The sequence below is a fragment of the Delphinus delphis genome, chromosome 6 (genome assembly GCF_949987515.2).
Source record: "Delphinus delphis chromosome 6, mDelDel1.2, whole genome shotgun sequence".
Classification (NCBI taxonomy): Eukaryota; Metazoa; Chordata; class Mammalia; order Artiodactyla; family Delphinidae; genus Delphinus; species Delphinus delphis.
The window spans coordinates 109141605-109282811 of NC_082688.1; the positions used below are offsets into that span (position 1 = coordinate 109141605).

A 141207-nucleotide genomic window follows, 5' to 3' on the forward strand; every position below is an offset into this window, starting at 1 on the left:
ATTCCGTCATGTGATTATACCACAAATGATCCACTCTCATGTTGATGGGTCATTAGGTTGTTCCTGGAGCTTTTGCTGTTATAAATGGTAGTGCTATAAAAATTGCTGTACACGTCTCCTGGTGTTCAAGTGCAGCCCCCTCCAGTGACCTGCCCTGTCAATTCCAGCTGTCTCTGCAGCCTCTTCAGCTCGGCTGAATCACCAGGGTTGGAGCTCCTTTCCTGTACCGTGGTGGGAAAAGTTCTCCAGGCAGGCAGACATGCTGAACCGGGGTTCACCCTGTGTGCTTCCTTTCTCTCAAGTTATCACAGTCTGCTTTGCCTGTCACCCAATTCCTAAAAACAGCTGCTGCATATATTTTGTCCTGTTTTATAGCTGTTTAGGACAGCAGCATTCTGTTTAGGACAGTAACAATTACTATGCTATGGCCAGATGAGGAAGTCTATTCATCTCTATTTTCTACTGAAAGTTTTAGTTTTGTTTTGGGCATTTAATCATTAAGACAGCTGGAGTTTATTTGCTCATATCAAAAGCCCAAGAGAAATTTCATTTAAACATAATTTAAAGAATGTTCTTAGACATTCTTCCAGATGCACTTAGTTCTATCCAAGGGTTAAATTATAAATTCGACCACTGAAAACTACGTTCTACACATTGAATGGTGTGAGGTAGAGATAACAACTTATTCTCTTATGGATAACCATTTCACCCCCAGTGTATAAGCTTAACTTATGAGCTTAAATTCTTCACTTGCAAAGTGGAGGTAATGATATCTCACATATGAAACAGGTACACACACACATAGCCTTTATAGAGGGTCTGCAGTGTAGCTGTCTTAGTTCTGATTAAAGACCGACTTTAAGACTTTGAAACCAGGTAACAATAGCTACCATTTATATTACTCTGATTATATGCAGGAAACTATTCTAAGCACTGCATGTATGTTAACCCATACAAGCCTAATAAAAATCCTATAAAACAGGACTATTATTTCCCCCCCTTTTACAAATGGGGAAACTGAGGCATAGAGAAGCATCAATAACTTGCCAGGGTCACACAGGTAATTTGTAATGGAACAGGGATTCGAATGCAGACAAGTGCACCATACTGTACTATTCAGATGAGCAGATTGTAATATCATTCTGTTATGAAAATTAAGGCACCCTTATGCCACCTCTGCTCAGACGTGGGCCCAAGGCCTGACCCACTTACAAAACCAAAACCCACCTACCACAGTTATGGGCATTTCAAACTTTTTTTTTTTTTTAATAAGCTTTTTTTGGGGGGGTGGCTTCCCTGGTGGCACAGTGGTTGAGAATCTGCCTGCTAATGCAGGGGACACGGGTTCGTGCCCTGGTCTGGGAGGATCCCACATGCCGTGGAGCAACTAGGCCCGTGAGCCACAACTACTGAGCCTGTGCGTCTGGAGCCTGTGCTCCGCAAGAGAGGCCGCGATAGTGAGTGGCCCCCGCTTGCCACAACTAGAGAAAGCCCTCGCACAGAAACGAAGACCCAACACAGCCAAAAGTAAAATAAATTTTTTTTAAAAAAAAGTTTTTTTTTTTGGGCCGCACCGCACAGCATGTGGGATCTTAGTTCCCCAACGAGGGATCGAACCCACACCCCCTGCATTGGAAGCGCAGAGCCTTAACCACTGGACTGCTGGGGAAGTCCTCAAAATCTTAAAAAGGAGATTGGCAAAGGAATTATCGAATTTAGTTTAGAAACAGCCCTTCTGTTAATCTCTACTCCCAGGGACAGTGGTCCCCCCCAAATCATTCTGACTTTTGTCCATTTTTTGGCAACAGATTCTAATGAATAATATGCATTCTCATAGTGCTCGGTACTTCTAAAAGTGCTTTCTCATGGATTAATATTCATATACCCAATTACTGGCCTATTAGCCCTCTGGCTCAGGTCAGGTACTTGTCATGTTCTCCACTGAATTTTAAGTGGCTTTTTTCCCCCAATTACAGTCTGTCCAGAAATGATGAAACATATTCCCAGATCCCTGTGAAAGGCTATCTCTTAGGAGATAAATGAGCCCCCATTCACTTCAGTCTGGTGTTCTGTCACTTTTCCACGTTTCTCAGGCACAGCAGCTGAGAAATGAAGCCATGACAACAGCCGAGCTTCCCAGACCAACATGGCCCCTCTCTGGAAAGCTGGCAGCCATAGTACCTTCTCCTGAGATGTCGTGGGTTTTGCTATAAGGTCCTACAGCCCGGTTCTCACTTCATGTTGGTAGGCTTCCCTTCTTTCTACTCACTTGATCTATCAGGTTGTAAAGAATTTTGACTTAAATTTTTGCTTTCAAAGGGCAATGATATAGTAGAATACACTGCCAAGGAAAATATACGTTGCTGGGTTGTTTTTCGTAATTGGTAAGTGATTTTTTGTCTGTTTTTTTGTTTTTGCGGTACGCAGGCCTCTCACTGTTGTGGCCTCTCCCGTTGCGGAGCACAGGCTCCGGACGCGCAGGCTCAGCGGCCATGGCTCACGGGCCCAGCCGCTCCGTGGCATGTGGGATCCTCCCGGACCGGGTCACGAACTCGCGTCCCCTGCATCGGCAGGTGGACTCTCAACCACTGCGCCACCAGGGAAGCCCTGGTAAGTGATTTTTAAAAATTTTCTATACATAGACAACCAGGGTCAAAAATAAGCCTTTATATTTCCTTCTTAGATAGGTAAGCTCTGAGTACTCTAAACACACTCTAAGCAGAATTCTAACCAACACTCAAGCACATACTCAACATATAACTGTGGTCTATGATATTTTAACTATTATATTAGTGTATCTTGTAAACAATAAAATCAAGTAATTATTTCAAACATGTGGTGTTTAGATACAGAAATGATTGCAAGTACTAAAAAACCCATGGATTAAAATACAGTATTTTATTTTTTTCTCACCTAAAAAACAAGCAACCCAGAATTAAGATATACATAAACTTCTCAAATGTATCCCTAATAAAATTTTGAATATTTATACAATTTCTACAGAAACATACAGTGTATCAAAATCTGCATAAATCAAATTTATAAAATGTGTAGAAATGCATAGTGATATTATCAACTTACAAAGCAAGGATACGGGAATTATTTCCAAAGCAGCCTACAGTAGAAAAGTCATTATGGCAGCAGCTTCTGATGTGTTTTCGTGTTTGGTAAGGTTTCTGATTTCAATATATAGAATCATTTTTTATAGAGTATCTTAACGAATTGCACAAAATACCCATTTAAAATTTACATGCACAGTTTATGTGCCACCTTTCTTAGGCCTATGCATAGTTAACAAGGTTATAATCTACTCAACAAAGAAAATGGAGCCTTTTTGCAAACACGCAAGTAATTAAAGTACCAATTCTCTTAGTTTCTTATTTATAGTTGATTTATTTTGCAGTTATATAATCATATAAATGTATTCCTTTTTAAACATCCCTAGAGATGAATGAAAGTTCAAATGGTTGATCAGAGATCAGTAGCAAAATACAAATTGGCAATTCAAAAATTATAAATAAAACTCTGTTTAGGATGTTGAACTTTGACTCTACGAATTTAAGAGCTAGGCTTGGAAGAAACAAATCTGTAGGCTTTTCTTTTAAACAAATGTAGGGTTTTTTCCCTTTTCTTTTTTAGGCTTTAATTAAATATATTTCCCTCTGGTAGTAGTTTGTGAATTCCTTTCATTGATATGATTACAGGATCAAAAATCTTAGTTTACTTGCCATTCCCTACCTCATCACTTTTAAAAAAATTTGTTTTGCATTCGACATAGCATTTTAACCTTGTAGGTAATAAAAGATTATTTAGCAATTAAAATCAATTGACCACTTGCAGTATTTGGTTTTCTTCTAGTAGGTACTATCTTAATAAATGTGTAAATTCAAACAAGTCTTCTTTTCACTGGAAAAATACTAATAGAAATATGCTTTCAAAAAAATTAAGAAACACTAGGGAACTAACATAATCTAACAGAATTCATATTTGTTAATGAACTATAGTTTTAAATAGCTTTTTTAAAATTTAAAAACTGTGCAGGGAATTTCATGAAGATATAAATGAAACGTCTACTCACCCTTGGCTTCATAAATTGCACAGCTTACGTTGTAACACACAGTAGTCTTGTAAGGCTTAATCCAACAAGGGTTTGGAAATTCTCACCTCGGTCAGAACAAACCTTTGATGTGTTTACAGTGGTGTTTTGTTGTTTTTGTTACCCCCTCTTCAAGGTTTCAAAACTGAGAGTTATCTATAGTTTTCTATGGTGACAGGGAATGGGGAAAAGTCAATCCCCAATGTCAGGGGACATTTTTCTCTAGTTAGCAGACCCCCTGCTGCCTTAGGAGTTGGTACTGATAGAGGACACTGGGAATGCCAGCAAATAGGGGAGTTAATGCCGTACAATCTTCAAACCCTACGGAATAGCTCTGGATGTTCCATCTTGTCATTTCTTTTTTCAAGCAATACAACGTTCAATTTCAGAGCAAATGGTAGCACATTAATTCAGTTCTGAGTGGTAAAAGTACTCCTCAGACAGGTGACAATTCCATCATTAATATCCTACAAATTGCATCAAAAGCTCTTGAAATATACCAAGAAATGAAAAGAGGCACTAAATGTGTTGAAATTCACCTTTCAAAAAAGCAGCATGACTGTGAAGGAAGGCCACCTTGGCTAATAACCTGTGGCAGTGCTTCAAAAAGATGTAAAATTAAATAAAGATACAACAGGTTGATAATCACCAAGTTACATATGACGATCTGGTTACTCCAACCTTTTTTCAAGTGTGTGAAAAAAAAAAACAAAAAACAACAATCAAACTGCCTTTCAGACCCCTGAGTGTAATCCCAAAGAAGACAACAATGCTTTTTACTCTGTTCTAAATAAAACAGAGCTAAATGCACAGATTACCAACATCATCTTAAAACAAAACAAAAAAAAGATGTAAACATCTACAAAGTTTAAGGTAAAAGCAGTTTTGTAAACAGTAACTGCAGATGATAATGTTATCGTAAAATCACAGTTTATCAATGTCCTCAGACTCCTCAAGAGCCTCTGGGTTTGGAGCTGTAGTTGCAGCAGGTTTCAGGAGGTTTTCAGTCCTGTATAAATTTACGTGTCAGTAGGTAGGTTACTGGTTTCTTTCATTCCTTCTAAACACTATGGATGTTATTTATTTCCCACTTTTGAGTCATTTTGCTGGAGTCGCAGTCGGAGATGAACACTTGATGGAGGACCTCCGAGCGATCCAAGCACTTTCTGGAAGGAATGTGAGTCAGTCTGTGCAGGTTCTGGAAGACACAGGGAAACACAGTGTTACATTTGCACTGTGTGATATCACTGACATTAGACAAAGTCACAGCCTGGCTTTCGTAAGAAGACTATTCAAGCGAATTGGGCAGGCATGAACCAGGCACACCCCAGAGTCTGTGTTTCTCTTGATCGTCAGTCTTCCACATCCTGTTATTGTTCAGTCATGATGTACTGCTGGTACCTCCAATTCAATACATACAAACTTAAATTCATCATCTTCCCCTCCAAACCTGCTCCTCTAGCTCCTATCCTACTAATGACGATACCAGCTTTCCCGTGCTCAGGACAGCACAGCTCAGGCTGCATTTCCCTCCTTCTTTCCTCCAAGTCGCTGGCTGAGGACGGACATCTGCAGTGGCTTGGGCGTGCATCCTTTCCCCTCCCCACCGCCCTTGCCTTGGTCGAGCCCTGGTCACCTGCTAGAGGTTCCTTCAGTACAGCTCAGGGCTGTTCAGAGTGTGGTCGTCAGACTAGCTAAGATTGGGTCTGTAAGGTCGAAACGATTTCATAATAATACACAGAGCCCCATCTGCCTTCTTCATCGTATGGACATTTATACTGATGGCGCAAAAGCCATGCTGGGTGAACGTGCTGCGGCCGTAGCATCAATCACACAGTCATGTTCTCCATGGACGAACACTCACAATTAAAAAAGAAAAAAAAGCCAGTTTCACTTGAGAACGCCCTTGACAAAGCAGTAAAAACGTATTAGTTTTTTTTTTTTTAATGCTAATAACGTTTAACATTTATTGAGCACTTGCTCTATGCCGGGTAGACGCATACCAGATGCTCGAGGTGTATTAATTCATTTAATCCTCAAAATGAATGGCCCTGGGATGTAGATCATCTCCTATTTTTAATTTTTTAATTAATTAATTTTTGAAATATTTATTATTTTTTTAATTGGGGTATAGTTGCGCTTCACAGTGTTGTGCTAGCTCCTACTGCACAGAGAAGTGAATCAGACATATGTATACACATATCCCCTCCCTTCTGGATTTCCCTCCCATCCATCCAGGTCACCACAGAGCACCGAGTAGAGTTCCCTGTGCTATACGGCAGGCTCTCACTAGATATCTCCTCCATACTCAGCGGTGTATATATGTCAATCCTAATCTCCCAGTTCACCCCCCTCCCTTTCCCCCCTGGTGTCCACGTATTAGTTTTATTAAATCTTGACCCTATGAGATAGTATAGGAAGAGTGGACAGCACATGAGCAGTTGTCGGGACCCGAGGGTTGAACGAGCTCCTTCTCTCATGGGATGTCATTCTGACTTGAAAGGACAACCTGCAGGCAGATTACAATTATGCAAACTTGGGACTGGGTAGCCATTTTCCAGAAAATAAAGTGAGCCCATCACTTCAAGGAAAAAATATAATGCTGACAGTGTCTGTTGCCATTGATAAAATTTGAGTTTTCAAGCAAAAATTCGAGTTGTAGGAAACTTGTATCCATTACCGTGAACTTGACAGCTGCACAAGACTTAAAGACTTTTCTGATGAAATCGGTGGTTATATTTGTGATTTATTTGGCATTGTATGATGAAATGTGCCATCGTTTGGAAGATTTACATGACCTAGTGAGCCACTGTTTTCCGAATGAGCAGCGAATGTGTGATGTTACAAAAGATCCACTCCAGTGTGAGACAGACCAGTGGGTTTAACGCAACAAAGAACAAAATGTTCACTGATAGGAGTTCAGATTCTACACTGCAAAGCTTTTAAGAAACTACCACTTACACACTTGTGTAGCACTGAAGAACAGCCTCAATTATCTGAAAAGGCTATTAAATTACCCCTCGTTTTCCAACTGCACGTCTATGTGAGGCCGGATTTTCCTCAAATACGCAACTAAAACAACATATCGCATCAAACTAAACGCAGAAGCAGAATAAGAATCTATTAAACCAGACATTAAAGGCATTTGTGAAACTATAAAACAATGCCACTCTTCTCACTTTTGTGGGGATTATAAAAGTGTTATTTATATTAACGTGTAATATGGTTATGATTGTTACATTTACGTGAATACATACATAAATACAACAATTCTCAGGTTTAATTCCCAACTTAGGAAATACCGTTAGCTGTAACCTCTATAACAAATCTGTCTGGGGAGCGTGTCAGTGGTTTGTAAGGATGTAAAGGGGGTCCAGAGACGGGGCAGAGTGGGAACCACTGACCAAGCTAGCCTCCTGTTCACCAGTCCATACTTGACAATATTTCCAGAATTATTTTCCTAAAAGTATCCACTGTTTCCTATCACTGTGATCCTTAACTAATGTCAGTCACTCCCTAAAGCCCACAAAACAAAGTTCCACGCTCTTTCCCATGGAGAACAACTTAGGGAACCAGAGCAAACGCAGTTCCTAGAATTCTCTACACTTTGATGCCACGCCTCTGCTCACCCGTTTTCTCATTTATTCTCCATGAAAAGCCTTTTTATACCTCAAGACCTGGTGCAGTGATACTCCCTACATGAAACTCATCAGAAATAACTCCTCCTATTAATCTCTTTTGCTGTCCTATGGCATTTTGCTTATTTTTACTTCTGCATTTTTTTCCTTCTCTGCCATTATAGTATGATGGGCTTTAGATATTTTTTGAAGGGCCCCAATGAATAGTTAGTAATGTCTGATGCACAAACGGATATTCAGTGCTTTGCCCTTTAAAATATCTAAAATATGTACATTCCATTCTTATCCACTGCTTCTTGTGTCGTTTTGCATCTGCTAACCTTCTTTTACTAGTTTACTAATATTGTCCTTACTCACCCCTAGCCTTCATTGCTATTACTCATCTTTCTTTGTGTAAATAAATGTTCTCTTCTCTGGGGTTTATGTTAATCTTCTCCTTCCTAACTTGTTATAAGAAAGATATCAGCAACTGACACATACTTACCACTTCATAGTAATTATGCACAATGATAACTGGGAATATTCAGCTGGGTCATATCACTATGTGGCAAACAAGCGTTTGCTGACAGGAAGGATGTGACAACGAATACAAGATGCGTAAAGAAAGTTCAGGGCTGCCAGTTTCTTCAGTCTGGGGCAGCCTCCCCAACTTTTTGTTTCATAATAAATTGATTCATTTTAGCCAAGTCTAGACTTTGAAAATTATTCAGAAAACCATTATTATGTTGGAATCCTCAACCTGGCACAGAACTCTGAATATTCACAGCTGAAACAGAAAAACTGCTCCCACAGACTCAAGTGAAAATCTAAACATGGGGCTTGCGCAGTGGTTGAGAGTCCACCTGCTGATGCAGGGGACACAGGTTCGTGCCCCGGTCCGGGAAGATCCTACATGCCGCGGAGCGGCTGGGCCCATGAGCCATGGCCGCTGAGCCTGCGCGTCCGGAGCCTGTGCTCCGCAACGGGAGAGGCCGCAGCAGTGAGAGGCCCGCATACCGCAAAAAACACACACACACAAAAAACTAAACATGACCTTTAAAACAAGCAACAGGCAACACATATCCTGTTGCATTTAGCAAGCAGCCATGATGAGAAGCTTTGAAGGCCTTGAGTCCAACATGTTATTTGTTCGTCTCTATCCCCACCTGCTGGACAACAGGCAGCAATATTTTAAAAGTTAATAAAATAAAGTGCAAAAATAAATGCAACGTTTTCTATGTGTCATACATAGGTATACTTACACATTATATAGGTAATTTTAATGAATGACTCTTTTGGATTAAAAAGATCGACTTTGATATTAGAACAATGGTGATGACTGCCTCAGGGAACACTGGTTTTCCTGTGTTGATAAGTTAGCAGTGGGTCTGCATGGACTCCAGGTGGCCTCCTTCCATGACAATACTACACCAGAGGATAAAAGCGATGCTTCAGTATGGAACAATGAGTCACTAGTGCTCAGGAAAACAAATGAGTGAGTGAGACGGACATGCAAGTCAGTGTGAATGCAGGTTTTAAGGTTTATATGTCTAAATTCCACACAGTAGGTGTTATTAAAATGAAATTGCATGTATTTCAGAACTGAAACCCAGAATACCTTGAAGTACTGCCATTCCTTAAATTCATTCAGATTACAGTGTGTAATCATAATTTTGGATCCATCAGGACCCTTCGTCAAACACTGGTCATACTGCATGAGTTGATTCGCTTCGTTGATTCGGAAAAGCTATTAAAGAAAAAGAAAGAGAGAAAGAAACTTAACCCCTATAATTAAACTCAATGACTATGCTATTTCTCTACCATGTTTCTGTGTGTTCAGAACTGTAAGTCCAAACACAGGAATTATTCATTTTGATGGTAGTAAAGACCCCTTCTAACTCTTAAAGGATTACGTTCTCTAGCCTCTTAGATACAGAATGGGTCACTAACATAGGAATTTCGTACCAACGATGTAAGAAAATGAAAATGTGGAAACAGACCTGATAATGTTTCACAGTGTAAATCAGAGACAAGAAAAATACTCACATAAGGTAGTAAGAGAATATACTAGTGAAATATACATGATTGGCAATAGCATCCCAGCCTACTGGGGGGAAGATGTGGACTGTTAGGGAGCTAGGCTTACATAGTTACACACTCATGCAAGAATATATTCTAATCTCCTACATAGGACATAAATTCTAGATTCTGGTTGTTTACATGAAAACCAGTACTGCTCTTATCCCCTCATTTAAGTAAACGTTTTAGCACTGTCAGTTTTTCACAGAATGTTTTACTTTACCAAACAATCACAATCACCAAATGGAAAACCAGGCTAAACCCTGGCTCAGTCAGCTCAGCTGCTTCCAGTGCAGACGGAATTAATCGCAAAGCCCGGCTGTTTACCTGATTCCCGCCCATCCTGTGGCAGGGGCCCAGCTCAACAAAGCCTCCGTTTGTCTTCCCCATGCTGTCAATGCAGTACACAGTTTCAAAGCCTCTGATCTAAAAAAAATGAACAAAGAACCACAGGGAAGGCGACAGTTTAGACTCTAATAAGCTCTCACGTGGCTTCAGAGAGCTTCGAGTTAACCGGGTCCCTACTGTCCTGTCAGGCCTTGAGGAGCTCGGAGCTACAGTCATCTCTGAAATCACTTAAGTGTTGAAGTCAACACGAATGAGCTCATTCCAACTGAGGGTCTTGGCCTCCAGATTTTGATAAAATACCACAGAAGAAAAAAATACAAAGATACCATTAGTACCATTTCAGATTCATGATCATTCATGTGAATGAGAAGGAAATAGAGCAAAGGGAGCTGACCATGGCGGTCACAGACACTGGCCCCCGTGTCTAGGCCAGAGTGAACTTGGGAGGTAAGGCTCCCACTGCTGGCAGCAGCCTCCAGGGCCTGGGCAGTGAGGCTCCTCTCTGACTACGGATGTCGCAGGTGGGCAGCAAACACGCGTTTCTATGTTTGAAATGCACATTTTGTAAAAAAACAAAAACCAAAAATCCCACAACTTTTTCCTTATTGGAAATATTATAGATTTATATCTCAATTATAAATTACTACTGTATTTGGATAAAATGCTTTATTCATTCCTTCAGTTGGCAAACACTGACTGAGCACCCAGGAAGGTAAGAGCTTCAGAGGAGAAGCAAGTCGGGGTCGGAGGCTCTGCTGTCTGTAGAGAGGATGTGGGCGGAGCTGGAGGCAGCCCCGGGAGAGGACAGGGCAGGGGTTCACCCTGGAAGCTGCAGGGAGGGTGCAGAAGTGCCTTGTGAGGTGCAGGGGCCAGCGTGGGGAGGGTTAAACCGAACGTGTGTTCAGGGGGAGACTGTAAAGGGAGGATGGAACATTCCATCTGTCCATTGGCTCACGCTTTTATTTATTCATCAACTATTACGTGAGTGCTGTGTCAGGCATGCTGAGGGCTCTGATGTGCCAGTGCACGGAACGGATCGGATCCTCGCCCCAGGGAGCTTAAGCTCTAGGAGGGAAGGCCGAATATAAGCAAAACCGTAACAGACACGTTAGAAAGTGACAAGTGAGAGCCGAGAAGAGACAGATGAGCAAGTTGGCGGGTGGGAGTGTCTCGGGGGGCAGGAGGTGCACAGAAGGCCTGGCCGTGCCTGCAGACGCTCCCTCTGCTTCCCCAGGGAAAGCATACAGGGGGAGGGAAGGGCAGGCGGATGCAGGTCTGCGGGAGGAGGATGAGCGGGGAGGCCGGCCGGGCTGCAGTGCGGCAGGGAGTAGCAGCGGGGCAGGCCGGGGGCAGCGGGGCCCCCAGAAAGGGCTCTGCCCCCAACCAAGGAGTGCCCGGGGCCGCCTCGCAGGGCTTGGAGGAGTGAAGTGGCCCGGCGGCCGTGTTGACAGCAAAGCGGGGGCAGGCAGGACTCGTCTCAGTGGGAGACGTGGTGGCTGAGAGCAGAGGGAGGAAGGTCGGTTTCTGGAACTGGGTGTGGAGTGTGAGAGGAGAGCAGTCAAAGAAAGCTCCGGAGTTTGGGGCCTGAGGCATCAGCACGGGACGGGGCGGGGCAGGGGGGGTGGCTGGCGGGTGAGGGGGGCGTCCAGCCTCACACACCCTAGTCTGGGCTTTGGGACAGAGATTTGGGTTGAAGTGGGGGGGCATTTGAGAGCCCTCAGCATGTGCAGGGTGGACTCTGAAGCCTCTACTGGGCAAGCTCAGGGAGAGAATTCATCCCTTCCACGGAGAAGGCGTGTGCGAATGAGGTGTTCCCCAGAGCAAAAGAGAAGCACATCGCGGCCCCGACTCCCAGGGGCTTTGGTCTACTTGGGAGTTAAGACAGAGGTGCAGAGAGAGCGAGAGCGCGAGCGAGCGAGAGAGGGTGGGGGGAGAGGGCGAGAGGGGGGGGAGAGAGAGAGTGAGAAAGAGAAAGAGAGAGAGAGAGAGAAAGAGAAAGAGAGAGAGAGAGAGAGAGAGAGGGAGGGAGAGGGAGAGGGAGAGGGAGCGGGAGGGAGAGAGAGGGAGAGAGAGGGAGAGAGAGGGAGAGAGAGGGAGAGAGAGGGAGAGAGAGAGAGGGAGAGAGAGGGAGAGAGAGGGCAAGTGCAAGCGCTAAGCGCTGGGGCTCCTTAGGGACAGACCCGGCCTCTTTCCTCTGTATTTTTCTCATTCTGTCCCATGAAACAATCTACCTGCTGTTGGATCCAAATAAACGTCTTTAGATGCACATGTGGCCTCCTTTCTGGGCCTGAGATCTGGACGGCCCAGCGGGGTGTCTGCTGGGCTCTTCGTGCCCCCCTGGTCCCTCCGGGTCCCTCCCCAGCCGCCCCCTCTGCCAACCTCCCCACCCTGGCGGCCACCCAACCCGATACTCAAATAAAACCAAACCAGCTGTCCTGCTGGCCCACACCCTCCACTGCCCTGCCGGTCAGGGCACTGCCTCCAGATGAACTAAGCACCCTGACGGGGCCTGCGTCCCACCACCTCCACTGTCACCACCCAGTCCCAGCCACCATCACTTCTCCCTGGAACTACCCCACTGCTTCCTAACCCGCATCCTTGCTTCCACTCTTAGGCCCCACTGTGACTGGAAACACAGCATAAATGGAATCCCATCACCTTTCTGTTTAAAGCCCTCCTGTGGTCTCCCACTCTCAGGAGGACGGCTGCCCTCCTCATCTGCCCCTGCGCCTCATTTCACCTCCTCTTTTCTGCTTATCAAACACGCAGAGCCTTCCCGGCTCACAGCTGGCAGGCACACCGGCATCCTTCCTCGGAGCACCCTTTCCCAGCTCTCTGATTCGCTGGCTGCTCATCGTTCAGATCTCAGACCCACCGTCACCTCCTCCAAGAAGCCTCCCTTACCGGGTCCCTGAGTCCCCTCAAACAGCAGCTGTCTATTTCCTTCACAGCCTTTTCCACCACCTGTCACTACACTCTGTTTTCTGTTTCTCTCTCTGTCCCACTGGCATGCACACTCCCTGAGGAGAAGGTCCTTGCTTGTCACATTTTCTGTCTAGCGGCGCTCAACCGCTATTTGCTGAAAACATGACTAAGCAAGGTCTCGTGGGCTTGAAAGTTCATGGGGGTGTTTAATGCACCTACAGGGCAGCAGATAAGGCACAAGAGTGGGTGCATTCAGAAAGGAGGCTATAGAGGCAAGTTTGAAGAAACAAAGACAAAGCAACACAGATCAAGGCCTTTGGTTTTCACTGTTTTCAGTTACCCTCACCGTCTGGGTGCCTACTGCACATGGGGCCTCCGCGTAGGTCACTGGGACACGGCGGTGAGCAGGGCCCCGGGGCCCTGACAGACGGTGATTCCGAGTTAGGACAGGATGGCAGGCCTGAGTCTCGGGATGGAGTGGGGAAGCATAGAAAGGCTTTTCACTGTGGGCAATCTCCACATGGGCAGTGTAGGGTGGGTAGGAGGTCGCCGAGGAAGGGAGTCGGGCGAGGGGTGGGGAAAGGCAGGAGCTGAAGGGAGCTGACAGCGTCCCGAGCGGAGCAGACAGGAGGGACTTGGGGCGGGAGGTCAGTGCAGGGGAACTATCCAGTGGAAAGGCTGGGAGGTTAACAGCTTTTCACCAAAGTTTCCCCCAAGAATTCTTCTCTCTCCTCCAACATTCCCGTCTCGCTCTGCTTTCTCCCAAGCTCAGTCTCCATACACACACACTTTGAGATCTGACCCCCGGCTGATACTCACTTCTCCCCAGTCGACATTTTTGGGCGGCAGAGGGTAGTGTGAGGTGATATCATAAGCTATTTCTTCCATGAACCATTTGAAACTTTTGCAGTTGTGATCTTCTCGAAATTTCTTCAGCTCTGATATATCCCCATATGGTAATGCCTTTGATTCAGGGCGACTGGCATAGAAGTAGTCTTTATACTCATCCCACCAGACCTCTACAACTCTGACGTAATTCTGGGAAAAAGAAAATTAACGTCATTATAAAAACCAAAAATATTTGTATTGTCATAAACAGCCTCTCTTCGACATATGAAATATGACCAACATACGATAAATTTGTTTCAATAGGACCCGATACTTAATTACAAATTACAAATGCAAGCGAGCTCGTGACTCTGACATGTCACTGTCACGCGTGTTCAACCAGAGTGACGGACACACAATCTGGTGTCACTGTGCCGAAGGTCCCATACTCTAAGATAATACATTCTTTTTTTTCTTTTTTTTTTTTTTGCGGTACGTGGGCCTCTCACTGTTGTGGCCTCTCCCGCTGCAGAGCAGAGGCTCCAGACGCACAGGCTCAGTGGCCATGGCTAAGGCCCAGCCGCTCCGTGGCATGTGGGATCCTCCCGGACCGGGGCACGAACCCGTGTCCCCTGCATCGGCAGGCGGACTCTCAACCACTGCGCCACCAGGGAAGCCCTAAGATAATATATTCTTTCCTGCTGATGGAGCTGAGCGCAGAGGGTTGGTGAGAGAGGCTGGCTGGCACCGGGCACCCCCAGACCCCTGAACAATCTCCTCTCTCAGGACCATGCTGCTGGCACGTGCAGGGGGAGGGGTCTCCCATCAGAAACCACTGGGACAAACAACAAACACATTTCTGAAAGTGGCTCTGCCCATCTTGTAACAGCTGTACCTGAACCACTGCACCGTAGCCCAGAATTAAGTGGATATTTTCCCCATGGGGTGCATTTTGAAAAGCAACTAAAGAACAATCATGTAAGTTGACGTGTGAGAACTCACAAGGATCTAACTTCTACTGTTTCACTGAGTGAGCACTCGTAGGCGTGAATCGATGCGATGGACGCACCACAGACCCAGCGAGGCCCTTGCGCTTGGACATCACAGGGCAGCAAACTTTATGAAGGGCCCGGGAGTCAGTCTTTTCAGCTGGGTGGCCATCCAGTTTCTGTTGCAACTACTCACCTCTGCTGCTACAGTGAGAAAGCAGCACAGGGAACATGCGAACGAACGGCAGAGCTGGGTTCCGACACAACTTTATTTACTGAAGAAGGCTGGGTTTGGCCTGCTGGCCGCAGAGCAGGAACATCTAGTGTTCTGATTAAATTTTCTCTTGGCTACAAGGTAACTATCAAAAGGGTGCACGCCTGGCCGTGGGCATGTTTCTGCAAAAGCCCGTGGGCTCAAAAAGTTTTAAGCGGCAGCCTCCTAAAAGAACACAACATTATTGCTAAATATTTTGAATTCTTGCAAATCCACCCAAAGTTAGACACAGTCCGTGTCTTCCAGGTAGTCGTGAACATGAAGAATTAAGTGCACACGCATAAGGTTACGGCAACAAAAAGGAGGAGCATTTAATTGTTTGGGATGGAGAGGCGGGGACGGCTCAGTCCTGAAGGAGCGGTCAGCCAGGAGGGACTGGGACCTGGGGCAAAGAGCAGTGCAAATATATGATAGATCATGGTGCATGTGGCATCCTGAAAGAGGTCTATCACCACAGCTGGAATGCAGGATTCACTGAGAGAAAAGCTGCCTCGGTTTCCTCCTTTTAAGATGAGGATAATTAAGAAGTTAATCGGTGCGAAGTGTTTAGATTTGTACACACTGAGCACTCACGAAGTGTGAGCTATTAGTGATACTACTGATCGTTTCCAAGGGCTTTGCACGTCACCCATTAGCTGACAGCCATCCGAAGGGTCCTCGCAGGCAGCAGACATCAGATTCAGATTTGAGGGGAATAACCGGGGCAGGGAGTGGAGGTGGCCCGAGGGGTGGGACGGAGGGTAGAGAGCCGCCTCTGAGGGAAAGTTAAAAGCTCCGCTCTGAAGAGGCCAAGTCTGAAACATCTGAGGGCCATCTAAGAGGAGGGTTCTAGGGACTTCCCTGGAGGTCCGGTGGTTAGGACTCCGCACTTTCGCTGCCAAGGGCTCGGGTTCGATCCCTGGTCAGGGAACTAAGATCCTGCGTGCCACGCGTTGCCACCAAAAAAAAAAAAAAAAAAAGAGAGAGAGAGAGAGGTGTTCTCTAAGACAGCTGACCGTAAAGGTCTGCAGCTCAGAGAAGACCACCGGCTGGAGAAACAGCCCTGGAGGGTGGAGGGGACACGCAGAAGCAGAGGACAGAAGCCGCTGGTGAAGCCTGCGTTTGCTGGTTAATCTGACAGTGTTGAGTGTTTCCCTCTCGTCTCTTTTCCATTTCCTTGTAGCACAGGCCTTCCTGAACTGACCTGACTTTCCAACAGTTCTTCGTGGTTGTGGGGCGGGTTCCAAGGGCGGCTGTCTTCCTGCAACGCCGTCGGGCCCAGTGTTAACTGGCTGCTATCTCTGTCTTACTGCGGAGATTTAAATCTCGTCCCCTGTCCTAGTGGGGCTCCGTTTGGCCACTTCTAAAAAATTTTGGTCGGTTAGAGGGCTGTGTTGATCCTTAAAGCCTAGTCTCTGCTTCTGTTATCTATTCGCTTTGGGGAACGGTCCTGAGTTGCATCCGTAGCCAAAAATAGACTTCCTTCTGCTTTTGACTTGGTTAAGGGCTCCAGAAAATGAAAGACACCACAGTCATATGCTCTTAGAGTCTATGAAAGCCGCACAAACAAAGGGCTTCTAAGTTGCCCCATCAAAGAGAGAGGCCATCGTCCTGCCAGCATTGGGGCTGTGGCCTCTGTGTGAAGCTCTCCTGGTCTGTCCCTGGTTTGAGTGACAAAAGTTATTCATTCACCTTTTGCAAGCACTGTTGAAAAATGTGATTTTGTTTACTACACAAACTTCTATTATAATTACTTTACTTTTCCAAAACCAAACAAAAATAGTGTTTCACTCACGTGTGACTAAGAGACGTTGGTATTTCCCTTTCAACGACTTTCCTACACGGTGTCAGGTTTTAAAAATTTGAGTTATCATTTTTTTTTTTTTTTTGCAGTACGCGGGTCTCTCACTGTTGTGGCCTCTCCTGTTGCGGAGCAACAGGCTCCGGACGCGCAGGCTCAGTGGCCATGGCTCACGGGCGCAGTTGCTCCGCGGCACGTGGGATCTTCCCGGACCGGGGCACGAACCCGTCTCCCCTGCATCGGCAGGCGGACTCTCAACCACTGCGCCACCAGGGAAGCCCTGAGTTATCATTTTTTAAAAAAAGATTTTTACTGAAGTATAGTTGGTTTACAATGTTGTGCTACTTTCAGGTGTACAGCAAAGTTAATCAGTTATACATATATTTCCACTCTTTCTTTTAGATTCTTTTCCCATATACGTCATTACAGAATATTGAGTGGATTTCTAAAATCTGAGCTATCTTGACGGAGAACATTCAATACCATTCAATAATGGAACTCTAATCAGAGTGGGATACAAGGAATAATCCTAGAAAACAATGAGAAGTTTCATGAATAAGCCTAGTCTAAGTGAAAAGTGAGAAACAGCGTGACTGCTCCAAAGATGTCGCCTGGCCAGCGAGCTGACATTACGTGGCCACGTGGCACATACGTGTTAGCTCCCTAGCCTTCCCAGTTTTAACCGAAAGACTCACCTTTAGGGTAGGAGAAGACCCGACATAGACAGGCGGAGGGTTCCCCTGCCAGCCCTCAAGACGGTAGATGTGCCCGACACGGGAACAAGGGACAAACAGTAACTTGCCACCGCACTGCCAGATCTGTCAGGAAAGACACACGTGGCAGCTGTCTCAAACGCCCAATCTGTCCTGTAAACATAAACCTAAAATCTAAATTAGACACAGGGTCTACGGGGAATTCACCAGCTAAACAGATCCTACGATAACTTCTTGTTTCTCAAGCTCACATACTAACAAAGAGGCCGCTGGGGAACGCAGGCGCACAGGGCACCCAGGGGCCCCTCCTGAGCCCCTGCAGAGCCACGCAGACTCCTGCGTCCTAACGCGCACTTCATCTCTCCCGGCGCTAACACGCCTCCTCCCACCTGGGGGATTGTTACCATAACCGCCTAACCGGCGGCTCCTTCGCCTCCGCTTGCCTCTACTCAGGCTCCCTTATTTATAGCAGGAGATTAGGCTGCTGAAGGGCAGCTCTGGGTCGTGCTCTCCCGGGCTTAGTCTCTCCCATGGGTCTCCACTGCCTGTCAGATTAAGCCACAGTCTCTCAGCTCAGCACTGAAGGCTCTCCTCACTGTGGACCTGGCGCCCCTGCCCACGCCATCTTCCTGGACGCCCGTCGGATTCACACTGTCAGCTTCTGCCAGACGGTGGGCCCCATGCCCGCCCTGCGCCTTTCCCCGTTCTACCCCCACCTTAGCTCGGCCCGTCTTCCTCGTTCTGCCTCGAAAACATCCTCCAGCATGATGCGGCCTCTGAATCACACCACCTGAATGTCGGTCTACCTTCTGATCGTACTACGAATTTAAGCATAACTCTCATCTCTCATCGGCTGTAAGTTCCTTGACAGCGAGGACCGAGCTCCTCTTCTTCTGTCCCTCAAAGTGCTGAGCACCGGACATTTAAGACAAGAGGTAACGCCTATGTGTTCAGCTCACACTGGAAAATACTTCTTTCTTTCGGGAAGTGGCGGGGGGCACGGGTGGGTGGGTACCGCAGGAAGGCAGCTCCAGGGTCAGTGTGAGGACACACGATCACTGCTGGGGTCTACCTCTGTCCTGAGCTTCAGCAGTGGATGGTCAAACGGAACCCCACACCTGCTGATTCCCGCAAGGGCTCCTATCACAAAAGGCTCCGAGGTACAGAAAAGCCTTTGGGGGTGGGGCGGGAGGGGAAGGAGAGGAGGTATTTTTACTTCTGAAGCTCGCTGGCTTCCGTTTTTAGCTGAGCCAAGTACGTATGTAGTAAGTTTGGAGCTTGCATTTTTGCCTTATTTTTCCCCAAAGGCAAATATTTTTGTTAGTCTTTCCTTATAATTTAGAGAAATGCATTAAACAGGTTTTTTGTTCTTTTTCCCCCCAAAGAAACCAGCCTTATCTGAAAGTCACAAGAATCCATAACTGCTTAGAAAACTGCATTTGTTTCAATGAAATGTTACCTTGTATGAGATCTCAAAGTTTTCACCACCCCAAATCTGGAGGCCTGGATCGTAGAGACCCAGCTCGAAGAAGAAGTCTCGTTCAATGGCGAATAATCCTCCAGCCATGGCTGGGGACCTAAGAAAAAGAAACGCTGAAATAACTTTTAAAGACAAACCCCCAATACCCCTTCAACAACAGATAACAAGCCTTTATGGAATACAGTATAAGTAGTGCATAGAAGAGACAAAACTGATGGCCAAACATTAAGAAATTATAAAGCCTTCATGAAACAATCTGTTCATAATTTCTTATGAATTTACTATAATTTCTAACTGAAATCCTGTTATAGTTCGTTACAAATTAGAGCATTACATCATTCCGCCATTAGAGGGCGCCTTGGTTCCTTTGTTTATTTAAAAATTAAGCCTTAAGAGTTAGTTAAAATAGAATTTTCTCTTTCACTCCTAAAAATACTGAGCCATACAGCCGTGGTCTGCTAAATGTTCCTGAAATGATTTATGAGTCATTCTGGGATGAGTGAAACCATACACCATGGAAGTAGTCTCTCATTTTTTAATTTTATAGCTCAGTGGTTTGCCAAATAAGGGTGTAAATCATGGTAGAACAGCCACGGTTCATTCAGAGTTTGCAAATATAGCACAGAAATGACACAGGAGCATTAGACACAGCTATTTACTGTGTCAGGAGGCAGGGCTGCCAAAGAGTGATCTGTGGTCCTTCTTGAGTGGGACCTTGAATTGGGTTCTTTTTAGAGACAAGAGAAAAAAAGACTTGATAGCTTTTTAGGGCAAGCCACTCCCACCGTTGGGAATAATTTTCACCCCGTACCGTTAGGAATAATTTTCACTCCGTTCCCCCTTCCCCTGGCAACAATGAATTATCACTGCACTCGATTCTTAGGTAGACCCCTCCATTAGAGCCTCTTCATCAGCACACCTGATATTCAGTCTATCACCAATTCCTACTGATTCTACCATCAACACACATCTTGAACCCACTTCTTTCCAGCGTCACTGCTGCCATCCTAGACCAGGCACAGGAACCCCAATTGTGTCCTCCGCTCTCTTCCGCCCCACCCAAGCCCCAGCAGGCAGCAGGCAATGCCTCCGTGCTCTGCCCGACCCCCTCCTGTCCCAGGACCCTGGCTATGCTGCAGTCTCCTGAACGGTCCTCCCTCCTCCTCCACAGGGCAGACTTATCCCTCAGGGCTCGGCCTCAGCGTGGCTTTTGAGACACTTTCCGTGAGCTTTTCTTCTCACCACTCGTCACACTTGCTGCTCCAGTTATTCGTGCAGTTAACTGTTTAATTTCTGTCTCACCCACTACATGTTAAGTGCCACGAGGGAACACATCTCTTTAAAATTTATCCCCAGAAAATAGCGCCTGGCACATAGTAAGCATTCATTAAATATTAAATAAATAATGAAGCACGGGGCTTCCCTGGTGGCGCGGTGGTTGAGAATCCACCTGCCAGTGCAGGGGACACGGGTTTGAGCCCTGGGTCCAGGAAGATCCCACATGCCGCGGAGCAACTAAGCCCGTGCGCCACAACTACTGAGCCCATGTGCCACAACTACTGAAGCCCGTGCACCTGGAGCCCGTGCTCTGCAACAAGAAGCCACTGCAATGAGAAGCCTGTGCACTGCAACAAGGAGTAGCCCCCGCTCGCCACAACTAGAGAAAGCCCGCGCACAGCAACGAAGACCCAGCAAAGCCAAAAATAAATAAATAAATATATTAATTAAAAAGATAATGAAGCAAGAAATATTTTCAATATTAAAGGGAAGCCACATCAGGGGAAAGTCATTCTTTCATAAGGCTTTTCTTCTTAAAGGAGAAACAGCCCTATTGCGTTTTCAGTTATACTTTCATGCCAAATTTATTTAACTGTCATTTAACATTACTCTATTATAACTATGCCTTTTTGATCTTTAAATATATTCCCACTTATCTCAGTACATATTTGAAAATGTATCTTAACATGAAAACCAGTGAGTAACTTAAAGAGAAACCTTCCTTAAATTTTTCTACATTTAAAAAATTTTCTTTCCTAGCCCATGGGATTGGTAGAAATAGAACTATAATTATTAGCCCTTATGTTTTATTAGCCCTATGTTTTTTCTCCCAGAATTATTTGTGAGTCAGGGTAAGTGGGTAAGCAGTAGATTCCTGGACAATTTTTGAAAAAGAACTTCAAAGAGAAATTTGGAAAATGTCAAATAAAGCTGAAAGTTGTATAATTTCCTTATGTTTGCCATTTCAGTATCCTGGTATCATGACATGCCCAAATCCCACCAGCTTTTTCCATGACATTGGAGACACCTTCCCCAAACTGAGTTTGAACATCATCAGTAGCATAACAGTAAGAGAGAGACCAAAAGCAGAACCATAAGATCAGAAAAATAAAATCAGACACATTTAGAAGCCTACATTAGCATTTATGCAAACATTTAATTTGGGGCCACTCTTTTGAAAGATGGTAAAATGTTCCAGTGAAAAGACCAAAGAGAGAGTAGCACAAGTTGTTCTATTTGAAGAGCCACAAGAAGGGAGAAAAAGGAAGATTTTGGAATGAAGTTTCCTTTTAAATCAAGTGCTCTTCTGAAAATGAAGTAATAAAGGATTCTATGTAACATTTCCCAAAGTCGTGTATTTTTATTCATCAGATTTAACTGGGATGAAATTAGTATTTAAGAGTTAGCATATAAAACCAAAGGAAGAAAAAAAAAACTCTTGTTACTGTCTTTCATTGTCAACACTACCTGCAAAGCATCAAAGTGGATATAAAACTTGGATCGTAAGCAATGTGAGCATCTTAAACTTACAGAATGACATAATCATCAAACGAACAAAATTTCATGTCTAGTCTACTAGGACATGATGGCAAAGATTTTCTTTTTTTCACCTGTATGTGGAACTAATGCCATAAAGCGTGCTCACCCCCAAACGGAGTTTGCTTTTAAGGAAAAAGCAACCACAAAGAAGCAAGTGTGAGTTTAAACCTCTGAAACAGCACAAAGAAAGAAAGCCTTTCAGAATCTGAGACAGCATCTACAGTTTTAATAACAAGTTTCTTTTTTTTTTTTAGCTTGGCAAGAGGTTAATAGGTTAGCAGCAACTGGAGAAAAGAGAAACAGGTAAGTGATTTAGTGATTACCGATATGGTTCAGTTTTTGTCTTTCTCATTCTCTTCTCTTGAGGGGTCAGAGGCACCCGTTTCCAGAGCATACTCCAATCCCATGCTCCTCGGGCATACCCATCTTCGTCACCACCCCCTTGGGGTACAATTTCATAAGTGTTGCCATTTATGACATCTATAATCGGCACAGTGCAAGTGGTTCTGTATTGTGTTGATGATGGCAGCGAAGATGAAATGCAAGGGCGTGTAGGGACCCACATGTTTACACGAGTACATGGGGAAGGAAAAAAAGAAAAGTACTTAGGTAAACGTTCCACGTAAGAAAAGGAAGTAGTAATCTTTACCGATAAGGTTCAGTTTTATGTTTTCTTTTGGCCTTTTCCTTGTGGCTTAGAGGAATACGCTTCCATAGCAAACTCCAGTCCCAGGCCCCTCTGGCAAAACCATCTTCATCCCCACCTTGCTGTGGCTCAATGGAATAATCATTCCCATCTATGTAATCTATCAGAGGCACAGTGCATGTGGTTCTGAAACATTTACAGAAAATGAAAAAGCATTTAAGAACCCAAAACTGACTAGTTGAGCATGCCTAACTAGATTATCTCTTGTTACTGTGGGTTTGCTTTTTTTTCCTCCCCAACTAGGGGATTTTCATATCTAATGGGAAGCGAATGAATGCTTTGAAAAGTCAAGGAGGCTGTTTTCTTAAGGGAAGGAGAGAGGAGATGTCCCTGGGCTCACAGACACATGTCACGGATGAAGAGCCATGAACTTGAACTTAAATAGGATTTCCTCATTTTCACTGTGGTCCTACAGGCAACACCCTCTTGGTAACTTCCCATTATTTACCAGATTTCCCTGCCTGTTATTTTCCCTCCTTACCCCTCCATTAAACATTGAGTGTGTGTGTAGAAAGATAATACCTGCGACACGTTCAGCAGTGCTCCCAACTCTTTGCTGCTTCCTACTTCTTTGGAAACAGTGACTGTGAAAATCTGTTTTTGTACATTTACTTGATCTTCTTTTCCTACTTCTTTTATTGGGAAAAAACCTTTTCTTTTATTGCAAAAAAAGAGTACTGTATTGTATTCTGGCTTTTTAAAAAAACAAGGAAAGAAAAATCCCTCAAAACCTGCTGAAGAACATAAATAGTGGCCTGAGAATTTGGAGCAAAAAAATATTATACCTTTTATGTGGGCTTCATGAAAATGCTAGAACTATATGACCAATCAGGTGTAGAGCCAGCTCTACAAAGATAATCGGTATCCTGCTTGTTCCAACGTTCATTTTATCAGAAAGAATTTTAAAATGCATCCCCTAAAATGGAGATTATAGTTTTTGACAGCCACGTTAAGGTGCTTTTTAGATGTTTAGAAACCAATAGGAAGGGGAAAATTAATGGGGCTTAGAATTTCGATACAGGGGAAAGGTACTTTATTCCCTCCAGACACTGGACTCCCATGGGCGAGTGGAGGGTCCCTGTGGTATGACCTCCCCTCACCACCCCGAGGACAGCCAGCTTTCACCAGGAGAGGTGAAGGCTTGTTATCTCTCTTTATGATTCTCAGATTTCTAAGTATGTGGTGGAAGGTGTCCCAGAGAGATCTCAGTTGGGTAGTTTCTAAGCTGTCTGATCTGGGGCAAACTAATTAATTTCTGTTAGCCTCAGCATCCTCTTTCGTACAAAGGAGGTAGTAATATCTATCTTGCAGGGCTGCTGTGAGGATTAAATCAGACAGCACGTGAAAATCGTGTCTCATAGATGCTCTGATGATAAAATCCTCCAAAAGCTCTTCCTCTGTCTCAGGCCATTGCCACAGGGACATGTCTTATTTCTTCTAGATTCTGAAATAGTCAGGATTCTGGACTAAAAGCAAGGAAGGCTTTGGGAACTCGAAAACTGCTGCTGCCCATCTACTGTTTCAGACCTTCTGTAAATTGGTGATTACCACATTTCCACAGGATAGCTGTCTACTTCTAAACTTGAAAGGTCCTATGGGAACCCAAGGCCTTGCCACAGGTAAGAGCTGGCCCTTACTGTGTAAAATAATCACTTCAAAGGGCATAAAACCACCCATAGGCAGAATTCCAAAGCATGCTCCTTCAAGCCTTTAGAATGTTACCACAGTGCGCGGGAACGATTAATATTGCTCTTAGAGCAAAGCTTTTGTAGCCAGAGGAAGATGATTCTGAGTGAGATGCCCTAGGCTTATCCCAAATGTCTAACTGCCCGCATGTGAATCAGCCCCAAGTAGCCACCTAGATCCACCCAGGGAAACAACTAGCTAAAAAAGAAAACTCAACATACAACTTGATGCACTGAATGGAACTGGAATCAGAAGAATGGGAACATTATTTGTCCTAGGATGAGGTTTACTTTTCAACCAGGAAAGAAAAAAAGCAAGGCAATGTTACCTGTCCTTAGATATGGGAGCTACAAGTGGTGCATACCAGTTAACTGCCACCTCACAGTGGGCATCGAGGTATATCAAAACCTGGGGAAAAAAAAAGAGGCAGGGTGAAAGAAAACTCATATACAGCACGACGTATATCACGTACAATTTAAAATTAGATGCTAATATAAACTGGCATTAGAGTCAATTTTGATATATAAGTTATGTGTTTAAGGTAGCATTTTCAATTTTAAAAAATTAAAAATTAAATGGGTACTTAAAAATGTAGATGATCTTTTAGTTACCAAATCCAAAATGTTGACATAATAGATATCAAATGTGTCCTACCTGTCCAAGTTTAGCCTTCTGGGCACCGATACTTCGTGCCTGAATTAAACCTTCTCTTCTCTCATTTCGAAATACCTTGACTAGGCCATTCCACAGCTTAATATAGTCATCCAGTTTTTCTTTTAAGTGTTCTATGAATAAAAAATTCAGTCAACATTATAAATTATAGTTATGGCTAATAAACCACTTAAGCTATTTTTAAAAATTAATTAATTTATTTTTGGCTGTGTTGGGTCTTCATTGCTGTGCGCGGGCTTTCTCTAGTTGTGTTGAGCAGGGGCTACTCTTCATTGTGGTGCGCGGGCTTCTAATTGCGGTGGCTTCTCTTGTTGCGGAGCACGGGCTATAGGCGCGAGGGCTTCAGTAGTTGCGGCGCACATGCTCAGCAGTTGTGGTTCGTGGGCTCTGGAGCGCAGGTTCAGTAGTTGTGGTGCACGGGCTTAGTTGCTCTGCGGCATGTGGGATCTTCCTGGACCAGGGCTTGAACCCATGTCCCCTGCATTGGCAGGCGGATTCTTAACCACTGCGCCACCAGGGAAGTCCCCACTTAAACTATTATTTTTCTCAAGAAATGAGGATAGGCAAACAGGTCCTTTGAGTACTCAGTAATTTTACACAGACCATACTGAATGTTAAATGTATAGGGAGGTAAGGTGAAGTGTATTACTCGAGTTAAATTTTGAGCTTAATATACCTACGGAGAACTAGCTAGCCTGAGAATTATCAAACCTCTCTCTAAACATTAAATAAATGATGACTATGCCAACTGACATGAAAACTGAAAAAAATCAAATGTTAATATCATATCTAGAAGCTTTCAGGCACAATAGTTTTTTTGCTTTTGGAAGAAGCAGTGGTTCAGGATTTCTGAAGATGTACTGCCTATAAATAACATGACATGGCCTTCGGGATCCACACAGGGTATAGGTTAATATTTGTTTCTGAGCCATCTTTCTACTACAATCAGTGTTGAAGGGAGTAGTCTTGGTGTGGTGATGAATATAGTTCCCATCCAGTTGGCAAGTAACAATAAAAGATCCCATTTTCTTTGTATTTTAAGCATCAAGTGTCTGTATATATATGTGTGTGTATGTATATATTTATAAATAAATCTTTACATATTTATATAATAAATACATATATCATTTCCACACATATGCCTGTATTATATGTACACACACACACACACACACACATATATGTTTGCAGTTTGGTAGAGAAATTTTTGTGTTATAAAAACAAGATACATTTGCCAAACTTTCCATCTTGGCTTCCTAGTTGCAAGAGAACAGTTTTTGTTTGTATTACTATGAGCCAATGAAACTGACTCATCACAGCCACAACTAATTCCTGGATCCTTAAAAGATGTTTCTTGAAGACACAAAAATTATTTTTAAGTTGTTTAAAATTTTGGCCCATGAATACAAAAACAACCCCCAAAACAGCTGTATTTAGTGATGAGCCCGTGGTTAAATGGGCAAATCAGGCTGTACATTTAATACTTTACTCGTTTTTAAGGAGCTTATAATTAGCAAGATACTCACACATGGGTATTCAAAATTGAGAAGAAAAAATTTTCCATTCTCTACTTTGGTGTCCAGTTTTAATGAGAATTATAAATAAAATTCTCATGGTGAGTTACAATGTTTCCCCAGAAATTCTTGGTAATTTTCCTTTCAATGTAAGTTTTTTTTGTTGCTGTTGTTTTTTTTAAGAAAAGCTCTTACCTTCCTATTTTTTTTTAGTTCTGTACAGTCCTAAGTTTTTTTTTTTTTCTAAAGCCCCTTCTGACTTGCATTAGGTACTTTTTCGGATATGTGATCTAAATATATGTAAAATAAATTGTTACGGCCAGAAATGAGTTGATGGTGTGCTCTTTAAATTTAGATTCTAGTTAAGATGACCTTGGCTGCCCTTGGGTCTCACTACAGTGGACAGATCAGTGCCCGGAAGGAACACGGCCCCTGCTGGGGGATGATCAATCCTCCCCAGCCCCAGCCCGGACTGCACGCTGGGCCACCTGACTTGCTGTGGCCAATGAGAAGCAGGCGGAAATGATGTGCACTTGCGAGCGGAAGTGCTCCCGCAGCTTCCTTCCCTGAGTGCTGCCAGGAGGACACGTTGTCCGTGTAGCCCTTTGCCCAGTGCACAGGTGGAGAGGAGTGGTCTCTGTTCAAAGGCCCCAGACCCTTACGTTTTGAGGACATTGTAACTTCCAGAAACCCGAGGGTTCTGAGCAGCCAGCTCTTTTGTGAGGTTTTATATAAATTAGTTAAGTATTTTGTCTTTAAAAGAAAAATTATAACTCAAGAGTTTTAATTACTGAATATATTGGGGAAAGAAAACAATCCAAGTTTTCACCTAAGGCAGATTTACCAAATGCTGTATAGTTTTACTGAGGATAGGACTGACAGATGTTCAAGGGTGTTTTGAAATTGGGAAGAGTAATTAAAGACCTTCTGTACTTCTGTCCAAGAGTAGCCCCAATCAACGACCCTGCCGACGCTGTTAAGCTAAGCAGACCCTATATGTAATTGCTTTTAAAATGTGTTACAAGAGGCTGTTAGAGATTTGTAACAACAGAAGCACTTATCACAAAAAAATTAAACTGGACAAAACACTTAAGCCCCCAATTTTGTCCTTTCCTCGGGCCAAGCAAGAAAGCAAGATTTTAGAATGGGAAACACCTTTTGGTGTATCTTCACTTTTTTTTTTTTTTTAAAGACTATTCTGAGCTTTTTAACTTGTATTAATAACATAGTGGTTCTTAAAATCAATACAGTCATAGACATGGGATTTCTCCAAGCTGTTTTTGTAGACTTAAGTTTTGCTAAATCTAAAACATTGTTGGCACCAACAATATCACTTAAAAATGTATTTTCAAATATTTATTTGAGACAGGAATAGTGTTCTTAGTGAAAATGATCCCGTTGTAGAAAATTGCAACCAAGATGTCTAAGCTAAAGGCATTTGATGACTGAAAATCTAAAGTTATACATTCCCTGCTGTAATTAAAAATGATTAGTTGAAGAAAGTGGTAGGTCACATTTCTGTTTCTCTCCATGCTAATATATGTATACAAGATCAAGATTCTGCTTGTGTCCTTGCAAAAACAGCAGAGGTTTATCCAGACTGCAAGAATTCTAAATTAAGTTTTGGAGGAAGCTTTTGTAAAGCCATTTTGAATGGTATTTTCATGCTGCCTATGTTCTGACTTCTTTTCTAACATTATATCCAGTGGTATCACTACTTATACACAAAAACTCTCTGCAAAACTCATTTGCCAAAAAGCAGACATCCTGTTGTCATTGAGTTGTCTGCGCTCTTTGGTCAGTTTTCAAAGGTTTCAACTCAGCTTTATGACAAGCAAAGAAGAATAAATAACTGCCCAGACTTGGGTTTTAGCAGCATAATTACATGCTGCTTTGGGGTCTGAGCTATAGCATTATCTATCTTTTGATATTTACATCATTAAGAAGATATATTCAGCTTACAATAATGGATCTATTTGAAGAAAAATATTTTAACTTAAAAAACCCCACTTATCTGGAAAATCACTGCTCCATCTCTCTCTAGCCAAGTTGAACCAAGAATAACCGATGTCTCCCTAAACGTGTTAGAGCTTGCTCCACAAAGAGAGTCAAAAAATAAAACACAATTTCCTTCTATTCAATTATCTTAAATCAAATCTAGAACAAAATAAGCTTTAGTAGGTACTTTCTCTTATAAATAAAAATAGTCCATGGTTTCTGGTCAAATTCAAAATACACTGAAATGCAAAATACAAGCTATTAAACAGGTATATAGGTTTCAGTATATAGATGTGGACGGAGCTTTGGGTGGCACTGCAATATACCTGCCATTGCATTTTTTCAGTCATTCAATAAATTACCTCTACGATTAAATTTTTATAAAACCCAATGCCCAAAGAATTGGTATAGTATAAGACCGCGGTTAAAAACACAGACTTATGAGCCTATAGATTTGGATGCAGCTGTTAATTACTATCTCTGTCACTGCTGGCAAGTTACTTAACATCTCTGAGCCTCAAGTGCAAAATGAGGATGAACAATATGTATCACCAGGCTTACTGTCAGAACTAAACAAAATAATTCACATACAATGCTTAGCATAGTGCCAACTTGTTGATAATAGATGTTAATTATTAATTTCTGAAGACTATTTTGAGATCACCTTTTTGCAATTGCTTATAATTATTTTACAGACAAAATGCCGATTCCATAGCCATTACCTTTGTTACTGAAATCGTCAATTAACACGATTTCTGCTAAGTATTTCCTTGGAGTCCTTTTAATTACGCTGTGAACTGTTCTCATGAGGGTGGACCACCCTTCGTTATGGAAGACGATGACAATGCTGGCCGTGAGCAGGTTTTCATCATAATGCCAATACTTGCATCTACAAAAGGAACATTTCATCATATTTATTCAGAGGTAATCTGCAATGTTTGGTTCCAAACTTACTATGACTACGTCTTCTGATTGGATTAAATATTATGGACTTAACTAAGGTAAGTGAATGAAATACATCTTATCTTTTAACAGAAACCCAAGGTAGAAGAGAGAAGCTGGTATGAGATGAAGTTACTCATATTCAAGCTACTTCTTCACCAACCGGCACTTATTGCGACAAAGAGAACTAATTTGTGAATTTATGCTTCTCAGCTGGGGATGGTATTAAGGTTTGTTTTCCATGACTTCAACCTCAGTTTATTTTCTGCTTTAAAACTTGAGCTTCTGGTGCAAGGGATTTATTTTACTTGCTGTGAATAAACCACTGTATAACTGTGTTTGAAAGCTGTCCTGTTCTAATATGGCTAAAACATTCAGAAAAACATGAAATGGGCTGAAGTGCAGCATACGAGAGACATTCCAAAATTAACTGTTGGATGAATAAACAAAGTTCTAATAGTGTTTAGAGTTATCAGATTGACTAAAGAAGGGTCTTTAAGTGTTTTACGCAAAATTACTTCAATAACTGTAGCAGGGATAAAGTTGCCAGAAACCTTCTTCTAGTTGGAAAGAACCCCCCTGCCCCCCTACACGGTCGGCCCTCCATATCTGCTGGTTCTGCATCTTAAGATTCAACCAACTGTGGATCAAAAATATTGGAAAAAAATTCCCGAAAGTTCCAAAAAGCAAAGTTTGAATTTTCCATGGCAACTATTTACATAGTGCCTACCTTGTATTAGGTATTATAAATAATCGATTGAAAGTATACAGGAGGGTGGTGTGTATAGGTTATATGTAAATACCATGCCATTTTATATAAGGGACTTGAGTATCCACGGATGGATTTTGGTATCCGAAGGGGTCCTGGAACCTATCTCCCGGTGGATAACGAGGTACAGTTGTGTGTATATTATACATATACAAGCATATGTGTATACACATATATGTGTGTATGTACACACACACACCCACTTTTGTCTGTTTGGTTATGGGAGAAGAACAAGACAGTAAGAACACGGCAGACGAATGAGAACAATCTGAGACCCGTGTTCTTTCTGCAGGAGTTAGCTTTCAGAACTAGCATCTGGTGCCTATTACCTTCTCCTTGGTAAGTGGAAAAGAAAGATTTTTTTTTTAATCCCAAAGCTTTTCATGGAGGAGTAAAAAAGCTTGTTCCCAAGATTAAATTTAAAACCATTAAAGCAGCAATTAACATTATCAGCTTGATAACCTATACCACCATTATCTAAAATAGGACCTGGCCCAACAGAGATGCAAACAATGTTTTCTCTGGGTATTTATTTCCATTTCAACGTAGTTCTCAATTGTCTGTGTTCTTAGAGGTTGCTTTTATAGAAATACAGACTGAGTCTGGAATCCATCAAATCTTATTTCTTACATCTGCATTTTCTTGTTAAAGGAGTAGTAAGTACCTGCTACGTTCTGAGCTAGGCACTAGCTCAGCATCAAGGAGCAGACACAGTCTCTGCCCTTATGAAGCCCACCGCGAGACACAGAGCAAATGTCTGCACTTTCTCTGCGTGTGACAGTGGGGAAACCATGGTGCTTTGACAGGTGGCCCTAATTCAACCTCAAGACAGGTGGGCAGGAAGGCGTCCTGGAGCCATGAGGTGAGAGTGAGACCAGAAGGATGATTTAAAAAGTACTGACACCAAAGAAGTGAGGAGGAAAAGATAATAGCACACAATGAATTGTGTGCATGTGATTCAGATAAAAAATGAATGGACGGAAGATCTATACCTTTGGAAGGTAGAATTAAAATATGAAAAAAACTGAAGAGGAAAAGTTACAAAAGGGCATTTGCAGTATAATTACAAATACCAGCATACTTATTATGTGTCAGGCACTATTCTCTGTGCTTTACTTTTATTAACTTATCTAACCTCCCAACATCACAATGAGGTTAGTACTATTAATGTTCCCATTTTACAGATGAGGGGACTGAGGTCAGGGATAAATGACTGCCTAAGATCACTCAGCTAGAGAGTAAGGAAGCCAGGACATAAACCTAGGCTATCTTGGGTTTATAAGAAATCTTGTTAAAAGTAAAATGAAAGAAAAAGAAAAAACACTAGCTATACCTATCTATGAATGGCTAAGAATTGATCTAAGGTCTAAGGTCTAAGAACTGATACTGACATTGAATATAATTGAATATAATGTCAATACAAGGCACTCATCGAGCTTATTATTATGTGATGGGAGCTCTCTCCCCTCCCGCTCTTCCCTGCCCTTTGTGGCCTGGAGATACCCCAGGAATGGGGAAGGGGGTGGGGGCATGGTAGCCTTCGGCAACAAAGAGGGCTTTTCAAGGTTGGGAGGGGCCACGTGCTCTTTCAGAGTACCAAGTTGAAAAATACAGTAGTGGAGGGATGCAGATTTTGAAAGAAGATGTGATGAGTGTTTCTGGAGAGAAACTAACCTAGGCAGGTATGTCTAATTTTGGAAGGGTAGGGACAAATGATCTCCCTCCCCGAAACTGCAAAAACAAGCAAACGCTCTGATGGAGATTCAGGCAATAATTTTCTTCCCTGAGTCTAACCACTGGGCCTAAAGAAGCAGAACTGGATGGGAAAGACACGGATTTTGGTTTACAACAGACACCAGAATTGGTGAAGATATTTAAGTCATGGAAGGAGATTTGGAACTTGCTGATTTCTAAGGCAAAAGATGACAGCTTGGAGAAATGAGCCAGATGAGGACTGTTGGAAACAGAGGGAATGAAGGAGAGGAGGAAGGAGGAAAGTGAAGACGAGAGGGGGCCCACAGCGGACACCTTCCTGTCCCAGGGACTGCTTGGGCAGACCGTCCATCGGAAGGTCTGGACGTGCTACCTTGCATTCCTACAGGACAAGGGGACAAGAGCTGGAAGAGAGTGTGTTCCCAATTTCTCCATCTTCCCTCACCTCTGTACGGTTTGGAAATAACTCCAAAGATGTAAACTAGGTTATGTGCCAGTAACTACAACTCTTGGTATATATTTTTCCTATTTTCTTTGTCTTAAAAATTACCAAACAAAAGCAATATTTTTTTTGAGTCCATCTCTTAAAGTAAGGGAAATAAAAGCAAAAATAAACAAATGAGACCTAATTAAACTTAAAAGCTTTTGCACAGCAAAGGAAACCATTGACAACATGAAAAGACAACCTACTGAACGAGAGAAAATATTTGCAAATGATATGACTGATAAGGGGTTAATATCCAACATATATAAACAGTTCATATAACTCAACATCAAGAAAAACAAACAACCCAATTAAAAAATGGGCAGAAGAACTGAATAGAGATTCTTCCAAAGAGGAAATGCAGATGGCCAACAGGCACATGAAAAGATGCTCAACATCACTAATCATGAGGGAAATGCAAATCAAAACCATGATGTCACCTCACACCTGTCAGGATGGCTATCATCAAAAAGAACATAAATAACAAATGTTGGCGAGGATGTGGACAAAAGGGAACCCCTGTACCCTGTCGGTGGGAATGTAAATTGGTGCAGCCACTGTGGAAAACTGCATGGAGATTTCTCAAAAACCTGAAAACAGAACTACCATACGACCCAGCAATTCCACTCCTGGGTATATACCTGAAAAAACCAAAAACACTAATTTGAAAAGATACATGCACTCCTAAGTTCATAGCAGCATTACTTACAGTTGCCAACATATGGAAGAAACCTAAGTGTCCATCAACAGGTGAATGATTAAAGAAGAAGCAGCATATATATATATATATATATATATATATATATATACACACACACACATACACACACACACATATACCATACACATACATACATACAATGGAATACTACTGAGCCATAAAAAAGAATGAAATTTTGCCATTTGCAGCAACATGGATGGACTTGGAAAGCATTATGCTAAGTGAAATAAGTCAGAGAAAGACAAATACCATATGATATGACTTATATGTGGAATCCACAAAATACAACAAACTATGTGTATATAACAAAAAGAAGAACATTCATAGAGAACAAACTAGTGGGTACCAGTGCAGGTGAGGGGCAATATTGGGGGCAGGGAGGTACAAATTGGTGGGTATAAGATAAATAGGCTCAAGGATGTATTGTACAACATGGGAAATATAGCCAATATTTTGTAATTACGACAAATGAAGTTACCTTTAAAATTTGTATAAAAAATTTTTTTAAATTGAAAAAAATTACAAAAGCAATACACACTTTGTTGTACAAAATCCAAACAACATAGAAGCATATAAAGTAAAGGTAAAAGCTGCCCCCTTCCCTCTCCCCAACAAATCTCACCTCCTAGAGGAAATCATTGTCACTAGTTGTTGTGTTTAGACATTTTATGCTCATGCAGACATATAAATGTATGTCTAGATATGTCTAGATATATTCAGATGAGTATGTATAGATTCTTCTTTCATGTGAGTACGTATAGCTTTATCCTGTTAGCTAATTCTTTGTAACTATTGCACAACATTGCGAAGTATGGCTGTTCCATCATTTTTTTAAATTAGTAAATGTTTTTGGCTGCACCACGTGGCTTGCGGGATCTCAGTCCCCCAACCAGGGGCTGAACCTGGGACTTGGCAGTGAAAGCCCAGAATCCTAACCACTAGGCCACCAGGGAACTCCTGGCTGTTCCATAATTCATGTGACCTTTTCCTTATGGACAATTCCGTTGGCTCCACACTGTGACAATGATCATCCTTATGCATAAATCTCTACACTCGCCCTTGCCTGGAATCCTTCCTACAAAAGACTCAAGACTGTAAGCGCATTAAGGACAGGAACCTCATCTGCTTTGCTCACCACCATCTAACACAGGGCAGTTGCTCGATAAATATTACTGAATTGCTCTAAGGGTATTTTTGAAATGCCTCTAGATGTGTTTTCTCCTCTGCGTAATGTCCACTCTCCACTCTACGGTCCAACTATTTTGAGGTACTGTCAAGAATCAGTCAGTCCGTACGGCAGGTGGAGACAGATGCTCTTCTAGCAGGAGAGGGGGAAAATCTGGAGGAAGACCAAAACAGAGCAGATAGTTGATAGACCAGAATAAAAGCAGATGGAAGGAGGGGCTCAAGCCCGGCCTCCCTTTCTGAACTTTAGGGGAGAGGCCCATTGGGGAGGCTGCAGCATGGGGTAGAGATGATGTGGGTATGCGGGCAGGGGGAGCTAAGCAGTCCCTTCCCACCTCTTCTGTGCAGTCTCCTTGGCTCTCGATGGAGCCAGAGAGCGTAGACGTTTTCCACCTGCTGTCAGCAACAGAGTTAAAAACCAGGGCTGCCAGGAGCCACCACATAAGGAGTAAGGCGACGTGCAGGGAAGCGACGGGGTGGACGGCTTAAGCCGGAGCCTGGCCCGCGGGCTCAGAGGATGCCCATGAGAGCCGGAGGGGAGATGAGCGCCCACAGCGGGGCAGGCGTGGGGAGGGGCCCACAGGCTGGGGTGCAGCAGGTGAGCAAGGTCAGTACACCTGGGAGCCAGGAGTGGGTGGCAGGGATGGCGGGTACCGGCCAAACTGCTGCCAACACCTCGAGGGCGGCACCCTCCTGTCGCCCCCGGGCACGGGAGCAGCCGGAGGGGGACGTGCACTGCAGGCGGGCATTTGCGCTGGGAGAGCACGCAAGCAAGTGCCGATGACACTGCAGAGCCTGGACCAGAAGACTCAGTCCTGAGAGAAGCACCCTGTGTTGAGGTCAGACCCCCATTCTGCAGCATTTCTCTCACTTTACTGGCATAAAATCTGTAATAAGCTCCAAGAAGGAGGAGGGCCAACGGAAACACGATGCCACCTTGCAATGGATGGGTTCTGTTACAGAATTTGAGTAGTTTCTCCTTTCTGGCGCTTCATTTTCCAAGAAAGCTTAAAGACCCTCGGCACCAAGGGCATCGTGCTCTGTGCTACTTATTGCAGAACTCTCTGGCCACACATACTTATAGCTGATTCACAATGCTGTGTTAGTTTCAGGTGTACAGCAAAGTGATTCAGTTATACATATATATACACATTCTTTTTCACATTCTTTTCCATTACGGTTTATCACAGGATATTGACTATGGTTCCCTGTGCTATACAGTGGGACCTTGTTTATCCTGCAGAGTTTTTCTTAAAAGTAATTTTTACATAATATTTCCATGGCACCTATGTGGTGTCAGGTGCTTGTATCAGAAGACAGGAATGACGAATTTTCATAGTGACTTTTCTATAACTTAAAAAGTCAAAAATAGATTTCATAACCAAAAATGCCATGCCTATTAACAATTTCCTTCCATTTTCTCTGTCCCAGCTAGGTTTTTTTAACTTCTTTAGTTTGATATAAAGCCTTTATGTATTTAAGCTTTATCAATAAATAATATCTAATTCAGCAGACTATGAAAAACTGGTTACAGTCGGAAGGTTGCTTGGCAAGCCTGAGATCTGATCATCTTGCTGGGGTTTTTTTGTTTTTTTTTTTTAAATTTATTTATTTATTTTTGGCTGTGTTGGGTCTTCGTTTCTGTGCGAGGGCTTTCTCTAGTTGCGGCGAGCGGGGGCCACTCTTCATCGCGGTGTGCGGGCCTCTCACTGTCTCGGCATCTCCTGTTGCGGAGCACAGGCTCCAGAAGCGCAGGCTCAGTAGTTGTGGCTCACGGGCCCAGTTGCTCCGCGGCACGTGGGATCCTCCCAGACCAGGGCTCGAACCCGTGTCCCCTGCATCGGCAGGCGGACTCTCAACCACTGCGCCACCAGGGAAGCCCCATCTTGCTGGTTTTGAAATCTCCCTGCATGCTCTTCCACAATAGGGATTGCTGAACAGACTAAATTCTGACTCAGGCCACCTCTCCCGTGGATAGCTGTGGGTACAATGACCACGTCTCTTCTTTGGGTCCCCTGTTCTCACCCCCAGCTAGACTATTCCCTTCTTGATAATATATTCTTTCTTTTGACTGGGCACATAAAATTGAAGCAGGAAAAATTATTCTGTATTTAATCATTTTCTCAAAACTCTACCTCTATGCCTTGAAGAGCTTGTATCCCTTTCCTTGATTATTAGAAACTCTAGGATGGTCTAGTTATTTTTCCCCAATGTTCTTATCAATCCTTCGTATCAGTCAGTCTTCCCTTGAAGGTCAAAATTAAGTCTGTACTAACAGAACCCATTCTTCCTCCAAGATGAAAACGTCAGCTCATCACCACAAGTTCTGCTCATAGCTGGAACAGTGTTTTCATATATTATGTTAATATTCCATACATATTGGTTGATTTGATTTCAAAAATTTTTCTAGGAATACTCTTCACAATGTTGTACTATATCATAGAATACCACACATTTTCTTCATTAATGAATTAGATATTAATGAAAAGGAGAATAATAAATCTCTAACTTGTGCTCCATTGGGGTTGAAAGTCAAAATCAATGAACACAGGATTAATGGTTGGTTATGCAAAAGTTTTTCAGGATGAAACTCAGTAACTGAGGAAGCACGGTGTCTGCCATGCTTCCTCTGGCATGCTCCATATGGTGCCACAGTTGGGAGGCAAGAAACCAGAACGGTATGAAGGCAGGGACAATGGGTGGCTTTAGCTCATCACGCCTGTAATCTCCATCAGGTCCACACTCCCAATCAGCTCAATCTAAACTAAAAACCACATGCTGGCCACGTGTGCAAGCTTTTAAGCAAGTGCCCTGGTTCCAACCGGGTAGCTGCATCTCAACTTCATCTTCCGGGGCAGAGACGTGAGGGGCTCAGGTTTATTTCATGTCCAAGTGACCAATGTGTTGGAGAAGAAGGGGAAATTCTTAGCAGAGCAGAATGACTTGGACCAGAAATTCTCTAGCTCATCAAGGCTGATTCCTAAGGCAGGAAGCTACAAAAACCACTGCTTTGCGTAATTCACAGAACAAGCAGCAGGACCGTTATCTGCCCAGATCGCTGGTGGCCTCCTGTGGCCCCGGGCTCTCTGAAAAGCTTGTATCTGTCCTATTTCCATTTTCCCCTAGCCTCCTCGGGTAGGCAGTTTCCTGGCATCCCCACAAGTAGCGGGGGACAGCCGTCCCGTCCTTACCCATGACAGCTCAGCTGTCAGTGACCATCAGACAGTCACAGCACAGTTGGAATTCACAGCTCCAAACAGCCAGCGGCTTCCTAAGGTTAAGGTTACATGGTTGTTGGCCTCTGCAGCAACCGTGGACCGTGTACAAAAACCCTGGGGCGGGAGCCTTGGACGACGGCTTCGAGAACAGCTCCATCTCTGCCGATGCTCTGGCTTATTTAGTGTCCTGACAAGCCAAGCAAGTGTGAAGGGCATGCTCTCCACGAAGACGGGTACTTCACAGATGGCAGGTGCCAGAGTGGCTCCACGGGGAGACTCTGTCCCTGTGGTGGGGATGAGAGTGGCACCAGGGACCTCGGGCCAAGGGTTTGGGGAGCACTGGCTGGTAGGCAGCAACAGGAAGCCCCCTGCATGAAGGAGTCCGGGAAGATTCGTTCCCAGGGAGTTCAACAGCTGACTCCCGAGCTGGCTGGGAAGAATTTGAGGGACCTCAAATTCCAGCACAGCGGATAATGTTTGAGCCAAATAAGTGGTATTTTTCGTATTAGTTACTGTGATCCCATTTCATCCCGGGCTGAAGAAATGAAGTTCTACTAGCTTGTATGGTACATACACGATCATACCTGAATAGTCCTGCGGGAGGCCCCGCTAGACCACCTGATTTGCTCAAAGTCACAGCTAGTGACAGAGGCAAGATTTAGAAACGAAGCCTTTAAGATTCTTTCCCCTAAACCACAGATTTACCAAGAATTACTCACCAATATATACTTAAAAACAAACAGCAGGGTTTCCCTGGTGGCGCAGTGGTTGAGAGTCCGCCTGCCGATGCAGGGGACACGGGTTCGTGCCCCGCTCCGGGAAGATCCCACATGCCGCGGAGTGGCTGGGCCCGTGAGCCATGGCCACTGAGCCTGCGCGTCCGGAGCCTGTGCTCCGCAACGGGAGAGGCCACAACAGTGAGAGGCCCGCGTACCGAAAAAAAAAAAAACCCAAACAAACAGGAAAATGAATTCCTTATTTTTGCTCAACATCCAGGGGATATACAGCCATGAACAGACGGCTGCACTCAGCTCTGCGGAGTGATTTGTGCCTGATTCCAGGGCTGAGAATGCCAACTGCATCAGGGCAAACTAAGAATGCTGACTCTGTTGCTGGGTAGCTGTCTTCAAATGATCTTTTTTTTTTGAAAAGGAAAACAAATTCGGACAGATGTGTCCACTTAATGATCTGAAATGTCAAACCACAATTTAGGGAAAAAATCTGGCAGGGAATCCTAGTACTGGACATATGTTCTTGTACATTTCTCCAAAACTCCCTGGGAAAAGAAAAAGAATATTTCACAGTGGAAGCCGAATGCTTCCAGCTATATTGGACTCTCATGTCACACACGTGCTTTCACGCCATATTCTGATTTTACAGAAACACCAGTTTAGACACCAATATATCTAAGCTGAGACGACCACCGCTACCAGGAATAAGGGTCTGGGTGCTGTGGCATGGATGTAAACGACGCCAGGGGCATGAACCCATACAGGTTTGCATCTGTAACTTATTTTTATTTTATTTTATTTTTTAATAGAACTTCATATTGGAGTATAATTGCTTCACAATACCCTGTTAGTTTCTGTTGCACAACAAAGTGAATCAGCCATATACATACACATGTCCTCATATCCCCTCCCTCTTGAGCCCCCCTCCCACCCTCCCTGCCCCACCCCTCTAGGTGGTCAGAAAGCCCCGAGCTGGTCTCCCTGTGCTATGCGGCTGCTTCCCACTAGCCATCTATTTTACATTCGGTAGTGTATATATGTCGATGCTACTCTTACTTCGCCCCAGCTTCACCCTCCCACCCCATGTCATCAAGTCCATTCTCTATGTCTACCTCTTTATTCCTGCCCTGCAACTAGGTTCGTCAGTACCATTGTTTTTTTTAGATTCCATATATATGCGTTGGCATACAGTATTTGTTTTTCTCTTTCTGACGTTAATTTATGCTGCACCTTATTCCACAAAGGACTTCAAGCAGCTTACAAAGACACACAGAATACAACAATATTACAAAACTCTAAAACAGGAGGGGGAAAAGATGGATAAAGAAAGAACAAGAAGAAAAAAGAGGAAGCAAAAACAAGATTTTAAAAGCGCATATGTGAGGGCCAAGGGGTCCTGTGTGTACAGTCCTGGGACACCCTTCACAGAGAAGACACTCAGGCGGCACCCCCTGAGCTGGGCAGCAAGGTGGCCTCGCACCCCACCCCCGCCCCATACTTCGAATGGATGGGCCACAATTTGGCTTGAATTTTCTAGCAGGGAAACCTGGTCAGGACTGTGTTTAACAAACCGGTTGTTCGGAAAGAGTGCGATATTCTTGGCGCGAAGACCAGCTGGGATGTTTTTTCCAGGGGGCCTCGTTATGGTAAACGCAGTGATGAGCCTCCCTGGGCTGTCTTCCTGGAGGCTGTCAGTGGAGACCAACGGCACTGTACCAAAACACAAGTCAGTGTAACAGTTGCGTGGAGACCAAGTTGGGAATTTAAGTTCAACACTGATTTGGAGATCACACTTTGCAAACATTCCTTAAAATGTTTACTGAGTATTTGTAGTGAGGTGGATGGACCTAGAATCTGTCATGCAGAGTGAAGTAAGTCAGAAAGAGAAAAACAAATACCATATGCTAACACATATATATGTAATATATATAAAAAAAAAAGTTCTGAAGAACCTAGGGGCAAGACGGGAATAAAGACACAGACCTACTAGAGAATGGACTTGAGGATATGGGGAGGGGGAAGGGTAAGCTGGGACGAAGTGAGAGTGGCATGGGCATATATACACTACCATACGTAAAATAGCTAGCTAGTGGGAAGCAGCTGCATAGCACAGGGAGATCAGCTAGGTGGTTTGTGACCACCTAGAGGGGTGGGATAGGGAGGGTGGAAGGGAGGCTCAAGAGGGAGGGGATATGGGGATATATGTATATGTATAGCTGATTCACTTTGTTATAAAGCAGAAACTAACACACTATTGTAAAGCAATTATACTCCAATAAAGATGTGGGAAAAAAATGTTTACTGAATCATCTCCTATTCCGTGTTTCATCCCTCAGTGAGTGATTATATGCCTTCTCCATGTGCTCTGATTTCAACAAGGAAGTCACCTTGACCATGTGCAGGACCCGTATTTCCAAAGGCAGATTCTGACCCTGGTAATGACGGAAAAAAAGATGTAAACTTACAGGGCAGCATGGTGACTTTAGGCTGGACTGAGCAAATAATTTCCCCACCAGAGCACTGTTAGGTATTAAAGGAGTTATCAATACAGGCCAAAGAACATTTATTTATGGAAGGTCTTAAACACTGATACTAATGTTCCTACAGCAAAATGAGGATATAAATACACTAGATCATTTTTTTTTAAGACTGAACTATAAAACTCTGAATACAGATGTGGAAAAGAGTACATAATGTACAATAGTTAGCAGAACAGGCAATTTCTGGGGCTCTAAGAATATATGCAGTATGTTTAGCGATTTACCTTCATAAAGGTATTAAAAAGACATGTTGCCGGTTTAGCACGTGGTATAATGGATACATATGTGATGTTTAATAAATATTGTGGAAGAGGAAGTGGGTAATACTGTTTCTAGAAATCATTAAAGCAGTATCCTTCTTTTCCTATATTAATTGAATTATCTTCTCTCTTCCATCTTTGCTTCACTGTAATTTTCCGGAACTTAATGCATAGCCAGAAGTAAGCTGAAGTTAGTTATCAAAAGGGTTATGCTCAGAGACGGGATGTTATTGTGAAGGTAAGTGAGTGACAGGGAATGTTCATTCTCACCCCGAAGAAGGCAGACAGATGCCAGCAAGTCTCAAACCACCACTCTGGAAAACACTGTAGCTCATTAAACACTGCCAAAGGAACTCAAGGACTGAACAGCTGTGAGATCACAAGTGAGGTGACTCATCAATTTGTTAACTTTTCTCCTCAGAGGCCCTGGGTTTCTAATAGGTGTACAGATGGGCCACACACAAGGGAGACGATGACCCAAAAAGAAAGGAAAAAGGAAAACGGCAACACGAATCTGATCTGTGTGGGGTGGCAGCTGACAGAGCAGTGGGGACCAGGGGTGTGTTGCACGGTGAGAAGAATCAAGGAAGCACCACCAGGCACGAGGAAAGGGTTACTAATCCTTTGTTCTGGCTGGTCCACGGGGATCTGTCCTGCTGAATAATCCTTGTGTGGCACAAACACCGAGCCAGTAGCTCGGTCATCACAGCAAGCAGGGGACCGGTGAAGGAATGTGGCCCTCCCTGCACGGCGCATCTGTGTAAAAACTCCTGCCTGGCTGCGAGGTGATTTTTATTTTCCTCTTCTAAGTTTTCTGTTCAATATATATACTTCCCTCTTTCAGAATATTTAGGAATAAAATTGCTACTTAAGACAACTACAAGTGAACAGAACATCACTTGGTAGCTTCGAAAGCTTCACAAGCATCTAACCCCTGGGCAAGAGGTCCGTCCTGGTACCTCTTTTCTAACTAAAACCATCCCATGAAGGCTTACCAGACCTGGAGTTCCCCGTTTCCCCCGGCATTCACCCAGTGGGCGGCTTTGCCCCACTGCATCTTTTCTAAGCAGCAGGGGGCACATTTTATAGAAACACTACTATTTATACCCATTTGCATTTTGATTCAATAGTAGGCTATTGGACAGATTTGCAAATTAGACTGCAGGTGCCTGTGTTTCACTGCTGCCATTTTTCCCTCCTGATACCAGCTGGTTAATTATGCCATCGAATCCCATCACCCTGTTACACTGGTAGAGCAGGGGGGGCGACACAGAACGGGGTGCAGGAGGATGGCTGTCCCCAGAGCAGACACCCCGCCCAGGGGGGGAACGGGACGCACACACACAGAGATGTGAGAGCTCAGGGCGGGTGGTTAGAAATCTTGTGTGGGGTCTGGCTGCCAGCTCGTGGAGGTTTATAAATCGGAACAGTAAAGTCAGCTCCTTCGAAGTGCCAGGATAGTGTTTCCAGCATCCCTGAATAAGTATGTTTAATTATCAGCATTTTAGATGTGAAGTATTTCATGTGGAAGAAAAATTATACTTCTTCAAAATCCACCCAAAGTCTCAGAAATCAATCCGAAATATTCTGAAGCAGTTTTTAAAAATTATATACATTTTGCAGCAATTGAAATGTGTTCAATTATGTTGCTCAGGGGTAAAAAGGTTTGCCTTTTAAATTCCTCTCAATACCTAAGTGGACATCACTGGTTTATTAACACATACGCCCACCCCCAGTTCCCGCACTCTGAGCCCCTCTGACAGGCCTGGCCATGTGCCCACCGTGCTTGCCCGGTGTCTGCTGACCGGAGATGAGCTTCATAGCACCGAACCCCACAATGACCTTTTATACTAAGGCCTTCGTGAGCGAGGAAGCCGTTTCTGCAGCTTCCTCATTTCCTAAGACAGTAGGATGCAGAAACCATTTTCCCCCTGCAATTTCTATTCATAAAACACTGTCATTTAAAAAAAGGGCATTTTTTTCCCCTAAGCTGCTAAACTCAAGACCTCAGAGGAGCAATTGAATTGAACTCTGTGGCTATGTAAAGTCTTGTTTTCTGAAGCTGATGCCAGTCTGTTAAGTCTTTCTTTTGGCGAGCACAGACAACCATAAGGGTTACCGTCACAGTTGAAAGGAAACAAGTTTGACTGTATTTGCCTCCTAAGTATTCCCACTTTAATTTTAAAGATCTCTCCATGAAAGGATCCAGAGCCTTACATACTGCCAATAGCAGTACTTTCCTGTACCTCTGCAGAATTGTTAAAAACTAGAGGCTAGGGCTTCCCTGGTGGCTCAGTGGTTGAGAGTCCGCCTGCCGATGCAGGGGACAAGGGTTCGTGCCCCGGTCCGGGAAGATCTCACATACCGCGGAGCGGCTGGGCCCGTGAGCCATGGCCGCTGAGCCTGCGCGTCCGGAGCCTGTGCTCCGCAACGGGAGAGGCCACAACAGTGAGAGGTCCGCGTACCACAAAAAAAAAACCCAAAAAAAACTAGTGGCTATACTTCAAAGTACATTTCATTACCATTTTGTATTTTCCGGTTCTAGAAATATGCACACATGTACGTTATCTTGCTCTTTTCTGCACAGGACTTTTGTAAATAATTTGCCCACGGGACTTCCCTGGTGGTCCAGTGGGTAAGAGTCCTCACTCCCAATGCAGGGTGCCTGGGTTCGGTCCCTGGCTGGGGAACTAGATCCCGCATGCCACAACTAAGCCCCGGCGTAGCCAAAATGAATAAATAAATAAATATTTTTAAAAACTATTTGAAAAAAAAATAACTTGCCCACAATCAGCTGGGGGCGATACCTGCGGTTTTATTGGATCCCGCTGGTATGTGAAACCTTCCCAGCACCAAGCCGGCAACATTCCCTTCTCAAAAGCTGTCCATCCCTCTTCCTGCGTTATGACAGCTGACTTCATGGCCATGGCCCATTAGACTGTGTTGTGCTCCTCTGAAATGAAGGCTGAAGTAAGAGTCAGGTGGGATGGTCTTTGTTCATGTGCTACTGGAAAGAATTTCAATCACTTCTCTAGAGGAAGAGGGGAGATAAAATCTTGAAATTAATAAATGTTCCTGGTAAAAAGTCTAGACTAGTTACTAGGAAATTAAACACTCAATACAGCATCTAACCACGTGGGTGAGTGATGCATTGGGGCCTGAGAGTAAGATACTACCACTTTTACACGGTCACCGGTACCTGAGAAACTCAGGTTAGGTCTGCTCATCAACAGAGACTATTTCAGCACTAAATCTAATAAATATTCTGAACAGTGCAGCATACCTCCCGGTTCATGGCCCCTGTGCTGACTGCAGCAGCCTCTGTGAACCCATCCTGGCATGATTCCAGCTCCTTCCTAAGCCTCTTTAGCAAGAAGAGTAAAGGAGGTATGGGGGGAGGGGCGGGAAAGGAGGGGTGGGAGGAAGAAAAGAAAGATGAATGGGGGGGGGGTACACTGAATCACAACCAGGCCAGTTTATTTCTGTTCTTTGAATGGAAAATCTTAATAGTCTATGCTCTTTGGTCTTGACATTTCTAAAAGCCATTGTCAGATTTTCCTTCCAGCGTAAATTAACAAGTAAAAATATTTGGTCTATTAGATTTACTATTTTTCAGTGTTACAAAGATTTGCATTTACTCTAATGGGATATTGGGCGCTTTGTCCATTAACTCTATACTAAATATTTCTGTGATTAACCTGCACTCTGTACTCAAATATACAAAAACACAGTGGCTCCTTATTATTCGTGGGTTCTGTCTGTTAATTTGCTTACTCTCTAAAACGTACTTGTAACTCAAAATCAGTACTTGGGACATTTTTGTGGTCATTTGACGACACGTGCAGGGCAGGGAAATGTGAACAGGTGGGCACAGGACGACGCTCTTACTCTGGTACTGTAAACATGTCCTTTACAGCGCCTGTTTAGTCTACTTCTTTCTTTCTTTTTTTAAAAAATTAATTTATTTCTGGCTGTGTTGGGTCTTCGTTTCTGTGGGAGGGCTTTCTCTAGTTGCGGCGAGCAGGGGCCACTCTTCATCGCAGTGCGCGGGCCTTTCACTGTCGCGGCCTCTCTTGTTGCAGAGCACAGGCTCCAGACGCGCAGGCTCAGTAGTTGTGGCTCACGGGCCTAGTTGCTCCGCGGCACGTGGGATCTTCCCAGACCAGGGCTCGAACCCGTGTCCCCTGCACTGGCAGGCAGATTCTCAACCACTGCGCCACCAGGGAAGCCCTAGTCTACTTATTTCTTATTTTGTGCTTTTGGTTGCTGATTTCGCTGTTTCACGTGGCCCCCGAGGTTGGGCTGCAGTGCTGTGTGGGGCTCCTATGTGTGTGAGGTTGTGCTGAGCCTGATAGAGAAAGCGTGTGTGTCAGACAGGCTTCCTGCAGTCATGAGTCCTAGGGCTGCTGGCCTTGGATCCAATGTTACGATGCAACAGCACACTAAATAAGGTGCCTTTAAATAGAAACACACACAAAACAAGGTGATGCACAGATCAGTGATGCAAAGGTGCTAGAGGCGTGTGAGCACCTATCCCCGTGTTTCCTCCGGCAGTGACGCTTCTGTATCCCTGACCCTGTGTCCACAGCGGCTTTATGAGCATCACCACCATGAATGATGAGAACTGACTGCCCATCAAAATGCACACGCACAGAAGCTACATGTCAGTGGCCAGCTATGAAGCCTGTCGCTCTGGACTGCCCACTACAAAGGGGAAGCATGGGGGGGGGTGGATTTCTATTTACGGGCAAACGCTTCTGGCTGTCAAAACAACCTGCAGGGTGTAAGAGGTAGAGACTGAATTACATTCTCTCCATTAAAATTAAATTTATGCTTCGAAAACATTTATTAGACCAGAGAATAAAACTTTAACCAGTAGGGTCATAAAAAGTCACGGTAAGCTGGGAACATTCTGTAAGATATTCAGGGAAGCTTTGTATAAAAATGTGCCTTGAAAACTGCAGGAAGCTGTCAAAAGAAGAGAAAAAGAGATTGAGAGAACAAGAAAAGAGAGAGAGAAAGACACAGAGAGAGAGAGAGAGAGAGAGAGATTTTCAGCACTTCGCAGCGGTAGGAACAGAGAAATGAGCCTGTTTCACTGGCAAACCTACCCTTTTAAAGGACAACGTGGTCTCTTGCTTACATGACAGTATAGGCTCCAAAGAAGCTTAGAGTCAGAAGAAATACAGGGTTAACTTGGAAAACAGATCTACCTCTTATGTGACAGTGAGGGTGACGCGCCCTAAGGATGTGGCTGAACACACACCTCGTGCGATGCGAGACCCTCGCAGAGCAAGAGCTTTTGTAGGGACTCTGCCACACCAGGCGGGGGTGACCTCCGACAAGTGGGGCTCACGTTACCGACTGTGTCACATGCCTTTGACGTTCTTTATCACATTTAATGCTCACAATAATTTTATGAGCCAAGTGCTATCACCCACATTTGCCAGAAGAGGCTCTTCTGACCCCTCTCAGCTCTGTGTGAGGTCCCCGCCTCTCTGCATCCGTGGGCCTGGGGCTCCCAGGCACCCGCGGCCCCTTCTCCTTGGGCTCAGGCCCAGCCCGCTGCCCCAGCCACTCCAGGGCAGGGCCACTGCAGAGCCCACTGGGTGGGGGGCTGCCAGCTCCGACACCCCTCGGCCATGGAGATGCGCCATCCGGGAGGTCTACAGACAATTTAGGGAAAAGCTCCTTCGCAGCATCTCCTCAGCACTCAGGTGACAGGGTTGCACGACATTGGTGGGTCTGCCAGATCCCTTAACACTGACCCTCTGCTCGGGGACCACACCCACCTGGCCCTCTGCTCTCCCTAGAACGGCTTCTTCCAACTTAGATACAAGCAGAGGCCCTTGCTACAATGAGTCAGGATTTTCAGTGCCTACAGTTAAAGAGAGTCACTTTGCAATTGATAAGATACTCCCCTTTTACGCAGACGTAGAGAATGGACTTGACATGGGGCGGGGAAGGTGAAGCTGGGACGAAGTGAGAGAGTGGCATGGATATATATACACTACCAAACGTAAGATAGATAGCTAGTGGGAAGCAGCCGCATAGCACAGGGAGATCAGCTCGGTGGTGCTTTGTGTCCACCTAGAGGGGTGGGATAGGGAGGGTGGGAGGGAGGGAGACGCAAGAGGGAGGGGATATGGGGATGTATGTACGTGTATAGCTGATTCACTCCGTTGTACAGCAGAAACTAACACACCATCGTAAAGCAATTATACTCCAATAAGGACGTGAAATAAATAAATAAAAGGATACTCCCCTTTTGTTCCTAAGTAGAACATTTTATTACTGCAAAGACGCTTCATAAACACAGAGCACAAATAACATGCTTACACGACTCTGATGAGCAGACCTCCCTGGCCTTCTACACGTGTGGAGAGAGGCCCGGGGAGACAGCACGCCTCCTGTGGCTGGGTCATCCTGGAGACGTGCCTGCTCTGGATTTCCAGTTCCCTGTCCACGAAATGAAGGAACAGTGACCTCTCCGGCCCCCTTTGGCTCTAGAATTCTGAGTCAATGGAATATTCCACAGATGACGAGCACGGTTCCTAAGGTGCCCGCGCCATTCCCTGTGAAAGCTGCCATGTGATCGCGAAAGTGGGATCTCGGGCCCTGGTTCCCATCCACTGTGACTGCTGGTTTGCTAACCGTGTCATCACGGGGAAGAGGCTGCTGAGGCTCCAGCATAAGCCACACGAGGAAGCGCAGGGAGTGATGAGCTTTCAGAACATAAAGCAAGTCTTTCATGCTCTAAAAACCATGAATATACGTATGCACTTTGCGTGCGGAAAGAACATGACAAATATTCACCAAACAGTAGCTGCCTCTGGAAGGGGAAAGAGGGGACCCCTTCCTTGGTCGATGCGGCAAAATGGGCTTCCTCCACCCCCGGGGCTGGCACGCAGGAAGGGTAACAGGGGCAGCTCTCCCAACAGGATCCTGTCCTGGAGATGCTGGCAGGGTTGGTCTTGGTGACACGGAATGGCTGACTGCCTCCTGGTTCATCCGTCCTGGTCCCCTTCCTCCTTCTGTGGAAACCAAAGAAGGGTGAGCCTGGGGTCCTGGCTCACCCTGAGGACCTCACCTGCCGGCCGGCCTGAGGTCTCCCCGCCAGGGCAGGACAGTGTCATGTTGCTGCAGGGCTGGAAACGATGCAGCACGTGCCTCTGCCTGGATTCTGCATCTATTGTGACTTTCCAGGAAGAGCTGTCACACCTGGTAGGGCCTCAGGGCCCCCGGGGGCAGAAAGAGGCGGTACCCACACTCGGCTCAGCTGGAGTGATAACAGCTGCACACCAGCTGCTTGCTGGCTGGTTCTACTTGGCTCTGCATCTAGAGGAATGTGAGGAAGACCCAGGGGAGGATGTAGAAACGTAGAAAAAAGTACTTTGAAAACGGAAAAGACCTTGGTGGACGCCTAGTTCAGTGGTTTCCAAACCAGACGGAGGAGCCGGGGGGTGGTTTCAAGGAGATGCGAGAACCAGAGCACAGAGGTGCTCCCTAGAAAGCCGTCGGCAGAGAGGCTTCTGCCGACTCTGTGCAGGAAATGAACTAAAAACACTGACCACCCCCTCTCTTTACAGATGAGGAAACGAGACTCAGAGAGGACTGTGGGGCGGTGTGTCCTCAGAGAACTCCCGCCCTGTCAGGACAGAGCTGTGTCATCCGCGTGTTACACTTCATAGTGGATACTGATGGGACAAAGAAGACAATTCGGTCGTCCCGCAGGGTCTGCTTTGTCTTATCGATGACATTTTGTCCTGTATCATAACCACTCACGTCTTAGTCTTAGTTACTATGGCTTTGAGTGCATTCTTCTGATTCCATTGTATACCTGCTCAAAGTTTTGCAATCATTAGAATAGAAATAATAAGTGCCTTCTGACTACTCAGGTATTATATAGAAGACTTTTGTTTAAATGCAAGAGGGGGTGAAAATAATCAATGCATGGCAAGTCCTCAGGTTGCTATAGTTCCCTCATTAAAAACTTGGTCCCAGGCTTCCCTGGTGGCGCAGTGGTTGAGAGTCCGCCTGCCGATGCAGGGGACACGGGTTCGTGCCCCGGTCTGGGAAGATCCCACATGCCGCGGAGCGGCTAGGCTCGTGAGCCATGGCCGCTGAGCCTGCGTGTCCGGAGGCTGTGCTCTGCAACAGGAGAGGCCACAACAGTGAGAGGCCCGCATACAGTAAAAAAAAAAAAAAAAAATTGGTCCCAAGACTAATTTTAACTCCAAAACTTAATTTTTTTTTGTCTATATAAAAACTGCAGATGATAAAGCACCATTTTCTGTCTGGTAATTTGCTTAGGGGGAAGGTGTTGCATGGACTAGCTTTATAGATGTCCCCAACCAACGAGTGAGCAGTTTAGAAGCTAACTTAGGTCACCTGAATCATGTCTGACCAAACGTTTTCATCATGTTAATACTACTGACCTCATTTTATGATACATTTATATGATACAATTATATGATAATTTATATTATCTGTAGAATTTAGAAAACATAGACAACTCGTGTGCACTGTGCTATGAATTCCTGAAATTGTGATCAATACAAAATATTGATTTAATAAAGTATCCAACTAATAAACTGTTGAACTTTGAACCTTGGGGTCTGAATCCCTGTTTTCTCCCATGAGTTCCTTTTCTGAATCATTTAAATTATTACGATGACGGTAAACTACTCCAAATTTGGGGGCTGATCGCATCATACCATTTGAAAACACTGCTGTCCCAAGAATAGTAAAGCTGGTCTTTTTTCTTTCTTTTTTTTTGGCTATTACTTTATCCCTTAGTCCCATGTAATTAGAGATAGGATCTCATTCATACTGTCAGGCCACCTACCCTTTTGTAGATGTTCTAGCACTTCTGTAATATAAAATCAAGTTCTTATTTATCAGTTAATTAAAATAGAGTTCAATTAAATTTTGGATTAAGGATTTAATGATCTAAATCATTGATAACCCTAGAATCTGGTGAAATTACCAACGAATCAGGTAGAAAAGATCTCCTTGAACTTTATAAAATGTCACTGTATTCGTCAATGATAAAACTAGAAGACTGAAGACGACAATTTTTTTTTTTTTTTGCGCTACGCGGGCCTCTCACTGTTATGGCCTCTCCCGTTGCGGAGGACAGGCTCCGGACGCGCAGGCTCAGCAGCCATGGCTCACGGGCCTAGCCGCTCTGCGGCCTGTGGGATCTTCCCGGATCAGGGCACGAACCCGTGTTCCCTGCATCGGCAGGCGGACTCTCAACCACTGCGCCACCAGGGAAGCCCGACAATTTTTTTTTGAAGTCTCATTATTTTTATTATTCATCTAGTTGATTCTAAAAATCTGTAACAGTGGTTCACAAAGTACGGTCCACAGATCCCTGGGGCCCCAAGACACTTTTCGGTTAGGTCAAGATATTTTCATGATAATATTAAGACCTTAGTACCTTTTTACTATGTTGATCTTTAATCTGATGGCACAAAAGCAAAGGTGGGTAAAATCGCTGGTGCCTTAAGGCAAAGCAAGGTAATGGCACCAGCAGGTTCCTGTGATGGTGATGCCCCTCACCCTGCCACAGCCAGCGTTAAAGCCAGTGCTGCTTACACTGCATGTCCTGGATGAAGGAGTGAGTCTTCCTTGGGGAGGGTTTATAATTTTTACTCAATCTCAGCCCTGAGCACATGCTTCAACGTCCTGTGAGACAGGTGGGAGGCGTGCAGAAAGGGTTTCTGTTCCCACCGAGGACGGCGGTCATCTCGAGGATGAACACCATGCGCCTGAGCTCCCGAACCCACCGAGTCCCTCACAGAACACCGCTGCACTTGAAGGGACCTGCAGACAAACCGAGGCCAGCCAGGCTTGGGGATCTGGCATTTCCTCAAACACAGATGAAGGGAGCCTGTCACTTCAAGGAAAACAACTGACATCATTCGCTGCCGATGATAAAACTTGAACTTTCAAGCAAAACTTAGGCTCTTGGAATTATGACAGCATCCCAGGAGTTGAAGACTTTTCTGATGAGATCGATGATGACATTAACACGTGGGGCTTTGTTGTGCTTACAGTACAATGAAACTGTCAGTATTTGGAAGATCTGCATTGCTCAGGAAACCAGTATTTTCCAGATGGCCAACACGTGATGCTACAACGTCATGTAAGAGCAGAAGGCCCGTCTAAGGGCGAGACCGACTAACAACAGGGTAGGGAAGGGTCCTCTGAGGGATTCAGATTCTACATGGCAATTACTTTAAAAAAGCTACCACTTGTGTTTTGGTGTAGTATCAACGAAGAATATCTACAACTATCTGAAAAGGAGATTAGATTGAAAGCACTCCTTTTTCCAATTACAAGTCTGTGCAAGGCCAGATTTTCTTCATCCAAGACAGCATATGGGCACAGACTGAACGCAGAATTCAGCAGTCTTCTACAAACCAGACATTCAAGGCACTGGAAAAAATCCAGGGCAATTCTACTCTTATCAGACTTTTTTTTTGGAAAATTTAGTTATTTTTCATAAAATATGTTAACATGTAATAGCTTTTTCTTATTATTATTTGAATTTAAAACTTCTGTTTTAATTTCAGTATGGTAAATTGTGATAGAGATAGCCCATATAAAAAAACCTTAATAATCTGGGGCTATCGATAATTTTTAAGCAGGCAAAGGGGGCCTGACCAAGAAGGTGAAGAATTGCTGGTCTATAGGCTATGAACAGGCCAAGCTGTTAAAACAGGTGGACTGTTGCATGTTCTACTTTCACATAATTCATTCCGATACTTGCTGATATGTAACTAAAATATCAATTCCTACAATGACCCAGATAAGTACGGTACAAAATTATCTTCAGAGGTCAAGAATATAAGCATCATCAATATTTTTCTTGTTACTTGGAATAATTTCACTCGCAAGTATTAGTAATTCTCCCGATTAGAAGGAAAGGGAATGGAAACAAGGGATAATTCAAGGGAATGGGTTGAATAACTTAGAATAAGGCTCAGAGAAATATGCACCAAATTCTGAAAGCGTCATCAGTGGCCCCCACTGACGGAAAGGTGGACGAGGTAAAGGGCAGGATAGGGCCTTTTTACAGTGGGATGACGGGCGGCTATCTCCATTCCACCCCCAGTGTTTGTCATATTAAGAGAGAGAGAGAGAGAGAAAGAGACCCATGTGTCCAGGAATGATTACTGAAACACCACTGATAATGTTCAGATGTTCTGCCATGATGTAGCCTGAGACCCATCACAAAACCCTCGCTGCTAATACCTAACTTCATTTCACCTTCATTTATCTGGCGGTTCAACCGATCTGTGCCTGCTGTCCCCACAATGTTCTAAGTCCCATCTCTGTTCTTTCCACTGTGTTACACACCCTCCACCCCTGCTTGGCACCTCTGGCCAACGTTACCTTGACTGGCCCCTTAGAGCAGTAGGGATTATTAACCAGGGGGGATTCTGCCCTACAGGGCCATGTGGCACAGTCTGGAGACACTCTGGGCTGTCACAGTTAAAGACAGGGAGGGGCGGTGTGTGTCACAGGCATCGGTTGGGTGGGCACAGTCCAGAGATGAGGCTGAACATCCTACAAGGCACAGGACAGTCCGCCTGACAGAGACCATCAGTAGTGCCGAGACGGAGAAAACCCGGCTTAGAAGCAGGAAAGGATCCTGCAGTAATGACATATAAGGCCTCTGCCTTTTACCTTTTTCTAACTTTCTGTTCTCCTCTTTCAAACAGTTAATGTGATGTATATACTGTAATATCCACCTCCACCCCCGACCCTGCTGCCCCGGGCCACTGGTTTAGCGTCACTAACAAGGCAAAGCGGTGTGGAAGCCCGAACTGGGATCCCGCCACCCCAATCTTCTAGTTAATGTGACCTTCAAGTTATCTGCTTCTGAGACTCAGTTCCATCCTCTACAAATACAGAGAAAAAATAATAATAATAACGCTGTTTCCGCACAGTTATGAGGATGGGAGACAGCGTGTCAGAGAACGGAGCTCACTGCCAGACATAGAGCAGGCGCTCCACAAGTGGACAAGGGTGCTGTTGACCCCCACGGGCACTAACTGAGCACCCCTTTCTCCACCAGCCGCTGCAACGGAGAAGTACGGAACGAAGAAGCGGCATCGCGGCGACAGCTCCTCATCTGGGAGTAAAAGACAGGCTTGGACCTCAGGTAAGGCGACCGAGAAACATCCCCACCGCTTGAACAAGTGTAAATGAGCGCCCCGGGGCTGGAGCCTGGAGTCCTGCGGTCACGGCACCGTCCCGGCACCGTCCCAGCCCGCGCTCGGCCCCAGCCGAGGCTGCGCCACGGTGCCACAGGCAGCCAGACCCCAACCGAGGTGGCTTCAGCCTCTGCTCAGGACAGACCCTTCGCGGTGTGCCTTGAATAAGAGCACCCGATGCTACTTCCCCACTCAGCCGGCGTTCACACGGCCCGGAGGGACAGCCGACAGGAAGGAGTTCGCGGGCTGCCCGGAGCCCCGTCCTGCTGCTCCCCGCTCTCCCAGGAGAAGCCCCAGCAGGCCTGCACCGAGCGCGTCCGCCGCTGGGGGGAGTGCCTGCCTCGCGAGACGCGACGCAAGCGCGGGGCGGTCCCGTCTTTCGCGGGAGACCCCCCCACCCCCAACCTCCTGCGTCTGTGGGGACCGTGGCGTATCCCCAGGGTCTTAAGAACCTGGAGCTCAGGCGCTCAGATCTGTCTCCGGAGCCCTTTTTCCCGGCTCTGGTTTGCTCGCTGGGACTTGCCTTTCTGCAGTACGTGCGGGTGTTTTGCTTCTGATTGAAACGGCAGTGCTCATTCTACAGCGAGTTACTGGGTTATTAAAAAATGAGTCTCCTCCACATTGGCTACGTTTGGGACAGTGGACGCTCCCCTGGGATTCCATGAAGAGGAACGCAAAACCGTGGCCATTTCCCAGTGATGAACTAAAGATATTACTGAATGTGAACTGTGTTTTTATATCATTTTAACTCATGTAATAACTTGTTCCTCTTGTATGTTGCAAGGATGACAAAAGAGCAATTCTATTTGTGATACTAAGTGCATTTTTAACATATTTGGCTTCAAGTGAGCAAAGGTGATGGACTTACTGACAAGTGTACCCAGGGAGTCATACAAGTTATTCCTGTTGCTCCTCCCCCAGGCCCTGCTTGAGAGGAAACAGCGCTGCTGACCCACCTCACAGCTCTCCCCAGGGACCTTCCCCGCCCGGAGGGGGAGCTGTCAGAACTGCCCCCCTGCACGGCAGGCCCCCACGACAGCTGTTCTCTTGCTCTCTGGACAGCCTCTGCCTGACTGGTCCCACCTCACCTACACCCACTCGCATGGCTGGCCTTCTCTCCTGGAGCCTGATCAGTAAAAATGCCTACGTACTCGCCCCGGGCCCAGCTGGTGGTTGCTGGTACTGTGCTTCCAGAACAAACGGTTGGTTTATGCGTGGCCTAAAAATAGCCAGCTTCAGGTAGATGATGCCTCTTAAGTGTGGGCAGCACCTCGCTGGGTGTTTGGCTTTGACTCACTGCAACAGGCGCACTTCTGCTCCAATGCCATACACGTTTTTTCCCCTGGAAGGCCTTCTGTTTTGTAAAATCATGCAGAAAGAAAGAGAAAGAAAAAAGAAGAAAACAAAGGAAGGAAGGAAGGAAGGGAGGAAGGAATGGAGGAAGGAAGGAAGAAAGAGGACTTAAAGGAACAACAGGGCTAGGACCAGACCACTGGAAACCCAGGGCGCATGGGGACCAGGGCCCTAAAGAAACCAAAGTCAATCAGTTAAAATCGCTACCAACGTGCAGTTTCATCACAGCTCATCCCTTGCATCCGCGCAGCCTTGAAGCCCGGGGGCTCATCTTCTCCTTGTGCAGGTCCTGGGAGATATTATCTTCTAGCGCAGGGCAGTGATACCAGAACTAAAAGGTGGTCCAGGGCAGCCTTTCTCCTCCATCATGTTCTGCTTGGCTTCTCGGGGACCCCTAGGGTCCACGCCGCCCAGCACAGTGCAGTGCCAGTGTCCTGAGGACCTCACCCCGTTCCTGGCGCTAGAGAGAAAGACTTTCTTCTCCGGATCTTCATAAATACACTGTCCTGGCGGTCACTTTAACTGTGGGACACCTTGCCGGCCCACCTCCAAACATCACCACGCAGGAGGAAATGGAGGACCCCCAGGACCACTTCCCTGTTTACCAAACACCCGAGGGCCCTACGCACAGGGGACACAGTGAGGGACCAGGCTGAATCTGACGGTCTGGTGGCCGAAGCACCAGGGGTCGTGCCAGCCTCCAGGTGGAAGGGCCCATGCCTGACGTCCACCGGGCACTGTGGCAGTTCAGACGCTCCCTGCTGAGCGACTGATGACTTTTCAGCAGAGGATAATGACCAAACACTCTGAAATGACCGTCAGCTCCAAATCTCAGATGCTCTAGTAGGAAAGGGTACCAAACCCCTCCCCCCCTTCATCTCCATGTCAGAGCTCTGGATGGATGGGAAACTCACCCTGGAGAGAAAGAAAGAGTCAAGGTCTCCCTGACTCTGTCACTGGGGTGGGATGTAACCAGGTACCTCGCAGTGCCTCAATGCACACAGCTAGCCTCCAGGGACTTACTGTAAACTCCCGGTTGGGGGTGGAGAGCTGTGCGAAAACAAGTCAAGCACCCGGGGTTACACTTTTACCAGGCAAACCCTGTCCTTTTGTAACGTGGTGGGTGGGGTGTGTGGGGAGATGAAGCTATGTTCATGGGAGAGACCTCAGTGATCACATGGGGTCTCGGCAGTACAGAAACGTCCCCCCTGGGGACGGGAGCCACCCCTGCAGGCTGCTGAGGAGGGGGGTTCGAGGCTGCTGGTACCCTGCTAACGGTGGCCCGGAGCAGCAGATGACCTCCATGTCCAGTTTCTGGAGGCAACCCTGTAAACTGCTGTGAACTGGGGGTGACCTAAGTCACCCCAATAGCTCCAGTAACTCCCATTTGGCTAAATACGGCTCCTGTGGTCAGCCAGGACCTGGAACAAAAATCGGCTGTGCCCCCATCATTGAGAAAATCTCAAAGTGCAGAGTGTGTGTGTGTCTGTGTGTGTCTGTGTGTGTCTGTGTGTGTGGTGTGTGTGGTGTGTGTGGTGTGTGTGTGTGGTGTGTGTGTGGTGTGTGTGTGTGTGTGGTGTGTGTGGTGTGTGTGTGTGTGGTGTGTGTGTGTGGTGTGGGTGTGTGTGGGTGTGTGTGTGGTGTGTGTGTGGGTGTGGGGTGTGTGTGTGTGGTGTGTGTATGTGGTGTGTGTGTATGTGGTGTGTGTGTGGTGTGTGTGGTGTGTGTGTGTGGTGTGTGTGTGTGTGGTGTGTGTGTGTGGCGTGTGTGTGTGTGGTGTGTGTGTGTGGTGTGTGTGTGTGGTGTGTGTGGTATGTGTGTGGTGTGTGTGTGTGGCGTGTGTGTGTGGTGTGTGTGTGTGGTTGTGTGTGTGGTGTGTGTGTGTTGTGTGTGTGTGTGTGTGGTTTCAGACGTGTATGTTTAGAAGAGAAGAAAAGAAACTAAGTATCAGAACACAATTTATGCTTAAAGTTCATGTGGAAAACCTCTGAACTCACAAAAAAGTGGCTCCCAAGAGTAAAAACTTTCAGGCCAGTTAGAAAGCAACACTTTTTGGATGTAAAAGCAGCCATGTCCACTGCAGGTCACCTGAAACCAATGTCAAATGTGCTTCCTGCAGATTAGCTCTACTGCTGCCCAACTGCAGTCTGGAAAATGAGACGTGCTTTGGGTAGAATCCGAGAGAGGGAAGGGGTGCACGCCAACGGTCGCGACCCGTGCCGTTTGCATGGCGTCGTACAGAACCAGCGCTCACTGTGCTAACAGAAACTAGGACGCAGCACTGAAGTGCATGTGCACATACGTGATCCACATACACATGTGTGTCCATGATGCACAGACAATTCTAATAATTTGTTTTAACCTCTTACGAGCGGCTCCTTACATTTAGTCAGTGTTAATGGAAACCCATGGGTCACAATGTATAGGAACTGAAATTAGAAAAGAACCCTATAGCCTATTTTGAAAATACCAACTATTTGATAAATTATATTACTATATTCTACACAAAGGTATCAAAGAAAGCCCTTAACACAGACGGAGAATGAAAAAAGCTCACGACCATAACTACCTTAAATAAAATTAAATATCAGTATTCTGGTATCAGGTAAGAAGAGAATTACCTAGTGTATAAGGCAGGAATGTCAGTGTATAGTATCTTTAAAAAACCACCTCAGTTTCTCACAGACAAGCTTAACAAAGTTATTAACAATCATATTAACATTTGCATGGCTCTTAGAGTTTTTGAAGCACTTTAACATCTATTATTTCGCTCTGTCAATGCAACTGAGATAGCTTTCTACAAAATAGAAATGCAACAGGAGTGCAGGCAGGAGGAAAGGTTAAACAGTAGAAGCAGATGAATTTGTTCAACAAGTCAAGATACTTATTAATTCATTTGTTTGAAACAAAAGAGCTTGGATTAGATACCCCTGCTTGTCTGCCTTCTTGGGCAGAGAAAGGGCAAGAATAATTTCCACATATTTGCATCCGCCGTTAGTTCACAGTAAAGGAAATAAAATCCTACGCTTTATTAGAAGAAAACCTAACGTAACCGCAAACAGCACTTCCCACAAGTGGGCTCGGCCCCCTGCGGGGCTCAGCACGGGGGAGGGGCACTCGCCCGAGGCCCAGGTCTGGGGCACAGGTGCTCTGTGCAGAGCAGCTTGTTCTGATCCTGCCCCCTCCTTGGTCAGTGGTGGCCTTCTCCCTGTTTCTGAGCTTCAAAGCCTTGTACCGATGTCTGATTCCTCCTTCCCCTCCGTCAGCTGCCGGCACCTCCTGTTCTAACTCTTGTTCTCCCCCTGAGTCTCCTTAGTCTGGTTCTGGGGCCTTCACTCAGGTTCCTACTGTGATACTACGGACCATCTACCAGGTCAGGCCCCCACCCGCTCCGGACACCCCAGCAGCCTGACACTCCTCAAGTTCTCTCGGTACCCCTTCAGTGGGTCTTCCCTGCACCGCATTCAGTGCAGACTGTGAAGAGCGGCACTGGGGGCCTGCAAACGCCACCCTCTCTGTCCTACCAGCTGTGTCTCTATGTCTCTGCACTCACTGCCCCATCCACGTAAGCCACGGCACCGGACTTCCTCCCGGTCCACGCCTACCGTCCTGCCCTCTACACCTGTAACCTCCTCCTGGGAAACCTCCTCATCGACGGGCCCGTCCCTAGTGCTCACCCCGTAAATCCTTTCCTGACTTCCCTGTAACTCAGCGCGGCCCCCCTCTCCTTCCCTCAGGCTCTTTACGTCGCGGTAACCTTTCCCTTCTCCCCAGGGATAGATGGCGAGCCCCTTGAAGGCAGGGACTGTACTTTCTTATTGCTGCATCCCTGACGGGCTAGCACAGTGCCTCGTTTATTGGAGAGACTCCATCTCCGCTGAGCTGTGCAGAAAATCATGTATGTTTTTTTATAGAACACAAGCGTGAAGGCAGGTGAGGTCATTCTTGGCTCAAGCCTTTAGAAAAGAAGGAGGCCTCCCGTTCCCTCCAAACACTGTTACTCACCCTCCTAATGAGCGATCAACAGCCAGTAAGTGACTCAGCCTGGGGATGTGATTCAAAGCTGCAACAGACGTGAGCCTGAGTCACACTGGCAGCTGGGCAGTTCTGTCCTGCTTTTCATCCGAAAAGCCGGAGGGAACGGCCACAAGAACGAGCGAGTGAACCAGGGGCAGATGTTGTAATTGGACAAACAGCTCGAAGCTAGGTTTCCAAGTGTGGCAGGTGGCTCATTATGCGTGACAGAGGCAAGAGAGCAGGCTAATCAGGCCTAGATCCCACAGCTGCGGAGATTCAAGCCCTGTGCAGTACGCGCTCCGGGGGGACCGAGTGTGAGGGAGGGCGTGTGTGTGAGGTGGGCCCGTGGGATGCTTTCACTTTGCCGGTAGAGCAGAAAAGTGCAAATATGCACATCAGATACTACGTGAAAATTAGCAGTGCTGTATTTGCTGTTGACCTTTTTATTTTGGCGAAAACTCTTAAGATTGACCACGTTCTAAATTATGAATAACTCAACTTAGAAATTATTTACGAGTCTACACTGAATTTTACAGTGTTCAAACAGGAAAGAAGCCTATCCCATTTTTTAAAAAAGGGTGAGAAAGAATCAAATTTAAAAAATAATCTGGATTGAGTTAAAAAATCTTCTGGGAGTATGTTTGCACATTTTGAGTATAAACAAAAGTTTTCTCACTAACACAGAATTTTAGAAAGGGGTTTAGGATCATCTGCTAAGATAGCCTCGGTCCTTTTATCTGACTGGGGACACAATCCTTGCAGGAACATGCAATAATCTTATTTCTAAGCGCTGCTCCAGTTCAGCCTATGGAAAGGCATGGCAGGAGGAAGGAAGGAACATTAGAGGAAAGAAGAAAAGAAGGAAGGTGACGGGTTGGGGGGCAACGCAGTTAGGAAAGACAGCGAAAGGCAGGAAGAAAGACGACTGTAGGAGAGCAAGACCCAGAGAGATGGGAGCTTCAGAGGCGCCTGGCATGTCTGAAATCATCAAAGGGGACGAAGGCTTTGCCATCAAGGGAGGTGCGAGGAGATGCAAGATGATGCAGACACGGCGGTGTGGGGGGAATCCACACTTTCCAAAAAGCAACAGAGGACCTCAAAGCTGCATAGTTACAGAAACATTCAAGGGTAGACAAACTGTGACCTGAAGAAAGTGCCACAGCAATTAAGAAAGAAACAGCCACTAATACTTAAGTTTCTAACCCCCAGGCGTGTGGTACGACTTTTAGTCTATTATGTCCTTTAATCCCAATGCCAATCCAGGGGGTAGGCATGGGTAGACCCACGTGATGGATCAGGTAACTGATAGGGAGGGTAAGGAGCTGGTCTGAGATCTCGCGTCTGGTAATGGAGCCAAGGTCTGATCCCAGCGGACTCCTTCATTCACTCACTCATTCATTCACTCTCTCAACAGATGTTCACCACTGGACACGGCCAAGCTCCTGGGTGTCACTTACTGGAAGTAGCTGGTGAAGAAAACAGACAAATTCCTTGCTCTCGGGACCTTATCATCTAGTAAGAAAGACAGTCAATAGCTAAATTAACCAATGTCTAATTATAAAATTTGAGAGATACTAGGAATGAAACGGCCAGAGAGGAGTAATGGAAAATAAAGCAGGCCAGAGAGTCTGACGGAGCCTGAGGGTTGGGAAGGGGCCACAGAGGAAGGAAAAAGCCCACAGAGGTGAGGGAGCTCGGGGGGGGGGGGACGTGCAAACGCCCCCCCGCGGGAGAAGACGCACGGACAGAGCGAGGTGGGCAGGCCCGGAACGTTTTATTCTAGGTGCTCTGGGAAGGCAAAGAATGATGTTACCCGGGCTAGGTGTGAACAGGCAGGAGGCGCTGGCGGGGTTCTAGGAGAGATGACAGTGGCGTGGCCGTGGCTGGTGACAGGGGAGGTGGAAGGGTGGACTGGAGACGGAGCGTGGTGGCAGGAAGAAGAGGCCTGGGGGACAGAAGGGATGTGAGGGGCGCAGGAGGGGGAGCCACCGAGAACCACGCTAGTCCTGGGCGCTGCCCTGCCGTGTATGCATGTATGCCTTTGATCTTCTTGGCATGCTTCTTTCTTCCTTTTTTAAAATTATAGTTGATTTACAATGTTTCAGGTGTACAGCAAAGTGATTCACTCACATATGTACATATATATATATACATATGAATATATCTGTTCTTTTTCAGATTCTCTTCCATTATAGGTTATTTCAAGATACTGAGTATAGTTCCCTGTGCTATACAGTAGGTCCTTGTTGGTTTTCTATTGATATCCTACATCTTAGCACATTTCTTATACCGAAGAGTGAGCTAGATTTTAAACTGATTTTCAAACTGGTGTTTTACTTGTGTATCTTTTATATTTAATTCATGTGCTAAAATCTCCGTTTCCACACTGAGCTCACCCTGGGATGGCCACCCTGCCCTGGTCCACACTGTCCACGAAAGGATGGGGCAGAGCAGGGAGAAGTCCTTTCTAACCGGGCCACCTGGGGTAGGACCACAGCTCTGCCATTTCTCTGGGCAGATACAGAGAAGTCACAGCGCTAAGCCTCAGACTTCACATTCACACGTGGCAACTCTCTCACCGTTTGCTTGTGAGAATCAAATAAGATCACTTGCAGGAAGTCCTGGCCTGTAGCAGGAAGTCAGTGTTAGACTCTCCCCTTCCTTTCCTTCCCCATAATGGTAAGGAGAAGGCCATCAAGAGGTCCTCCGAGAACCCCCCCCGTGACAGACGCACGGTCTGAGACTGTCTCGGGTAACTGGGATGCACTCCAGGGAGGACTGCAGATCCCGTGTGGGGTCCTGAAGTGTCCATGCACGGCAATTCTCGCTCTATAACAACGACCTCAGCCCCTGCCTAGGGGGGCTGCCAGATAAAATACAGGATGCACGGTTAATTTGGCTTTCAGATAAACCACAAGTATTTTTAATGTATAAGTATATTCCAAACACTACTTGGGACATACTTATACTAAACATTTTCCATTGTTTAACTGAAAGTAAATTTGACTGAGCATCTGCTATTTTTTTTTTCTTTCTAAATATGGCAAATCTGCGACCAGGCAAATCTCTGCATTGATCAGGAATAACTGCTCCCACACTCTCCCTTCACAGTCCCCCGAGATGCTCCAATTCTTCTCTGTACTAGAGGTTATGTCCCTCACCACCCTGGTTCTCTACTGCTTCTCTTTCTTTCTTCTCTGCATATTTCATGCACCCCCCTCTCACTCCTATCATATCAATATAGGAAGGTCCAAAGTCTCTGGAGTAGCCTTCTGGTAGGTCCGGAATTTGACTGCAGGGTCATAAAGGATGCTGCTGTGGGGACCGTGTGTGTGTGCGTGCGCCTGCTGTGTCCACTTCTTAAAACGAGGACTGTGTTAACCACGCATCACAGGGAATACATCTGGAAAGTTTTGTAGTAGCAGTGAATTAAACTTGCATCCACACCACGGAAGCTAATGGAAGCTGCTTAGACCCTCTGAGTAGAATCAGTTAGTGAATAAACTGAAGGAGAAAAAGCTTTGAGTTCATTCAATAATCACCACTATCAAAAGTCAAGAGTTGGAAACCCTTTGTTTTAAATCACACTACAGGAAAAGCACTTGAACGTGAGGGCTACGGTTTCATCTGTCTGAAGGCGCCTTTTATACAGTACATACTCGGGAGCTTCCGTTCCCAGTTTCAGTGCTGAGGGTAAGAACGGAAGAGGGCAAGCAACCAGTTAGTTCCAGAGGCATCCCGAGAAGCATTCCTGTTTACCGTCCCACAGCAAGACAAGGAGCTTTGTCCAGAAGGAGAAACAACACACACAGAGAGACAGCTCTGTTATTTGCACATTGTCAGGTGAACTTAAAGCACCTCCTATCAAGAGTTACTTCACAGCCTGGTACAAGCTCGTTTTCTCTCTGTGGACTGGGAACAGAAAGTTCAGACCGGTGCCCGTCCGAGGACAACACTTTGAGCAGCAGTGGTAGAGGAGACCCCAGAATTTTATACGCCACACCCTCAGTAAAACAACACAAATGGGGAGATCTCCCCCTTCTGGCCACTTCGTGGACCAAAGACCCTCTTATTCCCTTTCAGTGAAGGCACAAAATATGTTTTGCACTCTAACCATCTAAGTAAGTCTAGGTATCTATGGAAACGCGCGCCCAGGTCAGAAAGGGGAGGGGTTGTGCTTACTCTTCTTGTCGTAAGTCACTGACGCTGCGGTCCAGGGAGATCATGTCACTCGCCACCATGTTAAATCCAAACTCTTTAATGCTGGCTTGAACTGCATGTTTGAATTCTGGTCCCAAAACCAACGGCTTGGCTTTCTCTCCAGGGCCACCAACCACTCCATGAGGCTCGGGCTCTTTGGGTTCAAAGTTACCGAGGACCCCTGGGCGGAGCACAGGATCACGGTACGTGAAAGTCTGAGGCTTAAATGTGAGATACTGCCTCTGCATTATGTCTTTCTGGTTATCTCCTCCAGCATGGCGCTCTTGTTCATGTTTGGCCTTGTTTTTTCTTCTAATAGACTCTAAGTCCACTTCTACTCCTTCAACATGAGGCCAGGGCACCACGGGTTTGAATCTGTCATCCCCAGGAGCTAGTCCATTGCCCCCTCGGTCAGGCATGGGGTTATTAACAGCTCTGTCTTCCTACACAAAAGGGAGGGGGATATACAGTGAGTACATGAAGGCAACCACAACAGAGTTTATGACACCAATTTTCATGTTTTCAAAATAGCTGAGGCAACAATCAAATGGTCTGAAATATGAAACAGAAGCAGGCCATGAATCAGGGCCCCCATTAGAAGGTACCTTTCCCAGGGGGAGCCAAGAAGAGACTATTTCCTTGCCTAACCGTTCCAAGACAAAGAGGTGGATGCATTTTTTTACTTCTCCCCTTATAAACACGACTCTATCAAAGACCCCTTAATAAAGCATATTGCTGTTTTCTTTCTTTTTCCCTATTTTTTTGGCTACGCTGTGCAGCATGTTGGATCTTAGTTCCCCCACCAGGGATCGAACCCATGGCCCTTGCAGTTGGAACCACGGAGTCTTAACCACTGGACCGCCAGGGAAGTCCCAAAGCACACTGTCACAGGTCAGAGCAAGGAGGTTCTAGGACCTGTGACTAAAGGAGGCACTTAACAGGTCCTGTTGTACAGTGTGGTTTTCCCAGTTATCTGGTGTACGAAGAATATGATGTTTTGTCGGTCACACAGCCACATGGTGGCCGTGCTGTTAGGCATCGCCCACCCCGAGGCTGGCTTCGTGCTCCAAATGCCAGAGGAACAGGGCTGGGATTTGCACTCAACAGCCCCCATTAGGTATTTCCTGCTCAGTGAAAGTTTAGCTGAGTTCCAAACTATATTAGAAAAAAAAAAAAAAAAAGCCCTAGTGACTGTAACTGAGTCAGCTGGGGCTTTTAAACCACACCCAGTACCTAAGTTGGCCACGTTCCAGAAGCGTCCCAAGGAAGCACAGACGCTGTGTGTACAGGTATTCTGGGAGGGGTGTCTCCCTTTCCTCACCCCCTGCACATATCTTCCCATCAGAAGTCCTGAGTGCACGGTGTCCCTGGTGGCGCAGTGGTTGAGAGTCCGCCTGCCAATGCAGGGGACACAGGTTCGAGCCCTGGCCCGGGAAGATCCCACATGCCAGGGCGCAACGAAGCCTGTGTGCCACAACTACTGAGCCCACATGCCATGACTACTGAGCCTGCGCTCCAGAGCCTGCGAGCCACAACTACTGAAGCCCGTGTGCCGCAACTACTGAGCCCGCGGGCCACAACTACTGAAGTCCGCGCGCCTAGAGCCCGTGCTCCGCAACAACAGAAGCCACCACCATGAGAAGTCTGCGCACGGCAACAAAGAGCGCCCCCCCCCCCCCCCGCCGCTCGCTGAAACTAGAGAAGCCCACGCACAGCAACAAAGACCCAACGCAGCCAAAAATAAATACATAAAGAAACAAACATTAAAAAAAAAGAAATTCTTAGTGCTTTTGCTTCTGCGGTGTCACATGTGAAGTTTTTCCTGAATCCATGCACAGAGCCTTGTTTCTCAACGTCAGCATCACCTCCGTGGCTTTAAGTATACTGACGTCTGCGTCCCACCCCTCAGACACTGTGATTTAATTGGTTGGGGCATCAGAATTTTAAAAGCTCCCCAGGTGATTTCAATATACATCAGGCTTGCGCTCCTCTGGCTTAAAGGGAGCACCTCCAGCTATAACCAGCAGAGGTCGATAGAGAATGTGTGCAGCTGGGCTGGAGCGAGGTGAAGAGGTCAGAACCGGAACCGCAGACGGCCGGCTGGTCTGCCACCCCCCTCACGCCAAGATCCCCTGGTTCCTTAAGAGATTCATGAAAGAATTAGTACCCCCCTCCCACTGACATGTTTCTACAGTGTTAGAGCTGTCTTGAAAAATGAAGTTAAAAACTTTAAAGAGTACAGAAGTAAGGCTCCAGGTGTGATGCTGATATGCAGGTTGCCGTCTACCAGTAGTTTATCTAGAGACAACGGTCTCTTTGGAAAGTCAGCTAATTCAAATGTGAATTTAGTCGATGATGAAGTTTTGGTAACGCCTAGCTAAGGATTGACTTGAGAGAGTTCAAAAAGGAATTTAACAAGTTTATCTCTTTGTTTAGGTAACACTATAAGCATGTGATACAAAATTCAAAGGATCGCAAAGGGCATACAGTGAAAGGCAAGTTTTCCTACCTTCCCTTCCTCAGAGGTGCTCACAGCCAGCACTTCCTTGTGAACCTTCCTAGAGATATTACATGCAGATATGAACACACATGTGTATGTATGACAAGAATTTTTTTCTGAACGTGGGACACAGATTTTAATTGACCGATTAATTTTAAAAGGAACCGTAAGACGTTACAACCAGTTCAAAGGTGAATCCAAAGAACAGACAAATACATAAATATCAAGAATACTGCAAAGAATTTACAAATAGAGGCAAAACTGGTAAAACTGGTCAATATCCAGAGAGCAGTAACCGACTGCATTCCACAGTACATGACTGCCATTTCAATGGACAAGACGTCTGTGCATTACTAGCAGTTTTCTATCATTTACAGGATGGTAAAACAGCTCAGAGATAATGAAAGGGTGAGATAACATAGAAAGCCGAGTTAGATAATGCACCCCATAATCTTTCTGGTCCATTTCAAAGTTTCTCCACAATTTTCCTCCTGTAGCACAAAACAACATAAGATGCAGCACTTCGCCTAACCATCTAATGTGATGCCTATCCAGGTATAGGTGGATAAGCCTTCTGGATCAGGTTTCTGACCACCGCACACCTGAGTCGAGTAGTAGGGACGTAGCTGAAGCCTAACCTGTGAGCTCTAAGGGTCAGAGTAGGGCTAGACTGGAGGCAGGAAGCAGCCTTGCCCGAGATCCGTGTCCCGAAGCACTGAGGGCTCTGGTGGGAATTAACCCATCCTGAGGAGAGGAAGCCAAGCACGCCTCTGTCACAAAGAGGCAGGCGCGGAAGCTGGGGGTGATTCCAGTGATGGGAAAGTGTCCTTTTCTCCACTTATCTCCTGGCTCTTTCCAAAATTATACTATACAACCGCAGTGTTGTAATAAACAAATTAAAATAGAGAGGTCATTATAAAACTCTCAGATACTGGACTCAAGTCGTTGATGTTGAACCAAGTACCCCACAAAAAAGGAGGAAGACATGGTCCCCCCACTTCAACTTTCCACATCAAGGCTCCAGTGAACCAGTAACGGGGTAGGTAAAGAATGAGGGGAGGGGAAAAGGGACAGAAAAGTACACTGAACAGGTCACTGAAGGTCAACAGAGCATCCTCTGTAGTGCCTAATATTCCACTGGGGGAAAACGGCTTACTGGAAGAATGCGCAACATGAGAGCACGTGAAATCAGGTACCCGAATTGTGAGAGACGTGCTGTGGTTTAGGTGCGTGGGGTCTGATGCGAGACTCGCCAACTTAAACGTTTCTCAGACTCCCCCACCTCAACAAGAGAACGTTTAATGGATTCGAACTTCGTGCTCATCTTCCTCCAAAAATTGTTTCGATCTTCCCTTTGTCTAACCTTTGACTCTTTTTGGCCGCCAGGCTCGTGCGATCTTGTTTCTGGACCAGGGACCGAACCCAGGCCCTCGGCAGTGAGAGCTCAGAGACCTAACCACTGGACCACCCAGGAGTCCCCTAACCTTTGCTTCTTGGTGTTCTCTGTAGATCTGTTAGGGCCCTGCCTGTCACTCCTACTCACTCTGGCGTCTCCTCTCCCAAGCGAGGTGCAGGTTCATTTGATCTTTCCTACCCCCGTTTCCTCAGCCCACATCTTGCTTCTCATCTCCGGGCCCACAGTCAACTGCTTCCTCAACATGTCTGCTTGAATCAAACTGGCACCTAAACTGAAAAGACCCCAGAATGAACTTCCCATTCACCCCACGTCACACACCCGTTTCCATTACTGTCCTCCCCACCTCGGGGACGGGAGCCACTGCCCACTTGACCGATCAAACACCAGTCCTACGTTGCATCCCCAGCCGCTTGTTCTGACAGCCTACCCATCCCTGACTCCTGTCAACCCTACTGCCTTGTGTAGCTCCTGAGCCCGGTCACTTTCTCCATACCCTCACTGCCGTGAAGTAAGATTCGTATTCTACGGCAAGACAAGAAAAATTTCAACACAGAAGTTCTTCTCTGCCCCTTGGCCTCCTCTCTCCCCCACTGTGCACTGTGTGTCTGCATTATACATCAACCCAACCCCCCATCGGCAGAAACACCTGCTCGGCCATCGAGAGCGACTTTCTCCCAGCATCAACAAGACACCTGCTTAAAAGACAACGTTCCGTCTTGAGCTTGTAAGGGCTCACGTGACCCACCACGATGCCACTTAGATCTGGATCATGTAAACTGTCAATGATACGGCATTGGACGTAGCGCCCTCTGTCTCAAAAAACTTACATACCTGTGCCCGGACTCCTAACAGGCAGAACAGTTCTCAGAGCTTTCTGAGATGCTCTTCCTGGGTTATAATCCTCAAATTTGGCTCAAAAATTTTTTTCCATTTCTTTCGTAGATTGATTAATTTTTCTGCCAACACTGCCAAGGCCACTCTGCCCTCTTAACAGGATGACTAGAACAGGAAGAACAGTGACGACTGCAAACACTGTGTTCTAAGTGCTTCACGCATATTAACCTCTTCAACGACAAGAGTCAGGTTCTGTGATTACCACCCCCATTGCACAGACGGAAGAGCCAAAAGAGAAGTGACCTAATGTCGGGATCAGTACAAGGCAAGGCTGGAACGTGCATCCGGGCAGAGCCCGTGCGCCTGAACCCCGGGCATTAGTGCTTCTCCCTCCAACGCGTGCACTCGCTGTCTCTCGTCATTACTGTTCTGCACAGCAGCCGGTGTGACTTCCCTGAAATTCAAGTATGAACACGTCCCTTCCCCTGCTTCCAGGCTCCACGCCGGCCCCCTTCCCTCAGGAGAGCAGACACTCTTCCCAGAGCTTTTCTGGCTCCAGCCTGCACTCATCTCTCCACCTCACCCCCTGGGGCAGGAGCAGGAAACACTCCAGGCTTTTTAGACCTCAGGGTCTCTGCCGCAGTTACTCAAGATGCCATTATAGTGCCCAGAGCAGCCACACAGTACGTAACCGAATGGGTACAGCTGTGTTCCCACAAAACCTTGTTTACAAAGACAGGCTAATGGGGATGGATTTGCCCCCAATCCCTACACTAGACTGGAAGTTCCGTGGAAGGGGAGGGACCACGTCCATGGGATGCACCACTGCACCCCAATGCACGCAATCCTAAGTATTTACTGAATAAATGCATGAATCCTACAATATCTGCCTGACTTATGAGAGAGAGTCTGAGAGGGAAAGGGAGAACACGGACAGGGAAAGAGGGGCTTGATCAGACAGAAGCTTCCTAGCGATACTTTATATTCTCTGAAGAGCGGAGGACCTAACTTTATATTCTGTGCACAGTGCTGTATTCTTAATAACGCTGTATAACAGACACCAGAAAAATTGAATTTGCTCACTTCTCAAAGCCTCCATGTCATTAAATCTGAAGGCAAAACCAAATATGAGAATTGTCTGCCTAACCCCAAGTCAATTAAGAATAATCACGTCAAATCGTCATGTTACATGATTCAAAGGATGACTGTAAAGTAGTACAACACTCAACTCCCCGGAGAGGGAGAACTACAGGCTCCTTCTGCCTGGGAGGGAATGAGAGTCAGCAGTTGCCTTTGTGATTTGCTGGTGTTCAGATACCTTCATAAGCACGAGCTGATTTCCTTAACAGTCAAAATCAACGGATCACTATTGATGATTGGAAATGGAAAACAGAATCGGGAGATAATCTTCTAAGATCAGTATGTTTGTAAAGGTGGAAATGTACTGAAAAACAGAATCACGAATCACCAGATGGAAATACGAGGTTAATAGGAATCAGGTCAGACTACTCACTTTCCATGTTACAATTCACCAAGCTCCCCCTTGACCCCAAATCGCCCTTACGCACGATATCTTTCCCAGATGGTCATGCCTCGGTAGAAATGATATGAATACAAAGGAATTTAGAGCAAAGGAAAGTAACACAGCCTTGGATCTGAAATTCGAGGTGAGCCTAGAAAGCTAAGCTCATAATGAGGAGCTTCTGCAGCCACCAGATCTCTTGAGAAATCAGCTCTGCTTTGGGACGCGTCCGCCACTAACAACTGCTCGCGATTTGGCTGTCATTCTGCCTGAGCCACAGGGTTTACAACATAACAGGTCAAATTGAATTCTACAGTTTAAAGACCCTCTTGATAAATTAGAAAAATCCGAGCTGCATCCCTTCTCCAGCTGCACTCACTCACCTAGGAGGAGCAGAAGACAGCAGGGAGGGAGGGATGAGAAGAGTCAACGAAGTTCAGAAGAAACGGGGTGAGCCTGTGGGCGGGGTGTCCCCAGACTCTCCCCAGCGTGCGGCAGGATGTAGGCATGGGTGGGGTGCTCCAGCCTCAGCACCCGGTTTCTCTCTGGTTACTACAGCTGGTTTCTGAGCTGGCCCAGCCCCTGCTGACATCCTGTGCTCAGGAAGACCACCCACTCTGGCTCCTTTCAGAGGCCTGAGAGTTGACCGCACTGCCCTGGGCGTCGGTGGCCCTTCTGGGGCATGGTGGGTGGGGGGAGGGGAATGAAATGAAAAAAAAATATTTAAAAATATAGGTGTCCTCCTAAAAAGTGGCTATATGACATTTTTGAACATTTACTCATGTTAATAAAGGGAGATTTCCATTGTAAAAGAGCCTCCTGATAGTCGAGATTTGTAGATTTGTATTTTTGTGCATATCACATGGTATTCTTAAAAGAAGTGTCCATCTGCACTGGCACAATGATTTTCTGAAGACAAATTTGCGATCTGCCTGACTTGTATAATGAGAAACTTTCAGTTTGTATGTAAAATACTACATAGTCAGTAGAAAAGTATCAACTATTTTGGGGCAACCAACTATGTGAGTTATTGAAGACAGCCTCGTGAAGGTTATCTAAAATTAGCTACATTTTCTGATGCCTGGAGCCGGCTCTCAGTTGATGCTGTCTAGCATCCTTTAGTCCACTCCCTCTGAAGGCTGCAGGTTCCCTTTTTAAGCAGAAGGCAAAGGCAAGCACTTCATCCCAGCTGTTTCTAATCCACTCAAGGCTTTTCCTCCAGGTCAATCTGGATGCTGAGAGTGGGAAACACTGACCCCTTCCAGCCTTTAACATTATCCAAGAAACAAAACAAGAGTTAAGCAGCTTTCTCCCCACCACTATGTACAAAAACATTGCCACGTCAGTTTCATTATGTTCCACCTTTGGATAATAATTATGCACTGACAGTATCCCAAGTTATAAATAAGACGGTGTCCAATTTCCATCGTTTTCTCTGGTTCAAGTAAATACTTCAGTACGTTTCTAATATTTAACATTACTCATACCATTGGACACTGTATGTGGGTACACTTTTCTTCTTGTGTTTGTGGGCGCACCTCTTCATTCAGGGTTTAGGAACACCACTCTTTAACTGGCAAGAAATATTACCTTTATCTCACCAGAACCCAAACTTAATGGACAAGTAAGAATTTCGTTATAGGACATACATTTATTTAAACTGTTTCACAGATGAGAGGCAATACTAAAAAGAAAGACTTCTGAAATATTAAAAAAGTTCTAATTTTTAAGTTTGATCTCTTTCAACTCTAGATTACTCCAGTGATTAGGTATAGTTTAAAAGCGGTTGACAGTGATATTAGTAAGCGTGGGTAATAAAATCCATCATATGGTACACTTTAAAACAAAACTTGGTTTAACCAAACTAAAATAAGTGATCAAATTGGTTAAAATTATGATAAAATTTACTTTTTAATAACCATGTCAATGCACTGCATTTTTTAAAAGGTATCAGGGTAAACTGCAAATTCCTTAGTAATAAAAACTTTCCATTTTCAACATATAAATTCAAATTACAACTGGAAAAAGGGAGATTTCACACAAGATCCTTCTCTGCATTAACACTATAATCTCTAATGTTCTATTTTGTAAATGTGAAATTATCATTAAGCACCAGTTGTTCAAGCCAGCAGGTTTGAACGCCCCCCGGGCCCCCATTCTCCCAGGTCCCGAATATTTCTAACACTGTTCTTCCCAAATTGCCTTAGGATCTGTTCACATGTTTCTCCCCAGTCAGACGAGGGCTCTCGGAGGACGGTTATCTGTGTGTAGACAGTAGGTACTCAATGCGTGCTTCTTCATGGACTGAGCAAATGGGGAACATCTAGCTGGGGGGGGGGGTCACATCACTTATTTATCTGCTGGAATATAAACTGGCTTTGAATCCACTGTCTTATGCCACTGCTGGACTTGGTTTAAGTTAGCATTTTGAGAATCCAAATGAGATAACTGAAAACATTACTTTCCCTACAAATCTAAAATTTGAATAATCCTTTTTTTAGTTTCTCTTCTTCAGATCTGAATAAATCATGTCTGCAAGGGAAATTTGTTATTTCATGGAAAATGAGTACTTCATTTAAACACAAGAAAGTAAACCTGCTGGTGTTAGTCTGAGCCTCTAGTCCAATTTATCTTGCCAATGGTCTCCTGCTAAATTTGGTCCTTGTTTTTAAAACAGAAATAAGCTAGAGATTCTAAATCAGGTCAGAAAACGACCAGATAGTACTCAAGAGGGAATACATTAAAAGAAGAAATGGGCAGATAAAGGACCAAAATATAGGTTAATGTCTACAAATAGGAAAATAACAAACTGGTTATCCTTTCACAAAAAACTTTTATTTCGGGCTTCCCTGGTGGCGCAGCGGTTGAGAGTCCGCCTGCCAATGCAGGGGACACGGGTTCGTGCCCCGGTCCGGGAGGGTCCCACATGCCGCGGAGCCGCTGGGCCCGTGAGCCATGGCCGCTGAGCCTGCGCGTCTGGAGCCTGTGCTCCGCAGCGGGAGAGGCCATAGCAGTGAGAGGTCCGCGTACCGGAAAAAAAAAAAAAAAAAAAACTTTTATTTCTGAGACTGTTTAATGGCCCAGATCAAAGTTACTATCATAGACAACTAACCAAGAGGTCTATGAAACATGCAATGTGAACACCTTGACGAAATCCAAATAACTTTTATTTTTCATGCCTTAGCTCATTAACGGAGTCATATATCTACTTTACAGGTTTAAAACAATATTTATTATTGTGAATATTTAGTATTAAATCTCTAGCTGATTCGAACTGAATTTTAAGAATCAAACATAGGTACTAAACAATTGATCAATAAATCGGGACTTCCTACGTGGTCCAGTGGTTAAGACTCTGTGCTCCCAATGCAGGGGGCACGGGTTTGATCCCTGGTTGGGGAACTAAGATCCCGCACGGCGTGGCCAAAACAAACAAAAAACCAAAATCAATAAATCATTTTGTAGTAGATTTCAAAAGGTGACGAAGCTATATTTGCCAAAGTTTATGCCATCATTTCAGTGGTAACAGCACAGATGTCGAGACAGGGCTGTAAGAACAAGGCACACCAATGTCACTTAAAAGCCCCATCTCCCACAGGTAATGAAAGGTGGATTATAATACCTCTTAGAAATCATAAAAGGATATAGTGGGTAACTCTGTGTTTGGGAGCTAAGCAATTACTGAACTTTAAAAAGAAAGTTCCTAAGTGGTATTTTCATTCTAAAATTTCTTTTTAAATTGTCAACATTTCATAATAAATATCCTACCACATTATTCCTACAAAATGACCTGTCTAAAAATAAGAAAAGTATTGGGGAAAGAGTGAGGAGAAAAAGATGAAAGCAAAGCAAAGAGAGAAAGAAAGATGGTAAATTAAAATCTGTGAAGATTTTTAAACACATGAATAATTTATGTATGCATATATATTATGTATGTGATGATGGAGAGTGGTAACACACATTTAAAAGCCGAACAGCTTAGTAGGATAAGATGCGAGAAATTAACCCTGCTGAACAGACCCTTTGAAGGAACCATCGCAGCATTCTGTCAGGTGGAGACCGGAGGACCCACTGAGAGCTGAACTGGCAGAAGATGAGGCCCTGCCTGGCCCTCTTCTGCCCACCTGCCCACCCACATACTTTGGGACCTTCTCTCAGCCTGGGACAATCAACTCCACTTTCTTACCTAGAAGAGCTGACACGTGCTCCACTCTCTTTTCCAGATCACCTTTAAAATATTTTAAAAGAGCGAGCCCTACATCCGTCCCTGGGGACCATGCTGTTAAAACTTCTTTTTTCTTTTTTAAATCCAGGCACATGCTTATTTAATCCTATCCTTTGATTCTTGTTTCCAATATAACAATACACTTAATAATCTAATACCAGTCAACGCCAAACAGTTTAACTCTTAATTCTCCTTCACATCTGGTGATCCCAGTGAAAGCACTAATGATTTCCAAATCTTCCTGAAAACTTTCTTGGAAATTATGTCACCAAGATGATCATCAATAATTCTTAGGACATTAAGGAAAACATTTTACTAGGGGAGAGCAGAACGAGGTCAAACGTGGTATCTGTGTCAAGAGAGAACTACGGTAATACCCTTTTGAAAGCTGAGAAAGCAATGTCCTATTACCTCTCCAGGGGAGAAGTTCTAGAATGAACACAGCACTCCCACATGAAGTGCTGCTACTTTGCAGAGGGAAATGCATCAAACAGCCTTTCCTCCAGGGCTTCCTTGCTTTGCCCCGAACATAAAAACAGCATAAAAGCATACAAAACAGCTCATAAAACAGCACGGCAATGTGGGGCTTTACCACACATACACTGTGATTGGTATAAAATAATCTTCTCTTGCAAATCTGAAAATAAAATCACCTCAGGAAAGAAAATACCTCAAGATTTTCAGGGCAGATGTATCATTTTAAAGCGTGGAGTAACATTTACTACATGTACTACCATGTAACATTTACTACCCTGTGGACAAGAAATCCATTTGGGGAGGGGTGACAAGGAATTGTAACTATGTGAGAAAGAAAAATACCCTCAGAGTAGATCAGGGTTATTCATGTAATAAACTTTCTGACCTTTTACCTTTCATCTACAACAGGCCTGCTCTCAAGAGGGAATGCTTATCCAGGGATCCTCTAGTTTATCATGAGCGGTATTTGGCATTCAGGTTAATATTTATATGCGTCATTAAAAGGTTAAAGAACTAAAAAAAAAAAAAAAAAGAAAGGTAAAAGAACTGTCCTTCTAGTTATCCAAGTATTTATTATAGGTCTGCTACCCGCCAGGCGCTCTCTGACGTGTTAGAAGGCGGCCCAGGCTTCTTCGCAGGGGAAGGGAGGCGGGAAGCGGCATGACCTGGGTTTGCAAACACTCCCCATCCCAGAAGCGGTGGGAAGGATTGCGAGATGGGAGGAAGAGTGGGGCCTGGCAGCCTTTCTAGACCGAGGCAAAGGCACCAAAGCATAAAAAACACAGGGACTCTTCAGTGAATGCAAATGGCCTGGTGTAAGGAGTGGAGAGGACCAGTGGGGAGGTGGCAGGAGAAGAAATGCTGGCGGTGCCTCTTAAAGGCCAAGAGGTTCTGACGGCATCCTGTGGAGCGCGGGCGCCTTGCGGGGAGCAGGCCGGCGCAGAGCTGAAATCTGGAGCGAGGACTCTGATGGAGCAGATGAATGCGGAGAGGAGGCCAGATGTTTTCAGAGTAGTAAGAAACCAGTTTAGAAATAAAATGCTGGGAAAAGCTATGCAGGAGAGAATTTCAAGAAAGGAGTCATCAACAGGGCCCAAAACTAGGCGTGTTGTTAAACTAACGAGAACCCCAAGGCCTGAAGGGTGGCTCAGCTCTGCAGCAGGACCCACTCACTGGCTTCAGGACACACGGTGACACCGGCCGAGGCCCAGGAGCCTGGGTCCCGAGGCCTCGGGGCTCCCATGGTATCTCCTCCCCACGCGCAGATGCAGAGCCCACTGTTTCGTCATCCCAGTGCTAGGGGCACCCTGTGGTCCTCGTGTTCTGCCCTACACATTCCTCTGAAGCGTCCGGCTGACGGGCTGTCGAGTACGTGCTGAGCCCCTACTCTCCCGGCCGCGGGGACACAGCGGTGCAAACGCACCCCTGCTACTGGGGGGAGACAGGCAATCAAGTCATCACACAGGTGAGGTGCCACGAGAGGGCTGGTCTAGCCGGGGAGGTTAGGGAAGGCTCCCTGCGAAGGAGGGCTTATGCAGGACGAGAGGTCGAGAGAGGAGGGGAGAGTCCTGCAGAGCCCCCCAGGGACTCACGTGGCTCCAGCACAAAGAGCGGGGGGAGGGATGGTTACCCGTGTGCAGACGGTAGGTACTCAGTGCATCTTTCTAGAACACCGCACAAGCCATTTGAGCGACTTCTCGGCTCTGTGGGAAGCAGGGCCACAGCTGCTGGTGAGGAAGGGGAAGCACCTCGTCACCACGGGGAGAAGCCGGTCCGTCAGGGACGCTGCTCTGACACACCCCAGCCAGCCTCGGCCGGTCACACGCGAGCGCCACCAAGTCTGACAGCCCTTCGCGACGAACGGAACGTTAGAATGCTGGCAAATTAATCTGCGTGGTACTTGGGACAGTCAAGTCTCTCCAGATACTTTGGTTTTATTTGCCAAAATCTTCTGATGGCCCTAAGTCATTCAGGTTAAAAGAAGGAAATTTCCTTCCTTTACTTGGTACTTCGAAGGTGAGCAAGACATTTATCTTGGTATCTACGAATGAAGGAAAGCAGGTAGGAGAGGAAGACAGCAGCCAAGTGTCAGACAAAGCACAGCCCAAGGCAGCAAAGTTCACACAGAGCCTCCAGAGGCTTAGAGTGAAAAAAGGAATTAAAAAGAACCCACAGTGGTAAACCAACTTCTCACCCAAGTGCTTTATTGAAAGCTGATTTCCAAGGTGATGACCACAAAGATGACCACAGGGTGAGGAGGGGGCAGGGCCCTGTGACGAAACGAGCCCGTCTCCTGCCATCCTCGCCATCACCCTCGGAGCAGATGAGAAAACCAAGGCACAGGGTCTGAGGGGCTTGCTGAAAGCCACACACTCTGGGGGTGGCAGGGGCGGGACACAGACCCAGGGTCCCTGACGCCAGAGCCCACGTTCTGGACCACCTTACTCTCTCCCGGGAGGGAGGCAGCCACAAGTTTTTCATACCTTTTAACTATATAAATTGATAAATATCAAGATTTTTGAAATGCAAAAAGTAAAATACAGCCCTTAGAATCACTGTCAATTTCAGTAAATTCATTTCAGCAAAAACGTCCAGACTTCCCCAGCAGTCCAGGGGTCAGGACTCCAGGCTTTCACTGCTAAGGGTGCGAGTTCCATTCCTGGTCGGGGAACTAAGATCCCGCAGGCCACGCAGCACGGCCACACAAAAAATATTTCCTTTAGTTTCAAACCAATACAATGCTATTAACTAGAATTAGTAATAAGTAGTTCAGACAGGGCTGTTTTCATAGAAGTAATCTTCTAGAAATCCAATTGATACTTCAAAAAGTAGTAGTAACTTGTGATGGGGCCCACTAGCCTAGGTGACTATCAGGCTGTAAGCAAATGGAATATATACTCATCTCATGTGACTTTATTTCTACAGAGAAAAATATAAATTATTGTCAGTGCACCTGCTCCCAGTTACATCATCTTAAGATACTTCTTTAAAGGGGAGTTAAATTTAAAAATTTAAATTAAAAAAATTAAAGAAGTTAAGAGTCTTTATCTTACTTTCTCTCCAAAGCAGTAGACACACATGATAAATTAGAAATAAGGAATTAAAAGTAGTTGGATGTTACATTAATTTTGATGTCATTTTTTATTTATTTATTATTGTCAGTTGGTCACTGTGGCACACAGGACCTATTCTGATTTCACAGAAACACAGAATGGTTTTCAGAAATCTTCTATTTGTCTGCCACTGACCAATACGAAGTCAATACAATAAGGTTTTCAAATTGACACTGAGAAAGAGTTACAGCATTTCCATTGCCCAAGTCACCTTACTCCTGTTTTCCTGAAACAGAGCCTCGGTTTCAATCACATGGAGGTCTCACCAAGACCCTATTTTCACCAAATTTCTTGCACATCTACTTTGGGCAATGTGTGTTGCTAGCCTTCTAGAAAGCTAAAAGGCAGTGATGAACCTGAGACACATAAAATCTCTTTTTATAAACATACATCAGTGGTTCTTAAACTTTTTAGGGTCACAAAGATCTCGCACCCTCTCCTCAGGAGAGGAAGAAAAAAAAAAAGTACGAACAGGGGCTTCCCCGGTGGTGCAGTGGTTGTGAGTCCGCCTGCCGATGTAAGGGGCGCAGGTTCGTGCCCCGGTACGGGAGGATCCCACATGCCGCGGAGCGGCTGGGCCCGTGAGCCACGGCCGCTGAGCCTGCGCTCCGCAGCGGGAGAGGCCACGGCAGTGAGAGGCCCGTGTACCAGGAAAAAAAAAAAAAAGTACAAACAGTGTGACTTTGGTAGACTTTTGCGTAGAACCATCTAAGCTGTATGTATCAAGATCCTTCCAATAAAGATGTTAATAAAAAAAAAAATAAATAAAAAATAAATAAAAAAAAAAAAAAAAAAAAAAAGATCCTTAAAAACATTCCCTCCTTCTGACTACAAAATTTCAGAAGTGGGATGTATTCTAGGGGCACAACTCTAATTACAGAAAGGATATTATGCATAAATGTTCAGTGCAACATATACCAGCAAATATACTGGAAACAAACAGAATGTCTATAATGAAGACTAGTCAAGAAAATGAATGCTGCACTTACACAACTGAACAGTACTTAACTATAAAAATGTTTAAGAAAAATAATTCTTGTGGAAAATCCTTATGATATAATGTTAGTTTTTTAAAAGTAGGAGACATACATTGATTATGCATACTGCTTACACCATATGATCTCTTTTTACAAAAAGAAAAGCATAGAAATGACTAGAAGGAAAGAAAGTTAAAAGTAGTAGTTGCCTCTGGTGGTGAGATTGTAGATGATATATTTCTTATGCCTTGGTTTTCCTTAGTTCCTATATTGAACATATGTTAGCATAAAGTTTTTAAAAATTGTTAAGCTTCCTTTCAAACTTTTTTTAAAAATTATTTACTGACAAAAACTGCCTCATTAGAAAACAGTTCGTATAATAACTTGAGATTTTTTTCCTATAAGGAGGCTGTATATCACAGTAAGCTCTAAAGTTTGTTGATTGCCAAAGAGGTTGCCATACATGATTTAGTGATAAAACAGAGAGAGAATACACAACAAGCAGAGCTGAGAGAAGGCTCAGAGAAATAATACTTATAACCACAGAAGGATTAAGCTCAAAGTTCACACACAGGGCACAGCTAGGAATATTCTTCATCTGAGGACACGACCAGACTTTAGGCAGCATTAAAACAAAAACAAAAAAACCCAGCTTTAGCAAATGTTTTAAAAAAGCACAAAAACCAGAATGTGGTGAACTCAATTATTAATCGGTCAATCATCAATTATCAATCACTTAAAAGTAAAGGAGAGAATCATGTCATATCTTCTAAAATGAGACAGTCATGAGGTAGCAGCCCATGTCCTGTACTGCACAGCACTTAACGTGAAGATGCTTTTTTTAAAAATAAGAACAAATAAATACTTCACTACACTTTGTTCTCTACTGATCTCTCCTACTTATACCTGCTCCCAGTTACATCATCTTAAGATACTTCTTTAAAGGGCAGTTAAATTTAAAAATTTAAATTAAAAAAATTAAAGAAGTTAAGAGTCTTTATCTTACTTTCTCTCCAAAGCAGTAGACACACATGATAAATTAGAAATAAGGAATTAAAAGTAGTTGGATTTTACATTAATTTTGATGTCATTTTTTATTATATTGTCTTTTAACCGCATACTAAAGTATATGACATACATATAATTTTAAGACACTTCATTTCCAGTTTAGAGAATATTATAAAGCAAAGAAATTATGTTGCTGGGTGTCAAAATTTTGTGTACTGAGAAATAAGATTAAGTTTTTAAAACTCTAGAACAAACATACTCTAAGTATGTATTTCAAGATCCTCCAATAGAAAAGGGAGCCCTCCTGCACTGTTGGTGGGAATGTAAATTGATACAGCCACTATGGAGAACAGTGTGGAGGTTCCTTAAAAAAGTAAGAATAGAACTACCATATGACCCAGCAATCCCACTACTGGGCATATTCCCTGAGAAAACCGTAATTCAGAAAGAGTCATGTACCATAATGTTCATTGCAGCATATTGTTCATTTTTTACAATAGCCAGGACATGGAAGCAACCTAAGTGTACCTCGACAGATGAATGGATAAAGAAAATGTGGCACATTTATACAATGGAATATTACTCGGCCATAAAAAGAAACGAAACTGAGTTATTTGTAATGAGGTGGATGGATCTAGAGTCTGTCATACAAAGTGAAGTAAGTTGGAGAGAGAAAAACAAATACCGTATGCTAACACATACATATGGAATCTAAAAAACTGGTACTGATGAACCTAGGGGCAGGGCAGGAATAAAGATGCAGATGTAGAGAATGGACTTGAGGACATGGGGAGGGAGAAGGGTAAGCTGGGACGAAGTGAGAGAGTGGCATGGACATATATACACTACTAAACATAAAATAGATAGCTAGTGGGAAGCAGCCGCATAGCACAGGGAGATTAGCTCAGTGCTTTGTATCCACCTAGAGGGGTGGGATAGGGAGGGTGGGAGGGAGACACAAGAGGGAAGGGATATGGGGATATATGTATATGTATAGCTGATTCACTTTGTTTTAAAGCAGAAACTAACACACCATTGTAAAGCAATTATACTCCAATAAAGATGTTAAAAAAAATCAAAAAAGAAGATTCTCCAATAAAAACAAAGACAGACATAGCCTCAAAGCAAGTGAACTTACTACACGCAGCCTGACCTAATTCAAAGGAAACCATCAGGCCCGTCCTTTGCTGAGAGCACTGAGTCCCCCAAATCAGGGAGAGAAACACCAGGGGGTCAGCGACACCCTATTTCAGCCCAAGCGAAAAGCTGGAAGGGGGTCTCTGTGAAGCGAAAGCGAGTCGCTTTCTACATCGGAAGACACAGGATGAAGGATGAGAGAGGGGTCCAGAATTCCGGAATCCCTAGCTTGCATCAGCATAAGGCTGTCTCTGGCACTGACTTCTTCGAGAAACTTTCAAGCATGGTTATAGAGGGAACAAACTTTTGCAGACTGGATTAGAGAAGCTAAACACCTGAGGTTTGCAAACAACAGTAACAGGCTGTCTGCATGTAAACACTTGGCCCAGCCAGTATCCTACAAGGCAAGGGTTCAAGGCTGATAAAATTGGGTTAAAAGAAAGCCTTTAGGGGTTATGATGAGTGACACAAGAGCAATCTTTTTTGACTTTTTTTTTTTTTTTTTTTTTGTGGCGCAGGCTCAGCGGCCATGGCTCACGGGCCCAGCCGCTCCGCAGCATGTGGGATCTTCCTGGACCAGGGCACGAACCCGTGTCCCCTGCATCGGCAGGCGGACGCTCAACCACTGCGCCACCAGGGAAGTCCCTTTTTTGACTTCTTTTAACATACATCTTCAATAGGAAAAATAAGAAACGGATAGTCACAGAAAAAAAAAAAGTCTTTGTCCAGAATGGTTTGTTTTGGAGAAACCACAGCAAATTTACTAGCGATGTGGTAGGCGCTGTGAGAACCCCCAGGACCCCTGACCCCAGCTGCGGGTGGCTGGGTGCAGGATGGTCCCGGCAGCCAGACCTCCTTGGGAACCCCTGCTGCTGCGGCGACCACAAGACTGTCTCACCCAAGGCCAAGGCTCCTTGCGGGACGAGGCGGCCCAGAGTGACCGTCCAGGCAGAGGTCCCAGGCCCAGCCTCCCTCTCTCCATGGCATGGACACCTGTGATCCGGGGCTCCGTGTGTGTGAGGGCCAGGACTGCTAGAACCCCCTGGTGCAGCTGGGCCAGCCCCTCCCTCCCAAAGCGGCTACCCCCAGAGCCCCGGTAACAGAGCCCTGCACCGATCCCAGCTCAGAGCCCGCTTCCTGAAGAACCCAACCTCCAAGAAGATAAACCTGGTATTTTCCTGAAGAAGCCATTCAGTAAGCAGAGACCACAGCATTTAAGTCAGTTTCCTCCCCTATAAAGTTGGAATAATAGCAAGCAACTACAGGGTCACTGCAAGGAGGGCGTGAGGTAATGCACAGAAACACCGAGGGCCGGGCAACACCACATATGCAATAAATGTTAGGCTGTTATTTAGATATTAAAATGTTCCTCAAGATGGATTACTGCTTAAAGACCTCTAAAGAACTGTAGGGAAGAGGCCGTAGAGAACAGGTTCTGAAAAATATGGAAAGTTACTGTTCAAGGCAGTTGCTCCTAAGCTCCCTACACAACTCCCACCAAATTCCTGACCTTTCTTATGTTTCCCAGGCAATCCCTTTCCCATGTCTTTACATTTCTCTCTCTGTGCCAATTATCCAGCAATTACATTATACAGTAATCCAATTATAAAAATGGCTCAGGAGGAATAAAAAGGGGGGGAAATATTACCCAAAGCAAACAGATCTCCCACATTCCAGAAATCCCAGGAGAGCACGGATTTACTTGTAAAATACAAACCTACCAGCTAACACTAATATCCCCCCAAGACTCTAGTTCAAAAAATCTTGGGGTATAGAAACTTGTATTTTCTAAAACTCCTCAGGTACAGAAAGAACTGCAAAGAAATCTTCAACCTCGGGGTTGATTTCTTAGTAGTAATATTGACATTGTAATTTTAAACATGTATATATGAAGTAAGCAAATATATTAGTAAGAAGCAAGATTTTCAAAATAAAGATTTTCAAAATAAGACATAAAAATGTTCAAAAAGTTTGTTAAATTTAAATTGGAAGTATCAATATGAACTCACGAATTAAATGAATGAATGAGTGGAGGGATGGAGGGATGGAGGGATGGAGGGATGGAGGGAGGGAGGGAGGGAGGGAGGGAGGGATCAGGGCATTGGGCAACTGCCAAAATTTAGAACACATACGCTTTTCCCTCTCTACTAAAACCATTTTAATATTTACAATTGACTCTGAGCATAAATTTTACTACTATTTGCACTGTATATTATCCATCCTACAACCAACACAATGTGAACAGTAATGCTCAAAATAAAAGGAAACAGGAAATCTAAGTGGCTGAGAAAATTGCCAGAATTGCTCTTTAGAGTACCTTACAGAATTTCCTTCAAACAGCCCTCCACTAAAAAAACATGCATGCATGCGTGTGTGCACGCACGCACGCACGCACGCTCGCACGCACACACACACACCCTTCACGACGGCTATTGCTGGGTGTTGTTTCTATAGCAAAGGAAACAAAATATTCAGAGAATTTTAGGTAAATGTGATACTATAATTCTGTAATTATAGTTCTCCATAATTTAAAAAATCCTCTCAAATTTACTTTAAGATAAAGCTTTTTAGCTTTCAGAAAAACTTCTCATATTTATTCAATTAGAGAAGTACTTGGAATAAAACTACTCACACAACCCCAAATTCCAACAATCTCTTCTAAGCCTGCAGCAGCTGAATAAGATTCATTCTTTAAAAACTATCAGAAGCCATTTTTCATTCACAAATGAAACGACTTCTAATCTACAGAAAACATCTATGCTAAGATTTGAGGATAAACCATCTATTTTTACTATCATTTAAACTTTTTAAGAAACTCTGCCAAGCTCAACGGATAGCATAAGGGATAGGAATTTAATGTTTTCCTAACTTGTCTCCAGAAGCCAGGAGAAAATTTAATGAATTGACTCAGTCAGAGAAATTAAGGTTATTATGAAATTTTATCAGCCAGCTCTCTGGAGTCTGATGGCTTTACGATAGTATTTTATAAACAACTGTTGGCACCCTTAGTATTTTTTCCCTTAAGATGGAGCACCTATTAGTAGGGACTGTCTTCCATAAGCAAGGTGGCAAGTTGATCAGCCCAATCCTTAAAGAGTGTCTGAGTTAAGTCAGGCTGCAGAATACCCGTGCCTCCCCAGATCTGCACAGAAGTTCGAGGCATATTAAATTCCACCCTCACTGTGTGTCATTAAGTACGACATATGGATAAATATGGGTATGAAGGTTTAAGGAAAAATACAAACAGCTAAACCACCACCTCCTATCACTTAGGGCGAAGAAATGTAGATAACTCTGACCCTCAAGTCTCTGGGTGAAGCAGATATTAATTAATTTATTTATTTTTGCTGTGTTGGGTCTTCGTTTCTGTGCGAGGGCTATCTCTAGTTGTGGCAAGCGGGGGCCACTCTTCATCGCGGTGCGCGGGCCTCTCACTATCGTGGCCTCTCTTGTTGCGGAGCACAGGCTCCAAACGCGCAGGCTCAGTAGTTGTGGCTCACGGGTCTAGTTGCTCTGCGGCATGTGGGATCCTCCCAGACCAGGGGGCTCGAACCTGTGTCCCCTGCATTAGCAGGCAGATTCTCAACCACTGCGCCACCAGGGAAGCCCTGGGTGAAGCAGATATTAAATCCAATTCAAATAAGAAGGCTGCATAGAGAAATTTTGATTTGCTTTTTCTTTTGTGGAAAACTGTTTTAAAATGCACAAAGTAAAACATGCTTTTCACTTCAACCTTACATTCTTAAAGATGTCAGATATTTACTAGTTCTAAGTAGGGCAAATTAATGGACTATTGCCACATGAAATAAAGACGATATATTTTGACGAAAGGAGGAGGTATAAAACATTTCGTGCATTTAGATTGTACTGACTTGGAACTGTTGATCAGCTACAAGATTTAAGTTTATCCTGGCACTTTGTATGAAGAAAGTGTTTGCTAACGTAAATCAGTGGCTGAAAAAATATTAATGGAGGGAAGAGTTAACCTACTGAACCATCTGACATGGAAACAACATACGGACATCATTCTCAGTAATCATTAAAGCCAGTTTCAAGGATCTGAATGTTTGTGAAGATGCAGTCGAAATAACAGTTTCAAAAACAACTGACAAAGAGAATTGTGGTTTTTATATGGTTCTATAATTCTAACATTTCATTTACCAGAAATGAGCTCCTTAGTTAATTCAAAAAGGTAGTTTTACAGTATCCCATGCCTGGAGAAGTCTTGAGACCCTATCAACGATAGCTAAACCTAAAGGACCATTAAATTTTCTATAATTAAAGGACCTTACTTACTGAATTTTTCGTATCAACTTCATTTTCATGTACTTTTATCCTTCTCGTACAACGAAGACTCTGGCATGTTTTAATTTTATGCCTTCGTAAGATTGTCCAGAGAAACAGATTCACACACGGGCTTTACTTTATTTTATTTTTGGGGGTTTGTTTGTTTTGCTTGTCGTTTTAAATATAAAATTAGTTTTTACAGCTAGAAAAAAACACCAATATCACTGCTGCTGGAGCTGTAATCCCAGCCCTTGGACCAACTCTAGAACTTTCACTAGGAGTCCAGGGGTCGAGTGCCCCAGGGACTGTTAGAATGCTCCTGGAAGGGACGCCCCATGCCCAGGATGTCCTCAGGTGTTGGGGTGAGCGATGGGCCCCCGCCCAGCTAGCAGCTCTGATCCTTACCTAACCAGTCCCCCTAGGACTGAAGTGGATTAAAAAGAGAGGAACAGAAATTTGAGGGGGCTAACTCAGAACCTCTCGGACAGTTGGATTTGCAACTTCAACTAACTTTCTTTGTGGGTCCACCGTGTTCCCAGCAGAGAACAGAGACCAGGGTCACAGCATCTGCCTTCAAGGAGCTGAGTCTGGGGGTGAGGAGAAGCCGGCAGGCAGTGACGATTTGGTTACAGAGGGAACAGGTGCAGCGTCCAAACTACAGCTTGGCTCCGGGCACTGGCACGTGGCCACGACTGAGGCAGTGAGTGTTCCCGAGGTACGGCCTCAGGCTGAGGGCCAGGATGTGCCGGTGTGGCCTCTGGTACGGCAGAGGTGTGGAGTAGCATTCTGTAAAATGCTGGACAACTACCGGGGCTGGAAGGACAGAATGAAAAAAGTCCACAGAGCTGCGAGTTTGGGAGCAAGGAAACGCTCTATGGAGAGCACACAAAACGTGTGCAGTAACCGGCGTTTTCCTCTGCCTTAGGGAGCGTCAGTGTCTGCCTGTTCCTTTTCCCTTTGAAGGTTTCTTACAATCTGGTTGTTTTCTCAGGGCCCTCAGTCCCCTGCAGACTCCTCTCCCTCAAGCTGAGATCCTGCTCTCTCCCCTGGAGCACACTCTGTGTCCCAGGGGCAAGATGCTTAGAGATAAGAAGCCTGAAGCCACTGCCCCCTTTACACAGTGATCTGGGTCAAAACACAAGTTAATGACTTCTCAGCATAAAGCTTCTCAGCTTATCAAAATCCAAAGGCTGTGATACTTATCATGATGTGGACTCTTCCAGAGTTTTCAAGAGCTTTGTACTTATCCTGTCTTGTGAACTGAACTTTATTGTTTAAAGGAACAACACTTGAACTTCTTTTAAAACATCAAGGTTAAAGGAGACAGTCTAATGATTGCATCTTAGCTGTGTCTTGCAAAAAAATATAAACAACGTCGGGTTGCATGTTATTTTCAGAGGCATCCTGATCTTTTCTGCGAACCAGAGATTGTTTGAGGTTTACCAAATTTGCCTGGAGCGGTAGAAAAGCCCCTGTGTTAACTTTATGAAGTGAAATACAGAACATTAGCAAAGCACAGGGGTCAACATCTCAGAAATGCGTAGTGGAAGAATCCATTTAAGCTTACCTAAAAACCTTAGTCTAAAATCAAACTTGCTATAAAGAATTATGAAGAATTCTTCTTAATAATAATAGGAAAGGCTGTTCACGTAATTCATTCAAGGAGACGAAAGACTTTTTAAAACTAAAGTTGATAAAAACAACTAGATGTGGTGTGCTGCATGCACGTCGGTGCTTTACTATTTATCGGGACAGTTGTATTTTTTAATTTAATCTTTAATATCATAAGACTGAGCTTTATTACAAGTTTTTTGGTTGGCAGACCTTCAAAAATTACTAAGAAATAATCACCATACAGCTATCAGATTATAGTTTTAAGGACGTGTGCAAATAGACTCCTTTATTTGATGGCAAAGTATAGTGTGTGATAAAAATGTCAAGCCGAGATACTTCTCAGACAATGGTGATCATTCCTATTTGTCCATCACAGCTCAGTTGTAACACCGTCTGATCAGTTTTGCAAACATCGCCGTAGCTTTTTCTTGCTGGCTTTCAGCTCACTTCTCCTTAACATTCTTAAATGGCACTGGTTAACAAACCCCTAGTTTACGGGGAGCAGTCCCTCACTCGGGGCACCCGAACAGCACACGGAGTTTAGGATCAGGTGTAGCAGTTTTAATTGTGCAATAAAAACACTGTCCAGCATAAAAAGAAAAATGCCGCCAGATAGGTGGAGAATGTAAAAAGAGAAATCATATTTCTTCTTATTTAGATGAAGCATCTTGAATACTAAAAACACATCAGAGCATTCCAAATAAGGAGTCTTCTGGTTATCGTTTGGTCAACTGAAAATTATTAACAAACATGTACATTTTTCTCAGATATTTAATATATTAGAAGCCAATTAAGAGCAACCCATACTCTACCCATATATAACCCAGTGCATTATTTATTATATTACATTCACTTGCCAAAGTGGAATTTTTCCTGAAGGGATCAAGTACGTTAAAAGGGAAAACAGGGTTGTGGTCCCAGGTCTTAGTATTTTCCATAAAAGGTATTTTTAAAATTTGGTTATTGTACTCAGTCATAAGAAATGTACTCCTGAAGAAATAATCACTCTCTAATGCCCAGTAGTAGACAGACAGAAAGACAGGCAGACAGAAGGACATACAGACGGCACTCTGAAACACTGAAGCCACACTGCTCATCTTTACTCTATTGTGTGTTGAGTCCAGTAGTCAGATCTCACAATGTTTTTAATCATTTCGTTAGAGCGAATCAGCACATCTTCATCACTACGGCATTCCAACAACAGAAGGCCACCATAGCCCATGAAAAAGGGAGGTGAGTCAGAAGACGGGGGCACACGAGGAGTCCCTGGGCGACATGGAGTTAATCCCTTGATGTCTTCGGGACTCAGTCTGAATTTTTCACTTGTAAAGAGTTACAGGCGGGGCTTCCCTGGTGGCGCAGTGATTAAGAACCCGCCTGCCAATGCAGAGGACATGGGTTCGATCCCCAGTCTGGGAAGATCCCACATGCCCCGGAGCAACTAAGCCCACGCGCCACAACTACTGAGCCTGTGCTCTAGAGCCCGCGAGCCACAGCTAGTGAGCCCACGTGCCACAACTACTGAAGCCCGTGCACTTAGAGGCCGTGCTCCACAACAAGAGAAGCCACTGCAATGAGAAGCCCGTGCACCGCAACGAAGAGCAGCCCCCGCTCGCCGGAACTAGAGAAAGCCCGAGCGCAGCAACGAAGACCCAACGCAGCCAAAAATAAAATAAATTAATTAAAAAAAAAAAGTTACAGGCAAAACTGTGGAGACAGTAAAACGATCAGTGGTTGCCAGGCAGGGGGCTGAGGGGCTGAACAAGTGGAGCAGAGAGGACTCTCAGGGCGGTGAAAACAACCCCGTGATACCGTAACAATGGAGACATTCATTATGCATTTGTGCAAACCTGCAGAACGTACGACACCAAGAGTGAACCCCAAGGGGAACTACGGACTTGGGGGGTGATGACCTGTCGGGGCAGGTTCATTGGATACAGCAGAGGTACCGCCTGGTGGGGATGCCGATGGCGGGGGCGGCTGTGCGTGGGGTGGGGGGTGCTGGGGGTCTACTAGAAAATTCTGTGCCTTCCTCTCAATTTTACCATGAACCCAAAAGTCTCTTTAAAAAGTCTTTTTTTACGAAGATAGTCTGGATAATCTAGACTCAAGACTCTTTCAACTGGGAGCCATATAACCATCCTGATTACTGTTAAAAGGCTGCTTAAACACTCTGGAACTTGCAGGGCACTAAGAATACCATTATTTTATTTCATAGGCCTTGTTAATTACTTGCAATTTCTGCAGACAGACTTATACAGATTTTTAATAAGGATGTCGATTAAAGAACTAGAAAAATAGTTAATTATTAAATTCACTTGCCTTAAATAAAACTGTCAGGTAATCCTTTAGGTTTAGTTACATCATACAGAATTAGTGTTATTTTAACACTGATTTTGCTTTTTAGCAAACAGCTTGCTCCCTCATCTTCAACTCATCTAAAATAATCCTGGCATTACCTTTGGATGACCTGAGATTTATTATCTATCCATGGAGTACATGGGCTGCCCTTGTCAGTTCTGTGTGAAAGAAAGAGAAGAAAGCCAGTGACTCACACCTGGTAGAGAATTCCATAAAATCACAGAGCAGGCAACCATACGGTCTCTGCTGGTAGCTGGCAGTTCTGTCACTCGTTTCAAGATACGGAAATTTAACCTGGAAAGCTCGAGCTGAATGTGTTTTCCACACTTTGAAAACTGAGAGGCTGAAGAACTTTTATATTAGGTCATGATGACTAGAAATGCATTAAAATAATTTCGATAGACTGACGGCAATTTTGATACAGATTTTTAAAAGCAGTTTCAAAACAGCAAGCCACGATGCTATAGACTAATGCTAATGTCTAAAAGACATCAAGAGAATGGAAGGTCATATAAAATCCACCCAGTCATGTCCATCACAATGAAACTTCCATTAACAAGAGCACATAGACAGTCTGTGTGTGTGTGTGTGTGTGCGTGCGTGTGTGTGCGCGTGTGTGCGTGCGTGCGCGCATGTGCACTGGAACACATACCACTATGGTATTGTACGTTTAATTTCCTGGCAACCAAAAGAATAATCTGAAGGTCCCCTTTGCTGCCAGTCCCTCTGTTGTTACTGAAGATCTACGTACAGGATTAGTACCCTTCCTTACATGTATGTTGGCAATAGCAAGAAGCATGGTACAGCAAGGATGCCAGGTTTGTTACTGGAAGACTCAGGTGTGTACCCTTACTCTCCCTGGGAAAGCTGGTCATGCTGGATGTGTTTAGTCATAGGTAAAATGAAGAAACTGGGCTAGCTCAGTGGTTTTTAATTAAAGGTGCTTGTCAGAATCACCTATGTACCTTTTTTCAAAACACACATGCCCAGGCTCACACACAGTTTTTTACCATACCAGATCCCAATGAGAGTACAGACAGGAAGGCACATTTTGAGAAAGTTTCCAGGTGGTTCTAGAGGCACCCCTAGTTAAGAACTCCTAGAAACAGTTACTTTCAAAAGAAGAACAAAGTAAGATAATTCAAAATTTAGAAGATGACCTCACATGTGGCTACTGAGCACACGAAACGCGGCTGGTCCAAAGTGAGACGTGCTCTAAGTATAAATTACACACCAGATTTCAAAGGCAATGGAGAAAGTAAAGAAGCTCAATATTTTTTTTATGTTGACTACATGCTGAGACATAACTTTGGATATACTGAGTTAATTATGTTAACATTAATTTCACCTGGGTTAAAACTTTTTACTGTGGCTGCTAGAAATTCTACATTATATATGAGACCTGCATGTATTTTTCTGGTGGACAGTACCAGAATAGAGTTTCAGTCAAGTATCTTCCACAGAAACCGGTTCATCTTTAACATTTTAGCTTTTTGAAGAATCAAAAAGAAGGATGGGACTAATACAGCAGACGTAAGAGGAAAAAGAAAGTAAAAGTGATTTCCTGCTCTCCTTGTCTTCTGATAGAGATTTGTGCAGGGGTGACCACGTTTCACTTTGCTCTAAGTGTGTTCACGAAACCGTCAATGAACGTGATCTCTGAATGCTGAAATACCACCTCCTTGTACACAGGTGCTAAGCCCACTGAGACGCCAAAGCAGAGGTTTCCTGGCATCCTTCCTGCCAGGAAGCAAGCACTCATTCCTCTGGCTGGAATGAGGCATGTTTACGCTGTGGTGTTTCTGTGCAAGTGTAATTAAATAAGTACTTCTTGAATCACTAGGTGCCCGGCTCTGCCTGAGCACAGAGGCACACAAGGTCAGGAACTTCTGTGCTGCACCCCGGGAGGGAAGCCAAGGATGGGCTGTTGGGTTGGGGTGGGAAAGGCACCCAGCCCGAGGGGCCTCAGGCCGCCTGCACCCTCCCGGGGGCACAGTGGCGAAGGAGGGCGAGGCTGCCAGAGATGGGACGGCGGTGGGATGCGGCGAAGGACCGCGGGGCCGGGGGTGGGAACGCCTGCAGTGCCGAGTCCGCCTAAGGGACCATTTTCCTTTTGGCTCCAAGTAACTACGCAAAACCGTTCACAGAATCAGAAAGGATTTGGGTTTTTCAATCCTAGTCCTGGGAGTGAGTGAGAACAAAACCTGGGTGGAGAGGGGATGCGTGTGACACAGAAGTCCCACTCTCCCTCCTGCCCCTGGGAAGGTACCCAGAAGAGCTGAGAGATGGGCTGACCTGTGGCAACCCCGCTCAAAAGGTGGGACGCCGCAAACGTTTATTCTACAGAAGAGAAGAGGGAAGGCAGCCCCAGCTCAGAGGGTTTGTGAAGAACAATGATGCTGCTGGGTGGGGAGAAGCTTGCCCCGTAGATATTAAGATGAACTCTGAAATCACAACAACTAAAGGTTTGGCACCAGCGTAGACAAGAGACAGATCAATGAAACGAAGTTCTGACATAGACTCAAATGTATGTAAGAATTTCGTATTTAATAAAGGTGGTATGTCAAAACTTTGGAGTATTTAATAAATGATACTGGAGCAACTAGTGAACCATTTGGGCAAAGAGTAGATCTCTAAACTATTCCACCCACAAAAATAAGTTCTTAATAACTTATTTTTAATAAGTTAATAAATAAGGAAATTAATAACTAAGATTTAAATGTAAGAAAGAATTCATGGAAGCACTGAAAGAAAACACGATCTTAAACGGAAGAAGTTTCTAAACGTGGTACCAGAGGGGTAGCAGTCAAAAGGAATCATCTGTAGGTCTGATTACAGAAAAAAATGTGAAATCCTATCCACCCAAAGCCACAGTAAGGTTTGGCTTGAGATGACAAGGCTGGACACATTCGCCTTTCCACCTCCTGAGAACCCACTTAAACCAAAGACAAGGTACCAGGAGGAAACCGTAACCGGGAAGAGAAAGGCAGAGGGCAGCGCATCTCTCTGGAAGGCAGGGGGCTGATGCGAGAGGGCTGCACGGGCCGTGGGGAGATGGACGCCAGTCTGTGCAGACCACAGAGGAGAGGAGGCTCAGTCCCCAGGGGCAGAAGGGCAGGAAGGAGGGGGACACAAAGCGGGCAGCCCAACCCCTCGGGAAGTGCAGGCCCACACGAGGCTTTCCTTCCTCGGCGGCCCACCAAGCTCGGGGAGAAGTAGGTGCGGTGGGTGTGCCTTGTGTAACGTCTGGCACAGGGATGCACCCACCCACCTGTGCTTGCCTTTTGGAGAACGTCTGCAAGGCCCGCTCAGCGCCAGCCCCACGCCTCACACTGGGGATAGCCCAGGAAAAAGCCTTAAAGAGCGTCTGCTTCTCAGGTTCTCAGAAACAAGGAAGAGTTGTTGCCCTTTGGCAAAATAAAGACAACTGGTATCATACAATTATCAAGGTTGCTATGGAACAGCGATAATCATCACAGAGAAGAAAAATCAATGGATATTATGAACTTGAGAATTAGACTTCCTAACAATTCACCATGACAGGATCTGCTCTGTTTCCTCTTAGACTCTCTCCTCTCTTTCTCCCTTTAGAAGTATAAACTCAGGCAGACTGTCACTCTTCTCAAAACTCAAAAAAAGAGGGGATATATGTATACATATAGCTGATTCACTTTGCTGTACAGTAGAACTAACACAACATTGTAAAGCAGCTATGCTCCAATAAAAATTAAAACAAAACAAAACGAAACAACAACAACTTGGAAGTAAAATACTTCAATAAAGAAAAAAAAAAACGCTAAGAGATAGAGATCGGGCAGTTCTCTTCCTTCCTGTTAGGTAAAGTAGCAAAACGGCATCAGAGTGGGAGTTGACGAAAAGATGTTTGCGGGGTCTCGACAGCCTGGCTGGAGCATTCCTAGGCCCTGCAGGACAATCCACATGGAAGGCTGTAGCACACAGTCTGCAGTTACCAGGAAAAGGGTGCTCTTCCTAAGATTTCCTCTCTGATACCATCGGTTGGTCGTCTGCTCTGAATGGGAGCAAGCATTTCCATTAACTTAGTGCAATGTTGAACTGAATCCCATAGACTGAAAATGACTTCCCAGCTTGGCTCAATATAGAGAGAGAATTTAACCCAGTTCTCTTTGCTCAAAATAGATTGTATCCTAGTCCTACAATAGCTGTGAATGCATTCAAAGCACTTAAGGATTTTGCTTTATTTTCCTTTGGATTCCACAAGGCAGCAAAGTGCATTGAGAATGGCAAGTATTTTGCAATTAATCATATTAATATCAGGCTCTTCCATATCCTACCTATGTGACTTTGGCCAAATTTGTAATTAGTGAATAAGTCAATTTAATAATCCTACTTTTCACTGAAAAGGATATGAGGCGGTCTACCTAAAGATATACCAGAAAAATACAATTTTTAAAATATCAGGCAGAGGGGGTTCCCTGGCAGTCCAGTGCTTAGGACTCAGCGCTTTCACTGCCAGGGCCTGGGTTCGATCCTTGGTTGGGGAACTAAGATCCCATGTGCCGTGCAGCACGGCCAAATTAAAAATAAAGAAAATAAAAAGTTTAAAATCTCAGGCAGAAAAGAGAAATGAAGGCAGTAAAATCAAGGGGAAAAAAGGTAAAGCGCAAACTTCATTCTAAAAGGTATTATACAGTTGCTAAAAGTAAGTAAAATAATTTGGCTCTGAACTTTAAAGACATTAAAACAAAGTCAAAACAATAATTTACAAAGCCATTAGGCAACATACTTAATCTGAACAAATTTATTTGAGATGGATAATATCACAGATCTTGAAGGTTTATCGTGAGAATTAAATGCTCTATGGAAACACCTAGTGTAATCCTGGCACACAGTTGCTGTTCCCATAAATATTCTCTCTTCCTCTTAAGCTTTTGTGATACATCTCTCTATTTTAAGCTGAGGTTCAAAAGCGATATTTGAGAAATGCTATTCTAATCCCTCTCTCATTGAGAACATTACTTTTGTCTCAGTGAAATAAAGTGCAACATTCAACACACTCTATAATATAGAATTTCAGAATTATAGAATCTCTGTACTAAAAAAATGGAAATAACTATATCCTACAAAATAAATTTTCTGCAAGATCCTTAATGAGGACACATGCACCTCTCACCCGTTAGCATCCTCTACAGACCAGACAGCATTAATTTAAAAAGGACTAAAACTGCTGTTAGTGAGCAGAAGAGACTATATGCTATTCAGATAACTAAGTCTTGCACTTGGAATCTTAAAACATGTAGGAGGTTGTCAGCTCTCTGATATTAGTGTAGTAATTAGGATTCCCCAGGAAAAAACAATGGTATGTCAAGTGAGATACTCATATTTCCCCTTTCTTAAAGTGAGGAAACCTATAGATTTTAGAAAGCACATCCAAGAACAAAGTGGTTTAGAACAGGGCAGCACGGATGACACATGCAGATAACTGAGAATGGTTTGAAAACAATTAATCTGAGTGGCTTTCTTTCTGCTTTAAATAATCAAGGAGAAATGTGGCTCTCTGTAAGGGAAAGGCCAGACTTTCTTTCTCTTGCCATAAAATTGTCATGTTGCAAAAGGTGAGTGCCTTTCAATGGAACGTGATGTGATTAATTCCAAAGGGCTGCGACAGAAGTTAGAAATATAACTGGTTAGCTAATGACTTCCTCCATGTACAAACAGAATTTGAAAATTTCCTTAGCTGCATAAAAACCCCTCATTTATCTAAGTTGTTAGGGAAAGAGTTCTTTGGGTTATGAATGTGTGCAGCAACTGAGACTTTTGTATTCTCTACCTGGACTGTTAAATCTTCCAAGAATTTGATAAAATGCCAAAACTATTCCAGATAAATTTTAACTTCTGTTGATTCAGAAGCAACATGATGCCTCTTTTAGTGCCTTACTGTCACTTATGATCATTCGCTATTATTACAGAGCCATGATTCTCATCCCCTTTCAGCAAGTGGCTCATTGCAGATTCTGATCTGTTCCCTCCTACCCTCCACCCTATCACCACCTCCCCACTTGCCCAAAATAGAAGGAAGACAACTAAACTTAAGACTTACACATCCTCAAGAACTTCTTTTTTTCGTTAGAAGTAAACGTGGGTAGAAAACAGATGAAGCAGGTTTTAATCTCCTGTGTAGGACAGTGCCTACGTGGTGGGCGACCAGGGCTGAAGGGCATCGGGCACCTGGGCCGTGCAAGGCACCAGGTGGAGCCTCTGATGAAGATGACCATGGTGCCGCCATCACCTTCTGATGGCGCGGACAATGGCCACGCTGATGAACGGGATAGGACTATCACACCATCGTCAGCAGCAGCATCTATTTTAGCAGGTGATCCCTACGTTCCAGGCAGTGTCCTAAGAACCTTGCGTATACTAACAATCCCCAGAAAGAGGCACTACCGGGGTCCCGAATATTCAGTCACTGAGGTCCAACAACTTGCCCGAAGTTCTAAAGCAAGTAAGCGGCAGAGCTGGCATTTGAACTCAGGCAGCCTGGCTCTGGCCTCAAGCACTAAAACATGCTACTTCCATCACAGGTCTTGTCACCTGGCCCCTGTTGGTATGGAAATTAGGGTTTATTCCTGGAGACCACGCCTTACTGTGCCCCTTTCCTCCCTCACATGCAGAGTCCTGGGCTTCCTTCCCCCAAGCAGGAATCGTAAGGGGTAACCATGCATCAGGTGACAGTTAACCCTCTGGGCAGCCTGCTGAGGGTGGTAGGATCCCCATCTCACAGATCAGGAGGGCGAGGCTCTGAAAGGTTATGTAATTTGCCCCAATTACCTGGCAACCGGGAGGGTGGCTGAGGGCTCCCAGGCAGAACCTGCGGCTCCAAAGCCCTGCCCCTCCCTCTGTCTCCCGTCCTCCCTCCGCTCGGCCTGCACGTCCCCGCGCTCCTGGGTCTGGGCGCAAGGTGCCTGGTGAGGTGTGGTGGCCAGGATGCCCCAGAGGTGGAGGACAGCCCAGCTCCCACCACCCCCATGTGTGTGGACACTGTGATGGCACAATTAATCCCCGGATGAGAAGGAACGGTGGCGAGACTCTTTTTTTTTTTTTTTTTTTAATATTCGATCACATTAGGTACTATGGCATCTAAGCTCGAAACAAAATAGGAATATCTCTGCTGACAAGTAGTACCATTTTTTATCCCTTTAAAGGATAAGACTTCAGAAAGAAAGAGAAAGGTCTTTTTCACGTTTTGGAATTAAGTTGATTAGGAAATGAATTACTTTTTTCATAGAAGCTGGTCCAGGGTTTATCAAAGCCATCCCTACGCCTTCTCTTGCTATATGCATGAAATTTCTTTCCTGTTCTAAGAGAGCATGTTATGATAGGCTCCAGATGCAGTATAAATTTATAAAAGCTCAGGTTACAGAAATCCTGCATAGCAGAATTGTTGTGTTTAAGACAGGAATATGATTTCAGTGATAAGAATCTGAGACTCTGGGGTTACTTTACAGAACTTATAAAAAGAAGGAAGTCGTGGAATCAGATCCCTACTACCCATATCTTGACATTCTCAAATGATATAGTTCCTTCTGTTTCCCTGCAAAAAAATAAATAAAAGAGAATCTAAAAATTTCACCTTCTCTGAAATACACATACCTCTCAAATTTACCTCTACCTCTGGATGCTGGCCGAAGAACCCAACTTGGATATGCACCGATCTGATATTTAAACAATAGAAATGAAGATAATGTTCAAAAAGCAAAGTCCAAATATGGAAACAGCTCTGAGGTCAGGTTTATTACACTACAGCACCCTAATTGCTAAATTAATTTGCTTTCATGACAACCAAACAACAATCCTCATATTCCCAACTAATAGTGCCTAGGCCTGCTCCAAACTCCAAGCTCTTTTTAGATCTTGTGGAATACATCAAATGCCTTAGTTAAATACATTCCAACTCCAGACTCCCTCCATTATTAAAATATGAACTAGGAAACTGCAATGTAATTATATATAACTTAATGTCATGCATTGTGCAAAGGTTAATTTTTTTCTTATTAATTAGGGAACTATCAAATAACTGTAAGTATCTCATTCATATCTGAAAACAAGTAAAGTGAGCAGTTAGGGTTATTATTAATTTCCATATAACTTGAAGGCAGCTACACTTTTGAGTGTATAACATCAATAAGAGGCACATTTTAGTTTTCAGGTTTAAATTAAAATGTCAATAGAAGCCACATGGTGATACGTATTTTTTCCATATGACATTATTAAACACCACGTGACATTTTTGAAAGCTTCTTTGAACTCCACACCAGATCTCGTGTCTGTCTACTGTCTAAGAAACCACACATCTGTGTACGTCAAGCCCAAGTCCCCTTCCCCACCTCACTAACCACACTCATAGTAAGCACGGAATGGAACAAACTTCGTAATGGCGATCAGACTGTCCAGAGATTCATCAGGGTAAGGACAACTCTGCTCCTACACTGAGAAACCATTTACCTTCAGACCCAGTGTCCCTAGAGAAGAAAATATGTTTCTGGCTTACACTCATAGATGCTGGAGGCCCTGGGAAGTGAGGGGTACTCTATGCTACTTTTGTTCCTCTGCAGAATGATCCTAAGGAGAACCGACTCAAGCATGTCAACTTAAATTCTGGAGTGAATGGAATTGCATTAGATCCAGAGAACTGGTCCAAATACAAAACTCACTGCAAGGTTAGCCTAGAACTTGAGCTGGTCACTCAGACCCCCTTCAATCCGTGGAAGACTGTTCTGCTTGCCCGTCTGACAGACGGTTTTAAATGCCCTTTAAGAAATAACTCAAGTTGGTCACAAATACTTAGGGAAGAGGCTGAACAAGTAAAAATAAAGTATAAGAGGTATGGCAGACTTGTTTAATGACACTTCATCAAGCCCAACACATAATTCCAAATCCCAGAGGCACACTTTGTATTTTGGTCTTGAAATTAAAGAAAGGGCTTTATAAATACTTCATGTGTATGTGAAACCGAATCTTATGAATGAATTGAGTTTTTAGTATTAAATGGGCACTGAAAATTAGCACCTGCACCTTAACCACTGATTCTGGGCTGAAATTTAGCTGAGGAAATCTAAGTCGGAAGTTCTCAGTTTCACACAACCTTTCACTGGTCTCTTCAGCAGCAACAAAAGATAGAGAGGACATTGTCAAGATTGGGTCTGGACGCACCCATGGCTAAAAGCCAGATTACATTTATCTTTTATAAGATAAAATCCTAATCTAAGGCTCACATGAAACTACCTCCAAAAAAGTGCTTAGATTCAAAACCTAGTATTAGTTTCATTTTATTGTCAGCAAACATCATCTCTCCCTTGTTTCTAACCATAATGAATCCTTAAATTTACACTTAAAGCCACAGACGATTACTGTGATTATGAAAGTACTGAGAACAAAAGTTCCCCAAACTTTCCAAATATTTTCTAAAAATTGCAGTATGGTATTTACCAACCCTGGGTAGTAAGACAGACTTTCCAACTTAATAAGTGAACTAAACTCAAGGCATGTACAAAACATGTCTCTATAAATACTGTGTATTAAAAAGTTATATTAGGGGCTTCCCTGGTGGCGCAGTGATTAAGAATCTGCCTGCCAATGCAGGGGACACGGGTTTGAGCCCTGGTCTGGGAAGATCCCACATGCCACGGAGCAACTAGGCCGGTGAGCCACAACTACTGAGCCTGCGCGTCTGGAGCCTGTGCTCTGCAACAAGAGAGGCTGTGATAGTGACAGGCCCGAGCACCGCGATGAAGAGTGGCCCCCGCCTGCCACAACTAGAGAAAGCCCCCGCACAGAAACGAAGACCCAACACAGCAAAAATAAATTAATTAATTAATAAACTCCTACCCCCAACGTCTTCTAAAAAAAGGAAAAGTTATAATATTAAATCTGACAATAAGGACTCCAATTAGCTTACATCATTAGCTTCCTTAACCTTCTATTAGCTCTTAAGGCTTTTAATACTCTGTACCCTAAACAAATACAGTAAAATAAATAATAAAGTCATGAAGCAATTAGTTGAACCGTTAAAAAAATATTTAATTGGTTCCTAGACTATCAAAAAGACCTTAAATCCATTTACGAATAAGAAAGCTGAAAACTAAGTCTAACTGCTTTCGCTATAAAATTCCGTGACTACATAGCCTGTGAACAAAACTTATATATTAGCCAAAAACGCAGAGTAAATACAGCAATAAATGATGAATACTGTCAACAACTGAACGTGTTTAGCCTCGTCTTTAAAACTTAATAGTCTACAGCTTTGGTACAATCATCTGATTTTATAAGCCACTCGGACACCTCCCCAGTAAATGACAGATTTAGTCCCAACTCATTAAGTGCATATTCTTAGAAACCAAGTAAATATGACACTTTTTCTTAACCAGAAAAAAAAAATTTAATTTTTGAGATTATAGTTAAAGCAAATGCACTACTCATGAGCTCTATTAACTAAATGCCAACGATTTGGGAGGTAAATTCCTTTTTTCTACTTTGTTGGCTTCTGGGTTATCATTCATGTAAATAGAAATCTCTACAAATTTCATATTATATACAGTCATACTATATATCAGTTAATGATTCTTTGTGAAAAAAGATCAACAGAAAGCCAGACAGACATCTTAAAAAATGATAGAAAAACAGATTATACTCTTGTACAAAAACACGCTTCATCTTCCTTGATGGCCACACCTCAGACCCAAAGGTCAGGTCTGGGGAGAGATAAAGACAGAGGCAGCGACAGAAGACATGAGGGCTGAGAAGCAACTTCCTGCCTGGGATTTGAGAGCCCTGCCCAGAAACCTTCTCTGCTTTATATATATGATTGCCATGACAGTAATGCATTTGGCTTGAGGCAGAAGGTTATTTCTGTACAGGGCGCCATGTTACTCTTTGTGTATAATTTGTGTATAAGTTACAGAAGCCCATTTAAGTTAGCTTAAGCAAGACAGCATTTATTATAAGGATGCAGGCAAATGTCACAGAACCGAATCTGCAGGAAGAACAGGTAGGTTTCGGGGAAATCAGAAGGTTCTCAGGCAGAAGTAGAATTGTCTCCTGTGCCTGTCCTTCTCTGTAACATCCTTCACCTCTGCTTCTGGGGAGAAAGTCCACCCTATTCCTTTCTCTGATGACTGGTTTCCTCAGAAAGACTTCCAGGTTTTCCTCCCCAAACTCTGCCCTGTATGTTTGATGTTTAAGGAGCTGACCGTGGTGCTCTGTCTACAGACCACCTCTTGTAGACAATGCCACGTGACTCAAAAGGTCCCAGGACCAAGACTGTAAGTGATCGAGCTTAGATACCTCTGTTCCCATCAGCTGTGTCCGTGGGACAGGGCTACGCCTTCCAAACCATGGACAGGGACAGAGACCAGGATGTGGTTTCAGGTCCCTTAGAAACAGAATGTTATGCAGAGTATAACATTCAACACCGTCACAAAGAGGAGCACGGAGGGAGAAAGGTTTAGGCAGATGCCCTTTGATCCCCCCCCCCCCCCCCCGCCACTACAATTTAATTCTGTTGCCTTTCAAGGCAATGACGACAACACAGGAGCTCACCTGCCCCTACAGAAGTGCCCCCTCCCCCCGAGGCATGGCAGCCGGGGCAGCTTTCAGTGTCTGGCGATTCTGATACCCCTCAAGACAGGTCCCACATACAGAAACTAGAAACTGTTCTGGGGGAGGGGCGGGAAACTAATACGAAAATGGGACGAGATAGCTTCAGCTTGAAGATAAGGAAAAAATAATAGGACTCTTTTGCTTATAAAAGTGAACATCTCAGCAAGAATATGGCTGAAGGACAGAAAATCTTAACGGACAGGGTGGGAGGGAGGAGGCCTGTCAAATTCAAAATTCTGAAACACGAAGATCCCCTTGAAGCCGAAATGAGGATGTTTTTAGGACAACTGAGTAACGCTTCTCCGTAACATAAAGTACGTACAGGGCACATGCCACCTTCGTAACTACTTCCTTCTCCCCCCACGTCCGAGTCTCTGCCTGATGCCCTTCCCCCTCCCCACCCCCCCGGCCCAAGTCCCACCTCTGCGGATGAGCCCCAAAGTCAACTCTCCTCCACGAGCCTCTCGTTTCCACTTTCCAGGCACAGTTCATTCTATTTTAATACTGAATGTGTAATATTCGTTTCTGCACATTCACCTTGTTCCACAAACTAGGCTGTTACCCCCCTGGGGACGGAGCGTGCAGCCTCATCATCTTTGTTTCAAGGCCCAGCAAAATGCAAGACACCGACAAAGTTTAAGTCGTTTTTAAGTGAGCCACAGACCCTGGAAATAAACTCAAGAAAGACTCAAGGAGATGTATAAATAGTAGCTTCATAACAGGTTTCGAAAGGAAAGAAAGGAAAATCCAAGCTGCGTCCTTAACTCTGAGGCTGTGAGGATGGAGGTGAGCTCTCTCACGTGAACACACCGGGGGTCCAGGTGTGAGACAGCGCGAGACCTGTGCATGCAGGTAGGGCATCTGGAAAAGAAAGCCTATTCTTGTCTCACTGGGAAGTCAGATCCACCTCGGGGCCAGTCCAGACCTACTCCCTGATTTCTCTCTCGGCGCTGTTTGGCCCAAACCCTTCCAGGAGGAAGGTCCCAAAGGGAGACTTTATATCCAGGAAGTACCGTGCTGGTCATTAAACCACTGTCTTCTCGGCCCCAACCCTCCCTTCTCTATTCCACCCTGGCATCAGGACCTCTACAAACTCTTCTCCCTTTAGGCCTTGGCAACAGGAAGCGCTCCAGGGCGGCAGGAAGGCTGGCACAAGAGATCCCTACTTTGCTTGCTCTCCGAGTAAAAGCCCTTCGCCACAGCAGCTGGTGTGGTTCCAGATTCCAGCATTTATCCCACCCAGCCCTGACCCCCAAAACAGCCTCATGACGTTCTAGAGATACAACAGGCCAGGGCCCTCACCAGGCCACCCCTGAGATCTGATCCCCAACTAGCTGGGCCCTCCCCTCCTGTGAGCTGCTAAATTCTGATACTCCCACTCCCCCTTTCATCCTCCCCACGTTTCTGACAGTGGATAAAGTGTCCCTCCCGATGCAGGGAGGGGGGACTGATCCAGTTAGCAGAAAAAAGAGACCAAGAAACCATTTAATGTATTAACAATCTAACAAACAAAAGAACAGGATTTTAATGTGATAAATTAATTACCACAGTAATTCAATGTGATAACACTATGTTAAAAGTGCCGCTTGGTGATTACAGGTGCATAAGAGGAACTTAAAACTTTCTCCTATTGATGTGAGCTTAGCAGACAAGCCTGAGAGTCTCAGAACCAACAGTTAATCAAGTGATACAAAAAGTCACAGATTTTACGTTTGGGTAAGAAGATCAAACATACAGCAGCTACCAAAACCAAGGTGATCTTTCCAGGGAAGGGGAAGTTAGGTAGAAGCCAAAGGTTGAGTGACAAGGGGCTTTTGACCCCTGATTTACAACTTTATCCTTAAAAAGCTTACATGCTATTACTCTGTGGCAAAGACCACTACTTCCAATTTCCTTTCTCCTCTTCCCTCTCAGAATTAACCACCTCCTAACCTTGGAGCTCTATCCATGCATGTGGCCACCCAGAATAAAGATACATTTCCAACATCCCTCAGAGTGAGGATAGTAGGCCAGTGGAATGTAGCTGAAGGTGATACTACAGATGGAGTGGCAACCCCTTTCTGCTTCCATCCTTCCCACCGCAGGGATGCATTCTAGACCACGAGGGAATGACAGAGCAACAAGGCAGAAGGGGCACAGATCTCGATGATGTCACGCAGGACCGCGGAGGATGGCTGGTCAGTCTGGGTATTTATGTAGGAGGAGAACCCCTAAATTTTTAGATTTCTGTTACAGCAGTCAAATCTGTATTTTGATACAGACCCCAAATATCTAATTGCCATGTCTTCACATTCACGTGGAACCAGGGGGGCCCAGTGACACCTGAACCTCTGATCTGCCTCCCCCATTTCCCCAGGGAAGGCTGGGATGGTGGCAGGAGTCCTCTGTCTCAAAGACATCCAGAGGCATCATGCACACTGAATATGCAGTGAACACGCTCAAGACAGATGATGGTAATTTTGTACACAGAAGTTCCCTGGAGCACAGGAAGACTATCCATGATTACTGCAGGCAGTTTCCAAAAGAAAAGGTAGTACTTTCAGTGTGAACCTTATTAGACTCATACTTTAAAATTAGAAGTTTCACTCAACCTTGCCTGTGCAGAAAAATTTATCCACAAAACAAATATGATGCATCTTTGATTTTCTGTGCCTGTAAAATGTCTGTAAAAGCAGTTTATTTGGTTTAGGGGACGTGGTTTGATATTTTCATGATATGAGTTTCCAGTAGCTGAAACATAATTTATACACTGGACATCTAATTCCACATGAATAGCAATCTAATATGGGTTATACTTAAAACGATTTGTCTCACAACCCAAGTCAAAGAACCACTTATGCTGGGATTCCCAGGATAAAAGAAATTCTTAAATATAAATACTTAGACTCATCGGGCTGCTCAGGCAGTGGGGCAGGACGTCGGTGACGGCCAAGCATGGCTGTTCTAAGAAACCTCTTTGAACTGATCGGTAGGATTTTTCTGTAATTGTGAAATACGTGCTGTGTATGAGAATTTACAACAGAACTGAAGTCATGTTGGATGAATAATGCAGCAAGATCAGGGAGTTGTGTCCCGCTGGAAAGCAACACAGGGGCAAGCCCGGGTGCCGAGTGCTCCCTGGAAGAGGGGTCCTCCCTAGAGGAAGAGCACTGGCCCTCTGGTCCCCCGGGAGCTCTGTCACTTTGATCCAGCTCCAGCAGCCTGTACTCTCCGGATGCCAGCATTCTCTAGAGACTGAGTCAGTGACCAGGTCCCTTTGTGAAAGACGAGATGAAATCTCTAAGTTTACTTCCTATGGGACTCTTCAGAGCTTTTAACAATCCAATGTACACTGTGAGCCTCTAAGGGGCTGATATAACATGAAACAGTTCTCAGCCTTATTGGCCCAAGAAATCTTGGAAGTAACTCCTGCTAGTACATCTTGGTTCACAGTACACAGTTCAGGAAGTGCCACTGGGTGGTACTGGATCCCACCGGAGAGGGTGGGCTGGGTTTGAACTCTGGTTCCACTACTTACGAGGCCAGTGACCTCGGGCAAGGCGTTTAATTTCTCTAAGTCACAACTTTCCTCATCTGTAAAATGTCAGAAGATTAAATTGAGAATGTGGACAAGCCTAGAGGGGAGCATAGTAAGAATTCAATAAAAGTTCCTGATTAGTATTTGATGCTCACCAATCCATTTTCAGACTAGAATTCTGGGTGAGGAGAGACAGTGCTGACCTATTATTTTATATATATATATATATACACACACACACAAATAAATAAACAATATGTATGTGTGTGCTTAAAATAAGATTCAAGGTCATAGAAAAGAAAAGCCTTATCACTGCACAGTGAAAGGCGTAGTCCAACTATGCAAGGATTAAAAGGGCATAATTCTCATTTTTAAATGTTCCTAATATAGAGAAGAGTATTTGAGAAAAATCCAGAAGTGGCAGAGCTGAATCAGTAAAAAGAAAAATGAGTCTTCACAGCTCAGAGACAATAGGATCAGGGTTAGTAAAGCTAACAACGTCTTTACTGAGCCTCATAATTAACCCCAGGGCAGTGACTTAGATTTCTTACTACTCATTCACTAAGCAGAGGTTTAAAAGCTCAGAGTGTTTAGCAGCCACAACTCAAAACTAGTGTGGACGGTGCTGGGGAAAAGTATGAGAGACAGTGGGATGAGCGTCCTGCACAGACCAGCTGCTCGTCCAGCTCCATTTAACCGCTGGCTTAGCCAGGACACACCCAAAATGAGTTTAAACAGCAACTTTTATAAACCATCCAACACAACTCAGAATCATATCGATGCCTTTTTTCTTTTTTGGAAGGGGCAGGTGGAAAAACAACTTTGCAAATGTGATGCACACGACAGTGTAGGGTCTGCAATTTCCAGCATATTTCCCTCATGTCCTCTTTCCTTAAATCACCTCCACACTAAAATGACCAAGTGCTAAAAGATTACCTTACAAAACAGTATATATCCTAGAAACAATATATAAATTAAAATATTTCTACAGTAAAATAAAAAAGGCAATCCACAAAGTAGTACATATAAGGTCTTTGTCTATAAATGCTTAAATTTGAGCAAGGAATACACCAGACAGATCATAATAATTAGCTTTGAGTAAGATGGATTACAGGTGATTTTTAGTTTCCTATTTTCTTTCACATTTTTATATTTTCTACAGTGAACGTATGGTTCTAGGTACTTTTGCCGCAAACATTTTTGCCTCATAACGAATTGGCTATTTTGCAGTAGAACATAAAATAACAAGAAACAAAAATACCAAAAAAAAACCAAGAGGGGCATGAAAAAAGACAGTGAAACGTGACAAATGAATAACTAAATTAAAAAGACTTCATTGTGAAGTACAAAATATTTGAGTATATTAAAAATGTGTGTAGACCATGGCAATACTGCTCAAATAACTGGTTGTATCTCATGTCAACCGTGGTGTGCATCAAACTAAGAAACCATCTCTCAGGGCAAATTGTCGGCTTAAGGCCACCAATGTGGTCCTAACGGGAAGAACTGCTACCACATTTCGACCAGTTGAAACCAAACCATCAAACCAAAAACTGCCAAGCAGTTATTTTATCATTCAAGGTAAAACTGCCTGACGGCCACTTGTTATGTGGCAAAGAAGCCTACAGCGAAGCTGCTTACGGTGAAAATGTGGGTATGTGAACATGCATTTCCTTCAGGAGAAAAGTGTGACTCACAAGTAAATAAATAAATGATAGCCTTTTCCTCTCTCCCCATTTTAGAATATGAGTTCACCAAAGGGCATAACTTTTAAGGCAGAAGTCTGAAGTCTAGGATACTCATCCCCTTTTCACTAATAATTCAAAATAAGGAATTCATAACAAATTTGCATAACGTAAGTATTATCATTCTTTTAAGCAACTCTCGCAACGACACAGGAATTATTATGCTCTTCCAAGGAGGAGGAGGAAGGGACGGAAGAAAGAGAAAACAAGATGTGCGACACTGCAGGTTAACCCGGCCCCGGGGGCTCCGACACGGGAGGCCTGATGGAAGCCCAAGGGCAGCGCTGGGGCAGATCCTGGGTCTACTTCCCGGACGAGGGTAAGGAGGCTGGGAGAAGCCGTCCCCAGGCCAAGACCACCTTCAACCCAGGGTCCACGTGCCACTTTTACCATGTGACTGACGGCTTGATGTCAGCTTTCGCTTTTAATCTCCAGCTTGCTTGGCGCAGCTTCCTGCTCTACGAGCCAGGAGATAAATTAATCATCAGCAGAATTCCCCCAGGATACTCAGTATTCGAGGGGATTAACAGCCATAGTTATCAACACGGACGTAGGGTGAGGGCCCCATCCTTCCCCTCCCCCCAGGACCCTGAGCCTCAACAGAACGCCTCCCCTTTCCGTGGCGCGTCTTCCCACCTCTCCCGGTTCACACTCTCTGCCCTGCCCCAAGCCCTGGAAGGAATGCTGTAATCCACTTCAGTGCGCCTTCCCTAGGAATCTTTTCTCATTAATTCTGCACTGATTTGGGTTTTTCATAATCTCAGTGACAGAGTCAGAAGAAACCACCAGTGAAGTATCAGATTATTTCAAAACCACGAGGCTACCGAATGTCTGGACCCTAAACAGGGCTTGTCCTTACTTGCCTGGCACACAGTTTACACGACAGAAACGTTACGATCAGGAGTTGGGTAGGCTCTGAGGCTGCACCAGGAAATAAACTTCCCCACAGCACAGACGTGACCTCCACTACCTCCTGGTGACTGGCCTACACGGCGAAATTCTAAGCCGAGTATTCCTGGGCTTCAGGTCTCTTCCGCTTGGGCCAAATACCCAATACATTTTAATTCCTTACAACGCCCGGGACAGGAAGCATTTACAAAGCCTTGTAAATCATCCAGATGTAGGCCCAGTAGCCTTAGAACCTCAGGGAAGTCTCTCAGAGAAGAAACTGTAGTCGTATAAATCCCAAATAACGCTAGCTTTCCGTCCCCAAACTGAGTTTTCCCACCTTTCTTTCTGATACTCACTAACCTTCGCTGCAGCAGTAAGTCTGGCATCTAGGAGATGGGTCCTTTCAACACCCCAGGGGCCCCCGATGGACCCGCCGTCCACTCCCTGAACACACTCGACATTCTCTGGGCGGGCAAAGGGGATTCCGAGTGGTGGTGAGCAGATCGGAATGCAGATTTCTCTGGCTTTCTGCTTCACCACAAACCAGTCAAAGCCTGCTGGCTTTGTTTGTTGTTTTACTTTTCTGGGTGTCAGTCACTATTACAAATATATTTTTTTTTTTTTTGCGGTACGCGGGCCTCTCACTGTTGTGGCCTCTCCCGTTGCGGAGCACAGGCTCCGGACGCGCAGGCTCAGCGGCCATGGCTCACGGGCCCAGCCGCTCCGCGGCACGTGGGATCCTCCCGGACCGGGGTACGAACCCGCGTCCCCTGCATCGGCAGGCGGACTCTCAACCACTGCACCACCAGGGAAGCCCTACAAATATGTTTTTAAACGTACACCTGTGATATCCTAAATAAAAACAGCTATGAGTAGCAGCACTGTCCCATGGATTTAGGAAGCAAGTGAATCAAATATACATCTAAATGGAAGGCACGAGAAACAAATCAGGGACCCGACCTAATATGGCACTGCACATTTTCTGATTTTTTTTTTTTTTTTACCACCTAAAGACTCTGACAAGTGGATAATTTGTCACCTGATGAGAGATGGTGGGAATGGAGAGAAGTCGATTGAAACTTCCACTTGCAGGGTATTAACATGTCAAAGTACCAATAGCATGGTTTAAAAATTTTTTTTCAAAAATGTTAGCAAGTAACGTTGCACGCTCCACTTAGTAATTTAAATTTGATTCGAATTTCGTCACTGCATATATGAGGCGATTTAAAATTTTAAGCCCATGCCAACCAAGGAAAATCTGCAGTCCTTTGGCAGAAAGGAATCTCCTACAAGAAAAGCAAATCTCTAATGTTACTTCCATTCCAAGTCAATAGTTCACAAGATGAAACAGCTTCTTAGAGCATCTTGTTAAAAAAAAAAAGTGAGGCATGTAAGAGTTGTGGGGAGAGGATGCACAGCAGTAACAGAAAGAGCAAAAAGGTTAAAAAGAGAGAGAGAAAAGGTTCATTTCATTGTCTGTAATTTTAAAAAGGAAATTTTATTTTATCATTAGCACTGACTCATCACAAGAGTTATGGGTAGAACAGACGACTGTGAAGGTTCAGTTATCTTTAAAAGAATTGGGTATTTTCAGAAAATGCAACCTCTGTGTGTTAAAAAAAATTCTGAGTAAGCTGCTGGCCTCACCATTCAGAGGCAACATGCTGGGTGCCCAAATGGCAGGCTGGATTTTTCTAGCTACTCAGTGGTCAATAAAATATATGACTGACGTTTTTAACCCTGAAGGAATTATTCTCACATTTGGCACCCACTGGGACCCAAAGACACCGACCAACCACTCCATAAATGTCTCATAACCAGAGAAGGAAATCCCCTGTCCCAAGGGAGGAAAAAGTAGTTGAACAGATTTCAGTTTTCATGAAGAACTGAAAAAACTGTAGAAAAGGTATGGCAATTCACTAGGAAACAAAAATGCTGAACAAATACAAATATATTACCTTTGCTGTTACCTTAAGTTTGCTTTTCTGTAATATTAAAAATCATCTCTTCCTTAACTGTCACGACTATTTCCTTTTGGCTACTCTTTCTGCATTGTATCTATCCTTCTAAGCCATAAATCACTACACAGAGATGTTTGCTTTCAAACACAAGTACCTGTTATTTAAGTTAACGAAGGAGATGCAAATCAGAACACAGGTTACAAGCCACTCACTTTATCTTCAGGAAGTGATTTTTGCCAACACAGAACAAAGATTTTAGCGTCTACTTTTCTCTTAGTGTTACCAGTTAACTGAGCAGAGATCAAGGATGACAACTGCCTCTTAGGAAACAGGACTGTACACTGTGAAACTATTTATTAGACTCTGGCTGCAATTTTCTTCCATTCAGTCACAGGTACAGGCTGGCACTCTTCCTGCGGCAGTAACTCATGGAAAGGAAAATGAAACCACGTTCATTAAAGCCTTCCTCAGATTTCAAAGGGGACGCTGGAGAGAGAATCTGAGAATACCCGTGTAGAACACACGTCCTCTGACACATACTTCAGGCCACGCCAGTGCCTCTTTACTCAAGCTGGGAAGCAAGCAGAACCTGGGGAAAGCCTGGCATTTGGGGCTCTATCATCTTTGCAGGTTTGATGTCGCTCTTCAAAGTTTTCGAGGTTAACAACTGTGCTTACGTGTGCTCTACATTTATTTTAAAATAGAAGTTATGGGCTTCCCTGGTGGCGCAGTGGTTGAGAGTCCACCTGCCGATGCAGGGGACACGGGTTCGTGCCCTGGTCCAGGAAGATCCCACATGCCGCAGAGCGGCTAGGCCCATAAGCCATGGCCGCTGAGCCAACATGTCCGGAGCCTGTGCTCCGCAACGAGAGAGGCCACGACAGTGAGAGGCCCACATAACGCAAAAAAAAAAAAAAAATAGAAGTTATATGTGCCATGGTTTGGAGTCTAAATGCTAATTACAAAAAGAAGCCTAAGAGTTATCTCAATTTCACACAGAAAATGTATTCCTTTAAAACACCAAGGTACTTGGAAATCATCCTCTTTTAGCACATTTTTAGAATAGAGAATTTTAGAAAACTATTTGCTAAAAGTATTTTTCTCTTGACTACCCACTAAGATCTCCCTGGACTGTAAGCAAATTTATTTTAATTGGCCACCACAATGGAAACACTCTCGTGTAAACTTTTTTTTTTTTAATTTAACTTTTATTTTGTTTGGATGCACTGGGTCTTCGTTGCTGTGTGCAGGCTTTCTCTAGTTGCGGCGAGCGGGGGCTACTCATCCTTGCGGTGCGTGGGCTTTTCATTGCGGTGGCTTCTCTCATTGCGGAGCACGGGCTCTAGGTGTGTAGGCTTCAGTAGTTGCAGCACGCGGGCTCAATAGTTGCGGCACGCGGGCTCAGTAGTTGCAGCACATGGGCCCTAGAGCACGTGGGTTTCAGTAGTTGCAGTGCATGGGCTCAGTTGTTGTGGCTCACAGGCTCTAGAGCGCAGGCTCAGTAGTTGTGGCACACGGGCTTACTTGCTCCGCAGCATGTGGGATCTTCCCGGACCAGGGCTTGAACCTGTGTCCCCTGCATTAGCAGGCAGATTCTTAACCACTGCGCCACCAGGGAAGTCCCCCACAGGATTCTTTTGTAAATACTGGACTTCGAATTTCCCCGAGTCCATCACGCAGAGCAAGTTAATGAAACTGCATGCCTATATTTCCCCATTCTATCAATCCTTTGCTTAAATGCTAAAATGTAATTATATATTTTAAGTGATCAAAACTTCCAATCTTGACAGTGATCTTTTAGCTTAAAAAACTAAACCCTCTACCAGAGTAGAAAAATCTGCATGTGTAACTTAATGAGATTTCAGTCATTTCCATTCCATTACTCTAAAAAGCACTTTGTACTCATTTGTTCTGTATAATTGAGAGCTTATTTGCCAAAAACTCTAATGGATTTTTTAATTCATTTTAAACACTCTGGCAAGAGTTAGCAGATTTTTGAATAGGGGGTTTAAAACACTTTCTTTTAAAAGAAAGGATGTAAAATCCTACACATTGTCAAGGTAACAAATACTAAGACTTACATGGGACACCTTGCTGTACTAGAGACTAAAAAGGCTAATTCTGTCAGATTAGTTAAATATTAAGAAGTATGATGATCAAATTGTCTAATAAGAATTGCATGGTAAAATATTAAATTGCATGATGAAATATTGGGAGAAAGGGGCTGGATTTAAATCACCCCAAGTAAGCAGAATTAAAACCTATACCTAAGAATTGTAGAAAATGTCTAAGACAAGTTTTCAAACGGCTGTATAAAGTCAACCTTTGATTTCTCAGGTACACGGGCCATTGCTGACCAACAACTCCAGTCCAGTATAATATAAATATATATATAAATTTATATATATATAAATTTATAAATTTATAAATTTATATAAATTTATATAAATTTATATAAATTTTATAAATTTATAAAAATTTATAAATATTTGCCTAGAAAAATATATAAATTTTTCTAGGCAAATATTTCCCATCACAAACATATTTTTCTTAGCAGCATTAAACAATCAAGCAAACAAAAATATCTTAATTGACTTAACCCCACTTTCCTAAGTCATTTTTGAAACGTTTATACAAGTGCCTAATGAACCATTTATAAATCTGAGTAGCAGCAGAATCTCCCTTCTGATTTTCTGTATCTGGACATCTTTATCCGGGTATCTTTGATACATTCTGGCAAAATGAGGCTCACATGACTCACTTAAGTATATGGATCACTTTGGTTTCTGCTGGGGTTATAAGGGAACTACTTTTCCAATAAGAGACGTTAATAATATGTATATGAAATATTTACTTTAAATTCAGCAGAATAAAATTATTTGAAGTATTATAGTAAATGCTGACAAGTAAAGAACCTCTAGAGCACATTCAAATAGCATGACCAGGGACTTTGTTAACATACTATTGTAACTTGTTCTATTTTTTTTTTTTTTCTGTTTTGCCTTTCTAAAGAATTTATCAAAAAAGTTCTCACAGAAGCATAAAGATATTGCGTTCATGTTACGATGTCACTTCTCAACAAGTGTAATTCTTAAAATTCTGTAAAACTGTTCACAAGTGTATCTTATCCTGCACTAAGAACCTGAGTCTACTGTTTCACTTCAGTAGCTGGACTCAGTAGCTGGGTTGGTTCGCAATGAAGGGTTCCAGCTGGAAGAGTCAGACATTCACACCCTTGTGAAGCTACCTTCAAGCCTTGCTCACTCTCATCAGAGCATCTTCTCACAGGGTTTTCTCCTTCTTCTGGTATTTTTATCAAAAGGGAAAATCAAGAGTCAAAGGATAATTACAGACAATCTCATAAATAAAAACGCTGGCACACCCACCATCTCATAAGAGTGACAAAAAAGTTTTGGCAATGTCTCACTTAATGTTTCTTTAAGACATACTTACTCTTTAAATACCAACTCTTTTTATAAGGTGTACACATTACCAGTGAATACCTCAATCTTAAAGCACCTTATAAAATAGTTTATAAAGATAAGAACTACAGATGCTAAAATTAAGCCGGATAATCACTGAACATGTAGTTTACTGCTGAGGAGAGCAGCATCCTCCTGAGGCCCAAATGTATTCTTAAACCCAGGGGCTCAATAAAAGATTAAGGATGGGGGAAAAAAAAGAGATGAGGTCATCTCTGCTATTCTATTCTCACACAGAACTGCTCCCAATAGTATGTGATTTAATTTTAATTCATCCAGTTTAAAACATCCTTGGTAATAACATATTCCAATTGCTTGGCATGGAAGCCTCTTAGCAGGCTCGTTGGTATTGATATAATACTGCAGCTAATTGACCTTCTAAACTTCGGAAACCAGGCTGTTCTACAGCAATTCTACAAACCTAATTAGATAATGCAAAGTTAAGGTTTTCCTCAAGTTTCACTGTAGCCGTTCTTACACTCAGTGAGTTGGGATCAGGCATCCCTACTGGCATGTTTAAATGCTTCTTGGGAGCCACACTTTAAAACACTACAAAGGCCGGGGAGCCCAGAAGGGAATTTATAATGGAGCAAAAATGAGAACATTTCTCATTTTGAAAATATTCAGGATTTTTACCAAATGAAGCAACTGCAAGTTACTTCTCCCCTCTCCAAAAAAGACCGAAGCCCTGGGTAAGTGCAGTTCAACTTGTCTCAGGGTTGCTTTTAGGATCATAGCACTGAACCAGAATTAAACCGTAGACCTCATTTCAAAAAACCAACATCACTGAAATGCTGAGCCTACAGTTTTGCTATTGTTTCTTCATTTAGTTACACATCAGCCAAATTAATGTATTATTACAAACTGAAAATTGCCTAATATTCTCAGGATAAAATTCCTTTCCCAACTTCACATATTAAAATGTACCCTGTACCCTGCAGTATATTATACTGGACTGTTGTTGTTTTTTACTACTTTATAGTACCTCCAATGTTCTAATCACAGCTTTCCAAGTTACCTGGATTTCAGACTAAAAGAATGCCCCAAATGCCTAATATGTATTATCATATTTTAATACAATGTGTATATATAGTCTACATTATCAAAATTACATGACTGTGGTTCAGCTTAAAACATATGGACACCTGTGTCTCTATACACACACGAGGTGGGGGTGAGAGGCCTAATTAAGGCAGAACAGAGATAACCCCAAATGTGGGGGAAGTCCTCTTCGGTACTCACGGCTCTCTAGTAAAACCCTTTCTCGATTTGTAGTTTTCCCCTAGGGAAGATGAGTGTTCACCACTTGAACTTCTTTTTTTACCTGAGCCAATGTTCCTGGGCATCGCATTTACCGAGATGTGCTGCAGGCCCTCCTCTACCCCAGGTGCCAGGGGGTGGCGCAGCGGCAGGTGTTCCTGCTTCCACGGCCGCTCACTACATCCTTCGTTCTCATCAGTTCTTGGTCAAATGCTGTGGCACTTGGAATTGCTGGTGGTCGGGCAAGACTCTCCAAGTCATCTGACTTCTGCCCTGAGCCCTCTTTCACCTTTCCTGGCATTTCCCCCGTTCCTCTTTCATGCCCACGTTTTTCTCCTCCGTCCACGCCCTAAGCTACCACTCCAGTACCCAGGCCCCAGACTGGAGCTGGGCTCCTACCCAGGAGCTCACACTTTGCATCCAGGTCTGATGCCCGTTCTGGGCTCCATCTACCCAGCAGACACCTCCACACCACTGACCTGTGGCCTGTAAGCACTTTATGCCCAAACCGCACAAATGTTCTGTCTTACGGACCCCCAACTCTACTTGTGCTCTAGACCAGCACTTCGCCAAGTCTGGTCCCTGGGCCAGCAGCAGCATCACCTGGGAACAGTTAGCAGCGCAAATTCTCTGCCCCACCCCAGACCTCCTGAATCAGAAAGTGCGGGCAGGACGCCAGATGACCCGGGTTTTAAGACACTCTGGGCGACTCTGATTCCTGCTCAAGGTTGAGAACTGCCGCTTCAGTCGGTTCTGTTCCTTCTGAGGCATCAGCATCCTCCCTGCCCGTTCCACCAGCACAGCCCCTCCTCCAACCGGCCACACCGCTAACCTTACCGTCATCATCATCTCTCTCCCCACATATTCATTTCCTTGGTCCCCCTCCCGGTTTAGGCTCAGCATGAGCTACAGGGACATTTCTCTCCTCACGGAAATCTGGCCTAGGCACCGCTCCCAGATCACTCCTCGGAGCCAGCCGGAACCATTCACAGTACTCAGTGTTTCAGGGCTCAGTCTCCGTTTCTCTCGCCAAGCTCTCTTCCATCCCTCCGGGCCCCGACCCACTCTTCTAGCCACCATTCCCCAGGGTCTGCCGCGATCTTTCCTGCTTCTGCGTGCCCAGGCCCTGTCCCCGCGCTCACCGTCGGACCTGCTCTCCCGGGGACCGCTCTGACTGCACCCCACCCCGTGGCCGGACGCTGCTTTCCCTGTGACCCGGGGACCCAGTAGCTAGTACGACCCTCCTCTCACCCCCTGCAACTGTTATTCGTGCGTCTGGCGCACAGACCTGAGGCAGAAAGGTAATTACTCGTGTTGTTTATCTAGGACAATGCCTGGTGCGATGACCACGTAATTCATCACCCAGCCCAGAGCATCGACGCACCCAGCTCCCACCACCACCGAGCTGGCCTTCTATCTACTTCTCATGCATTCCTGCCTCCTCCACCCTCAGGGCAGCCCCGCCTGTCCCCTCGGCTGGAGAGGCTCTTTCCGGAGAGCTACATCCGGGACTCAGCTCAGCCATCACGTTCCCCGCCTCCCCCGCGGGGTCCTGGGCCCTTCCCCTCCGCCAGCGCCTCACATGCTTCTCTCCGTGTGAGATGACCTCGCCAGCGTCTCTGCGGGCCCCTTCAATGGTGTCCACAGGAGCTCATCTGTGTTGTTAAAATCTGCGGGAGGTCAGAGGGCACAGCAGAAGTCAGGACTGTGCTGAGACTGACTGTGTAAATGACCTTGGGCAGGGTTCAAGGCTCTGTAACTCAGTGAGGATTACATCAGACTGCATGGGAGGGTTATTGCTACAATTAACACCACACACGCAGAATGCTGACCTGGCACAAAGGACTCACAGATGTGATCTGTTATGACAGCGTTTTTTTTGCTACTTTATAGTACCTCCAATGTCTAGAGCAGTAGATGGTACTTCATAGACCACAGGTGTTTTTGAATCCTTGACTCAGGGAATCAGCAGCTGAACGTCACCACTCCCCAACTCCCTTCCAAAAGCTTCCAAAAAGCTGCTCTTACTGCTGAATTAGTAAAACCCCAACCCAATTCCTCAGCCTGCCATTCAATACCTTCAAAACAGGGCCTCAACTTACTTTTCCAACCTCCAGTTCCACCACTTGTCGGCCTTCCCTCTGGTCTCACCACATTCCTACTGTCTGGAACCCTGTCGGAACCCCACCGACGCTCCAGGTGGAGCTGAATGCCGGGCTCTGGCCTCCGAGCATCCACCTCCTGCAGCTGGGGAGGAACCTCTGGGTGGCGGTGACACCCTCGCGTGTGAGAGGAAATGGAGCCCGTGTCCTCAACACCCCTGCATCCCCGGCGCCAGCCCAGTACCTCCAGTTTCCTCGATTCACTGTTTAGAGCAGGTGGAAGGTTGGAGGCTGGGAGGTGTGGTAACAAGGCCTGATTCCTGAATGGAAAGAGAATGACTGTTCTTATGGACCAACACCTTCTGTGTGGTTAGTAGGTCATGACCTGAGTAGCATTTTCCTTCCGCCAAAGCTTTCTACTTCCTCTCCAGCATAGCCTCTCCGAGGCCTGGAGCCACCAATGGTGCTTAGTAAACACTCAAGGGATATTCGAACTGTCTGTTGAGTGAATGACAGCCATGTTTACAGTACAAACACATCTCCCAATTCTCACAGAATTCTGTCCACGTGGTTAACACATATTCTACCTTCTCACCCTTCCCTCTTCCACCACAGGAACTCCAACCATAAAATCATTCCTTTCATAGCCTCAGGCTGTGTCCGTTCTACTCTAGAAATTTTAAATTCTGGATTTCACTGCTTTTCTTCTTCTGTCAGATTGTACATTCATTCTTCAGGGATGAAAATTAGAATCTAAAAGATGAACAAAGGCAACAGTCGAGGTTGGAGCTGAATAATCGCAACCATGTTCCAATAGTCACCAGCTGTTCAAATCTTCCTGACCAACCTTTTTTTTAACAAATCAAGTTAGAAGTTACAAATATTCTGTTTACAAATGGCCCAAGCTCAGAATTGTGATGTTCATTCACGATGCATTCCTTTCTTTCTCCCTGCCTCTAATTCACTATTAACAAATCGAAGCCCACACCTTACCTCCCATTCCACGCAGCCGACCCCATCACAAAATAGTTACCCAGATTCAACAGCTCAACAGTTTCCATTCTTTTTTTTTTTTTTACTAATAATTGTGCACTCCCCGAATGGCTATTCTAAGCCTTCACCACCCGCTAAGGAAACGTCCTGCGACAGTTCCCATAGCGAGGTTTCCTTACCCAGCTACCAGAGTAAGGATGGAGAAGGAGCCCAGGCCATGTGGGTGCTGCATCCTTTTTTTCAACTAGGATGTGATCCCTTTAAGAACAGGGACTTTTCCTTGAGACTGTCTTGGTATTCTCAGTGGGGGAAGGGGGGTGGTAGTAACAGGATTGATGCCTGACCTTCCAGCACTGGACGGGAAACACTTCCACAGAATGGCAGATACAGCAATTCTCGGGAATGTTTGCATTTCCAGGGTGTAATGAGTGCTTCAGCACCATGGAAGACGAGGGAGAAATTCCATGGGCAGGAAACAGGCATTCTGCCTCCCAAGGACTCAGTGCTTCGCAGGTACCTTTAAGAAACCTGAAAGCTTCTGATTCTCAGCCGCCCAGAGGAACGCACGTGTATGCAAAACTCAGCATTAATTTCGGGAGGCCTATGGAGCCTACATTTCTTAGACTTGGTAATCAGGGAGTTTTTAACTGCAAGGGTGGGGGAGGACAGCAAAATGAAATGAAAGCTAATCCCAGGGCATTTCACTTGGGGAACTGAAACAACAGTGACCTCTTAAGACACTACATTTCTTCTAAGTGATAGCTCTATCCCTAATAAACAAGCTTCCATTTGAAACAGAAATCTCATGGTCAAGGGCAGAGCTTTTCTGGTTGCAGCGGATCATCGCTGAGATAAAAGGCTTTGTTAAGGTAGAACCTGACTGACTGGGTGATCAATTCAGTCACAGCCTCATTAAGCAATGTTCCTTCCCACTGGTCTTAGCTTATCCCATAAAACCTCTCCATCTAGCAATGGATGCTCTGTGCCTAAGTGGCATTAATAGTTTGAGTCAAGTAACATTTGCACACACAGAGAGCTGCCGGTTTACATGCAGCTTCTCACGAGTACTGAATTTGCTGTTAAAGAGCCACTGAAGGTCTTTCAACATCTCCATTCCAGACCTGTATTTTCAGAGACTAATGATTCAACGTTAAACACTCAGCGCCGAAACCCGGGAGAATGGTCTGGGAAATACTATAATTTATTAATTAAAGGTACTGTCTACGCTTTGCAAGTGCTAAACAGATGGTTTTAATAAATGCTGACCTTAAAATATTCAGAGGACAAAGCCTAAGATGATAAGCCTTCCCATTATAACCATAAAACATAACATCAGAACGTATGGATTTTGTCTTCAGAACCTTCCATGTAATAAACAATCTGTCATCCTTCTACCGCCTATCGGGTGCCTCTGGACACCTTCCTTCTCCTTCACTCCCACATGCAGACACCTAGTCCTGGTGCCTCTGCATCTTCGTTTAATAGCTCTTGAATCAACTGACTTTTCTCTCCTTCCACCGTCACCCTGCCAATGCCATCAACATCACGTTTCACCTGGGCTATTATAACCTCCAACAGGATTCCTATCTGCTCTAAACCAATTCAGCTAGAGTGGTCTTTTCAAAGCACAAATCTCAGCCCACCTCTCCCCTATTTAAAAATCCTTCAACGAGCTCCATCCTTGGAGTTAATGGCTGCTCTAAAGACCTGATTCCTGGCATGGTCTCTCTGAACCCTCGCCCTCCATCTTGTAATTACGCTGGCCTTCTTCCACTTCCTCAGCTCACCATGCTACCTCCCACCTCAGGACCTTTGCACATACTTTTCCCTCTCAGGGGTGTCCCCCTCCCATACCCAGATCAACAATGACTCTTCTTCAAATCTGCAGATTTCAACTCAAAAGCCATTTCTTCAGGTAAGGTTTCATATGACCAAGTTCCTCCATTTTCTTACCCTCTGTGGGTTTTTTTTTTTTTCATCGCATGTGGTGGCACAATTTTTATTTACAGATTTGTGAAATCTTGATTAATGTGATTTTTGACCCACTAGCCTACAAGATCCATGAGTTTAGGAGCAAGGAGTACTTTCTTAACAACTAGCACCAGGACATGGGAGGTACTCAAAAATGTTTGTTGAATAAATCAAATCGTATACAACAGAGTACAATTTGAACGGTAAGATCACTTTTCACATCATTCACATCAGAGAAACAGCAAGAGGCCCGGAGATGGGAAAGCGAAAATAAATGTGTTCCTCTTGTCTTGACCACAGGTGACGCATTTTGCTGGGCAGATCTAAAGGAGGAAGTAGTCCAGGAAAAAAAAAGCACCAGGCTACGGCAGACTTTTGTGCCTGGAACACTGAAAGTATGAGGCAAAAACCTGCACAGGGTGGACCCACCAGGACCAGCTTGCTAGAATAGAAGCATAACCTGTATTTGGTAAATGGGATTGTCCTAGACTATCTCAGGCCATTTATCAGAATCCAAAAAAGCCCTATACATGGATTAGTGTTAAGGAGAGGCAGGTGTTTCACAGTGAGTGGAGTATGTGTAATCATAATCAGAGTCAGAATTTTCCCGAAAGGAGATGTCCTTCTACTGCTGTATTTCAGAAACATTTAGGTTAGCTTTTATTAAAGGGAGGCAATAGTCCCTTATTTATGCTTTTATGATTTATAAGCTATACCTTAACTTGCTTAGTTAATATTTACCCACAAACTTAATAAAAGGGTCTGGCTCTCCACATACATAAAGCATTCTTCTTAAATTGTTTGAAAGTCTTAAAAAGCTAGCTTCAGTCTTTGGCAAATGACAGAAATTACCCTGGACCCACCGACAAACTTTATCCAATAAGTTGGACCAAAAATCAAGTTATAACCACCTCCTACAGCTATTAAATGAGCTCGTGGCTCAGTACTTGTACCAGCACTAATATAATATTTCAGAGGAAATAGGCATTGGGGCTGACGCTCCATCACCCCTTTAGAAGACTTGTTATCTGAACTGCAGAACATTCTGAATATGGCTAGTTCTGTCACTCTTTCCTCAATTTCTTCCCCCAGGAAATAGCATCTTTATGTCTTTATTAGCTCTCAGTATAAAGGCCATTTGATCACAAATGCTTTCAAACAACTGCAATATTCAGTCGTCCTTTCTCAATAAGTCATTTTGAAGCAAAATCATAAAGAGGTCACCATCACTCCATGAGAGCTGAGGGACTTAAAACCACAAACACATTCAAAAGGAAAACTGGGTACTTTTTATTACCATTAACTCAGATGACTTAGACGGGAATCCACCCCAGACGTTATAAAGAGATTCCAGTGCCGTTGTGTCTTCAAATACACACTAAAACTTAAGAGTAAATCTCAAGCGTAAACCTTCCCTCATCACAGGGGCAGGAGCAGATAAGGGAATCTCTTCCTACGATTCTTAGTGTTGAAAGGACGCCTTCTCCCTCTACTTCCAGACGCTAACTTTCCAAAAGGAAAGTTAATAAAGGCGACCCCTCGGATGCAATGCAGACGCTGTTTGCACAAGGCGCTGGAAGCAGCACAGCTGCCCAGCCCCCGAGCCCCCGGCTCCCGCGTCCCAGGGGAAGGAGGGGCGCGGCCATAAAGGCGGGCAGATCGGGCCGGGGGCGCGGCCGGGTCAGCGGGGCCGCAGCCCGGGGCCCAGGTCACCCACGTCCCGGGGCGCCGACGGAGCCCCACAGACCGGGAGAGTCGGGCGGCGGACAGCGCGTCCGGAGGAGCCCTCGGCGCGGGCGTCGACCGCACAAGTTAGTTTGGCGGCCCCGCGGCCGGGCCGCAACCGGGGGAGGGAAGAGGGGAGGAGAGGCGGGCTCCGGCCCGACGGGGCGGCCGATGGAGGGGGCTCCGGGGCGGTGGTCCGCAGGCGGGCGAGAGCGGCCGCCGGGAGGGGAGGGGGGGAGCGGGGGAGCGGGAGGCGGAGGGAGGCCGGTCCTGGGCGAGGCCTCGGCCGCGCATCGCCAGTCTCGGCGCCGAAGCCGAGGGGGCGGCGCTCTCCGCGGAGCCGGAGGCGGGGCCGCGCGTTCCCACCCGGGCTGGCAGCCGGGGGCGCCGGAGACCGGGAGGAGGGGGGCGCCCCGGACGCGCGGGGGCGGCCAGACCCAGGGGCCTGGTCCGCACCGGCGGTGGCGGCGGCCGCGGCCCCTCGCCTCCGTCAGGCATGCGCGCGCCACAGGCCGCAGTCCGGACCAGCCCCGCGTCCCCGGCTGCTGCCGCGGCGGTCCTGGCCCGGCCCTTCTCTCCTCCAGCCCGCGTTCCAGGTGCGGAGGGCGGCCACCGAGCCCCCCCCCGCAGCGCGGGGCGGGGTGGCGCGGGGAGGTGCGGTGGGGGCTGGGACCGGACGCGGGGTTCGGGGCCCCCACCCGCCCGTCGCGCCACCTGCGGAGCCCGCGCTCGACCCGCCGACCCCGCTCCCGCCAGGCGCGCGAACAAAACAAGTTGCAGCTCTCCGCCGCCGGAGGGGGCGGGCGGGTCACTCACCCTCATCCTGCTCAGCGGGCTCGGCTCGTCCGGCCGCGGGGATAGGGAGGACCAGAGGACCACCAGCACCAGGAAGCTGCCCACCACCAGCAAACTGCGTAAGAGGAGCCCGATCTTCAGCCTCATCTTCCTCCGGCGGCGAGAGGCGCACAGCCGGGCGCAGCCGCCGCCACCGCTCTCCCCTCCCTCCTTCCCCCTCCGCGCTCGCCGCCTCCTCCTCCCGCCCCCGCCGCCCGGCGGCCGCCCTCCCCGCCTCCGATCCGGAACTCCCCTCGCCTGGCGGGCCGCCCCACCCCCGCTCTCCCCTCCCTCCCCCGGCCGCTCCCGCCCCCACGCCCTCGCTGGGCGGCCCCCGGCCGGTCCGCAGCCCCTTCCCCGCCGCTGTCCACCCGACCCCCCAGGTCCTGCTACCATGCGACTAACTTACACTCTCCCCAGGTCTGTCCTCAGCCTCGGCCCCACCGCTCAGCCCTAAAAGCTGCCCGGGTCCCCAACTTTTATTGTCCTTTCGGGCTGTAACTCCGGCCTTAACGCCGGGCCCCCGGCCCCCGCCGCGGGGCGGGCGGGAAGGAAACCAGGAAGTCGCGGCGGCCGTTGCCGCAGCTCCACGTGGCTGATTTATAGCTGGGAGGATATTTCCTTATTGATTGTGCTCGCTTCTTCACACGGCTCCTTAAGGAGCCGGATTTGTATCCGAAAGGCCCAGGTGTGATGTGCAAATATCACCGGACCCCAGGAGCTCTACTTGGAAAGAGGGTAGTACGTCGCTGTCTCAGAGCTAATTAGAAGAAAAACAACCTAGTGGGAATAAGCAATACCAACCTTGTTCAAGGGCTAAGTTTCTATTCCTAGGACCGAGGATTTCGGGGTTTGTAAAACAATACTCAAAAAAAAAAATACTCCACCCTCGTCGCCTCCTTCAGACCCGATTTTTGCCGCTTGATGGAGGTTCCTTGATTTCTGTTTTTCAAAAGCCTTTCAGAAGCCTGAGACCTACATTACACGGGAAAGGGTATTGACAAATGTTTAGCCAGATGCCCTGGCCGGAGGAAATAATTTTTGTGCCCCTATCTCCGAACAAAGATGTCAGTCGCCTCTATTGCCAGATGCACGTGATTATGTTATCAGTGTGACCCCCGTATCTGCCTAATTCAGGTTGAACAGAATGTTTAATATCTTCTCTTAAGTTTTAGGATGGTAAAAGTTGATCCTTCTTCCTTAATATTGTCTCCTATCTGCAGGTACTTTAAAACAAGTGAAACCCGGTTATTTAAATTTCTAGAATGAAATAGAGAATGTCATTCAGGATAGATAAAGAATTGTACCAGACCAACTCCATGTGCTTCATGGTTTGGGTTACACTACCTAGTATATTGGGGATTTCTGTAGATGCCGATCATTTCAGAATTCCCACGAAATATTTGCAGTGAACAATAGAGGGAAATGTAGAATGGCTGACAATATGGTCAGGTCTGTTCTTGGCTGGATAATTGTGCAGAGTAATGCATGTAAGCCCAATACATACAGCACCTGGAGGGCTGTCATGGGTTGAATACAAGTCACTGTCTGACTCAGCATTTTTATCAACTACTTAAATCAAAACCAGTTGCTTTTCATATAGGACGAGGGACACTGCTGAAGACCTTTTTTTTTTTTTTTGATGAAAAAGACCTGGACTTTAATTTGATTGATAAAGTATGAACCGGCTGGGTAATGTAGAAAGCTACTGCCCCACTCCTGAGTCAATTCAAGTCCATGTGGGGACCCAGGCATCACCTGTACCCAGGTGATTCTGACCCAGCTCATCTGTGCACCACCTTCAGAGAAACAGTGAAAGGAAGGGGTGCTTGGGGAAAGGTTTATTTAAATAACTGTGGAAAGCAGGAACAAGATCATTTGTGGATCCAACTTGGGCTGTTCACAGTGGGGAGGGCTCCTTTGCAAAGCAGACGTCCTTAGACAGAGACTGGGCTTGGAGGAGGTGACCTTCAAGGGATCTTACTCCTATCACATGAGGGAATAATTCCATTTGAAGTCAGCAGCCGAAGTCTTCCAGGAGTAATGAAACCTTCTGTTTGTGCTCTCATTTGCGCAGTCAGAGGAGACAGCTTTTGATTATTAAGAAAATAGGAAGCTTTATTTTTACTCTTATGGGCATAGTCGGGCAGGTGTGCAAATTGAAAGTGGTCCTTATCACTCCCTCAGGCAATCAGAAGGATTCTTGGGCAGAAATGGTATTCAGAGATGACCCTGCCACCCTCTTTAAGTTTTGCACAGAGAACTTAAAATACGTGTGAAAGGACACAAAATTAGAAATTGACCAGTGGGTATATGGTTGTAAAAGCCCAGGCTCCTCTAAGTCCTAGCAATGTTTTTTTTGTTTGTTTTTTTTTTGCGGTACGCAGACCTCTCCCGTTGTGGAGCACAGGCTCCGGACGCGCAGGCTCAGCGGCCATGGCTCACGGGCCCAGCCGCTCCGCGGCATGTTGGATCTTCCCGGACCAGGGCACGAACCCGTGTCCCCTGCATCTGCAGGCGGACTCTCAACCACCGCGTCACCAGGGAAGCCCCTAGCAATGTTTAAAAGAAACTCAAAGTATAAAATACAAGCCTGTTGCAGCATTTGCAAGGAGGCAGCCTCAGCAGAGTTGACCCAACGCTTTAGAAAATGAGGAGCTACATGCATCCAAAGCTTAGTTCATGGTCAGTCACTTAACCTCTCTGCACCTTGGGCTCTTGTCTGCGGACAGTGATTGCAATACTCACCTCACAATATCATCAAAAGGAATAATGGAGGTCAAGTACATATGCAAATATAAAGTACAGATAGAGTAATGGGGCAAGTCTCAGTGTGTCTGGGTGCAATTCGTTTTTTCTTAATGAATACTACAGTTACCATATGACAGGGATTGTTGTAGGGGAATACTTCTGGTTTGTCTAACCCAGGGTTCGCCGGGAAAGAGGGTTGAGACCAGAACTTAATTGGAGGGACACGGGACGGCCAAGAGAGCCTTGTCCTCTGTCAGGTTATGGTGGCTCATGTGTCATGTGGCAGGTGGTGACATGGTGTCTTCAGCTGGGGGATCCACAGTAATGGGGGAAAGATAATTCTTTTGAAGGCCTGGTGTTTGCAGGATGCTTCACACGTGTTACTGCATTTAATCTTTACGCCACGTGAGTGGGGCTGACGTCACCATTGTTCTCAAGCTGGGATTCAAAGCAGACTAGATTTCTAGAGAAATCAGATTTTTAGAGATTAGATTTCTAGTCTCAGAATTCGTGTGGCTGCGTCCATGCTCCTTGCCAAGCTGGGCTAGCCTTCTGGGCCCAGAATATAAATGTTCTTAGGATGCAAAAGGTCAGGGCCTCAAGATTCGTTGCTTTTAAATTCTTCCCCTGTCTGCTCTGTCCGAGGGGAACCCACCATGAGGAGCTGCGCCCTTGCCGGGGCTGCTGTTTAGAGGTGAGATGCCCGCTCCGGGGGTCTAACCACTCCTTCCTTCCTTCTTTATCCTGCAGCCAAGCTGAATATCTGAGTTGCTAAGTGTGTCTTGAACTCCCTTTGCTTCCGGGCGGGGGATTCTTTTTGCCTGAAGTGACACAAAAGCTTTCCTATGCTTCCTCCCGAATCCCTCACATCCCCCAGGGCCCTCCCCACCAACACACTGGGACCGGTACCCTGCTGGGTGCTCTGCCTCTTCCTCCCTGATAATTACATAAGGTATGTGAGGACGGAGCCTTGTCTGTCCAGTTCATCCTTGTATCCCGTTTGTAGAAAGGGTTCAATAAATATTTTTTGGTGAAATAATGAATAATTGGATTGAGAATATAAACAGAAGATGAAACTTAGAAGAAACGCCAGGACTATATCAACTACTGGTCCTCCTTACCTGGAGCTTCTCCTTCCAAGGATAAAACTTTGTGGGTTTTATTTAATTAGAAAGGTGATTATTTTAGCTATCGTGGTTATCACCATCAGCTGGTAGACTGTTATTTCCCCTTACTTTGAATCCTACTAGGGTTACTCAGGACTAAGAAGGAAGTGATGATTTTAATTTAAATTCAGATCATTGTGTCTACTGAGGTTTCCAAAAAAGGAAGAAAGGAAGGAAAGAATTAAATTGTATTGAAATGGGAACACATAGCCATGGGCAAGTACTATTAGCAACCAAAGTTCAATTTTAACTATGTGTGATTGTTAAGAGCTCAGGTTAAATTAGTCTCAGTGACCTATAAATTACTGGTTAAATATCCTAGTGCCTATTCTGTAAACCGTTTGATCACCTCTTTTCAAAGAAGAACATCCGTGATAGTATTTTTAAGTTAAGAATGTATTATAGGGAATTCCCTGGTGGTCCAGTGGTTAGGACTCGGTGCTTTCACTGCCTGGGGCCCAGGTTCGATCCCTGGTCAGGGAACTAAGATTCTGAAAGCCACGCGGACAAAAAAAAAAGTATTACATTGTTTAGAAAATAATTGTTATTTAAAATTTTTTAAGTATAAAAAATATACTTTAAAAAATATTTTTTTTACTTAAGAATATATTCTTAAGTTTGTTAAGAATATATTAATTTTGGACAGTGTTTGTTAGTTATCTCTTACTGCATAACAAATTACCCCCAAATGTAGCATTTTAAAGCAACAAATTTTTACTGTTTCATGTAGTTCTGAGGGTCGGGAATCCAGGAGTGGCCCAGCTAGGTGGCTCTGGCCCAGGGTCTCTCCTGAGGTTGTTGCCAGGCTGTCAGGTGGGCCTGGAGGAACCTGCTTCCAAGTTCACTGCCAAGGCCAACAGGCAGGCCTCACGGGCTACTGAGGGACACTTCAGTTCCTTGTCACAGAGCTGCTCAGGACAAGGCAGCTGGCTTCCTGCAGGGAAAGATCTGGGAGAGGGAGGGAGGGAGAGAAAGAGAGAGAGACAGGGGTCCAGAAGCTGTGGTCTGGTGCCGTGTGGAAGGGAGCCACACAAGCCTTTGAATCCTAGGAGGTCAGGGTCTTTGGAGGCTTAAGAACAACACTGGAAATCAGAATACTCGTTATTCCATTTATTATTTGTAGTATTTCGCTTACCATTATGATATGCTGAAGTCTTTCAAAAAGAATTCAGATCTTAAATAATTGCTCATTTCTGATTATCTTGCAAAGAAATACTCTGTGTCTTCAACTCTAAAACGAAGGTGTTGGGCCAAAGAATCTTGAACACCCCTTCCAATTCTGAAATTCTGATTGTCCTGTGATATTAATAGATGGTTGAAACTTTTAAATTTACACTCTTGTGTAGAATACAACCAAGTCAAATTCTGCCTCTCTACTTTTTTTTTTTTCTGGCATGTATTACTATTTCTGTAATAAACTTAAAGAGATGGATAAATCCTGAGTTGTGCTCATCTAGAATAAAGACTGTTGTCACTAGGGCTTCCATTTGATGAGGTTAATGGTCTCCTACACTGTTGTGAAGGCAGAAATGCTTATTTTAAAACCCTTTTAACAACTACTGAGTCTGTGCTCTAGAGCCCACGAGCCACAACTACTGAGCCCGTGCACCACAACTACTGAAGCCCGCACGCCTAGAGCCTGTGCTCCGCAACAAGAGAAGCCACTGCAGTGAGTAGCCCGCACACCACAATGAAGAGTAGCCCCTGCTCGCTGCAACTAGAGAAAGCCCGCACGCTGCAACTAGAGAAAGCCCGCGCGCCGCAACTAGAGAAAGCCCACGCGCCGCAACTAGAGAAAGCCCACAAGCAGCAACGAAGACCCAACGCAGCCAAATATAAATAAATAAATTTATTAAAAAAAAAAAAGCTCTTTTAGATTGAACGCTGTAGAACACTACCTCTCCAGGAGTCTGTAGTGTTTTCAGACTCCCATATTTCAGAAGTGCTCTTCTGACTTGACCATTTATTTAAGCGGCGACTGAACCACATTCTGTCTCCTAACAGTCTTATTTGGAACCCCTTCAGCAACTTCCCATTGGTCTCAGAATTAAGCCCCAACCTCTCAATTTATTCCAAAGACCTTTGCGAGCCAGCCTCTACTACCTCCACAGGCTCAGCTGGGCCACGAGTCCTCTTTTCCAAGCTAAACTGCAGCTATGTTGACCTTCTCTCCGTTTCTGGAATGGGCCAAGTTCTCTCTCCCTTCTAGGCCTTCACACAGGTTATTCCCTTACCCGAACACTCTCTTAGTTTCAGCACCAACTACCTCCCACCAAACTCCCATCATCCTTCAGAATCAGTTTATACATCAGTTCCTCCAGATTCCTCCGTTCTCTTCAGACCCCAGCCCTACCCTATGCTGTCCGAGCCCCCTGTTCACGCTTGGTCATGGCATGTAGGGCTCAGCTTTGTCATTGCTTACTCAGCGGTCTGTCAGCCCCATCAGGCCATGTCCTCATTTGGTGTCATCTTCCCAGACGTTCACAGTGCCTAGCACACAGGACCTGCTGTGTTGGGGGAGGAGTGAAAGCATAGTTGACATGTGCTGTGTTTCACATGCTCACTCTTACGTTTTAAGCAAGTTTGGAAACATTGTGTGATAGAAGATATACTGCATACATGTACAGGAAGAGAAAATGTTCTTGTTCTTTGCTCACTTGTTAGAAGATAACTGAAGAAAAGATGAACTTTCCAGTATGGAATCTAGAAAAATTATACAGATGAACTTATTTGCAAAGCAGAAATAGAGACACAGACGTAAAGAACAGACAATGCCGGGGCGTGGGTCATGAATTGGGAGATTGGCACTGACATAATCACACTACTATGTATAAAATACATAACTAATGAGAACCTACTATATAGCACAGGGAACGCTACTCAGTGCTCTGTGGTGACCTAAATGGGAAGGAAATCCAAATAAGAGGGGATAGATGTATACATATGGCTGATTCACTTTGTTGTACAGCAGAAACTAATACAACATTGTAAAGCAACGACACTCCGATAAAAATTAATTTAAAAAATGCAAATTAAAAAAATGGTGAACTTTCCAGGTATTAGCAAAATGCAGTATGGCATAGTTGGAAAATAAAAGATTTGGAATTACCAGGTATCTACTTCCTGTTCAGCCTCTGATTCTCAGATCATTTAGGGTAATCTCTCCGCATAAGCTCTCTGCAGTCTATACCTCAGTTGCTTTGTATGCAATTCTGTTGTTTGTCTTTTGAGTTGTCTGAAAAGGCTTCTAGGCATAGTCCATTACTAAAAATAACCCAATCTTTTTTATAGCTAATAAAAATTATATCAGGTACTTCTGTCACTAAAAAATAAAAATCTTAGAAACCGAAGCTAGTCACTCTCCCCACTTCACCTCAGCTATAAAATTCTTTATCTCAGTTTTCCCTAATCTTTAAGCGTTTCAGTGTCTTTGTACGACTTGATAATGTGTATAGAGGTTCAGGTACTTTTCTTCCCCATGCTTTAATCATTTTGAATCAATAGATCTTAAAAGGCGATAATATCTAAATGTTTTGCAAAAGTATTTTAGAAGTAGGTGGCTTTGCCCTGGGGAAGGAGGGTGCACCGTTCTACATTTTTATCTGACCAAAATGAGTGCTGTAATTCCTAGATAGTAAACTGAAACTACCTATCTGCCCACTGATGTGGAAGTTTATATGCACAAACTGTCATAGGACTTACAGTAATACCTTGACAAATTTCAGTTTTGAAGACTTTTTTATGTCATTTAACCACACTCTGCTGAGAACTTGAGTCTTTCTTCAGTGAATTTCATACTCTAATTTCATGAAATTTTAATACTTGAAGGGAAATTAGAAATGAGAGTCTAGCCAACTCTCATTTTATGTAAGATAGGTGGGTTCTTGGTGCCTCTTACTGAAAGAGCTTCTTTCTGTTCCACCTCTGTTGCATCAAAGTTATGCTCCGAGAGATTATCAGTACAGTTGTCCCTCGTTATCTGAGGGGGATTGGTTCCAGGACCCCTCGGACCAAAATCCGAGGATGCTCAAGTCCCTTGTGTAAAATGATATATATTCACATATAACCTATGCGTATCTTTCTTTATACTTTAAATCATCTCTAGGTTGCTTATAATACCTAATACAATGTAAATACTATGTAAATAGTTGTTAAGTACAATGTAAATGCTATTTAAATAGTTCCCATTAGTGTGACAAATTCAAGTTTTGCTTTTTGTGTGTGTGTTTTGTTTTTGCAGTACGCGGGCCCCTCACTGCCGTGGCCTCTCCCGTTGCGGAGCACAGGCTCCGGACGCGCAGGCTCAGCGGCCATGGCTCACGGGCCCAGCCGCTCCGCGGCATGTGGGATCTTCCCGGACCGGGGCACGAAGCCGTGTCCCCTGCATCGGCAGGCGGACTCTCAACCACTGCGCCACCAGGGAAGCCCCTCAAGTTTCGCTTTTTGAAATTTTCTGGAATTTTCTTTTTTCCAAATATTTTCAGGACCTAGAACCCACTGTCAGCAGACTGCCAACTGTATTAGCAAAACAGAGGCTGGTTTCTCTTGAAGGTATCAGGTTCCCATATTAAAGAATGTGAGATTCTAGGTGACGCATTTTGCCAAATCTCTCTGGCCGGACCACAATAGGTGTAGCTGGATGAGCAGGCTCTCTGCAGGGAGGCGAAGCGGTGTGGAGCAGAAGAAAGGGGCCAAGGACGAAGGAACATTGTCCTGCTTGGCCAAGGCAGCCTGCAGCCCAAAAGGCACATGATGGGAACGACAAAGAAGCGCTTTGCACCATCTTCTGAATGGTTTTGACTAGTTATAATAAGATTGGGTTATTTTTAGTAATTGACTATGCCTAGAAGCCTTTTCTGACGCTTCAAAGGGGATAAGCAAAGTTGCATACTAATGAAACTGAGGTGTATGCTGGGTATACGCAGGGAGATTATCCTAAATGATCCAGGAATTAGAGGCTGGCCTGGGAGTAGATATCTGGTCATTCTAAGCCTTATGTTTTCCAACGACGTCATTCTCCACCTGGCTGATGCCCAGAAATTTCATCTTTTTAGACTGAACGATGAACAGTACATTTTCTCTTTATTTGAACACGTGACTCAATGTTAATGACGACTTGGAGGGCCACACCTGGGAGACGTGGGCCCAGAGTGGTGATCTTCACGGGAGCTCAAAACACTGTCATTTAAAACTTTGGTTTGTGACTTTTCACTTGTGAGGACATATGATATGCATGGGTGTTATTGTGGTACCTGTATGCGAATCGAGACTTAGTGAAGTATGGTATTCTTAGAGCTATTGGTCAAGGCAATGCGAAATAGATCTTTTTGCATAAAAAAATACTGTCGTTTAGATAAATGTACCTTTTGGCATATTGCAAAGAGTTTTGAAATTTAATTCCTTTTTTTTTTTTTTGGAGAATGGTCTTTGAGGTCTTGGTCTTATGGGATGGCTTCTATTTCTCAAACTATGTAAAAAGATTTTTAACAATCCCTTGTTATGATCTTTTATTGTATATTTATAGATATTTCTATTTATTCAGCAGTGTTTGGAGCACGTATCGTGTGCTAGCCATTGTTTTAAATCATGGGAAACAGCAGGAAACTAGAGGAGCAGAAATCCTTGTGGTCATGGAGTCAGACAATAAACAAGGTACGTAAATGATCATGTATCGTTATCAATGCTGGTATATCACTTATGTGCCAAGAATTATCCTAAGAGCTTACAAGAATAACTCATTTACTTAGGTGGTGTAGTAGAAGACAAATACTGTGGAAGGAAATCAAGGAGGGAAGTGGGATTTGGAATGCGGATGGGAGTGAGGGAAGGTTTCAATTTTAAAGAGTCTGAGACAGTCGCATTGAGGGGATAATATCTGGACAAGACCTGAAGGGCTGAGGGAACAGGGCGAATGGCTACCTGAGCGGAGGTGGCTTCAGGCTGAAAGGGCAGCAGATACAAAGGCCCTGAGGCAAGAACATTCCTGCTTGTTTTAGGAAAAGCAAGGACGGGAGGAGAGCTTTGGCTGAGAAAGTGTGGGTGGGGTGGCCCGATGTAACTCACATCCAAGTAGGACCACAGCCTCTGGCTTCTGGGTTTGTGAAGGAAAGGAACAACGATAAAAGCAAGGACCAGTTAGGAGGCTATTTTCATAATCCGGACAGGGGCTCGTGGTAGCCTGGACGAGGATTCTGACCGTGAAGGTGGTTAGAATAGGTCAGAATATGGGTATATTTTGATTACTCTTCTACTATTATGGTTCCGAATCACTGAAGTTGTTGTGCTGCTTCCAGGCTCTTTGTAAGTAGTTAAATTAATAACCTGTAAAACAAACTCTTTAAAGGCTCTGGCAGCACACGTTATTTAAAGAAACTGTGTAAGTGATTACTTGGCAATTTGGTTTAGATTTTCATGTGTACAGTATATTCTCAAGTGGAACTACCTGTACTTGGAGATAGAATCTCCCAAGTAACAGTGGCAGTTTAGGTGCGGGGCCAACTGAGCTGATGAAAACAACTGGAAGTGCCAGGTGAAATACCTCTGCAATCTTTCTAAATGCGTCCATGCATGGGTAACAAGAAAATAAATCCTAGGGTAAAAGACTGAACAGACAGGTAAGCTGAGTATGGAAGCTGGCTTTTGCCTTAGAGCTTTGGCCAAACCTAGGGTGCCTGAGTATCTTTTACATCCTGAGTTCAAGGATTTAGGAACAGAAAACAAATTCAGGGTCCATCCCAAAGTGGAAAGCCTAATAGGACCTCAAAAACTAGGATCCCTGAAGGGTTCCATCCCCAAGGTGAGAGAGAACTGAGTGAACACATTCCCCTCACCCTGAAGAGAAACGTCCCTCTACACATACCCTACACCATCCAACTAGGAAACTAGTCATCATAATGTGGCCCTGACCCTGGTTTGCAGTCAGAATTCACACAACCTGGATGCCTAGAAAAACCTCAGACCAAGAACTTAAAGTGATCCCAGACTAATGGTGTCACAAGGCATCTGAACTGCAAATGTGAATCCTTTTTGAAAGAACTCTCTTCACCTCAGGCTTTGAAAAATGTCCTGTTCCTGTGTCCCTAAGAAGATGAGTCACTCACAGTTGAAAATCACTGAACTCCTAAAGCCCTGGGTGGGAAATAATATTCTACAAAATAGGCTGCCTGGAAAACTTAGCAGTTAGAATTACCAGACACAGAATATAATCACATTTAATACACTTCAAGAAGTGAAAAGAGAGCTCTGAAAATATGAGTAAAATTGAGAAAAGACCTAATTTCAAGAAATAAAAAAATACTAAGTTAATGGACGGGTTAAACAGTACAGTAGAACTGTTACTGAAATGTTTCATCCCTTGGCTTCTGGGCCCTTGGTTGTTTTCCTGTCTCTCGGGCCACTCACTGTCAGTCTCATCACAAATTCTGCTATGTAAAAAGACAGCATTGTTTAAAATTCAGTTCTAGTTCTTTTTCTTTTCCTCAGTTTCGAATCTTTGTGAGGATTGACCCATTCACAAGGTTTCATTTCCGTTAAGTGGAATTCATTTATTTTCCCACCAAATCGTCTATTCTTCCTAGGCTCCTGATTTAGCCATTGACACTTAAAAAAGAAATTTCTAAGACATCTTTCATAGTTTCTTCCACTTTTCCTTCCAGATTTCATCATTAACAAGTCAGGACCACCCCATCACTGATGTTTCCTTTTGCATCTCTTCCCACTGCTATGATTCACATTTCTTTGCAGTTTCTTTACCATGTTCCCATCGTTTAATCTCCTATTTCTTAAAACCATTCGACCTACCACTACTATTATTTTTCTAAAATATAAGTTCAACGATATCACCTCTGGAGCAAAAACCTCTAGTGGTTCACCTTACATTGTGTCCTGGAAGTATAATGGCCTCAAATGAGATACTGAAGCATACTTATGCTAAGTACATCCTAAAGATTGTAGGTTCCGTGAACTTTTTGGTACAGAGTGTTAGAAAACGAGATGGATGGTGGAGAAGGAGAAGATCCTGCAGGACCTTCTTAAATAAGTTCTTGGTAGAACATTTGTCTTCTAGGGCAAAATCATGCGCAGCGACCTGTTCTGCTTAGGTTGGAGAAGTGGCAGTAAGTGAAATAAAGTACATTCGCGCATCCAGTTGACGACGAGATAAATGACTTCAGCTGAGATTAAGCAAACTGAAAAAGTCAAAATAAGACCCATAGAAAAGGTGCTTCCAAACCAGTGAACAGGAGTTTGGAAGATTTTAAGACTTTGAGGAAGAACATCAATGAATGAGGGTAGACTTAACTGCTATGACAAACCCCACAACTTCAGGGGCTTCATACAATGAAAATGTATCACATCACAGTCCCATCCTCTTTGCAGGTTTGGGGGAGGGAAGGGACTCCGCCCCTCCCAGCCCGTTAGGGATCCAGGCTTTTCCCATTCAGTGGATCTCCCATCCCCTGAGGAACCCAAGCCCTCCACTGGATTCTTTGCATCTAGCTGGCAGTTTAGGGAAAAAAAGAGCAGGTACAGGATCCCCTGTGATGTGTTTTAAGAGCCAGGCCTGGAGCAGTGAACATTCCTTCTGATAACTTTTATTGGCTAGAACTCAGCCACATGTACTGGTAGGTGAATAGTTAAATGTTGTATTTGGTCCTTCAAATCATGTTTTAGAAAATATTTAGTAGCATGGGAAAATGGAAACAGTGAGTGGGGGAAAATATGATACAAAAGTAAGTGCAGGGCTTCCCTGGTGGCGCAGTGGTTGAGAGTCCGCCTGCCGATGCAGGGGACACAGGTTCGTGCCCCGGTCCGGGAAGATCCCACATGCCGTGGAGCGGCTGGGCCCATGAGCCTTGGCTGCTGAGCCTGCGTGTCTGGAGCCTGTGCTCCGCAATGGGAGAGGCCGCAACAGTGAGAGGCCCGCGTACCGCAAAAAAAAAAAAAAAAAGTAAGTGCATTCTGGTTCTAACTCGTTAATAAAATAAATATTTTCATTTAAAAAAGTCTATAAGTAAATAACCCACTAACATTTTGATCTCTGTCTAAATAGTGGGATTGTTGGGAATCTTCTCAATATTCCTCTTTCTTATCTAAATTATTGATTATGAAAGTGTTACTTTTCAAAATAAACCTTATCAAAAAATTTTTAAAGAAAGAAAGTGGTGTGTCTTTAAAAGATTTCTATATTCCTGGAAATTACCCATCAGAGGCCTTGTACATAGTAGATGCTTAATACGTTTTCAAAGATTCACCATATTAATTGACTGAATAGAGTAATTAAATGGAAAAAGCCTAAGAACTAAATGTTAAGGAACTGTTATTTCCCTAATGATGCCATGTAAATGTGGTAACAGGTGAGCCAAATCACCACACTTTCTATGATAATCTGATTTCAGTTTTGTAACACTTAAGTCATATAGTAGATGTGGTACCAATACTAGCGAGTTACCTGTGTTACCTGAACTTTATTCATCTTGGTACTGTTTATGCCATTTTTAGTCATACCTAGAGTAGTATACATATTATTGCTTAATATTTTCCATTCAAATTACATACTTTTATAAAGTTAAGTTTAGCTTTGTACTGCTTTGTACTAAACAATGATACTAGTAAAATCACAGGACTGTGTTATTAATTTTTCAACACTTATTAAAATTAATGCATAATTATCAAAATTTTAAAAATTCACATTCTACTTAATCATCCTTTTTAACCCCAACTTTACTGCACTTTAGAAATAACTGACCTATTATATGTCATATTTATCTACTTAATGTTTTAGGTTCAAGCTTCTATAATGTTTAGGTTCAAGCTTCCATGAACAATACAGGTTTTGCCCACCTGACAGAATATCTAGTTTTATGAATTATGCTCTAATTTTGTGATTTATGTTCATGTATAGGTGAACATAAAGTGAACGTTTAATAGGTACTATAAATAAGTTAACTTACTTTTTTAACAATTTTTTTTTAAACGATGAATACTCCATCTTCCCCACACCCATCCCATTAATGGAATCCCACTGATACGATGCAGAATGTTTCTAAGGCAAAACAAAATAAGTCAGTTAATATATGGAACTTTTTTTTTTTTTTTTTTGCAGTACGCGGGCCTCTCACTGTTGTGGCCTCTCCCGTTGCGGAGCACAGGCTCCAGAGGCACAGGCTCAGTAGTTGTGGCTCACGGGCCCAGCCGCTCCACGGCATGTGGGATCTTCCCAGACCAGGGCACGAACCCGTGTTCCCTGCATCAGCAGGCGGACTCTCAACCACTGCGCCACCAGGGAAGCCCTGGAACATTTTTTAAAGACCAGAATTCTTTGGTTTGCACGTAGCTCACATGAGTAAAATAGAGAGGTAGCTACTGTTTCTCAAGATCGTAATCCTGCTCCCAGAGATGATAAATGACAGCAACAGCAAAAGCTGGCCATTAATTTCACACTTTGGGTGCAAATTTCTTTTTTGAATGACAAAGAATACAAACTTTGGGTTTTGTGACTCTTGAACTAAAAATACAGAGGGAATTGTAGAATGTGCATCTGGGGAAATCCTTAGGATAGAGACCTTTTCCGGGATGATTTATGTGTTGTCTAAAAATTAAGGCTGTGGTTTCTCGGTTGTTCCTGGCTTTGTGGTGATTAAGTTTTTCACTTTTTAAAAACCAAGTGTTAAGAAAGAGGTGGGAACCAGGAAAACAGGGTGAAGTCAGCGAAAGAAAACGGAGACCCACAGCCAAGGGGATGACTTAATAGGTCACATTAGGTGGGTTATGGTAAAAAACCGACAAGATTTTCTTTTCCTGCATTTTAAAAAGAAAACAAAAATCTTCAGCACAGATCCCATCTACAGAGACTGGAGGGTGTCGGAGGACAGGAGCTGACTGATGAACACTCACGCTCATTGTGGGGCACAGACTTTGAGAACAAGCCTTTTCCTGAGTCCCGAGGACCAGACACGTTGGCTGAACTGTTTGTTATTCTTACCAATGGGGTGTGGCTGAGATTCCATTACATATATGGTCCCACCACGTGATTCATCCAGCGGGTGTATTTTAATTATTGAACCAAGACGTGAGTAATTGGAAAGGAGGAAACCTAAGAAGAAACACCAGTTCTTCTGCATTGACCTATACAGGTCAGGAACTAGGAGGTCTTTTGTCTTTTCTTTTGACGTCTGAAAAGAAATATTCTTACATCTCCAAGAGAAAGAGCAAGAAAACAGAGGGATGAAACACGCCTGATCGAGGGCCTGTAGTCAATGTCCCATTTACGCCATGTGTCACCTGCTTGAGCCCTAACCCCTACTATCCACCACTCCAGTTACCCTGATCTTTCCTGTTCTTAGGGTATGATTTAAACAGCCTGTTCTCCTCTTTTTGGAAGTTGGATACAAATGATAAATAATCAGTGGTGAATTTGGCCTCACTTTTGACTGACCTCATTAGGCTTTAAATGGGAATCACAGAGACCCACAAAGGTACATTGCGGTTGTCCTGGCACCGAGCACTAATGGGTAGAGTTCACAAATAAAATAATAGAAACGATTCTGTCTTGCGTGGACTCTGGGGAAACAGAAGACAGATACCCCCTCTGGTCAGTAGCTGGAGGAGTCCGGGCTGTGCGGCCCCAGAGGCAGAGCTACAGGACAGTCCCTGCTGTGCCTCGAGGACAGCCCTTGCCCTGCCCCGATGGGAGGACTGTTGTTTAATTGCTGGCCTTTACAGCCACGTTGCATGCGTAACCGTCATCTTCAGGGGACCAAAGTACCTCTGCTGAGTTTATCATAGTGCAAGAGTGTCTCAGCTTCACAAACTGTGATGGGGCAACCTAAATTAAGCTTTTTTTTTTTTTTTTTTTTGCGGTACGCGGGCCTCTCACTGTTGTGGCCTCTCCCGTTGCGGAGCACAGGCTCCAGACGCGCAGGCTCAGCGGCCATGGCTCACGGGCCCAGCCGCTCCGCGGCATGTGGGATCTTCCCGGACCGGGGCACGAACCCGCGTCCCCTGCATCGGCAGGCGGACTCTCAACCACTGTGCCACCAGGGAAGCCCCTAAGCTCTTTTACTTGCTTTGTTGGAAGGGGGGACCAAGGTCAAAGAAACTGGCCTTAGAACACACCGTGCTGCGAATAAGATTTGAACCCATTTCTACAAACTCCCAGTCTAAGGTTTCCTTTACTCGGTGGAAACTCCTATATCAAGTTGAAGACATGAATCATTTGCTCAATTTAATTAAGTGTTCGTAAACTGAGCATGGGCACTGGAGACACAGCGCTGGATGAGCCGGGAAAATCCCCTGCTTTCACAGAGCTTAGAGGCCCAGAAGGAAGGTGGACAGTAAGTTATGTAAGGTGTGTTATGATGAGACCCACTTCAGATTCAGTACACGATGCAACGGGGATGCCTCATGCTACCTAAATCTGGTGGATCACAGAGGGGCTCCTTGAAGAGCAGACTGATGCAGGAGTAGGTGTTACCCAGCCAAGGAGGTGGCTGAGGGAGATAAGAGAACAGAAAGCGGTCCTACGGCTGGTGTGAGTGATCCACGGAGCGCGATGGCTAAACCAAGGATTTTAGAAATAATCTTAAGGACAACAGGAAAGTGAGGAAACCAGACCACAGTGGGCGTGGATTGAGAGCAACAGAGAGCCTGGAGTCCACATGGTTCAGCTTAGAGTCCCTCGCCTCCCATTACCAGATAATGTTAAGAATGCACAAATATTTAATTTCCTAAAAGACTGAAGGAAGAGAAACCAGCACTCTTCTTTAGTTCAGACAATTTCTGTCTGCTAAATAGCTGCTGCATTCTAGGGCATGTGATACCTGTACTAGGCGCCATTCAGACTCAAGGAGCAAGTAACTATGTCCTGGTGTCTGCTTACCCATTACATTCAGAGCAGTGCTTATGAGCACCTCACTGACAGCAATCTGATGGAAAGACAGGACAAAACAAAATGCAACAGCTGGGCCCGTCTGCAAACAGCTATTAGGCAGACTGCTTAACATTTTAACAAAGAACCAAGTTGATCTCGGGATTACCTCCAAGAGTAAGAGAATTTGGGAGTTTTATTTTTTTTTAAATATTAAGAACAAATTTCAATTTTATGCCACCAAATTACTTTTTGCTTAAAAATATGAGTGCAGGGCTTCCCTGGTGGCGCAGTGGTTGAGAGTCCGCCTGCCGATGCAGGGGACGTGGGTTCGTGCCCCGGTCCGGGAGGATCCCACGTGCCGCGGAGCGGCTGGGCCCATGAGCCATGGCCGCTGAGCCTGCACGTCCGGAGCCTGTGCTCCTCAACGGGAGAGGCCACAACAGTGAGAGGCCCGCGTACCGCAAAAAAAAAAAAAAAAAAAAAAAAGGAGCAGGTAGCAAATTGACTCCAGAAATGAAACTGTTTTCATCACAAGGAGACATTTTCAATGTGATTTGACAGTTTTCCATCAGCACGGATCAAAGAACATCAACCAGTGGACTAGGCCCTGGAAATATTTATGACTGTCCAGTTTGCTTTCTTTTTTAAAAAAGACAAACTATTCACAGTATTAAAAGCATTTGTATAACTTTCTTCTAACACACTATGCACATATTTTCATATCTCAACATGGAAAGGATTCTGGTTGTATTTGAAAGGTTCGAGGGTATGTAACAAGCCTCACCGTTCACATATGATTTCACTGATACATTCATGCAACACATGTTGAGTGACTGTGCCAGACTGAGGACACAATGTCCTGCTCTTATGGAGCTCACAGCCTGGGAAATCCAAATGGAATGATTAATGGTTTTAGAAAGTGTTTCTTTTGCTTGGCCGTTCTTCTCACTACTACCTCTAATTAAAAATTTAACGTTCTATTTTATAACGATTTCCAAATATCCCTTTTTACTATTAGAATTGTGTGAAAACACTCTTTTTCTGGGTACCTGTCATTCACTGCTATGCCATAATGGCTGACATCATGAACTTATCAAGAGTTTCACTGCCATGATTCACTCTAGTTGATGCCTTATGTTCAAAAGGAAAGAAAGGAAAGGAAAGGAAAGGAAAGAGAGAGAGGGAAGGAGGGAGGGAGGGAGGAAGGAAGGAAGGAAGAAGGAAGGAAGGAAGGGGATGCTAATGAGCATTGCTACCCGTGAAGCTCTTTACGGATAATGTATGATAAGAAAAGAAAAAAATTGAAACAAAAAATTGGGGGAGCAGAAATCTGGGAGCACAGAAAAAAGTAAACTAGAACTAGAATTGTGCAACAAATTAGAATTATTATTTTTTATTTTATTTTATTTTATTTTGCGGTATGGGGGCCTCTCACTGCTGCGGCCTCTCCCGTTGCGGAGCACAGGCTCCGGACGCGCAGGCTCAGCGGCCATGGCTCACGGGCCCAGCCGCTCCATGGCATGTGGGATCTTCCCGGACCGGGGCACGAACCCATGTCCTCTGCATCGGCAGGCGGACTCTCAACCACTGTGCCACCAGAGAAGCCCTAGAATTATTTTTAACCAAACTTGAGAAAACAGGAGGTTAATAATCCGTGAATGCAATCTAAGGAAAATCCTCAATTGCTTAAGCTAAGGATTGAGAAAATCTTAAATCAGATGTGTTAGCAAGAGCAAATAAATTATTACAATGCTTTAATTCAACATTAAATAAAATTTCAATCACCAGTTCCTCTTGTGAAGTCTACCAAGCGACTTGAACTGTGTCTCTTGCCTAGAAATAGGTCAGTTAAAAAAATGATTGCAAAGGAGTATATGATGATGTCTGATTTCATGAGTCATTTAATGCTTAATAAGAAAAGCAAATCAATCAAGGGGGAAAATATCAATAGTTCAAATCTGTTGCATCTGAGGTTTTAAATTTTATTTTGCTTCTTTAATTTTGAAATCTCAGCATTAGAAATCAGAATTTTTCATTACCTTTCTCTTTTCTTGTCTCAAGTGACCGTTTATTGAATTCATTGTATTATATATGGAAATTTTAAAATGCAGATTGTTTTACTTCAAAGGTTTTTAAAAATGTTGATTGCACAGAGAGAAGGTGCTGGGAATAAGAATTCACACCTGCATACAAGCAGGCATTTAAAACAACTGTCCATCATTTAAAATCTGCATTCTCATGCTTTAGCATCAGTGAGTTAAAAGAGGAACTTTACCACTTAGAGTTTCCATCAACCTGCATTTACTGATCCCCTGCAGTATGAACCCTGTGGTTTCAGAGCAGCACAACCTCACCCAACCACGCGCAGCAGCTCCAGACTAGTCCCCCGTCTTCATTTAGACCTACCGTCTACCACCCAGCTCAAACCAAGGGGGGGAGAGGGGGTGGGAGGAATTGGGAGATTGGGATTGACATATATACACTACTATGTATAAAATAGATTACTAATGAGAACCTACTGTATAGCACAGGGAGCTCTACTCAGTGCTCTGTGGTGACCTCAATAGGAAGGAAATCCAAAAAAGAGGGGATAGATGTATACGTTTAGCTGATTCACTTTACTGTACAGCAGAAACTAACACAACATTGTATAGCAACTATACTCCAATACAAATTTTAAAAAACTCCTTGGGGGGCTTCCCTGGTGGCGCAGTGGTTGGGAGTCTGCCTGCTAATGCAGGGGACACGGGTTCGAGCCCTGGTCTGGGAGGATCCCACATGCCGCAGAGCAACTAGGCCCGTGAGCCACAACTACTGAGCCCGCGCGTTTGGAGCCTGTGCTCCGCAACAGGAGAGGCCGCGATAGTGAGAGGTCTGCGCACCGAGATGAAGAGTGGCCCCCTCTTGCCACAAGTAGAGAAAGCCCTCGCACAGAAACGAAGACCCAACACAGCAAAAATAAATAAATTAAATTTAAAAAAAACAAAAAAACTCATTGGGTAGTAAAGTTCCTTCTCATTTCTACAAATTCGAAGAATAGCTGTTTCAAAGCATAAAGTACAAGAAAATGAAAGATTGAAGGACTGAATGCTAGAGTTTTGCAGGCGGGGTTTCAGCAGAGCGCACAGCCTCATCCCCCAGGAGGGCAGTAGGGATGCTACGCAAGGACCACTGTGTGTTCCCCAAACTCCTCCCGGTTCTTCCGGAAGCACAGCCTTAGTGCGTTTCCCAGACCCTCGTACAGGGGTCACGTGACTGCGTTCTGGCCAGTGGAAATTACGTACACCACTTGCAGGCCTGGCCCCTGATCATCAGCGTACACAGTCCTCCAAGTTCTGTCTTTTCCTCTGCCCGTCGTCAGATGAACAGAATTCAGGGGAAGACAAGGTCAACGGGCTGGAAGAGTCCCTCTGAGGGCATGTGTGGAAGAGTCCCCCGCTTCTTCCTACTGCCCTCGTACTGGACTGTGACCAAGCAAGAACTTAGCCTCCACTGCATTACACCCCCGAAGCTTGGGGTTGTCATAGAAGTTATTACACGATAAATAACACAGGTGTAAAGCGAGATGGTGGCCAGGAGAATAAGAAAGCAAGTATCCTTGAGTTACAGTTGGCCGCTCATGCCACATTGCTCTGTGTGGACATGAAAATAGCAAAATCAGAACCACAGACAGGGGACTTCCCTGGTGGTTCTGCGGTTAGGACTCCACGCTTTCACTGCTCGGGGGTCCAGGTTGGATCCCCGGTCAGGGAACTAGATCCCGCGTTCCGCAACTAAGACCCGGCACAGCCAAATATATAAATACTAAAAAAAAAAAAAAAACCCACACAACATAAACAAAAAGTTACTAAGCCAATATATTAAGGTTCAGCTACAGTTGAATACCTTGGCGATCATCCGTTTTTTTCTTCTAAGGTCTACATGTCTGTGTCACCTTTCCCAGACATGTA

The 141207-nt window shown here is 44.7% G+C and overlaps 1 protein-coding gene across 2 annotated transcripts; it reads right to left on the minus strand.

Moving 5' to 3' along the window:
- Positions 1 to 2883: 2883 nt before the first annotated feature.
- GALNT7 (polypeptide N-acetylgalactosaminyltransferase 7) lies at positions 2884 to 120657 on the minus strand. Of its 2 annotated transcripts, none has more exons than XM_060015292.1 (12): positions 120455 to 120657; positions 62868 to 63328; positions 29245 to 29411; positions 24993 to 25123; positions 24667 to 24746; positions 22270 to 22452; positions 19109 to 19226; positions 17632 to 17754; positions 13885 to 14103; positions 10120 to 10218; positions 9332 to 9460; positions 2884 to 5294 (listed from the first exon to the last, which is right to left on the minus strand). In XM_060015292.1, exons 1-12 carry the CDS (start codon positions 120578 to 120580, stop codon positions 5157 to 5159), a joined length of 1974 nt encoding a protein of 657 aa, XP_059871275.1. In that variant the 5' UTR covers positions 120581 to 120657; the 3' UTR covers positions 2884 to 5156. The 2 variants fall into 2 exon arrangements, with proteins under 2 accessions (XP_059871275.1, XP_059871276.1); XM_060015293.1 differs by lacking the exon at positions 22270 to 22452 and adding an exon at positions 22596 to 22778.
- Between the last annotated feature and the right edge of the window lie 20550 nt (positions 120658 to 141207).

Coding starts and splice junctions, on each gene's coding strand:
- GALNT7 (XM_060015292.1), bottom strand. CDS start 120,580: ATGAGGCTGAAGATCGGGCTCCTCTTACGCAGTTTGCTGGTGGTGGGC. Junction 29,412..62,867: donor AGTGACTTACGACAAGAAGA/GTAAGCACAACC, acceptor TTCCTTTTGTAG/ATGCAAGTATTGGCATTATG. Junction 10,219..13,884: donor AAAATGTCGACTGGGGAGAA/GTGAGTATCAGC, acceptor CATTTTTTTTAG/ATCAGAGGCTTTGAAACTGT.